The 121,095-nt window shown below is 35.6% G+C and overlaps 6 protein-coding genes across 10 annotated transcripts; all 6 read left to right on the top strand.

Moving 5' to 3' along the window:
- Nucleotides 1-6,856: 6,856 nt before the first annotated feature.
- On the top strand, nt 6,857-14,165 carry pias4b (protein inhibitor of activated STAT, 4b; the record flags this gene model as incomplete). The annotated part of the gene is made up of 10 exons (XM_079378737.1): nt 6,857-7,199; nt 7,469-7,565; nt 9,968-10,009; nt 10,115-10,208; nt 10,778-10,903; nt 11,817-11,922; nt 12,266-12,339; nt 12,683-12,843; nt 13,757-13,896; nt 13,975-14,165. 10 exons carry the CDS (start codon nt 6,857-6,859, stop codon nt 14,163-14,165), a joined length of 1,374 nt encoding a protein of 457 aa, XP_079234863.1.
- A 980-nt stretch (nt 14,166-15,145) lies between these two features.
- LOC306845916 (dual specificity mitogen-activated protein kinase kinase 2-like) lies at nt 15,146-28,097 on the top strand. The gene is made up of 12 exons (XM_079378931.1): nt 15,146-15,883; nt 15,965-16,175; nt 19,146-19,292; nt 19,631-19,708; nt 20,406-20,457; nt 21,010-21,134; nt 21,884-22,097; nt 22,535-22,587; nt 23,988-24,049; nt 24,161-24,206; nt 26,448-27,707; nt 27,810-28,097. The coding sequence occupies exons 1-11, from the start codon at nt 15,795-15,797 to the stop codon at nt 26,556-26,558; spliced, it is 1,188 nt and encodes a 395-aa protein (XP_079235057.1). The 5' UTR covers nt 15,146-15,794; the 3' UTR covers nt 26,559-27,707; nt 27,810-28,097.
- Nucleotides 28,098-39,342: 11,245 nt separating this feature from the next.
- On the top strand, nt 39,343-85,799 carry tcf3a (transcription factor 3a). 2 transcript variants are annotated; one of them, XM_079379117.1, is made up of 20 exons: nt 39,343-39,895; nt 42,442-42,573; nt 43,429-43,492; nt 54,989-55,059; nt 56,123-56,183; nt 57,327-57,358; nt 57,438-57,546; nt 59,123-59,181; nt 63,700-63,796; nt 65,124-65,224; nt 66,951-67,095; nt 67,216-67,274; nt 68,594-68,672; nt 68,788-68,864; nt 69,949-70,119; nt 71,521-71,632; nt 73,477-73,612; nt 74,603-74,841; nt 82,235-82,354; nt 83,388-85,799. In XM_079379117.1, the coding sequence occupies exons 2-19, from the start codon at nt 42,520-42,522 to the stop codon at nt 82,345-82,347; spliced, it is 1,779 nt and encodes a 592-aa protein (XP_079235243.1). In that variant the 5' UTR covers nt 39,343-39,895; nt 42,442-42,519; the 3' UTR covers nt 82,348-82,354; nt 83,388-85,799. The 2 variants fall into 2 exon arrangements, with proteins under 2 accessions (XP_079235243.1, XP_079235244.1); XM_079379118.1 differs by lacking the exon at nt 74,603-74,841 and adding an exon at nt 80,680-80,909 and having other exon boundaries at nt 39,587-39,895.
- A 1,938-nt stretch (nt 85,800-87,737) lies between these two features.
- On the top strand, nt 87,738-91,762 carry LOC306845937 (cytochrome b-c1 complex subunit 10-like). Of its 2 annotated transcripts, none has more exons than XM_079378957.1 (3): nt 87,738-87,842; nt 88,838-88,964; nt 90,839-91,762. In XM_079378957.1, exons 1-2 carry the CDS (start codon nt 87,793-87,795, stop codon nt 88,956-88,958), a joined length of 171 nt encoding a protein of 56 aa, XP_079235083.1. In that variant the 5' UTR covers nt 87,738-87,792; the 3' UTR covers nt 88,959-88,964; nt 90,839-91,762. The 2 variants fall into 2 exon arrangements, with proteins under 2 accessions (XP_079235083.1, XP_079235084.1); XM_079378958.1 differs by having other exon boundaries at nt 90,850-91,216.
- Nucleotides 91,763-92,023: 261 nt separating this feature from the next.
- Nucleotides 92,024-105,484, top strand: mbd3a (methyl-CpG binding domain protein 3a). 3 transcript variants are annotated; one of them, XM_079378934.1, is made up of 7 exons: nt 92,024-92,246; nt 93,497-93,653; nt 93,736-93,873; nt 95,637-95,727; nt 100,800-100,977; nt 102,649-102,795; nt 104,432-105,484. In XM_079378934.1, exons 1-6 carry the CDS (start codon nt 92,137-92,139, stop codon nt 102,791-102,793), a joined length of 819 nt encoding a protein of 272 aa, XP_079235060.1. In that variant the 5' UTR covers nt 92,024-92,136; the 3' UTR covers nt 102,794-102,795; nt 104,432-105,484. The 3 variants fall into 3 exon arrangements, with proteins under 3 accessions (XP_079235060.1, XP_079235062.1, XP_079235061.1); XM_079378936.1 differs by having other exon boundaries at nt 92,024-92,150; XM_079378935.1 differs by having other exon boundaries at nt 92,030-92,057.
- Nucleotides 105,485-107,024: 1,540 nt separating this feature from the next.
- LOC306846048 (RNA-binding protein MEX3B-like) lies at nt 107,025-116,468 on the top strand. Its single transcript, XM_079379129.1, has 3 exons — nt 107,025-107,343; nt 108,152-108,646; nt 112,906-116,468. Exons 2-3 carry the CDS (start codon nt 108,196-108,198, stop codon nt 114,210-114,212), a joined length of 1,758 nt encoding a protein of 585 aa, XP_079235255.1. The 5' UTR covers nt 107,025-107,343; nt 108,152-108,195; the 3' UTR covers nt 114,213-116,468.
- The last annotated feature ends 4,627 nt before the right edge of the window (nt 116,469-121,095 follow it).

A 121,095-nucleotide genomic window follows, 5' to 3' on the forward strand; every position in this document is an offset into this window, starting at 1 on the left:
TTATTTAAATTATTATTATTAAATTATTATCATTATTATTGAAAACAATTGTGCTGCTCAATATTTCTGTGGAACCCGTTTATTTGAACCTGTGCTCAGGTAACAAACACCTGGTCATGTGACTCTTTGATTGATGACGTATGATCGCTTCTGTGAGCCTCAGGAGTCTTGTTGTTGTTTTCAGGCGTTTTTGTGAATTTTGCGCTAAACATTTTATATTTATTGCTGATTCTGCGTGATTATGTCCACAGATGTTTTGGAAGCCACAGTAAGTAGATTCTGTTTCGTCTTTATATTAAAGAGACAGTTTTACCGCCGTTTAGGTCACTGTGTTAATAAACTATTTCGTTCATTTTACGTTATTAATTAGTTTTCCTACTTTTTAATGAAGATAGTAAATTAAAAATGAGGGGAAAAACTCTAACTATAATGAACTTGGTCTTGACTTGGAATGATTGGGTTTGAGTCAAAACAAAACAGTCTTAGAATATTTTGGTGCCTTCTGTTCTGTTTTGTGTTTTCTTGCTTAAATTCTGCAAATAAATTTCACATAATACATTTTTATGTAGATGTGTTATGGAAGGAAATGTGTTTCTGTATAGTATGCAAGTTTGAGACATAAGTAAAATCTGTAAACTGTTACCCCGTGTAGTGGGACAGCATGGAAGTCAAAGTGTGTTAGGGTTAGATGCCAAAAGAAAAGTTTAAGATCCAATATGTAAAAGGCATTAAGATATCTTTAATAATTTTTGAGTTACAGGCCTGCAAACTTGGGAGCAAAAACCTGAAAAGTGCACTTTCCCCATTTCTGAATGGTCACCATTGGCACATGCAACAGAGATTGCTAATTCAACAGATTTTACTAATAGACCTAACAATCTCTGTGTAAAAGTAACATTATGCTGCAGCCATCTTTAAGTCATTTTTACCCCTCTGTAATTTGGCTCTGAATCTCAGGTGAAAATTGCCATTTTGCCCTTGCCCTCTACAAAATAGTGGATTAGTCGGTAAATATTCATCCATGACATTTAATATTTTGGCTTTCATCAATATACATGTTTATCTTTCTTCAGAATAAGTATTATCAAAATCTAAAATTTGAGCCAGGGACCTGTGGTTGAGTTGACAGAATGTCCCATCTGATCTTAAGACATTAGACTAGAGAGTTGTTCTCTTTTATATCATAGTTGAAATAAGATGCATACATTCATATTTAGTCCTTAGTGTTAGCATAACAGTCAAAGTGACAAAATAATTCATACACAGAAACTTTCAGACTTGTAATGCATGCAATTTAGAGCAGAATTTAAAATGCAGGATTTAAAAAAAAAGGCTTCTTTACGGTAGTTTTTAACACTTATTTTGTCAAACATTAGTATTTTGTATACATGTAGGAACTAATCAGAATGATATAATGAGAAAATATCCTCTTGAAGTTTCAAATAAACATGTAAAAACAATTTCTACTGTTGTCAAAAGCATACTGTAAACTCAGATCTTAATATTATGAAGAAGTGTTGCATTTAATGATTAGTAAAATGTTTTTATATTGTAAAGTAGCTAAATAGTTCAAACTTTTTTTTTAAAAGCTTTATAACTTACAACCTAACCTTAACAGACTAGCATTTTCTTCAGAGGTGTTCTTGAATTGAATAAAATATTATTCATAAAGAATTCATCAAAGAATAAAAATAATTATTCATTATGCTTGTTCAGAAGTACTTGTCCAAACTCTCAATAGCATCCTGTTTTGAGTGGTTTCTCCATTCATCTGGGATCTCACCCCGATTCTGAAATTTTTTATTGTAGTGATTTTCCAGCTGTTTCTGGAATCTGCAGACAAACCACTTCCAGTACGACAGCTCAGTGAGGTCAGGGGTGATGCTCCATTCAGCATAAACACCTCCTGCTGATTTGTATTCTTTATATGGAATGGATTCTTCAGATTCATGAGATGGATAAAATCTCTTAGTACTTGTTACTAGAGTTGTGCAAAAGTCTGCACAAAGATATTGTGTTCCTCTATAATGCCACCCATTCAGTCCATTAGGTCGATGGAAAGGAACATTGTGAGGTTGTGGTTTATGGTCTTCTGCTGTGTTGGTGCAGATGGCTCCACAGAACGGACACTGAACCCAACAGCACTGACAGAAGTGTTCATTTAGAATCTCATCAGGCTTGTTCTTATATTCCAGCTTCTGTAGAAAAGATCCTGTACTGAATTCCTTGCTCATGTCAGAAATTACAGAAGGAAGTTCTTTTTTTATTACCTCGGCTAGAAGTTTTACATCAACATCATCACGACTCACTCCTTCAAGGTCCTTTTCAGAGAAAATCAGCACATCTGATAAATTCAGCATGAAAATCTTCAACCACAGATCAGCATCTCCACTGTTTTCTTCAACCCCTTTAGATGCTCTCTGCACTGCTTCTATGATCTGATTCTCCTTCTGCCTTAAATCATCTTTCATCTTGGGCAGAACACTGATCTTGAAGTTATCATTTATGTACTGATTGACTTCATCTTTGATGAAACTCTTGAAGTGTTCTTTGGGATTATGAATGTAGGTGATGTACGCCTCGAAATCCTCCTTTTCTGCCAGAGTCTTCAGGATGTGTTTCTCCAGATTAGATCTGTTTCCATTCAGTGATTCACACTTTGTCTTCATTTCATCTGCCAAATCCCGGGCAGTTTTTTTGTAGACACTGTGTTGAATGAGTTCTTTCAGTTTATTACAGATGATCTCTCCTATAATGGCAGCTGATGGCAGCTGATGTTGCTCCCAGACGATACCATGCTCAGAGGCATCAGTCTGCACTGTAAAAGTCTTTTCAAAGTCTGGACTCTGTAAAACAGGCTCTGTGCATTGGGAGTCCTTTAGGTCTTGAAAAGATCTTTCACAATCCTCAGTCCAGCTGACTTTATTTGGCTTGTCCTTTTTAGTTAAATCAGTCAGGGCAAAGGCTCGTTCAGATGGGGATAAAACGTCTGTACCATCTGACAAGTCCTTGAAAAGAACGGACTTGTTTCTTGGTCACTGGCTGGGCTGCATTCTTGATGGCTTCCACTTTCCCCACCTGTGGGCATATTACCCCATGTCCCAGCACACATCCTAGGAACTGTTTCCTCCGTAATAGATAGGGTGTATTTGTCTGGGCAGATGGTTAGACCAGTATTCTTGATTCTTACTAGTACGTCCTTCAGATGATCCAGATGGTCCTGCCAAGTTTGACTGTAAATTACGATGTCATCTAAGTATGCAGCAGCAAACTCCTCAGTCCCCCGGAGGATTTTGTCCATCATCCTTTGAAATGTAGCTGGAGCTCCATGAAGCCCAAAGGGAAGGACTCAGAACTGAAAATGTCCAAAGGGTGTCTTAAATGCAGTCAACTCCTTACTCTCTGGAGTTAGTGGGACCTGCCAATATCCCTTGCAGAGGTCAAGTGTGGTGAAATACGTTGCTCTTCCAAGTCTCTCCACTAACTCATCCACCATTGGCATTGGATATGGGTCAAATTTGCTCACACTATTGAGCTTGCAGAAATCCAAACAGAAGCGAAGACTACCATCCTTCTTAGGCACTAGCACAATGGGATTGCTCCATTCACTGGTTGAAGGTTCAATCACTACGAGACTCTGCATGGTCTCCAACTCTTCCTTCATAACTGGCAGAAGTCTGTCTGGGACCCGGTTTACTGGCTGACGAATGGGGTTTGGATCTTTGAGAGTGATGTGATGGTGGATCACATCTAGGGATGGGTACCGAGAACCGGTATTTTTTGGGTAAGTAATTGGGTCAATACCAGACTACCGATAAGCTTCAGGACAAACGATACTGTTATCGATACTTGCGTTGTTTTATCTCCGTATACTTCAGTGTTAATGACGAATTAGAAGCTGCTGCTTGTCATTTTCCTTCACTGAATGATGTGGCCGTCATTTGCTCAATGTGTGTGTAATATCCACATATGTGTGTGTGTTTGCACGCAATCAGTGGCGGCAAGAGTGAAACTTTCAAAAGTGTGGGCTCACGTTACAAAACTAAAGCAACACCAGTTTCAGATGCAATATATGCAGTAGTGTAATAGTGAACAAAGAAGGCAACACCAGTAATATAATGAAACATTTACTAATAAAACACAACATCTAGGCTACCTCAAGCAATGCGCTGTATTTACTATGCCTCCCGTCTCCCGATACCTTGTAAATAGTAAAATAAAACTCTTTCCTTGATATTTGTTGATATTTGTGTATTGAAAATGTTTTTGATTGACATTTATGGTCTTTATTTTATTTGGGCTAGTTAAATAAATTTTCGGGCTACCAAAATCTGAAGAGTACCTGCCTGAAGGGCTACCAGGGATTTAGAAATTTTGCGAGCCCTGCAGCAGTATGTCTTAAATACCCGCAGCACCATATCGCCGTATGCATTTGCAGTAGCAAATTCCCGTACTTGCTTGCAGCAGCAGCAATAATCTACAACTAGAGAAATAACCAACAGCAGCAGCACCGTAGCAGATCTATTCCGCCAAGACCATATACATTAACATTGTCATAACCATTACAATGCTAAAATCTTGAGTTGTCATAATTGAATTGGCATTATGACAAAGATGTAAAAGCATTAGATAAATAGACACATTGATAGACATTGGTTTATTGATCACATGAAAACCTGCATTAGCACCCACCTAACAATTAAAAGGGCTGCATAAACACAATACATAATGTTACACCGATGCACAGTATATATTACAACATAAATCTTATACATATGTCTCACTTTGTGCTAAGATTGACTTAATGAAGTACACTGCATGCTTTATTTATTGTATGCATCTATAGCTGAAATAGTCCAACCTATTTGTATAAACCTCCTGTGTTTATACAAAGCCCAAATGGTTTGTTAAAAATTATTTAAAAAGTTAATAAAATAATTTAATTTAAATCTTTGCAAAACATACCTCATTAGAATTTTTTTTTTATATATTTTATTTTGTTCCTTTTATTTTTGGTTCTAGAAAAAAGTTTGTGGAGAGTAAAAAATGCAATCAAACTGTAGTAGGCTACTGTTTGTTTGAGAGCACTTATCCTTAATTCTGCAAATAGAGCTGGGTACCTAATTTTAGTGTACCTAATTTTCTTTCCTTCGATAGGCTTTTCAGTTTGTTTATTATCCCAGTTAAGTTTATTATGATTGACAGTGTGCTTGGTGTTTTAATTACTGGATTATGCCCGTCACATTCAGACATCATTATTGACATGCAAATTTGAAATAGCTTACTGCACAAACCCAAGCAAGCCGTTGAACTAAAAAGGACACTATCCACATTATCCATCAGTTTTATGGACATTTCCATTAACCCAACACAATGCAATGAAGTGCAAACTTCAAAATACAGGTAAAACACCTGTAAAAAAAATCAATACAGAAAATTCCTTTAGTACAGTAGTCTACATTGGGCACTAGTTTTACGTAGGTTTTTGTTTTGTTTTGCATGAAATGTATGCTTGAAATCTGGATTCTTTGCTTTTTGCATCTGTGAAGATGAGGCTTTGCTTAACGAGGATACTGGATGTTGCCTTTTGCAGAGTGTTCATTTACAAAAAATGCAAAGCTCACCTTGGCTGAGTCTATTTACACCAACTCCACCCCTCGGTGTCTGGTGGGATCCCGTCAAACTACAATAGTGGCATAAGGCAAAAGGTGAAAATCCCCCTTTTGCAGAACTCGTTCTTCTCCCTTTACCCATCACATATCAGATAGGAAATGTTTATTAATCTAAAATGGAGGACATATTCAAAGAGGAAATAAAGTGCCTCACGGGAATTTAATAAAGTGTTTATCAGGTAGATTTAGGAGTAGGTTGTAGGGAGGGCTTTATCATCCAAGTATAAGACAGCATCCATTTAATAATTTTAATAGACTAAATATGATATTTGTACACTCAGTATGTTGTTATTGTAAACTGTTACTGATGTGCAAATATATGCCATTTTTTTACACTAAGTATAAATAGCATCTAACTACAACACTTATATTGCATAGAATCTTTTGTTAGCCAATTTGCACTTGGTGTAAATAACATAGAATCACTTAGAATCCATTTTTTGTAATTTGACCATTTCTCTGAATTAACATGTTATGAAACTCTTAACTTGGAATTTAAAATAATTATATTGTTTGTTTTTTTTCATAGTAATAAACTGCTGAAAACCTATTTCATAAGGAACTATTTCACAAGGAACTGTGACATTATTTCTTATCACTGAAAATAATGTGAAGAAGAAAACTGTGACTTGAAAAACTGTACAAAGTTATAACTTTCTACTTTTCTTATAACTTTAAAAAATTGCATCCTAAAAGGGTGTAGCTGTCTCCCACTTGAAAATAACAGACTTATTTGAGAAATTGAGATTAAATTGTGTGTAAATGTGTATGTCTCTAATTTAATGTTACTAGTGCTTCATTAGTGCTCGTGAATCAGGCTCATGTGCTGTGAATGACATTTTTAAATAAACATCAATATTTCATATGTGTTTCATATTCATTCATTATAATTTAGTTCATTAATTACAATTTCTGTTGGTCAAAACAATGCTTTGTTTTTGATTTTTGAGTTTTACTGCTGAAATTCTGCACACAGACCATTAAACACCCTATAATATATTTTTTAATGCAGATATGTTTTAAAATGTCTATTGAGGAAAATAAATCCACACTGAAAGGTATTCACTGGAATGACCTCAAGAATTATAATGGAAGTTACTTTGTTCATCATAAATTTATCCTAAATGATAATGTAAACACTCTGTGATGTAAAGTTCATCAGTAGCTCATCTGTCCTGCAGGTGATGCTGGAGGCTTTACGGGTGACGGAGCTTCGTCTTCTGCTCTCCAAGATGGGCAAGAGTAAAAGCGGCCTGAAGAAGGATCTCATGAAGAGAGTCGTGGATCTGCTGCACAATGAATGCAGTCCTGAACTGCTGTCTGCTGTCCGAGAGCTTCATAAACTCCGACAGGTTTCTAAAGACACCCGCAGGAGCTCAAAGCCCAGTTCTGTAGAAATCATCTCCATACCAGCATGTGTCTCGCCTGAGAAACCCCAGTCACCCATATCAGTTCATACAGAACCACAGATGATCAAACTGCCCTTCTACCAGACGCTGGACACCATTCTGCCACCGACACCTCTGGGTATGATGCATTTGTGGGAAATCTAGCTTTTAATCATGCATTCAATTTTTATTTGATGTCATTGTCATATTAATTGGGACATTTAAATAGCATAATAATTTTACTAATGCACAAATTAGTTTGTCACGCATCACGATTATGTAAGTGCACTGCAATAAGGTGATAACACAAAGATAAAAATATACCCTTTCTCTTATTAAAATCAGTTTGAACCTATTATTTTTTTATTTAGAACGTCTGTATGTGCATATATTTTCTCATGTTTTCAGTGCCCAAGATGTATGGCATGTGTGGAGGAACCATGCAGAAGTCAGATTTCTTATTTCATCTCAGTGCAAGTCAACAAGCTCAGATCCAGAGCAGCTCGTGAGTTTCTGTCACTCGTTATTTTTCATCAGAGCCTTAATGAACAGTGTTATTGTTTGTTTGTAGTGAGTGATGCTGATATATTACAATATCACAATATAACTTTTCCTTCATGATTTTAAAAGCATGCTAGACAATCTTTTGTAACACATCTTAAAATTTAAATAAATGTTTTATTTCAGTACCCTTACATATGTTCATTTTTGTGGATGTCTTATATTTGTCTAAAAGAGTGACATGCATGCAATGCAGATTTTAAGTAAATGGAAAACTGAACTAAATGTGCATTTTAAACCAGAGTTATTATAGTTAACTTACTTTACTTTACTTTTGTCATTTAGCAGACGCTTTTGTCCAGAGTTATACAGAGTATAACCAGCAGTGAAATGTGTGCTCTGCATTTAACCCATCCAAGTGTACACTCAGTAGTGAACACACACCCGGAGCAGTGGGCAGCCAATGCTGCGGCGCCCGGGGAGCAGTTGGGGGTTCGGTGCCTTGCTCAAGGGTCCCACCTCAGTCGTGGTGTTGAGGGTGGAGAGAGTGTTGGTTATTCACTCCCCCACCTACAATCCCTGCCGGACCTGAGACTCGAACCCACGACCTTCGGGGTTACAAGTCCAACTCTCTATCCACTAGGCCAAGACTGCCCCTACTGCTGGTCTCATGGTGCATTTCTTGAGATAAAATAAATGTTGACTCAAAGTATATAAAAACTATGCCAAACCGTAAACTTATTTTATTTCAGCTAGTTGCAAGAAAACATTTCACATTTTCATTTAGATTAACTTAATGTACTGAAATAACTAAAACTACTGAAATAAAAATGGGGGGGGGGCAAAGGCAAAATTATGTCAAAAACACAATAAAATGACAAAAAGTGCAAAAAAATAAAAAAAATAGAAAATTATTAAAAAATATATATATATCAAAAAACTAATTCAAATCATTAATAAAAACTATAATACTGTTTTAAACATGGCTTTCATAATTATTCACACCATAGGTAATGGTTCTGAAATGATAAACTTCAGTAAGGGAGTCATCTGAACTGATTCAGTGAGGAAGTGAGTTGAATGTTCAGTTCATGATTCAAACTGATGACTCTTCTGTTTGATTCACTCATTCGCCAGTCATTCGGACATGAATAAATACACACGGTGTCCCGTATTGTGTTAAACACACTGCCCCGAGAGTAAGTCATTTTAGCTTGTGTTCATAGGACGTTTAGAAGTTTTTACGGGGACCTATAATGCCCCTTTTTTACAAGATGTAAAATAAGTCTCTGATGTCCCCACTGAGTGTATATGTGAAGTTTTAGCTCAAAATATCCCACAGATAACTTGCCACTTTAGGGTATGAGCCAAAACACGCCATTTTTTTTAATGTCCCTTTAAATGCAAATGAGCTGGTTCCTGTCAGAAGAGGGCGGAGCTTCAAGAGCTCAAGCTCCAGCACACAAATAAACATTCCACTATTAGTAGAAGCCTGTTATCTTTACAGAAAACGTACTCGGTTTAAAAATCATTCATCTGATTGCACTGTTCATAATAAATGAGTGTTTATGAATTACACAGACCGGGAGCACGGTGTGATAAAAATAACGACATAGCTGGTCTCATGGTGCACTCATGTGCTATTACAAACTTTATAAGTCCCACTTCTGATTATGAGCTCGGCAAATTCAAGCGGTCGACTTGACATTGCTTTCATATGCAACTTTAACTACCACATTCCTATTCACGATCATTCTGGCAGCACGTGAAGAGAGCATCAGTGAAAACAGGCAGAGACAATGATAGCTTTAGCAATTAGCCTTACATAGTGCCAAGAAGCTCTTTCAGAAAGGCAATTTGGAAAACAATCACGTGATACTTACTTTGTCTGGAGCTGGCGTAAGCACACAAAGAGTTGGTATTGATTCCTAAACATACAGGGGACTTTATCGATTTTTTCCGGGATATTTCCTTCGAAAATGAAATTTAACCACAGTGTCCTCAGCGGCTCAGATGGAGGGAGTCTATGGAGACTCCTGTGTTCATTAGTGCATCCCAAAACACAACACTTGCTATGTCTCTTTGGCAGCTACAGCAAGAAAACAGTAATAGCGGACTGCTGCTTCTCACTCAGGGCTGTGTCTATGCTAATAGAGCAGAGACCGTCACAAACGGACGGGAGTTTTTCCCCTCGATGACCAATCTGAAACCGCTCGTTTGGAGAGATTTGTTCATTATTTATTGGTATTGTAAAAAAATGAGTGTGTGGATTTTTAACATTTATAGGCTGGTTGTTTTCACACACTGCGGCCACACAACTGTGTTCAAACATCTAATAGAAGTGATATTTGCATAATAGGTCCCCTTTAATTAACTGACTCCTCCTCCTTTCCTTCCTTCCATCAGGTCGTCTCAGTCTGGTCCGACGTCTGTTCAAGTGGTGCTCAGGTGAAATTTTACTGTGGCTGTCCGAATACTTCATGTTTGTTTGAGAAATTGAATAAATCACACATTTGGCCCACATTCATTGTAAAAAATGTTGTTGTTCTTCAGGATTTGCTACACTGAGAGCATCGGTGTTGAAGAAGACCAGTATCCACCAAACATCGTAGTTTCAGTTAATCACTGCGCTCTCTGTCCCATACAGGTGACACATGACAGCAAAACTTTACTTCTCTATCACATGCAAAAAAGGTGTCGTTAACATAAAACCTAATAAACTGTTGCCAGACCAAGTTTACATATAAATAATAGTATCCTCTTCCAGCTAACAAGATTCTTTCAAAGTTAAGAGCAAAATTATCAAAAAAGTAATTTATGTATTGTTCATGGAGCTTTTTTTTTTTTTTTTTTTTAGATGTTTTAGTTTGAAGTTCGTCTAACGTTTTTAAATGGTGCTGCTTGTTCGGAATGTTCAGAAAACATTTAAAAGTAACAAAATGATCAAATGGAATGTTTAAATGGAATGAAACATTTTTAAAAACAGACCTTTTGAAATAATAGAACATTCAGAAATACCATTTTCATAGCTTAATAGTAACGTTAATATAACAGTCTTAGAACTTTTTTTTATTCTGTCTATAAACAGTCGAGGCGTTGAAGTTCTGATGATGGCTGGGTTTAAACCGTTGGTTACTTCATTGTTTCTGAATGATTGTTTTGACCTTGTTCATTCATTTACCTTAATTTTGTGTCATTTTTACATCTTATTCCCAGTGTACCTATTCATCTGATAAAATAGGGACTGAACCTTCTCGTCCATGTCGTCCGATCGACCTCACGCCTGATTTGTATCCTACATTCACAAACCGATTCTCAGTGGTCTGGGGAAACTTTGGCAAGGTAAGATCTAGTGGAGAAAAGTATGAAAGCCCGTTTCTGTCACTGAATAAAAGAGAGTTCACATCTCACAATTCTGAGAACAAAGTGTCAGAATTGCAAGTTTATACTGTACTTAACTCATGCAATTCTGACATTATTTCTCGCAATTGGGAGTTTATATCTAGCAATTCTGAGGAAAAAAAGTCCTGATTTGAGAACTTACAAATGCAAGAAAAAAGTCAGAATTATGAGTTTATATCACACAATTCTGAGAATAAAGTGGGAATTCAGAGATAAAAGGTTGCAGTGACCTTGTTTTATATTTTATTCAGTGGCAGAAACAGCTTCCATAGTAAAGTCTTTTCTGTCCTGCAAAATAATGCTCAGGATACTCAGGAGTTTTGTTGTTAAGACTTTATTGCCAGAAGATAAGAAAGCTGAGATGCAGGACATCTGAGCATCTCACTCACAGTTTACACTTTTATACAGTTTTCAACCAGTGATCTGGCTCATCTTCAAATACAAATACTTTATCGTCTTGCTTTCTTTCTAAGACTGCCAAATAGCTTATCAGAAAGTGATTGTTTGCCTCAGTATTTGTATCAAAAGGCCATGTTTGAGGGCAATGTGACCTAAAAGAGCAACCTAGTATCAGTGCAGATACCAGCTGCAAGCAACTTCAGCTAAAATCCCATTCTTTCCCGTGTAACTTCTCTGTCACGCAGGCCATGAGGCCTTCAGAACATATCTAGCTTTCATAGCATTCAAACTACATCTACAATAGTTTTCTATAGGATAAATAAAATATTTCATCAACATGTGTCTCACAGAAATCATCTCACTTTATAATATTCATGAGGAGGCGGGTCTATCCATTTGGCTGACCAATGGCAGATGTGGAGCGCATAGGAAATGTTAATGTGTTTGTGTGTAGAGTTATTCAGTGGCTGTGTATCTGGTGCGGCTTGTGTCGTCTCAGGATCTGCTGGATCAGCTCCGCAGGACCGCGGTGGAGCAGCAGGAGCTCTGCAGACAGAGAGGTGAGCGCATACGGATCCTTGAGTCTTCTTGGCTATTATAAGGGATGTTTTAGCACTTTCATGCTTCTAACATTTAACATGAATGCATTGGTAAGTTGTTCTGTCTGCAACTTTAATCAACCGCTAACAGACCAGCATTGACCTTTGAACATCAGTGAAATATTCCAAGACCAGAACATTTTACGTTTCATACACAAAAAAAGAGAAAATTCATCATTGTGTTTAGTGAGCAGATCTTTTCTGTAACATTATTATTATAATTGTTGTTGTTGTTATTTCAAGTTTATATTTTATTTATTTGTGTGCATTTATTTTTATTTTTTTATTTTAACCATTTTGACAGTTTCTGAGAAGTTACGCTCTGATCCAGAACATGAGGTTTCTACTACAGGTTTGCAAGTATCACTAATCTGTCCAGTAAGTAAGAATTCAGGTATTTTTGTCATTTTTATCAATTTTATTTCCACTACATCTATTACATATATATTTGACAGCAAAAAGTTTTCAGGAATGTTTATTTAATGAACTTCATTTAACAAGAAGTTGTTTGAAGTTGTTAGAAATCTGTTTATTAAAAATCAACCCATGTAATTGAAGAATAGTGTTATTTAATATCACTGATATTGTTACTATTGTGAATTAAATATATTTTCACTTTAACTTCAATCAAAGTTTTAGTAATTTTATTGTTTGTAATTAAAAAAAAAATAATCGTCTGAATCTCTCAGTCTGTTGCTGTCTGTCTGCATGTGTCTCGAAGCTGGCGAAGATGCGTATGTCCGTTCCCTGTCGAGCTCGAGGCTGTGCTCACCTGCAGTGCTTCGATGCTTCCTTCTACCTGCAAATGAACGAGAGGAAGCCCAGGTGGATGTGTCCCGTGTGCCACAGATACGCTCCGTTTGATGAGCTGCGGATCGACAGGTAATCTCACCTGCAGCCAACCATTATTACTGCTCTGTTACTGCTTTGCTTGCTTATTTTGTTCAGTAATACTTTAGTATTTTGCAAATTAAGTCAATATATAGAACTGTTACCAATCAAATGAAACAAGAAAATTCAGCTTTGCGCTGCAGAGATGCATCTGAATTGGTACAATTACAACTGCATAAATGTAATGAGATTAATGTTTTCAAAATACATTTTTTGAATATAGAAATATGAAAAATACAATGATAAATATGAAGCTGTCTCTGCCAGTCAGTGGCGGTGAATCACTTGTTATGTGAATCATTTATTCAAATGATTCGTTCAAAGGAACTGATTCAATCATTAATGAAACACCAGTGTGTTGCTCGGAAACAGTTCTGCTTTTGATGTTTGAAACCATTTCCATTGGCAAAATAAGAAAATAACTTTTAAAACTGTGTATTTTATTTGTATAAAATCAATATCAGGTTTGCAATCATGCACATATTTGTTAAACCAGCTCTCTCGTTCTTATATTGCCATCATGTTATAACTTATAATATAAAAAACAAGATCTCCTACAAGTAATCTTTTGCAGTTATAAACTGAATCTTGTGTGCATTTGTAGCTATCATTTTGGTGACACAATCCACTGTTAACAGTAACAAAAAAACTAATTAATAAGTTATTGATTGCATTTGAAGCAGGAATTTTTTCATCTAATCACAGTAATGATGTTAACATATAAATCAGACATGCACAAGGCAGTTTAGTGTGGTCTTGACCGGTCTTCAATAAAATCCTGATTCATCTTAGTCTGAGACAAGACTGAGACCTTCAAAAAAATGGTCTCAAGACCGGTCTCTTGTACTACAACACTAGGAATCTCTTCTGCTGCAGTTGCTGTTTGTTTGCTGTGTTCTTGTAGTTTGCTGTGTGAAGTTCTGGAGAAATGCGGTGAAGATGTGGAGGAGATTGAATATCTGTCTGACAGCAGCTGGAGAGCCGTGAGACACGACAAGAGCAACAAAAACAAAGAATCTGTTCAACATCAACGGATCAAACACAGTAAGATCTGCTGCATTCATTTCTCTGTTCTCATGATAGAGAGGAACGGACGGATCTGATCTGATTTTCTCATGATAGAGGTGAATTCTAAACCAGTGGGCAGCGTTATCGTGGATCTGACTCAGTTTTCCTCCGACGATGAAGATTTCCACAAAGAAGAGACCGTTTCTACACATTTAGAAGACAAAAGTGTGCATTTTAGAAAATCTGGCATAGTTAAAACTACTAAACCTAAAAGTCGAAAAACCCAGGTCCAAACTATTAACTGAGCTTTGAGTATTTATTTTATATATATATTTGTTAATATCACCTCTGACAGTAGTTTAGAATCACATTTCCAAATGTTTTTTAGCATTTAAGACTGAATGACAATCTGATGATGCCTGATGAGAAGCTGTTGTGATCCAGTCATTGTGTTCTGCATGTAGTCAGATCTGTTGTGTGTCTTCCTTGTGGTGCCAATAAAGTTTCCTTATTAAATTGATAGTTCTGACTCTAAATATTGTTGAGTTTATGAGATGAAACTTATTAAAAGCCATTTTTAAATGATTTTGACCGCACGTTCTATACATTATATTGTTGGTATGACAGCATTTGCAGCTTGCCTGCAATGAGTCCGCAAATAAAAAATATTAAATATAACTGAAGTTGCAATAAATTAGGTAAATACACAAAATTACTAAAACTTTTAAATTAAAATGGAAAAATATATAATAAATATAGTATTTCAAAGATACTAAAATAACATTATTTGAACGACATATATTTTTACCCCCTTAAAAGATACTGATAACCATAATAGCACCTGTAAAATAAATGAAATAGAAATATAATAGAAAAACATATATTTGCCAGTATTAAATTACACACAGTTGTGTTCAAAATAATAGCAGTCCATCACTAACCAGATCAATCACTGTTTTTAAAAATTACTATTATTTTAGTTCTATTATTTTAGTTATTTTAGAAAATTCTACTATTATTATAGAAATTACTATTATTTTAAATAGTAAAAATATTTCACAATATTACTGCTTTCGCTGTATTTTGAAAAAATAAATAAATGCTCGCTTGGCGAGCAGAAGAGTATTATTTAAAAACATAATCTTACTGTCCAGAAAACTTTTGACTAATAGTATATTTAAAAAATAAATCACAATTAGTGAAAAAAAAAACAATTAAAATAGCAACATGCAATATTAATAAAAAATGCCAAATGAACTTTTAGTGAGCGTTCCTCTCTCATCTCGCGAGAGTTGGCGCGGGATCTGCGCTCTGATGTTTCCGGTAACCTGCGGAGAGCAGCTGGGCCGAAGCTCACCGTGCCCTCCTCATCCTCAGCCTCGTTTACCGGGACATTCCGCTTAACGGGACCGGCTTCACTCGCCACGGAGCTCGGGAGGTCAATTCCCGTTACATGAGAGAGACAGTGAGCGCTGACAGACGCTTTAAACCTCAGCAGACACTCAGACCGATGCTAGCAAGCTAACAGCATCCTCTCGCGCGGACCGAGAAATCAAAATAATGCGTTTATTTATTACTCCTAGCACATTTATACTGCTTTTATAAAGTGAATGTGCGTTTTGCTCAGGCACACGTGTGGTGTTATGTGTGATCGCGACAGTAGCACATGTTTATCGGCTACAGGTGATTATACTGTTTGACTGTTATCTGTGTGTAATATAAGAGTGAATATCAGCTCACAGACATTCATACTCCTAGTGTTTTAATATAATAATGATCAGATCAGGACAGTAAACAGGCTGAGGAGTGTTTAATAGAGTAATCAGACTGATCTAGGAAATTATCAGCTCGATGACAAGCAGTAAATCAGAGATATTATACAGTAAAGCTCAGTCTGAGATTAAAGGTGTCCTCAGCCTCTTCAAACATCAACCATGGCTCCGAAAAAGAGACCAGAGCCCATAGTTATAACCGCAGCCGGAGAAGCACAGACGACCTCTACATCCATCGATGCAGCATCAGAGTAAGTATGCAGGCCAACCTGGATTGAGAAGATTGTATGCATGTCACTTAACATCTCTTTCTTTCTTTTCTTTAATCTCAGAGCGAATCTTGAGGCCCTGCAGAAGAAGCTGGAAGAGCTGGATTTGGATGAGCAGCAGAAGCAGCGTCTAGAAGCTTTCCTCACGCAGAAAGCCAATCTGGGCGAGCTGAAAGATGATGATTTCCAGCATATCTGTGAACTGGGAGCTGGAAACGGAGGTGTGGTTAATAAAGTGTGCCACAAACCCTCTGGCCTCGTAATGGCCCGCAAGGTGAGTCGCCAGACAAATGCCTTCATCTCAGAAAACAACTCAAATAATTGCATGAGTATAAGTTTCATATTCACCCTCCATCTGTTCTGCTAGACTTTCACAATAAGTGTATAGAGCGCTGCAGTGATGAGATATTTTTGTAAGTTCGCTCAACAGAAACCCAATAGGAGAAAATCAGCTCTGTGACCAAAAGTTTATGATTCTTCGTCATGATGATCTTCATAAATGAACAACTTTTTGAAGCCTCAGTAAATCAGGAAAGTGGGTTCAAGCGCCAGCTGAAGGCAGTGTAAAGAAATAGTCTTTAAGAGAAGCAGCCTATCAGCGGAAGTTTAAAATCAGCTCGTAAGTGTATTTTCTTGTCTCAGTGTTTAGCGCCGTTGCTAGGAAACGCTTATTTTGTTTACTATGTTGAGAGTTGCTGAATTCGCATTTGGTCTCATACTGTATCGCGTATCTTGTCAGTGTCTGCACTTGCTTGGCCATTTGTTGTGATAAACAGGAAAGTGGGTTCAGCTGAATTCTAATAGTGATTTGTTAGACGGGTATAAAAGGTTATTATACCGCGGCAGCCGTCATGTAAAGCCCTCCTCGTGTGAAGACCGAAGAGTGTACAGACCATCAACTCTACCGTGCGACTGCACCGGGCAAGGACACAAGTATCGATTTTTAATTATCCTCATTCCTACTACTTTTTTCACTTCTGTTTTAGTTTTTATAACCTATTCTTTACTATGGGTCCATTCTGTAGTTGTTTATCGTCCTCCAGGATCACTAGGTAACTTTGTGGAAAAATTTGATTTATTGCTCTCAACCTTTCCCGAGGATGGTACTCCCTTAGTCTTACTTGGAGACCTCAGGCTGCAGACTTCCACACTCTGCTTGCCTCTTTTGATCTCGAGAGTGTTAACTACGGCTTCGCACAAATCAGGCAACCAACTGGATCTTATTTACACACGGCACTGCTCCACTGATCATGTGCTGGTTACTCCACTACACACCTCAGATCACTTCCTCCTCTTAACCTCAACATGATTCCTGACACATCACATACCCCTCCACATGTCACTTTTCGACGTAACTTGCGTTCACTCTCACCCTCCCGGCTATCTGCTATGGTTTCATCTTCGCTTCCTTCCCCTAAACAGTTATCCTCTCTTGATGCTTAACAGTGCTACTGATACTTTGTTCCACTCTGACGTCTTGTTTAGATGCTGTCTGCCCCTTATCTTCCAAGCCAGACCGTTACCACCCCTTCTGCCCCTTGGCTATCCGATGTTCTCCAAAAACATTGTTCTAAACTCAGGGCTGCGGGAAAGGGTATGGCGCAAATCACAAAATCCTACTGACCTTAATTTATGTCGATCACTCCTCTCTGACTTCTCTGCTAATGTTTCCACTGCTAAAAGGACATACCATCATGACAAAATTAGCAATTCGCCTAACTGTCGCATGCTCTTTAAAACATTTTCCTCCCTCCTTTGTCCTCCTCCTCCCCCGCCTTCATCATCTCTAACAGCTGACAACTTTGCCACATTCTTCATTAATAAAATTAAAAACCTCACTGCACAATTTTCCACATCATAATCTATCAAACACATCTTACCAGCAAACATACACTCGTTCACATCCTTCTCTCCACTCTCTGAGGCAGAAGTCTCTAAACTCATCCTTTCCAGTCATCCTACTACCTGTCCTCTTGATCCTATTCCATCTCATCTCCTTCAAGCCATTTCACCTGCAGTCGTACCTGCACTCACTCACATCGTTAACACATCCCTTCACACTGGAATTTTTCCCTCAGCATTTAAACAGGCTCGTATAACTCCACTTAAAAAAAAACCCACTCTTAACCCAACTCTTTTAGGGAATAGAGCGGTTTCCCTTCCTTTCATTGCAAAAACACTTGAACGAGTTGTTCAACCAAGTCTCTGTCTTTCTCACACAGAACAACCTCCTGGACAGTAACCAATCTAGCTTCAGAAGTGGACATTCGACAGAAACCGCTTTGCTTTCTGTTGCTGAAGCCCTAAGACTTGCAAGACCGGCTTCCAAATCTTCATTACTTTATCTTGCTGGATCTGTCTGCTGCTTTTGATACGGTCAACCATCAGATCCTTTTGTCAACCCTATTGAGAAAGGGCATCTCAGGAACTGCACTCCAGTGGTTTGAGTCTTACCTCTCTCTGATAAGTCCTTCAAAGTATCTTGGAGAGGTGAGGTATCCAAGTCGCAGCATCTATCTACTGGGGTGCCTCAGGGCTCAGTTCTTGGACCAATTCTCTTTTCTGTCTACATGGCATCACTAGGTTCTGTTATTCAGAAACATGGCTTTTCATATCACTGCTATGCTGATGACACTCAACTCTACCTCTCATTCCATCCTGATGATCCGACGATAGCTGCTCGCATCTCTGGGTGTCTAACAGACATTTCTTGCTGGTTGATGGACCATCACCTTCAACTCAACCTCACTAAGACAGAACTGCTTGTAGTTTCAGCTAACCAATCGCTTCATCACAATCTCAACTTCCAGTTAGGCTCATCTACCATAACTCCTTTGATTGATAAGCTGAATTTCTCAGACCACGTTGCTAAAACTGCCCGGTCTTGCAGATTTGCATTATACAATATTAAGAAGATTGGGCCCTTTCTCTCAGAACATGCAACACAACTCCTTGTTCAAAATCATTAGGAGAATTACTGGTGGATTTTATGTCCTAGAATAAAACATGAAAATATCTTGAACTTGTGTGAACCACAAACTTTATTTCCATTTAACCCAAAAGCAGTTTAAAAAACCCAAACGACAAAAATGCATCATCCCTCCTCTCATCATTCTATCATAAATATTTCCTGTTGATTTTTACAAGCTGAAGGATGTTGAAATTATTTTCTGTTGTAATTGACAGCATGATGCTGTCCATAGCCATAATGAAAATACTCTGCTACGTGTCTGTGTTTCTGTAGTTAATTCATCTGGAGATCAAGCCAGCCATCAGGCATCAGATCATCAGGGAGCTGCAGGTCCTGCATGAGTGTAACTCTCCGTACATCGTGGGTTTCTACGGGGCATTTTACAACGACGGGGAGATCAGCATCTGTATGGAGAACATGGTACATTTAGTGGCTTTCTTCCAAAATTATTTCAGACGAACCCCATTGATCTAAAATATTTACCTGAAGCCCCTCTGAGATTTTAAGTAAACAATATCATAATTTAACAACACTGTCACATGTTTGTGGATTTCTGATGTTGTTTAACTATCACATGATATTGAGGTACATCAAATATTGAATGTTTTTTAGTATGCGTTTTATTTTGATATATTCTGTTTGGGGAACCCTGCACTAACATATATAGATGGCCTAAACAACATGAATGCAAAACTTCACAACTAAGGCCCTTTAAAAACTCTTAATTGTGGTTATTGTATATTTCTCCTTGTTATCAGGACGGAGGCTCTTTGGATCAAGTTATGAAAGAGGCTCGCAGAATTCCAGAGGAGATCTTGGGAAAAGTCAGCATAGCTGTGAGTGTATTTACTTGAATAATATGTAAAACTCCGTTACAAAAGCCCAACTTCAGATTGTTAGTTTTTTCGATGTGTGGATGCACTGATACAAAACAAGCTTTTTACATGATTTATGTATAATGAGTTGTTCTCGTCATTATTACAGGAAAATATCATGTGATTATTGTACCGCTGCACTGGAGCAGCTCTAAATGTAATAAAGTGAAAGAAGAAATAGAATGAAGAGCGAAAGTACAGAAGCTTGTACAGTACATTTTAACAAGAGGAATTTAGCATGTAAATGACTAAAGGAAACATCTATTTACTAAAATAATTTTGCAAGCTAATATTTGTATTGTTCTGGTTTCTCTGCCCAATATGTTTACAAATTACAAATGCATCATAAATACAGGTGTCAGTAATCATTGGAAAGTTCAGTGGTGTAAAAGCTCATTATTATCGGAAGTTGTCACACATTTGACTGCTTGATCTTTTTTTATAAAAACCTGAATAATTGACTTCTTTAAAAAACAAAAGGTGATGTTTAGCACAATCTTCATGCTGCTTTTTTTCAAAACGATGGAACAAATCTCCACTGAAATTCTCAAATGTCATTCTTGCTCTTGTATGGAAATTGGACATTCTGAAGTTTCTCCTGTTGAATCCACAGAAAGAAGAAAATACATTTATACTTTTATTTCTTTTCTTCAAACAGGTTTTAAGAGGTCTCGCTTACCTTCGAGAAAAGCACCAGATTATTCACAGAGGTAAAAAAAAACTTAATTAACCCTTACTTTTTTTCCCAAGGAAGCATATATGCTCTTAGATTGAAATACATAGGAGCACAATGAAGTTATCAAATAATATATTTTTCCTTAATAAAGGGATACAAGGAAACATTTACAAGCAGAATAATTTATTAGAATAGTGAGTGTTAAATATCTCCCCTTCATACTGCACTTAATTATGAAATTATTTATAGGCCTACTTGAAACTGCCTGAAATGTGTATATTGTTACTGTGACAATAGAAGTCATATTTGGACATAATGTGGTTCCTGTTTTTTCATCCCCCAAAGTAAGACCACTTAAAATGAGTAAGACGTTTGTTGTACCACTTACGATATTTAAGATCTTTTTAAGGACCCACGGGGGAACTTTTTTTTACTTCTAAATAAAGTTTGTACACATCTATTTGTGGTCACAAATGCGAATCACAAAACCAAAAACAAGGAAGTTTAGACTGTTAAAATAATTCTGTCCGTATATGTCAAAAATGAGCACTAATAGGAAAATAAGACGGTCTTTTCTTGTTCACAGATGTGAAACCTTCAAATATCCTGGTCAATTCCCGCGGGGAGATCAAACTGTGTGACTTTGGCGTGAGCGGGCAGCTCATCGACTCCATGGCCAACTCTTTTGTAGGAACACGCTCGTACATGTCGGTATGTTTCCACTGGTGTTTTCAGTGAGGATTTTTCTTTTTTTGAACAATTTTTATTTTCAAATATTGTCATACAGGTTAAGACGAGTTAAATTTGTCATAACTGGATAAATAAAAACAAAAATAAATAAATACGTAAACACGAAGATAACTCAAAAAAAAAAAAAAATACAACAATAACATACTTGTCTATATACTCTCAATGTCCATCAGTTCCACAAAAGAGTCACCATCTAGACGACTTTTAATCTTTTCTAAAGCGAGGCATGAGGTCATCCCCTTTATCCATTGAGACAGGACTTTCTTCTTTTTTCCAAGAACATGCAATTGCACGTATAGCTTCCAACAAACAGAGAATTAACAACAATCTTTCATGTTTGGTCACTTTAAAATTCAGAGGACAAATATGTAATATACACAACCTGGAATCAAGAGGAAATACTTTACCAATGATTTGACAATATTCAGTATTTTAACCCAGAAACAATTACCTTTAGTGCATTCCCACATACAATGGAATAAAGTTCCCTTCTCTTATTTACATTTGTAACATACATCAGGAATATTCGGGTTGAAGTGATGTAAGCATATATAAATGATATATTGTCTACTCAACCATTTATACTGAAGCAGTCTCAAATGGCTGTTCATTTTCTGAGTTTGGGCTGTTTTTAGTGAGGATTAGGAAGGATGGTTGTTTAAAGAGTTTAAGCACTGAGTGAATACATGTTATATTGTGTGTGTGTTCAGCCGGAGAGGTTGCAGGGCACTCATTACTCGGTGCAGTCAGACGTGTGGAGTATGGGTCTCTCTCTGGTGGAGCTGGCCATCGGCCGCTATCCCATTCCTCCACCCGACGCCAAGGAGCTGGAGGGCATCTTTGGCAGGGCAGTGATGGATGTTGGGGAGGCAGGGACACACAGTATGTCTCCTCGACCCAGACCCCCCGGCCGACCCGTCAGCGGTGAGAAAGCGTTTCTTTATGGATGGCACCAAGACTTCAGGGATGGTCGGAGTCTTTGACACTGAAGACTGGAGAAATGATGCTGAAAATACAGCTTTGATCACAGAAATAAATTACATTAACACATTCACATAGAAAATAGCTATAGTTAAATTTGTAAAAATTTCACAATATTAGTGTTTTTACTGTATTTTTGATCAAATAAATGCAGCCCTGGTGAGAGAAATGACTTTTCAAAAACGTTAAAAAAAAAAGTTCCAAACTTTTTACTGGTAGTGTCAATTCAAGGCAATGAATATTACTTGTATAATATTATGTTGAATGCCAGCAGGTGTCACTATAAGGTCACAGATCAGGAAGAACGTAATCATGAAGTTACTCATTGCTCTCTATTACCAGTAAACTGGTGTGACTCAGAGCGTCCTGTTGTCTTTCAGGTCATGGGCCCGTCATGGCTATATTTGAGCTGCTGGATTATATAGTCAATGAGGTGAGAATCTTTTGCTTTCAATCACTTGCTTAAAGTCCCCCTGTAGTCAAAAACTGTATCCTTTAAAACTCATCTTTGATCATCAAAATGACATTTAAATGTTTTTTCGTGTGAAAATAATTCTCATATCTTAAAATAGCTTGAATGTAACTCCACACCCTTGCCTCATTTACTATACGCGGATCTATGAATATGCAAATGAGCCCCGCCTCCACTCAGTCACACCAGCCAGCCCTGAGCCAGGGCCTCCTGATGCACTGAACAGTAGTAGACGTGATACGATGGCAAGTGGAAATATCGGTTTAATTAAGCCGCATGTGTTTGAACCAGAAATAAGCTGGTATGCTCAACGTAAGCAAGGAGACTGATGGCTAACTTCGTGAGGTAACATTATCTGTTTGCGCTGGTTCATACACAGATAATGACTGATAAAACTATGTTTCTACTACCGGACAACTACAGTGGATACTGTAACATTCGTTAAATTTACTTACTTGACGATGTTGTGTCCTCAATGTTGTGTCCTTTGCAGCACAGTTAATGATATGCTAAGGATAGGATCCCTTGAAGCGATTGGTTATTGAATTTTGTGACGTATTAAAAAAAGGGCTGTGTTATGTTCCCCTACAAAACAGTCTTTCTAAAGGCTGTAACAAAATAACTTCCCTAACAAAATAAGACAATCTTACCTCTCTCCCTGACTAAAGAAAAACAGGAGAAAAGTTCACAAAACTAGACTCACACAGTCTCTACAGTAACGTTGTTGTAACCACACTTTAAGTTTACGGATCACAGATTGCTCAAGAGCAACTAAACCAACAACGTCTCTGGGATAGCGGATAAGGGACTCCTCCCGAGCTGTGTCTCTCTGCTCCTTTATATCTGTTGCACACTGTGTAACAGGGAAACCACGCTGCCGCTAATTGCAATCAGCTGCGGATGATTTGGACCGCTGCTTGGCAGAGAGATAGAGAGAAAGAGGGAGGAGAGAAAAACATGTGACCATCTTCCAACATACACAACATTTAGGGACATAACAGCTGTTTCAAACCACGTTTCTAGGACTGCCCTTGGGAAACTACAGTTTTAAGGAGAAAATACTCAGCAGTTGTGTTGATTAATGGATTGGCACTTGGTTTGTCTAAAAGCATATTAAAAACACCACATAGACAAATAAACAACATAACTTGATTTTCACTACAAGGGGACGAAAGCCTGGATACAATCTAATAAAAACTACTGTCTTGAATCTGAAGTATATAGAAATGCATAATGACTTTGTGTGTAGAACACTAGTTTCCAGTCCAGGGCTCTTTAAGTCACTGTTAAAACGAGATCTGATGCCGTTATTAATGATGTATGAGTGTAAATGAAGACTTTTATATGTGTGTATCCATCAGCCTCCCCCTAAACTCCCTCATGGCGTCTTCACTCCTGATTTCCATGACTTTGTGACCAAATGGTGAGTGTTGTCACTCAACAGGTGAAATACAGCACATCTTTGGTGTGTCTTCACATGTAATTGAGATCTTGGACATCATTTCAGCTGTTTTTCTTTGCATTTGTCTTTTAGTCTGATTAAAAACCCTGCAGACCGAGCGGACCTGAAGATGCTGATGGTGAGAGCACATTTCTTATCTTTTCATGCAAAACAATATAAAATCAGAGTGGACCCTGTTTCATACGGTGTCCATTATTATTATTATTACAGAAATTAATATCAACCCAATTATATCCCACTTTTCAATCCAATCCAATCTGTTTGTATAAAATCAAATTTTGCCGATCATTATTCACTGACTGTCTTGCCAGAATCATATATTACTTTATATATATATATATATATATATATATATATATATAAATATATATAAATGAGAACACCCCCTCTAAAACTGAACAAATTCAGCAATTACTCTTTACTTAGATGACATGTTAGTGTTCTTTGGATATATAATGTTCCAACAAGCCTGCTTGATCAATTACCAAAGAAGAATTTCAAATTTATTCAGCAAAATAAGATTGTCTTATCAAAGGGATACAATGTTGTGTTGCAAAAGTGAGTACACCCTCCTCAAAATTACTAAATAATTTTTTTTTTTGTTTTTTTTTTGTTTTTAAAGTGTATATGTTTAAGGTTATTTTTGATCAACAGGTAAGTATATTGAACCAAAACTTTTAAAGACAAGTAATTTCCTGACAAATAAAAATGTTATATAGCCCACTGAATCATGCTGCTAGCAGTGGAACCACTTGGGAGAGAACTGCCGGGTGACTTATTTCCTAGCATAAAAGAGGACAATGTTACAAGAAGAATACCAAATTATTGTTTTAAGTGTGAAAATATAGCAGAAGTAGCACAGACATTCAAAAACAATGGACTTGTGACAAGGCTCCTGAAATAATCAGGTCTTCACTTTAAGTTTTCATTTAGTCATGAGTGACTTTTTGCTAGAAAAAGAGCAGGAGAAATAACATGCAAGTGTCTCAGAGTCAGCAAAAGCTATGAAAAGAGTGACACTTTATCTCACAGAGGATGATCAGCCTGCAGAAGTGACATGCATGGTTGTTGTCACCACTAGAATCACCTACTTTAGCCAAAGTAAAATAAACTCATTTAACCTCTTCCAAGGCCCATATTTACAAAATAGAGACTTCTGGGAATCCATGAAACAGAAGATGCTACCCTCTCCTCATTCCCTGCATTGTTGGGCATTTTTTCAGCATGATAATGAAGATATTCACTCTCCCAAGGTGAAAACCCTTCAGTGGACATGTATTTCACTCAATCTTATCGCTCTTGAGCAGCTGCGGGGGATTCTGTAGAGACGAGCTGAGCAAAACTCCCCGTTAAAGACCAGAGCATTCAAGGAGGACATCCTCCAGGAGTTATCATGTGATGTGAAAAGATGTGAAAATTTGTCATGAACTTGTACACTCAGTGCCAAGAGGGTCAGAGCAGTATACTTAAAGTTCTGGAGGACATACTAAGTACTAGAATGTTATATATTTGCTGAATTAAATCTAGGGTGTACTCATTTCTGCAATCCTTCATTTAAACAAAATTGGCTAATTTACTCATCTTATAGAAAATATTGGCATATGTTTTTAATAAGTATATGTTTACTACATTTCAATTTTGCCATCTTTCCATGAATTATATTAGTAATCATTAAGAAAATCCATCTTTTGTATTTATTCAGAGGGGGTGTACTCATTTATGCTGTGCACTGTATATTGTGCTGAGCGACTTACAAATAAGAAAAAGTAACTAAAACTAAAAAGTTACAACTCTATAAATACTATCTACCCACTTTTGTTTACCTAATGTGTTCTGTGTATATTCATTGTGTATATATAAACACACTCATGCACAAAATATTTACGTGTATGTACATATCTATATTTATATTATATAAAAATATATTTCAAATATAAGCATAACTTATTTTTCTTAAATATATTATATTATATTATATATACATAATAAATATACACAGTACACATATATATATATATATATATATATATATATATATATATATATATTATGTAAACAAACTTTTATTTTGGATGCGATTTAATAACAATTAATCATTTGACATCACTAATAAAAAATAAAAACAATCATAAAACAGAAATGACTAAAATTGTAACTACATATATAACTAAAGTATAAGGGGCGGTCGTGGCCTAATGGATAGAGAGTTGTACACACCACTTCCCCTCCCCCTCTTCTAAAATTCAAATGATTACCATTAATCAAAATAAAAACTAATTAAGAGTGGAATAGCATCTCACTGGGCTGTTGTTGGAGTCAAACGCAGTCATGACACGTGTGTGATCTCTCTCTTTTCCAGAATCACACGTTTATTAAGCGCTCCGAGGTGGAGGTGGTGGACTTCGCTGGATGGTTGTGTAAAACGACGGGGCTCAATCAGCCCAGCACACCCACCCAAACAGCCGAATGACACACACACACACACCAGACAGTCACATGACCCACGATTCCCCTACACAATACAAACGTTTACAGCCTATCTGATGGAAGACCTGCAAAGCTGCTTATTTTACTCTCTTCCATATTCATGGGTGAGTCTCATGGATCCAGTCAAGAACATGAACATTTCACGCTCAAAACAAAGAATTAAGAGATGCATGTATTTTGATGAAAGAAAATTAAGATCTTGCATCATGATTTTTGTCTTGCCAAAAAAGTGCATTTGCCCCACCAAAAGAAAACAATGAAATATTATTAAATTATGAAGTAAAGTCCTGTATGGTAGTATTTGTTGTACTGCCTTTTTACATTTTCATTTCATTTCTAGTACTTACAGTAGTACACAAAAATACAGTTACTGTAATGTAATTCACCAATAAAAATAATTACACAAATTAAAAATGGCTGAAATTACAAAAAGGAAATTTTGGTTAATTGTTTTGAAAATGTCAATGCAAAAACGATCTTAAAGTCTGGTCTTAAAAATAAGCAAAATCTAATTTTCATATGTTTTCATATGTTATTTTGTTGTTGTGAGGTATGACCTGAGAATGTTTTGGTCAGATTCACTCTTGTGCACAGCCAGGAACATGTTCTTGATCACGTGTAACAGAGGTAATGAAATCACCACCGTCACTCTTACAAGGATTTCTGTATGTTCATTCTTACGTTTCCCACAGACATCAAATACAGACAGTTGTCGCTTTGAGACTCAATAAAGTGATTGTAGAGGGGATGAACTGATTCTGGGTTTTTCAAATGGAAATTAAAAAAGTGTGAAGCAGCTGCGACTTAAAATCAAATCTATGCTATTTTAGTTTTACAAACACGTTTGGCATCACAATCTTTCTCCAAATAAAGACACATTTCATAAAACAAATCTTCATTGTTCCATGCATGTATTTTGGGCTCCGTTTAGTGATGTTTTATACATGTATATGTTTCTAAATGTATTTATTCTGTAATCTGATTCATCATTTGGTCAATAATGATTGATGATGCTAGGCCGTTTGCAGTTACTGAAATGATTTTCTAGTGTTTTGCTTGTATTTGGTGTTCAAGACTGTCTGCAGCCTCGTGATTTCTGGTCTCTAGATACGACTTGTGTCCCTCCTTCAATGTAAGTGTAGGATTTTTCACCTGATTTATCTGAAAAGTGCAGTATTAATACTGATTCTTGAATGAGGAAGTCTAATAATTGTTTGCATTATTGTCCTTGTAGAGAGAGTGTAGTGATTTCCTGATCCAGATCACACCGGTTCATCTTCAAACCCAGTTTATGGTAAGAGTTTGCCAGTGTGATGATTGCACTCATGTTCTGATGTGAGGGATGTGACACCTGTGCCAACCAGCAGGAGGCAGTAGAGATATTTGACACATTTAACCAGCAACTGATCATGATGTTCAGTGTCTGAAGCCAAATGTCTAAATTACACGAGGAACATTAAACTAAACAGATGTTTGTGATGCTGCACCAAATATCTCTGAATAATAACATGCTTATTTATTTAGATGTTGCTTCAGCTCATATTTTCAACATAATATTTCCATGTTTTTTCTAGTATGAGTCTTTTGAGGTCTCTGATTCATTGTCACACATGCATGAGGATTTTTTGGGGTTGTTTGTCCATTTTCATGCTTATTCTTTGAAAACATTTTTACATAATTCTTACTGTTATAAGAATGTTTTCTTAAGAAGTAAGCCTATAGTGGGAGAACAGGCAACATTTTATTCGAGGAATGTTTAACCTTAAAATTGGCTGAAAATTCACTCACAATCAGGCCACCCAAGATTAGGATGAGTTTCTTTATCAGATTTGGAGAAATGTAGCATTGCATCACTTTCTCACTACGGTGTGGATTATTGTGATGTTTTTATCAGCTGTTTGGACTCTCATTCTGACGGCACCCATTCACTGCAGAGCATCCATTGCTGAGACACTGAAGAAACGATCTCATCCTAATCTTGGATGAGTACATTTTCAGTAGATGTTAATTTTCAGGTGAACTATTCCTTCAATCACTATTAGATCTAGTGGTGTCATGTAAACTAAGGTTAGAACAAGACCGAAATACTGAGCAATGCATGACTCATAATATCATGCTGTTTACTGTCAGTTGTGAGTTTTCTCACTATTACTAGCATCTGTGGCAAATCTGTGGGTGAAAGCGTGGAGGGTTTTGACCCGGTCAGTGATTTTGTTTTTTTTCTTCATTTTTTCCACTAGTGACCCGTGTATGGGGTTGTGATGTGGTCTTCACCATGATTCTGGGAATCTGCCCCACAGTCGTCATGCAAGTATAAAAAGACGGGGTGACTTTAAAGCCTCGCTCACTGCCGCAGTCAGACGGCAAACTCTGCAGTCATTAATATGCAAAAATGCAAATGAGTGGGTAATTAAGAGCAGGAGTTCCACAGAGGCTCTTTGATTGCTAATGAATTCTAATCTGCAAGAACGGGGGGATGGGCTGATGAAAAAAGAATGAGGAGAGACACATGCACCCGTTATTCAAACCTCGCTGAGAAATTCAGTTTGTCCTCTGAATAAGGACGGTTGATCAAAAATACAGACCAAACAAAATCATTTAAATTAAACTTGCCTTTTCTGAGGGAAATAATGCATGCAAGACAGCAAAAAATAGTGAGACATTTAGAAACATCACGACCAATCATGGTTCAGTATGCAAATATTATGATGTCGCTGCTGGAATATTCTGTCAATGTGTGGCATTGTCTTCAAATTTTAATCTAAAATCAAAACCAAGTTTGAATGGAGTTTATATCACAAATTTTGACTTTTATAAAGATATAAACTTGCAATTCTGAGAAAAAGTCAGAATTTTGAGAGAAAAAGTTACTAAATTAGTTTTTTTGTGTGTGGTGGAAACAGAATTGCAAAATGCAAATTTAGAATTCAGAGAAATAAAATCATAATTACGAGAGAAAAGTCAGAATTGTGATGTAAATTTGAAGAAAAAAAGAATAAAAATTAAGTGTTCTCACAATTTTAGATATAAGATATAAACACAATTGTGAGAAGTTATTTACATTTTTTATTTGGTGAGAAAAAAAGACAGTCGTGAAATATAAACTCAGAATTCAGACCTAAAAAAGAAGTTGCAATGACCTTTTGTTATTCCATATCGGAAACAGCTTTCATATGAATCAGGCCTTCAGCATTATTTATTTAGTTGCTTAGATGCATTACTCAATAAATAATGATAAATGATGTTCCCCTGAGGCCTTATTTGTGTTTGCGTGTTTGTTTTCTGCTGCAGTCTGACCCTCAGCACGAGCGCCAGCGAGTGGGTTTAGGTGTCTTGGCAAAGCCTGAAACTGCAGCATATGTGTTGCAAAACCCAAACGATGTCATATTACCATTTTGGCAAGCCGTGACTTCACATATGCAGAGAGAGACGGAGATGTTGTTTAGAGCTCCCCTGACGACCGCATCTCATCTGTCTCTCTGTCTGTCTCATGCATTCTTTCACTTGCATCGAGGAGGACTAATGTAAGCAATGCACAGTATTAGACGCAGGTGTTTAAAATCATTTTTAGAACTGTTTTTCAGTCGTTGTACTGAATCAATGGCAGGTAAACGTTTCCAGTTTGTAATCTGTGAGAAAACAGTCCACTTGATCACACGTGATCCTAATATAACAGTCAGTATGACATTATGAACTGTCTTTATTCTAAAGAATTAAGTCACAATGCATAGGCCGTTTGCTAAGACTTCGGAGTGTTTTTTCTTTTAACGTGTTGCAGTGTGGTTTTTAGGGTCTTAATAGTGGTTATTTACTGGCCCGTGTCAAACTCTTCGTGGTTTCATTAATGTTTTCGCCTACAGTTTTGGGGTAGATGCCAGTAACCGTGGCAAAACTCACTCCTGACCGTAAAGAGGCTGTCATGGTTTATGAGCGTCACTGATGACAGAATATGGGAGGATTACTGTAGTGCCTAATCATTTAAAAAACTAGATTTATACATTTATTAAGTAGATATATGTAGTTCTTGAGCAATATTTGATCTAGAACACACTATAGGCAAAGACGGCGTGTTTTCATGCACTGATGAATTTTGAGATTTTGGTCGATTTTGCTTCAATAACGTCTTCAGGCTGCTGGAAAGAGAACATCCAAAAGACACTTTTAAGTGTTTATTTCATCGCACGTCATCTATTTGCATGTAGATTTCAATTGCAGTACATATATTTAAATATAAATATCTATAATTTTACTGAGGGGTTTATTCATATATCATTCTCACTGATTTAAAAAATTATTTTTCTTAAAAATATTTTTTTTCTGTCTGTTGAAAGTATTTTCTTATGAAGTAAAAGAAGAAATCCAAAAACCTTTAATATGTCAACAAAATCAAACAAGAATTTTTCAGATTTCTGTTCTGGAAATGAATGAAAATGAGTGCATATTTAATTAAATAATGCCTCATTTGCATATTTAAACATAACATTTCAGAAAACTTGTAATATGAAAACACTAAACATGAAAGGATCACACGCTAACAGACTTTCAGGTCGTTCCGAACACAACAAATGCAACAGATGTGTGACAAATCGGCTCAAAATATCAAACATGTTTGACCTTTGATGTCTGGATGGAATCTGAATCTGAAGCTAAAAGAAAAAAAAACATTCTGTGAACTGTCAACTCATATCTGCAAACTTTCTGTGCAGTTCTTGTTGATGCATCCAGACTGCAGAGCAAAAGTCTGTGCAAAATTTGCATGGTGCATTGTTTTCTTGTGCTCTTCTGCATGAAGCTCTTTGCTGCAGTCAGTAGGTAAAACTGCTGTAGGTCTCCTGGTCGCTCTTTAATGGAGCTGATGAAGCTCTCTGCTCTGATACACACACACACACACACACACTTCCTCTCTTCATTGGTGCTGCCGCGACCGCAGCTTTGCACAGTAGCAGTGTGTCGAGCTGCAGGAGTGTGTTCTCAGGAAGCGTGTGTCGTATACTGTAACCTGAGCGTGGGTGTTCAGACACACCGGGTCTCCCCAAAAACGACATTGAGGGAACCCCGGCGTACGGGACGGCTGACAAATGCTGAAAACCGAGCCTGAGGCCGGAGACATCTGCTCTGAGAAAGACTAATCAATCTCTGCTTCTCGTTCTGTGTGTAATCTTGATAGATGAGACGCCGGAGCAGACGAGAATGACTCCTCAAAATCACGTGTGTTGTTTGAGAAGAGTTCTGCTGCTGTACTGAGCATAAAACCGGTGAAAATATCTCACAAGACCTCAGGCCAGAAGATCTCAGAGATGCAATGGTGCAGGACCTGTGTAAAAAAAAAAAACCTCTTGCAAACACCACAGCTGACAGGAAACGTTCTGGCGAAGTTCTCTCAAAGTTATGAACACACATTTTTCCAGTAACCCTAATAGAACATTTGTTCAAAGTGGTATTTAATGTTTTTATACACTGTGCATAGAACAGGGTTCCTATGGGGTTTGGAAAAATATGGAATTTAAGTCATTCCAGGTCTGGAAAAGTATAAAAAAACAAAGCAGAGTATGGAAAAATATATGCATTTCCAGATTTTTGCCCCTATTTAGTTTTTTATTAACAATAGAAATTTAAGAATTTAATGAAAATAAGTTTATCATAAAAGAAGTGTTTTCATGGCAGCTGCGTTTAGTGATTGTCAAACACGACTGGTGCAAGGTGCACTTTTTCATTTGCATTTTGGGTTTCTTCTCGTGATATTCTTAGCACTATATTGCATAGCCTCAAGGACCTTTGCATAACAAAATACAGACATTTATGTGCCACAAGAAACTATTACACTTAGCATATAGGACAATGCAGCCACCAATTGCGCCCATTTCATGGTGTGGTTTCTTGGCCTCCACAGAGTATGCCTAAAAGAGACCGAAGGCCTTGAAATATGACACATTGCCCTAAGCCACAACAATACCAGTCTTTTTTATAGACCCTTGAACATGGCAAATAGGACAATGCACACAGGCATATTATGAAAATAGTTCTGAATGAACCATTAATGTTAAATATGGCCTGAAAATCTATTGAGAGGTTTGAAAAATTTGAGTTTGGAAATGGAAAATGTGTAGGAACCCTGATGGAACATTGTTTTCTAAAATAATTTAATTGGATGTTAAATCAATGTTTTTTTTTTAAATGTTACTAATTTTCGAAAATATTCATAAGTAACAAAGCTGACAGGAAAAATTCTCTAATTTGTAAAACTTTTTCTAATATTGTTTATAGAATGTTGATTCAAAGTTATCTGGTCTTTAATGTTCTCAAAATTTTAGCCCAGAAACGTTATTTATGCGTTGTGCATGGAAACCTTTTTTTCTAAAATGCTTTAATTGGATGTTAAATCAATGTTTTTATAAATGTTACTAATTTTAGAAAAGTTTCAAATGTAACCCAGCAGACAGGAAGCGTTCTCAGAACATTCTGGCAACGTTCTTCCAGTAACATTAATAGAATGTTCGTGCAAAGTTATCTGTTAATGTTCTCAAAGCGTTATTTATAGATTGTTCATGGAACTATTTTCTGAAATGTCAGTTGTAAGTTTGTCTAACGTTTTATAAATGCTACTATTTGTTTTGGAATATTCAGAAAACGTTCAAATGTAACATTCCCATAATCTTAGCAAAATGATACAATGGAATGTTGCCTTAACATCTGAATAACCAAGAAAAAACATTAAAAAACATTCAGAAATACCATTTTTATAAATGAGAGTAAACGTTAGCTTAACGTTCTTGGAACGTATTTTTGTTAGCTGGGCACCCAGGAGTTTTGCTCCGTTTTGTCAGGAAATGCAAAAGCGTGTGCTTTTTTATTTGTACCTTAAAAATCCCTCCCAACCTCCGGGACAAAGATGCATGCGATGTCTTGAGAAATATATGCAAGTGTCAAAGGAAGTAGTACATGTGTGTGAACTAGAACAAGAAAAAGCCCCTTTGAAGTTGTTTGCACGGTGGTCTCGCTCCGTGTGTGTGTGTGTGTGTATACTCTGCTGTCCCTCTCGACGCTGGTTGGTTTTTCTTGAGAAACATAAACCACAAGCCCAGAGGCACGGCTGCCAGAGTATTCATCAAAGACTAGATTCGCTAGAAGCAGGTGCAGAATCATCCCACAACATTAACACTGTCGGCTCTGATAAGAAACACCTCACCACACCTGACCAATCACAATCCACTCCTTTTACTTCACACTTATACTCAGGAATATGGCAGCTTATGAAAGGGTTCTGAATGTTGTTTCTTAAATAATGCACTGGTAATAAGTGGAATGCATTGATAACGTGAGTGAAGCTGCCAGCGCTGGGCTCTCTCAGACGTGTGTAGGCAGTCGAGGGTTTGATCTGGGTCACATGAACGCTGTTTTCCTGTTCACAGTAAGTCTGGTTGAGGGTTTCAGGGTGGAAAGCCCACTGCTGTGATATGACTCAAATACCTGTCTGTCAGCCTTCCTTTCAGCAAGATGATGTCTAATGTCTAAAACCTAAGCATTACTCGAATTTGGGTTTAAAAGACAATTCATATTCAGTGATATTATTAATAATGAACTTTGCAACATTTACACTGTTGTTGTGCTGAATAATGACACTATTATCATCTGAAAAGATGCTCACCCTCAGACCATCCAAGATCAGGATGAGTTTGTTTCTTCATCAGGTTTGTAGAAATGTGTCTCTGCATCAGTGTCTCAGCAATGGATGCTCTGCAGTGAATGGGTGCCGTCAGAATGAGAGTCCAAACAGCTGATAAAAACATCACAATAATCCACACCACTCCAGTCCATCAGTTAACATCTGGAGAACACAAAAGCTCAAACAAATCCATCAAGACGTTTTTAACTCCATATTTTAAATCCATAATCCATAATAACTCTTCCTCCAGTGAAAAAGTCCATCTCCTGTTGTCTCTCACATCAAAATCCAGCCACATATTAGTTTAGAGCTATTTTGTCTTGTAAACACTGCTTGATCTGTGCAGATTTCTCTCCTGATTCAGACCAGAACACTTTTCACTGGAGGAAGCGTTATTATGGATCATAGACTCTTATGTGACCCTGGACCACAAAACCAGTCATAAGTGTAATTTTTTTAAAATTGAGATTTGTACAAATAAATAATGAATGTATATGAAAGCTGAATAAATAATCTTTCCATTGATGTATGGTTTGTTAGGATAAGACTATATTTTGCTGAGATACAACTATTTGAAAATCAAAATATTGAGAAAATCATCTTTAAAGTTGTTCAAATGATGTTCTTAGCAATGCATATTACTAATCAGAAATGAAGTTTTGATATATTTACGGTAGGAAATTTACTAAATATCTTAATGGAACATGATCTTTACTTAATATCCTAATGATTTTTGGCATAAAAGAAAAATCAATAATTTTGACCCATACAATGTATTTTTGGCTATTGCTACAAATATACCCCAGCGACTTAAGACTGGTTTTGTGCTCCAGGGTCACATATTAAAAATACCTTGATGGATTTGTTTCAGCTTTTGTCTTCTCAAGATGTTAACTGATGGACTGGATTGTAGGGCTGCGCGATATATCGCATGCGATTGTCATGAGCCATCACCTGCTTTCAAATGGAGCGGCATTTAATACACCGAGCCGTAGATCACTGACAAGCTACGCAATATCGCGGATCGTGTAACTTGCCTGTGAACTGACGAGATGTGCATGATCATCGCGTTCGATAAATCATGTGGATTACTTGTGCATTATTGTGATGTTTTTATCAGTTGTTTGGACTCTCATTCTGACGGCACCCATTCACTGCAGAGCATCCATTGATGAGACACTGATGCAGAGACACATTTCTCCAAATCTGATGAAGAAACAAACTCATCCTAATCTTGGATTTTGCACTCAGAGAGAAATCTGATTTGTGAACTGCAGCTTTATTAAGGTCCTTCTCAATGACGTTTTTCTGTCAAGTGTGTTTAGTATCTCAAGGATTGTGGAATTCCATTTTAATTGGTCATATTTTTGCAATCATCAGTCCATTCATGTCGTGCGCAGCTGCCACGGTCCGTCTCCAGATATCACAGGACCGTCTCATCATGTGTGTCTTGTGTGTTTTGACCCTTATCCGTTGTAACGCTCAGTGTATCTCCTCTCTTGTATGCGTTGCTTGTGTGAGGTGCTGGTTGCCATGGTTTCGATGGTATTGGCGGATGCTTTCAGTTAGCTAATCCTGCTCGATGCTCTCCAAACCCTGAGATGAATACACTTGATGCCAGACGCAGCTGGCCCTGCATTCAGTCCTGCACATTCACGGGCCCATCGACTCAATAGAGCAGCTAGTCAAGCGCGGACCGGGTCTGAGCCGAGGTGCCTGCTCATCTCGGCTGTGAGTATAAACATCAGCACTCATCACAGACCTCAAGATCAAGTTGTGCAGGCAGGGATGTTATTTGGGAAGCGTGCGTGCTTTGGACGGCACATCATTTTAAATGTCAAACATATATCCCAAAAAAATCTCTTAACTATTATAAACTATTAAACTTCAGTGGATAATAAAATGTGATAAACTGCATAGCAACTCTCTGGAAATGTTGCATGGGCAAACAGCATTTTCTTCGGAAAATATAAAAAATGTAGTTTAAAATAATGCATTAATATGTTTAGCTTGGTCAAATTCTACAAATAAAATGTTAAATAAATTAATTAATGGTTTAATTATAGAATTATACCATGTTTTTTGTTTAAAAGGATTAATTTACTTTAAAATAATACATTAATATGGTTTAAATGTAGAAATAAAATATAAATAAATTCAATGCATAAAAATAAAATAATAAAAAATAAATGAATCATTTATTTATATGAGTAGCTATGTGTTGAATATACAAATAAAGGCTTAATTTAGTTTCAAATAATACATTAATATGTTTAGCATGGTATAATTCTATAAATTAAATTATTAAATTATTAAAATAAAAATATTTTAATAAAATTTAAAAAACATTTTGAGTGAAAAGGTGATTTTATATGGGTATCTGAATTGACATGCATGTGGCACAAATGCACAAATTAATTGATCTGCTTAGTATTAGATTGACATTTTTCTCTTTCTTGGTCTGTTTTAATTTAGTTTGAGTTTAAAAAGCTTAATTTAGTTTGAAATAATACAGTAATCTATTTACCATGGTATAATTATTTACCCATAATCAAATATGCATTCAATTATTGTGCTCATTTTGTAACTATTTCATTTGATTTTTATTCATATAGAGTATGTTACCAAAGTATTGTGGACTGTCTGGTCACTGGTGAAGACAACATGATGAAAAAGTTAGTAACCCCCCCACGCAGGGTTAAATTCTCACACACAGCTCTATTCATTGTGGGGTTAAACTGATTGACATGCCTCTTTGAGCATCTGTGTTTGTGTTTCTGTGGATTAGTGTTCGGCTGACATGATGCTGCTGTCTCATCTGCTCCTTCCAGAAATACAGCACTAAACCTCCACAATCATTTACCAAAGCCGGAGAGAGATATTTATGACCTGAATGTTTAAAACTAGGTTCGATGTTGCTGGATGAGGAATGCCTAATATAATATTCACCAATTTGCAACATTATCTGCCATTTAGCTGGCAATATGAAGCATTCGCAACCCATTGTGCTTCTGTAATGTGACGTATTTCTGAGCGGATCAGGATGTCCAATGAGAAGGGGAACTTGATTTTATCCATTTGATTGGATTGTGAAATGTGTCTGTAAATAGTTATTTGGCTGCCAGTTCTGGCCTAGATTGATGTCAGCTGAAAAGCACTTATTTTTCCTTTTCACAAATATTCCCAGCAAACAAAAACATTTCGCTAACGTTCCGAGTAAGTTCTGAAAACCTTATTTCTGGATGCTCTCTGCACGTTTTTTAAATGTTTTTCTTTGTTATGCACACATTAAGGAAAATTGCATCATCATGAAATGTTTTTTAAATGTTACTACTTGCTTCAGAATGTTTCGTGAACGTTCAAAAGTAACATTTAAGAAACATTAGATCAACTAAAACGTTTGAGAAAAACCCATAAATAACGTTTTGAGAACATTAAGATAACTTTGAAGTAACGTTCATAACTTTGAGAGAGTCTTGCCCGGACGTTCTGCGGACGTTCCCTGTCAGCTGGATAGTAGCTTGTTTTTCTGTTATTGCGATTTCTTGAAATCAATAAAATACATGAAAACAGATGCTACATTTTGATGAAAGATTATGAAGAAAAACATTTTTGTTTGCTCTCTGATGAGTCGCTCACAGTCAGACCATGAAACGAGAACGTAAACGGGGTGAATTTTGATTTTGTGTGTTGACTTTAATGTCAGTGTTTACCTGCACTCATTTTCATTTGTAAATGCCACAGCTTCACTGTCAACACCTGAGGACAGACATATTACACATATGAATCATCATGTTGCTGTTTGTTCATATTAATCTCTCCCCTGGTGTGGTTTCTGCACCACAGTGACCTCAAAAAACACCAGTTAAAGGACGGAGGTGCAGCTTCTGTTTTCCCACCACAACACCAAATGTGGGCGCTTCCTCCTCTTTAATGTCCCTGAAAGTCCTGTTCACACCTCCAGCCAGAAGCCATTTGCTTCGCTTCAGTTCTGATTATGGCTCATTCAGTTTTAGATTATCCGAGGCGTCAGCTCTCCGAATCTAAGATTGATTTAGGAAGTGCTAACACTGCCTTTACACCAGCGAGCTGTTTTAACAAACTCAAGGTGAAAAAAGAAACCGGTTTATTGCTTTTGAAAGCATATCAACATGTCATATGTTATCTCAAATAAGAGCCGTGGGATCTATAGGTATATAAATAGCTATAAACCATAAACTCATTTTAGTTTACTGGATCATTTATCTTAACAACCATTTCCAGTTTCTCAATATAGTAGTGTGGCGGCCCATATATTTTGACAGAAGTACATCTTTAAATATTAAATAAATATATATAAAGTATTTTTCAAAATATATATACCTAAATATACTTTCTACCAATATGTTTTCTGGTCATTTTTTTTTAATTATATTTAAAAATATATAAATATGCTTTAAAACGGCAATAATTTAAGTGTTTTCTCGCCTCTAAAATACATTGTGGTTTGTTAAGGTTGACGTAAAATATATTTAAAATTTCGAAAATATATTTAATTGAGATTCACTGTTTACAACACATATTTAGCATATATTTCAAATATATATTTGGTGTGTTTTTTGCTGTGTGGGGCTACCAGTGTTATTTATATTTTCACATAACATAGCATGATTTTGATTGATTACCATATTTATTCATACTCCTATTTACATGATATTCCAATGAGTATCATGGTACTGTGATCCCTAAACAGCTTGGTACTTTTGTCAGGGTGTTTTAGCCTATTTATGTATTTATTATTTGTTTATTTACATGTGCCTAGCTGTTATCATTCTGCCGCATTTTAATTCGATCCGAAGAAATTTTGAATTGAATATGAATTTCTGCGATCACGATTCTATCGCTGAATAAGCGGTAAACGTTTTGCGTAAAACAAAAAAAATACACAGTATTCCATGGCTTCCTGTTGCCATTCTTTTAAAACCTGGGTAGGGTGTGCAGGGAAGAGAGGTTTGGCTTCAGTGTTAAACGTGTTTTCATTGGCCACCGAATATGTCAATCAAACGGTTCTGGAACCCTATTGGCCAGTTCGGTGGGTCTATCGCTCCATTTCGCACTGTTTCTCAGTCCATCTGTCTTTAACCGTGCGTCGTCTCATTCCGCGCGTTAGTCTAGTACGGCGCATTTTACAGCAAAATCCTGCTCATATTACGATAAAGTGAGATATACTGTTGCCCGCATTATTTCGCAGTTTATTTGTGTTGAGTGTATGGTAAATATCAAAGTAATCGCGTCATAAACCCAGTCCTAGTTTTCTGGGCGTTTGAAATCAGACACCGCTATAACGTCTCCTCTCAGCGCGGAGGGATACACTGCTGGGGCTGACAATGTGGACGGTGCTAAAATGTCTCCTCGGAAGATGAGATGTTACATTTGTAGCGCTCAAAAGAATTAGAATAGAACTTTAGTCAGAGTTACATTTGTGCGCGGTTACATTGTAACAACACTCGACGCGGACTGTTCGCGTTTCCCGGGGAATTGGACGCGTTTTGTACCGTTTATTAGCGGGACCTGAGGCGCGGAGGGGGGAAATTTTGTCCCCCAACTTTTCTGTTTTTCCTCTCGGGCTGAAGCGCTATTCTCTCCCGCTGGATGCCGCACGCGTGACGCGAGGAACGGTGAGTATTTACCGCGTTTATCGGATTTTACACGAGTAAACGTGCACGTTTTTGACTTTACCGCGTGTGTTGTGATTAATGAACTTTTTTTTGCACAGTAAATGTGTGTGAAGTGTTTTGTCTCTGAGCTTCGGTGTGTGTGCGGGGTTCGAGTCCGGAGGAAACGGCTTCTTTGTTCAATACTGGCAACAATGTCAAGTTTAAAACCCCTGTATAGCTCGTTTTTACCACAGTAACTGTGTGTTTACAACTTTATAGAACATCTGCTGCCTCTTTCGCTTGTATATTTGCTGCAATTGGGGTATTTAAAGTTTTTGATGGTTATAACAGATGAAAGTTTGCACTTGGGTTGAATAAAGTCATCTGTGAAGTTCGGTTGATGCGTTTTACATTTGTTGTGTTAGGAGTTTCCTGCTATTCGCAGTTCTTCTAATGTCCTGGTCTGTTTATTTGACTTTTCTTGGGAAATAACTTTTATTTTTTCCACTTTTGGAATGGCTTTCCTATCTCTTCTTGTTTGGAAAACTAGTGGAGGTGTTTACATACTCTGATTATCTCTATTCTCCCAGATGGTGTGTTTCTTGTGTAGTTTTCAAACTTTGTGTCGAGGACCGTGTGTTTCTTTGTGTTGGAGAGGGTGGGGGTGGGGGGTCTTGTTCACTATCTAGGGTGAACGTGGCCTGAAGTCTTCATGTGTTTCGGCCTGTTGCTGATCAAGCTTGCGTTGAGTCCTATGGGTTATTTTCATATTTTGGATGTTGGATCTATAATGCTACATTTGCACGTGCTGTAGAAGTACTGTGGTAACACCATGGTGTAGTGATATCACAGTGTATGTATGTATATGTATATACATATATAATATAGCAGTGCTGAATGTTCATGTGGTGTTTACATTGTTCTTTAAAGATATTGCATGTATTTTCATGCTACAAGTAAACAAATCAATAGAAATGTCATGACACATGTCCAAAATGACTCCAAATGATGGTCATACACTGGTGCCATGTAACATAAATGTCAAAAACATCTATTCATACTAAAATACTTGCCCAAAAACATTATTTTACCCACTGTTTTGAAATGTATAGCCTACAATTCCATGGTATTTCTATTTACTCTGTATCTTCAAAAATGGTGTAGTACTTTTTGGGATTTTATTCCCAATGCTGTTTGCTCTCAAAACCATGGTATTTCCATTGCAGATGCAAGCATTTAGGTAAAATCAGGGGCTTTTTTAAGACAAATTAATACTTTTATTCATCAAGGATGCATTAAAATTGATCAAAAGGGACAGCAAAGACGTTCATAATGTTACAAAATTGTAAACTTCAAATAAATGCTGTTCGTTTGAACTTTCTATTCATCTGTGAATCCTGAAATATAAAATGCATCACAGTTTCCACAAAAATATTGGGCAGCACAATGGTTTTCAACATTGATTATAATCAGAAATGTTTGTTGAGCAGTAAATCAGTATATTAGAATGATTTCTGAAGATCATGTGACACTGAAGACTGGAGTAATGATGCTGAAAATACAGCTTTGATCACAGAAATAAATTACATTTTAACACATTCACTTATAAAACAATTATTTGAAATTGTAACAATATTTCACAGTTTTCTGATTGTACTGTATATGTTTTGAACAAATAAATGGAGCCTTGGTGAGGCTGCATTTAAAAACATCACAGTATAATCATACTCCATGGTCTTTCCATGCTACATGCCCCAAGCACTTTTTGATATTCTTTTGTCAGTGTAAACTGTGCATCCCAAAAGTGAAAGTAAATCCATTATTGTGCTGGCTTCATTGTAGCATTTGTGATCTTTAATGTTTCAGTCATCTACCTGTTGATCATCAATGGAGGTGCTGATTATGATTCCAGTGAAGGTGTTGTTGGTGCAGTCATGATGACAAAAGTATTTTTTGGATAAGGCTTCTCACTTTTCTTGTGTCTGTGTGATGCAGTGCTGATGATCGAGTTGCTTCATGAATTAAGGAAAAGTGTAAAATCGCAGCGCTTCGTTTGCTTTTAGTTCTTCGTGACGTGACATTTGTCTTCTGAAAGCTGCCGAAATGTTTCATATTTTTTATTTCAGATTGAAAAGCATGTATTGCATAGAAATTAAAACAAAATGTTATATATAAGAGCTTGCATCCCTATTATCTATAAAAAATGTTCCATGTATAGATATTCCATGCTATGGAAATGTTACACATGCATCGTTTAATTCTAGGAATCATAGTTGTTTGTGCAGCTAACTAGTTCCCATACTCTAGATGTGGGTAACTGGGTGGTTATTTCTCGAGCGCTGGACTGGAGACTCGCTGGTGGTCTCTTTAGGTGGTTAACCGACTTCAGATGTGGTGCATTCTGGGAAAACACACTATTACAGCAGGTCTGTAATGTAGAGTAGTTCTTCAGATGGCAGTCGGATTATTTTGGATCGTATGCATTCACGTCAGATTTGATTACTAGGCCCAGAGTTCATAGATGATCTGAAAGCACGCTTGTCTATTATGCATCTCCTTCCCTGCAGGATCATAAACCTGTTTGAGCTGAGAGAGAAAGAGAGACGTCGAGCGAGAGAAGCAGATCAAGAACACACAGGATCAGGATGGCGACGGTGGGGACCGACATGGAGCTGAACGACTTGTTGGATTTCAGTGTTGTAAGTCAAAGAGACTCTTCTGCTGGTTTTAAAAGCAGATGTTTATGGATAGTTGACATCTAATGGCAAGCAGTGTGATATGCAGTAAGGTGCAAGAAACTGTGCTGTGTTGTGACTGTTGTATGGTAGTCATAACTAAAGGCTGTTGTTAGGCCACACACGTGTTTTTATTATATTGTACCTTTTATTATTATTATTATTGCCTTTTTTCTGTGTTATAGACCCAAAATGAAAACAATATATTATAGAAAATGTATGTATATAGGAAATGTTGTGTGTGTATCATACCATATCAGTTTTTATTCTTTTTTTTTTTTAAAGAGATTTTTATACTTTTTTTTTTCTTATATATATTTTCATTTGAATTTTACTTAAAGTTTGGATAATTTTGATGCGTTTTTATCATTTATAGTAGATTTTTTTTTCTATATGGTCATTAATTATTTTTCCAGTTTTATCTAATTTTAGTATATGTTCAACTAAATGAAAATGAGAAATGTTGCCTTGCAGTTTTTTATATTTTACTTTAAGTTAACATTTATTTTAAGTACTTTTTTAAATTTTTTTATTAATTGGTTTACTTGGATTTAGTATAAACTCTTATAAATAAATTATAATAAAATTATACTCTTAAACTCTGTAATTAATTAAAAGAACAAACATTTAATTTACATTTAATTTTAACCTGAAAAAATAATATAAAACACAAATACATTTTGAAAAATAAAATGTAATGAAAAATGTTATTTGTGAACAATTACTGATGTATAAGATCTGTAATACGCATATAATGTTGTTTTTTTTGAAGCAATGTGTATTTTCTCTGCTAATATAATTTTTTTCTCTCTTCGGTAGATGTTTCCTCATCCGGTGTCAAACGGGAAGAACCGAGGCCCTACTTTACCCAGCAGTCAGTTTGGTAATTTAAATTTGCTCACTTTGATTTTGTTACTACTCTGATTATAGAAACGGATACAGAGAAATTCAGGATACAGAGAAAATGATATAATCTGCAGATGGCTTTCACGTTTTTGTAAAATGGATTTTAACATGGTACATCCCACATGCAGAACTTTCTTACGCGGCACACGTGTCGATGTCGTTAGGGTCTGAGTGTTTGCGAAGCCTGTTTAATCCTCGTCATTCTGATCCGTCCTGCTCTCGCTGTTTCATGTTCTCAGCTGTCGACCCTCCATCATGGGGGAGGAGGGGATGATGGGAAATGATAGTCGTCCTCTCACCCCTGCGAACAATGTCAACAAACATTAAAACAACACGCAATACAGCCCCCCGCCAACTGCACCGCCTCACCCAAATGGAGTCTCTCTTCGTTAGAGACATTCAGAAATCGCGTTCTTTTAGATTGAAATCAGAGGTTTTTCGGTTGAATGGGTGACTTTTCACCATTTACACTTTAACTAAAACAAACTTTAATTCAGAAGGCGCGCTGTTTTATTTTGTAGTGTCACCGAGATCTTTTTATGTATGTATTTATATACAGTAGTCAACATTTGAAGTGGATCAAAGTAAGTTGTCCTAAGACAAGAACGGTTATTGTTTTGGTTTTAGGACAACTTTGAAAGGTTATGATCCACTTCAGATGTTGACTACTATATAAAAATGTTGTATTAATCTAAAACAGAAGCATTAGACTGTGACGTCATATATTCCTGCTAGTAGTAAACTGTATAACACAGAATTTGGCCATTTTCTTTATTTTTTTTTATCAATGGATAAATTAAAATTAGGGCTTGATCCATTCACTGTGTATGTAAATATTAAACTGCAAAAAGTCTTTTAATGTGAAGTCTCAGTCTTCATGACAACCTGTCAAAATAAAAGTTCAGCTTAACTTGAAGAATTTGTGACACGTTACTGTGAATTGTGAAATATATTAATGTTGTGCTGTAGAATATACACTTCAAAGTACAAATAATAATATAAAATAAAATTTAAAGGGATAGTTCACCCAAAAAGGAAAATTAGTCCAAGATTTGCTCACCCTCGAGTAGTTTTATAATGGATGGATATTTTTTTTAGGATTCAGAAACAGGGGCACCATTCCCTGCAATTATACAGATTGGAAAAGACAGGACAATGTCAAATATAACTCCGAATGTGTTCGTCTAAAAGAGGAATGTCAGACATGCCTAGGATGCCCTGAGGGTGAGGTAAATCTTGGACTAATTTTCATTTTTGGGTGAACTATTCCTTTAAACTCTTTGAGTATTGCACAATTTTTCTTCCATGTTTTAATTTTAACAGTAAACCTCTATTCTACAACACAACTGTCACCAAAAAAAAAAAAATAATAAATTAAATTGTCATGCCATTAAAATGTTTTATGCCTTCATTTGATCATCACTGTTTTTAATAATAAATTTGTATTAAACCATAAATCCAGTAAAAAATAAAAACAGACAACACTTTCTGAAATTCTTTTGAAAAATACACCATTTCATAGGGCAATATTGTTGAGAAAAATAATGAATTATTAAATTGTTAAAATGTTATGAATTGATTAAACACGCTTTTTGATTATTAAGATTTATTAAACCATTAACAAGGAATCCAGAAAAATTTAAATGGTAAAAAACACTAAATTTGGGTAAAATAAAACTTCATAGGGCCATAAAAATTAAATTCTTTTTAAACCTTTAATGGTTCTTAAATTGTATACATTTTGTGATTTCAATTAATTAGACATGCTTTTTGATTACTAAAATTTAATTAAACCATTCAATGAAAAAAGTTCATAATGCCCTGTTCTTATCAATGATAGTCAGTGGTGTCTAGGGATGGGTCCTGAGAACTGGTATTTTTTTTGGACCGGTACGTAATTGGGTCAATACCGGACTACCGATACAGCAATGAGCTGTATTTGCTGTATCTCCCGGCTAGGGCTGGGCAGTATATCGAGTTTGTACGATATATCGATATATTTTTTATAAGTGATACGGTATGAAGCAATACCTTTAATATCGATTATACAGTAGTTTGATACTAGCGCATCTGAAAAAAAAAATATCTAGGAAGAACACGCACTCAAAAGAAAGTGCATAATACTTTGTTCTTAACATGTGACAAGCTTTATATGAAGGGCTCTAAAAACAAAAACTCGTAAGATATTGTAGTCTATAGTTTCAGTTTAAAGCGCCTCGTGCTCGCCCGGTCAGATGCTCTGACAGAAAGGCTGCGTGTGCCGCTGACAGATGCAACTCATGCTGTTTAATGTGTTCACAGGTATATTCTCCATCTGTAAATGTTAGAAAGCCATGGAAATATTTCCATTTTGCTGTCAGAAGTGCATGGGGTTTTGCTCTGCGATTCTCCGCTAAACTTCACAGACTTCATTCAGAACGAGCCCCGGTGCGCGCCAAAAAGACAGAGCGCAATGAAATAGGAGCGCAATAACTATGACTAAAATATAAATTTTGCTTAAATATTTGTAGTTGGACAATAAATGTGACGCATGTAGAATGTTAAACCTACAAGTAAGTGTATTTGTATGATAGCACTAACTGTAAAGTGTAATTGGGGTTATCAAAATAGCCTTTTTACTCAGTTTGTGCTTTATTATTTTCATTTTTAGTTTAGTAAATTTAACTTCTGCTTTAAAAGCGTACACCTGAAGCCTGTGTACAAGGCCAATCAGACAGCACCTGATTACTTAGCTATCCTGCTTAGCTAATACTGTCAAAAACACACAAGGTTTACATATAAACACAGTTAGTTATGTCTAAAGTGAAAGTAAACAGTTGAGAGAAAAACAGATGCGTGCAGCTCTTAAAGCGACAGTACTAAGCATGCTGCCGATTATCATTAGAGGGGTAGTTCACCCAAAAATGGAAAATTCTGTTATTATTTATTCACTGTCATGTTGTGTCAAACCTGTATTAATTTCTGTCTTGTGCTGAACACAAAAGAAGATATTTTGAAGAATGTGGGCAACCAAACAGTTGCAGGTCCCCACTGACTTTGATAGTAGGAAAAAGAAATATGGAAGTCACTGGGAACCAGCAATTGTTTGGCTTCCCACATTCTTCAAAATAACTTCTCTTGTGTTTAACAGAAGAAAGAAACTCATTCAGGTTTAAAATAGCTGGAGAGAGTAAATTACACAATTTTCATTTATGGGTGAACTATTCCTTCAATGTTAATAAAATAAAACGCAAAGAGAAAAATAGCTCCCAGCTCTTGACTGAAGAACTTTAATACAGCTGCTAAAGTTCAGCAGTAATTAAATAACTTGAAATTTTTTTGCACCAAATAGTATCGATAAGCGGTATCAGTATCGATAAAATGTAAACGATACCCATCCCTAATGGTGTCCAATGTTGTTTGAATGACATGAACGATCTTTTATTCGGTCTGATTTTTGGGTTAACTGTCTCTTTTAATCTAGTGTGAGCGGCTCTGTTTGAAGTCAGATCTTTGTCCAAATGGCACAATCCTCCACACAAAGGACAAAAGTTCTTCATAACTCAATAGATGCCATGTGGAGAAACGTATGGTTTCTGCACGGCACTCCCATCGCGCTGATTGAGAGAATATGAGTGTTATGACTGAATCCAGCCGAGACGTATCTGCTCATCAAAGACTAAAACCACATGCTTTCTTTTAGCCTTTTTTTCTGTGACTTTGAATAGCGAGTGAAACGTCCTGCCCAGTGTTTGCGCTTTGTAATTTATTAGTCGATTGTTTGACATTCTGTGTTGATTTGAGTGGGAGTTATTGTGTTTTATGACACAAAGATGCAGCAAGAAGTAGGATTTGCTCTGAAGTTTGAGGCCGTTTGCGTTTGTCACCGGCCACAGTTTCATTTACTGAGTACCTGAAACTGAGAATAAGTGAGATATTTATAACAGCAGAACTTGAGTTAAAAATACAGACAAATGCAAAGAGTTTTCTTTAGTAGGAAAGAAGAATCATCTTTCTGCTACAGCGACAACATTCAGCGTATCACTTCATGTATTTGCTCTGAGAGGACTTTCTTTTGACTCATCATTGAGGCCAAACATTGAAAATGTTCAATGCAAGAAACAAAATACTGTAAAAAAGCAAAAAGGTTTTGCTAAATTAACACTAAGAGAATTCTATTGGAAATTTAAACTTGTCAACTTAACAGCTCATGTCAACTTCTGGTTTTTATATCACTTACTGTAAATATTCAATATACTACCATTACTACATAAGACTGATATTATATACTATACGTGCAAATTAAATTAAAATAACACAAGATATGCTCATGAGTGAGAACTAGTAATATTTCATGTTTTTTGTCATGTTTTCACAATAGTAAATGTTGTTGTTTATAGTCCAGGGATTCCTAAATGTGTTTATTTATTTATTTTTTTCGCCGTCAGCTGAACCTTTTTACTTTAAATATTTACTTTAATATTTTTAAGTGTCTATGTATTTGCTCTGAAATGGCTCAAGGTTTTTTGGACTCATCGTTTGAGCCACACACCTGTTATTGCAATACTGATTGAAAATGTTCAATGCAAGAATCAAAATACGGTTTAAAAAAAATAAAAAATATCACGGCTTTGCTAAATGAACACTAAGAGAAATCTATAGGAAATTTTAACTTGTCAAATCAACAGCTTAGCCTGGCGATAATGGCTTTTCTTGATTTTATATCACCAAACTCATTGCACATATTGTAAATACTCAATATCCCTAAATAACAAGGCTCATATTATATACTTTACTGAGACTTTTGATATGCATACTACATTAAAATGACCTGAGATATGCTTATGAGTAAGAACTAGCAATAAATCATGTTTTTTGTGTCTAATTTTCACATTTTTGGATATTTGCATGCTTTAAAATATTTATGGTAAATATTGCGACTCATTCTAGTCCAATTTGACCTGAAATATACTTAAAAAAAAATAATAATGTAAATATTAAAGTTTATTTTTAATGTATGTGCTCTGAAATGGTTTAAGGTTTTTTTCTGAGTCATCATTTAGGCCAGACGGCCATTATTGCAATAGTGATTGAAAATGTTCAATATTGTAAAAATCTTTTTCAGTGCAAAATGCAATATTGTAAAAATCAGTTTTTGCAGAGAAATCTGTAGGACATTTTTAACTTGTCAAATTAACAGCTTATTTCAACATTCACTGTGTTTCTTGATTTTATATCATGTAAATAATTTCACTTAAATATTCAATATAGCACCCATCCCTAAAGAACAAGTCCGATGTCTTATATTCTACTAAGACTTTCGATATGCAGACTAAATAAAACTAACTTGAGATATGCGTATGAGTCAGATGGAGTGAGATCTAGTAATAAATGGTGTTTGTTTCAGAGGCTGTATCTCTTGAATGCAATGTTTTGATGTGTTTGTGTATCTGGGACCCTTGTAGTCGTGACTCAAGCGTGACTCGTTCGGCTCTGCGTTTCTCTCCTCATAATTATAGCCCTGCTGTCTTTGTGTGTGAATATATCTGTCCTGAGTCACTCTGAGCTCACAGACTCGCTCACGATCCCCTCGGGACAGAAAGTCTTCCGCGGCCGCGGCTAACGCCTCTGTTGTGTCGTGTAATTAGCGTGTCTATGCAGGCAGGTAGCGTGGAGCTCAGGATGACACAACAGGACGGCCATGATTCATCTGCTCATAAATCAAGAACTACAACCTGCTCTCAATGACCAAATGTCTAGATTTTTTTAATACAAAATGCACCCATATAAATTTTTTGTTTTGTTTTTTAATACAAAAACAAAATGCACTTTGAACCTTCTTTTCAAAACATTTACTCGCCCTCAAGTTGTTCCAATCCTGTATAAATTTCTTTCTTATGCTGAACTCAAAGGAAGCTATTTTGAAGAACGTTTTACATGTTTGTAACAAACAGTTTTGAAAAAAACAAAACATTCTTCAGAATATCATCTTTTTTGTTCAGCAGAAGAAAGAAATTCATACAGGTTTGGTGAGGGTGAGTAAATGATAACTTTCATTTTTGGGTGAACGTTCCTTTAAGACCCCCAAAAATGCTGATGTTGTGTAAATGCATTGCCAAAACACATATGTTTTCTGTTGCACATGGTGTCATGTAAAAGCCTCATTAATGATCGTAAGTTCTACTGGGATTCAGTTAGGAGGAGTTTACAAGACACCATTTTCAAATCAAACAAACAAACATAAAGCTTTTTTTTCATTTACAAAACAATGGCAATTTGGGGCTCTGAAAATGCCAAATTTTGAAAACAGGTGAAAGTTTACACGCTTCAAAAATACAAAGGGTTTGGAAGTTTTTGCCTGCCATCATTTACTCCCAACATCTGAGCCGCTGAAGACGCAGAGGATTAACTTTACTTTAATTTTGAAGTGAATGCGCCGATGTGCATAAATGCATCTATGTTCGCGCGAATCATTCGTGATCCAGCTTTATCTACAGAAGAAGTGAGTATAAGGCTTTTTATGAATCTTTGCAAATCGCCTTTCCTAATAATGTGCTAGTTGGCCAGTTCCGCGGTATATATAGCTAGATTATTGACTGTTTCTATGGGCCGTGATACGTAAGCCATCCACCATTTTTGGAACGGACTGCGAATCTTTGAGCACATTGACCACAACAGCAAGTTATACGCTTGTATATCTTTGTATATTCATTGATTATTATGGTGAATGCGAGATGGTTGCTGAGTCAACGTATCTGGAGGGTCGAATAGAGATCTACACATCTGTGGTCTGCTCGTCACTCCTCAGAAGAGAGGGGCGGAGTCAGCAGAGCTTAGCATTTAAAGGGACATGGACTAGATCAGCGTGCTGAAAACAGAGCTGATTTTCACAGGGTACAGGTGGTGTTTTTTACTCTACCATTGAGAATTTTTAACCAAAGTATGTTATAGACTTTTCATTAAGACCCTAAAGAATCATGTCAGCTTGTGTAAAATGGTCATCCGAGGACCCCTTTAAAATAATGATTCCTCTGATTAAAAGACCTTTTTTGCATTATTTTGCAGACGCTGCTTTTCCTTCTCTAACAAGTGAATGTCACACATCTGACCTCCTTCAGGAGTGTTTTAATAGACTGAGTAAGCAGAGCTGGAACTTAGACAAATATAACACGACATATTTCCTAAACTTTGATCTGATTTGTTTGATAGCTTTGACTTTATTTATTTTTTCTGAAATCGTGCATATCGACATGCTCTACCTGTTTGCGGTGTACATAACGCGTGGTTGTGGTTTGGAGAGGTCGCTGGCCTCTGCGGATCAGCTGGAGCCATTAGACGCCCAAACACACAGCAGATGCTTTTTATTGGGCTCGTGGAGCAAAGTTTTGTTTATTCAGGTGCGGAGGGGAATGTCTCATAACTCCAGCCATTCGCTTTTAATGTAAAGAGATTTTTATGGCCATCTGGAGAGGAAAAGGGCCTTTTTCTGAATGAATTTCTCACTTTTCCACCCACTAATCAGTTCTGTTAATTGGAGTGAATATTCAGTACGCTTATGAATATGGATCACCTCTATTTTTAAGGGGTTTTTTCATACTGTGCTGATATGTCATCACCCTCCTGTTGTTTCTCACGCCATATTTCACAGTATTAGCTGTCTTTCGTCACCTATTTTTTGGAGTATATCAGTTAATATTGGATATATACTGTATTAGCCAATATTGATGTTTAACTGTCGGTTTTTGCGGTTTGATGAACTTTAAATGAATTCTTGATGGCTGTTAATGTAGTTAATAATTTAACACCTTATGGATAAATATTAGCCAATATTGATGTTAAACTGCATATTTTTATATTTTGGTTACTTTAACCGAAATCAAGCGTTCACTTAAGGTTAATCTAATAATTTAATAATGCACTTTTTTTTTTTTTTATTGTGTGTGTGTATATATATATATATATATATATATATATATATATATATATATATATATATATATATATATATATATATATATATATATATATATATATATATATATATATATATATATATATATATATATATAATTTTTTTTTTGTGGTGTCAAAATTAGCGCTTTAACACAGGCAATTTTTTTTTTTTCAGTTTAACGCGTTAAAAATATTTAATGCTATTAACAGAGGGGCGGAGCTAGGGTTGGCCACCCCACTCACAACTGTTTCTGTCGCTCCTTCTTTTGACAAGAAGTGCATTTATTCAGTTGCAGAATGTCTTTAAGACCACATCAAACTAGAGATGTTTCAGACACGTGCTCCAACTTCAGCGTCAGACGCGAGTCAAATGAGCCAGGAAACGGTGCTGTGTTCTTCAATCGCACGCACAAAGGCGCCGGCGCGCGCTGTACCCTGTATCAATTCATATCAAAGCGCAAAATAAATTACGTGCATGCAATGTTGTATTCAGTTAAGGCATGGAGTTAACAAAAAGGCGATTAAAGCTGCCTTAAAACTGTGCATGCATGTAATATATTGTATATGAGTCACATTTAAGATGTCTCTGAAATGGTTTTCTAACTGTCCAGGAGCAGCCTGGACTGTCTCCCTCATCTAACACCTGATTCAACTCGTCAGCTCACTAATAAAGACTTTAAGACCTGAAGTGGGTCAGGAAAGGTAAAGCGAGTTGAGAGAAAATACAGATCCGCATCACGTTCAGCAGCGGCAGCTCGTAAAGAAATGGCAGCCAAATAACCTAATAACCAGCTGCTGTGATGTCTGTTCATCAAAGAAAAAAAGAGGAAATGAAGAACTTTTATAACTTTAAGGATTCATCTATTTTTAATTTAGAATTTCGTGTTTGATAACTTCAATTTCTGTATATTTCTGCTGAAGGGCACAGGTAAATGATATTACGCAGCACTGCTTGCACAGGGAGCAGCCATGGAGACATTTGTGAGAGGCGTTGTGTAATATCACTGCACCTGCTGCACTCATGGTACGGCAGCAAAGTTCCTTGATTATTACGCCGGAATGAGAGTATAGTTCCTAACCGTATATGTCAAGAAAATCGCAACTTTTAATTTTCCGTCTGTCTTAGTACACGATGTAACTACAGAAGAGTCAAGCTTTAAATAGGAAAATTATCAAAACTCTTTGGTCATTTTTAAGAGTGATGTTAATGGTCTAATCCGATTCAATGATTTATGCTAAGCTAAGCTAAAAGTGCTACCGCCAGACCCGGAGATCGGCTGAATGGATTCAAAAACGGTAAAACTCAACTGTTTAACTCTAGGGGAGTCGTAAAATGAGCCTATTTCCAAAACAAGTGGAGTGTAATGTAAGTCTAAAAATGTAATAATGCACATAATTGAATTTATTTATTTTGTAGTATATCAGTTACTGTATTGACCCGAATATAAGATGATATTTTTCTTCTTGGAAATATATCTGAAAAAACGCGGTCGTCTTATATTCAGGGTCGATGTCAATAATACACCCACAACAGTAGGTGGCGCCAAATACGCCTAAAACGAGTGTGCCATGAAATACGTAATGTAATGTGTGTTATAAAGATCGCGAAAAGAAAAGACGGTCATGACTGTCATGTTAGCCTGATGGGACCAAACTTCCTCTGTAAGTGATTTTAAAACGTAAGACCGTACCCAGATTTGATAAACTACAATAAGATTTCACTTCTACTAGACTAAATGTTATATAATTCAAATGGGCTACGTGTTATTTTTATGGTATATCAAGTCTGTTTTTAAATGTGATTGTTGGTACATTTTACCAGTATTTACCATACTTTCCTATTTTAATTTTAGTTTTGAAATAAATGCAGAAATGCTTAATTTAAGAAGAAAATTTTTTTCCAAGAGGTACATCTGGAAAAAGGGGCGTCGTCTTATTATCAGGGGTGTCTTATATTCGGTACTTTTGGATTATAAGCTAATATTGATATTTAAATTATTATTTTTGTATTTTGATTCTGTTCAAATATACTTTCATACTGATTTATGATTAACTTTATTTGCTGAGTATTTTGCACTATTTATAAAGATTGTTTTTATAACCGTTTCATTTTGAATGCTATATATGAATGTATTTTTGATTAAATTTTTTTCACAAGCTCATTCTGTGGATGGCGTCTCAGTCTCACTAGGTTTTGCAGCTGAATCTTCGAACGGCTGCGATCTCTAGCCGGCCACAGGAAGTCCAGTCATTGTTAAAAACGCCGTTCGTAATGAATTTCCGTCCTCATTGTGTGCAGTGAGCAGCTCGTCTCGGCAGTGCTTGAATAATTCTTCCTGTTTTGCTGGTTCTGCTCCCTCGGTGGAGCATGCACTCGGCAGTCCACGCTGCTGTGTCCTCCCTTGACGTTTTATTGAATTTGCTGACACAAGCCTGCAGCCCCCCCCAGCCCCCGTCCGTGGTTCGCGTTTGTCATGCCAATGGCTCTCGAGTCGTAATTCACTCGACCGCTGTACTTCTGTTCCGCTCCATCGCCGGCGCTGTCATGATCGCCCCCCTTCCCCCTTTTTAATTAGACAACAAAACAAAAATTATGAATATTCATAAGCTGAGACCTCATTAATATGCACAATTATGCAAATCAGCACACAATTAAGCTGCTTCTCTCCAGAGCGTTAAGGGGGAGACGGTTTTCGGGAAATTTCTGCACCGTCGATCTTTAAAAAAAAATTCCGTTCTGCATTTTTCCAGCCTTTGTGCTTTTGGTTGCTTACATTTGTGGTTTTGAAACCTTTGAGGTTTGCTTGACTTGTCAAATCACACATCAGCTGGTAAAGATGGCAGATACGGAGACGCAAAACAAAACGCAGTTTCGACCATCGAGTCGGGTCATTACCTGACCTGATGATGCTGATACACACAGAATATGAGAACGATTTAACACATGAAATCTGTTGTGTCTGATCAACCTCGTGTGAAAGAGGCTTAAGAAGCTCGTCTCGTCAACCTAAAATCAGCCTAAGTGTACAGGGCTTTGTTTAGACTTATTAGTAAGTCATGCATGCAAACCACTGATGAGTCAATTTTTAGTTTTGCACAAACATTTCATTTTCTGTGGTATGTTTTCAAAAATATATTTTTTTTTTTCAGTGCTTTGATGTTGTTTGTTGTATATGCTATACTTGTAGATCAAGTAGATGCATTTTCAACATTGATAATAATCAGAAATGTTTATTGAGCAGTAAATCAGTATATTAGACTGATTTCTGAAGATCATGTGACACTGAAGACTGGAGTAATGATGCTGAAAATACAGCTGCGCATCACAGAAATAAATGACATTTACAATATATTCACATAGAAAATGCAGCCTTGGGGAGCAGAAGAGACTCAAACATTAAAATTCCTGTTTCTGATCATTAGTGTAGATAAAACAGTATACATTCATAATATAAAATTCATAATTATTGATTATCAGCCAACATTTCTATATCAGTGCATATGTAGTTCTAAGTATTGATAATGTTTGTTTATTTTTCAGGTTTAGATGAAAGAAGTGGCTCCGGCTCTTGGGCTTCAGGTGAAGCAAACGGTCCCGCATTCAGCACACGGGTACGAAAACACACACATGTGCATTTACTCTGTCATGATCGTGCGCAGACTCTGATGAAATGCAGAAATTAGTGATGCTGGGCCTGTGAGTGAGGACAGAGTACCTCTGCTGTCTGGTGATGCTTTGCTTTGCTTTTCTCATCAGACCTTAATCCCTAAAGGAAACAAACCTGATATCTAGTCCACTTCAGGATGTCTCGTGTTGTGACACTTGTTTTTTTTAAAGCAGAGCTGCATGTATCTGTAGATGGGTAGGTCAGCAGACACATGTTTGTAGGCCAGTCGGTCAGTGGCTGAGATTAGCCAGCCATTGTTAGGGATGCTCATGTTTACCTGCCCTGTTTAGCGCTGATCTCTCACCTGTCAGACTTCATGAATGTTAGACGCATCACGTGTGTGAATGATGCATCCTATTCTCTCCGTGACCTATTTTGCTATATCACGCAGGCTGTAATTTTAGTCAAGGTGCCAACAATTTTCATGACCATTTCTCTTTCAACTTTAATATTAAACAGGTTTTTTTTCCCCTGCTGCATGAGTCTTTTTCATTGATATGGAAAAAGAAATTTTTGCAGGAGAAAAAAAAAAAATACTGTGTATGTACACAATATATTTATATATAACATTAAACGCATTTAAAAAATATAGAATTTTAAGTTTTAATATACTATATATATTTTTAAATATTTTATATTTATTTATTTATAACCTACTTGATATATAAAAATTATATTAAGTATATTTTAAACATTTTTTACATTTAAATATAATTTACAATAAAATTTAAATATATAAATAATAAAAACATATCCTTTTTAATTTGTTTATATTTTATAATATTTATTATTTATTTATTTTTTTATGTACATAAAATTCTATTATAAATTGAATTAAAATAATTTTACATCCAGTAAATGTGAGTGGACTGACGAGGAATTTAAGTTATGTAAGAATGTTAAGTTTCTGTAATGTTGATATTTCATGATGTAATTGCTTAAAATGTGCGTTCTCAGTGCTGCTGATCATGAATGTATAATGTATTATTGTGTGTTTTGTGTGTTAGCTGTATGGAGACGGTCCTCACTACCCTGAACACGACAGCATGTACAGTTTAGATATTGACGGTAAGTTAATGCAGAACTTGGAGTTCATTTAACAGCAAAATGTAGGCTATTAGGAGGTGGGTTTTTATCATCATAGATCATATTTTCATGGATGAGGTGTGGTTTCTTTGTTGTTTGTTAGTGATACACTATACATCAGATCTGACCTGATTTCCGCTGCAGATCAGCGTCTGAAGTTTAACCACACATGAGCACACAAACCCGTGCATTGCCTGCTGTCCTGAGCAGGTTTAGGTCACGCTGGGATTTGGAGGGGGGTTAATCCACGTGCCTAACCGGCCCGTTCTGGGCTTTACAGCCGGGTGGGGGTTGCTTTTGAACTAATTACCACTTAGGCATTTATAATGGGGCGATTTGTTGTTTGTGCCCAGTCTTAAAGCCATAAACGCTGCACCTCAGCCAGTGGAGGTCACACGCAGACAGATGGAGTCCAGCAACCCTCAGCCCATCTTTATCAGTCAATGAATAAATCACAAACCACACTCCCCCTCCAACCCACGCTCATTCATATTTCATGTAGGGATAGTTTACTAGTGCCTCAGTTACACTGCTATATAAATATATAGCTATATGTATATATTAAACAAAAACATATTAACAAGTATCTCAAATAATTTTGGTTTTAATTATATTAGTAAAATAAACCAAGTATGAGAATGCCACCTAGCTGAAATACATTTTTATATATTTTGTAACACTTTTTTTTATGGTTTTAGTTTTATTTAATTGTAATATCCCTGATGTGTGTTGTTTGTTTATTCATGAATTTATGGATATTAGTGTATATGTATTGCATTAATTTGTTGTAATGTTAGTTTACTGGCACCTAGTTGTTTTATTGCTCTCTTACTGTATTTAAAGGCAAACTAGACTAACTTTATTCAATCAATTCCAGATCTAATAAAATCTATTATTGCCTTTTCTCATCAAAATTCATGTTTTGCCACGTCACAGAAGTTAAACAGGTTGTAAATGCAAAAGTTCATGTTGACGTTCAGTGCATTTCCAGATTTCTCAGCAGCACAAAAATGTAAACAACAACAGAAATTCACTTCAGATTCCCTGCAGGCCTAGTCGTTGGTAATCCTAGTGTAATACTCAAACAGTTTGGCTGAATATAAGAGTTTCTTGTGTCTTTTGCAGGGAAATCTGAAAGAGGATACCCCGTTACTCAGGTAATGAACTGTTGTTAAGTAGTTGGGCAGTTTTAGGTTTCAGTCTGTCTTTCTCTTAACTCTGTTGTTTTGTGTTTAGCCGCAGCTCTTGCCCGCTGATATTAACGATGGCCTGTCTCCTCCGGGAATGAAAGTCCCTTCTCAGTTCTACAGTCCTCACCGCCGGAGGGTCGCCGACTCCAGCATAGGTGAGATGAGCTTGTCTACCTCAGGGCTTTGGGCTTGACTGATATACCTGCTTGTGATTTGTCAGATTGGTAGCAATATTTGTATAATGACCACCAAACTGTATAATTGTATAAAATTAAGTGGGCCAAGAACAGCCTACTTAGAAAGGAAGAGACATCCATTGATGTGAAGTGCAATGATGTACAGGCTTCTGTTTTTTTTTTAAAACGGGTTTTTTTTTATATATTGAGGTATAAAAAAATACAGGATATTTTTCACTGGATGAGTTGAATAGCTATTTGTGTATTGATTAAATTATTCTGGAATGAGTGAATTTTGTCCTTAAATGCATCTGCATAGAAATAAAAAATGCATTTTTAAAAAGGCAGAAATAAAGACTTTTGATAGTGAAATAATTTTAGGACTGATCGACTTTGGGAATTTTTTTTTTTTTACCAATTCAGTATGAAAATTCTGTTTTGAATTGATTTCTATTTTTCTATTTTCTGTTTTCCATTTAATTTTAGTTATTTTTTTCTGTTGTGTTTGTCATTTTTGTTTGCTTTTGTGTTTTTAGTTTTGTTTTATTTATTAGTTTAATTTTAGGGTTTTTTTAGTACTTTAAACGAAAATTAAAAATATTGCTAAAATAAGTTTAACTATATAAGTACTTTTTTTTTTTTATTATTTTAATATTTTAATAATTGTTGTCTGTTTTCACTAATTTTTGAAGCATCTGTTTAGGTACTTAAACTAAATTAAAATGAAAAATGTTGCTGAAGTAAAACAAGTTTGTGTACTGTGTATATTTATTATGTATATGTAAATACACACACATGCATCTATATATTTAAGAAAAATTGTTTATTTTAAATATATATATATAATACAATATATACATGTAAATACTATGTAATAATAAATATACACGGTACACACAGATATATTATGTAAATAACGTTTTTCATAACAATGACATTAAAGACATAAAAACTATATATATATAGTTATATATAAAAAAAAATTTTATGTAAATTATATTTTTTACATGTTACATTTTGTTTAACGAGTGTATATTTTAAATGTTAAAATTTGTACTGTAAAATAGAAAAATTCTAAATAAAATTACAACACTAATATTTAAATCTTAATTTATTTTCTAATGGTATACGATTGAGCTTTTATTTCAACATGTTGTTAATATTATGCGCTGTTTCGAATGATTTGGTTCAGAGAAAATGAATGTATAATGAGCTAAATCGTCTAAATGCCACGTTTCTCTCACTAGCACATATATTTAATTATTAAATGGCAGGCTGTGCACTAAGCCTTATCGCAATATCGATTATATCTCAATGCAGCGTGCAGCTCTAGTGATCAGCATCGTGTGTTGTATCGTCTCAAGGGTTTATTTTGTGCCATTTCCCCTCATGCATATTGGTTTTGTGGGCTCATGCAGTGACGATACGGAGTCGCTCATGAAAATGAGTGGTTTTTGAAAAGGTGTCTTCGTTTGCATCAGCACGTCAATCACGTTGACCGATCACCTTAAGTGTAAAGCAGCTTTGTGGCTCGCTAATAATGCTCTCGTTTCAGATCCACTGCCCAAGAAGATCCGGAAGGTTCCTTCTGGCCTGCCGTCATCTGTGTCTTCGGTGAGTGTTGACGTGCCCTCATTAGTGTCTGAGCCCAGATTATCATGTCACGTGCCGTCAGTCTGACCCAAAACACACACACACACACACAAACTTGCTTCCTGTAGGGCTCATGTCACATACTACATGCATACTGTGAACTGCCTATAGTGTGCATATATCCTCTTTGCTTTTTATGGGTGCGTTTGCTGTGTATGCAGCCATGCATTCATGCTCACATGCAGTCAAAACACCCTCCCTTGCAAATCTCTGCATGGACAAAGTGCTCATCTACTAATACCCACGAGGCCTTGGAGGGTTGCCGTAAGCAATGGTGCATGTTCTACTTCCTGTGTCTTTTCCTGTTTGAAGCAAGGCTGCTGAATTCGAACCCATTCATTCCTCCTCATTTCAATGCAGAGCATTGCATTACTCTTTATGAGAACCAACTCAAACCACTTCCAGTAACCATAAAGTGAGTTTATAATACTTGAGTCTTCATAGACCACATTCCCACTGTTTTTGATCAATGCAATATGATTTTAAATATAATGTAAATATACAGAGAAAGTACATGGTTAGTACATAGCGGTTTAGCTTTAAATGTCTGAATTTCACAGTGTGTGTTTGTTGTTTTCGAATAATTTGAGTGAGTAAATATTGTCCAAATATTCATAAATATTGCTGGGTCAAAACTGCATTGAGGAAAAAACACAGATAAGTCACATTTTATCATTACAATGTCACACTTATCTTAAACCTGCTGCGACTTATTTCTGAAGTGAATTCTATAATGCAGTTAATATCAAGTACGTAAAACATGCACAAAATGCACACCTTTTGATTTGATCCACATACTGGTATATTATTATTATTATTATAAATAGCACCATAATTAGTTTTTCTATATTTGTTTTTCATCCAGTTCTTAATAATGATTTATTTAAAGTATTTGTTGAGAGAGAGTAAAATACATGTTTATAGTGTTTATAATGCCATTTTATTTGCTGGTATTTTTAATTTTTGTTATTATAAAATGTGACTTATCTGGGGATTTGTTTGTTTTTTAACCCGGTGCAAGTTATTTTCTGTAAAATACAGTATATGAGATGCGCACACAATAGATATTATGTGAATGTTTGACACAATATTACTTCATTTATTCATGAAATATTTGAAAACCGCACTGAAATGTAGACATTTTAAAGCAAAATTGTCATGTACTTATTTTAGTATCATTGAGATATTATAGTTTACTTAATATTTAAAATCGTTTTAGTTGCATATTTAGTAATTTTAGTAATTAGTAGTTGTTTTTAGTATACAATGTTTATTTTGGATGCGATTTCATATAATGTGTGTGTGTGTGAAATTTATTACTTAAGTTCTAGGTATTTTAGTGCATCAAGCTAATATATTTTATTTGACATTATTTAATATTTTATTTTATTTCAGTTAACGTCTATTTTATTTTAAGTAACTAAAATATTTTTTTATGGATTTACGTTAGCTGTAATAACCCTGGTGTTCACCCGTATGTTGTTCCACTCCCTATGTTTTCTTTCTGTGGAAACGTAGCTTCTGGTCTGCTCTGTTCATTACACTAAAATCATCCCGGTGACCAGAAGCTGTCAAGACATTTATGTTTTCACAGACTAATAGTTTGCGTGTGTTGAGCCAAGAGAAACTTGGAAATTATGCAGAATATCTTCGTTTATGTTCCATGGAAGAAAAAAAGTAATTTGGGTTTGGTACGACGTGATGATGAATAAATGATGAGAGAACTATCGCTTTAATCAGTCAGTTGGACACAGATGATCATCTCAAATACCCAAATTATGCTTATAATACATACATAACACACACAAGCATTTTCAAGGTTCAAGCATCAAAACAAAAGTCCTTAACTTAATACAGCTTTAAGTTTCTATTTTATTTTATTTTTCGGAGCAAAAAATAATGTCTTACATTTTTACCGTGATTTACAGATGACACCAACTAAAATGTCATTCACTTTAACAATAGATCATAATCCAAAAAATCTTGTCAGGCAGAATATATTAATGGACATTTAAAAAAAAAAAAAAATTCATGCATTAAATTGAGAAATTCTACATAATTATTACTATTTTCATTATTGTTATTGTAAGTATATAGGTAAATTTTGATTGTTTTTGTTAAACTATTGTAACCAATATATTAAAATATTGTAATCGTAATAATAGTTTATTTTGCCGTGAATATAGCCATTTGTGCATATATGATGTTAAATCATAAATGTGTTAATATCATTCTTTGCCACTATCCTTCAAACCACTAGGTTTTACTCATTTGCCTGCAAAATGTTTTAATTTAAAATATAATTAAATTTAGTATGGTCACATAAGTATGTTGTTTAATTTTTGCACATGTTACGCTGAATGACGATGAAACATTATTTCACCCATATTTAAAAAAAAAAAAAAAAATCACAAGTTATTTGAAGCATTAACGTAGACTCTTGCATTTAATATGCATGCTATGTATATAAAAACACTTTAGTGAATAGAATTTGATGCAAACGTCTTTGATTAAACTCATGAGGTTATATGAGATGGGTCAGTGTTTACCTGTTTAAACTGTACAGCAGTTCTCTGTTCTTAACATTGCTCTTATTGTCTCTATGGCTCTGTAATAGTGCCTCTATTTTTACTCTCCCTGTCCTCATCTATTTCTCTTTCCCTTCATTTTTTCCTGCTCATTCTCTCCACGTGTCTCCAGCTGTCTGTGGTGTTGGCTGCTCTCCAGGAATGGGCAGATGGCTCTGTAATTGGGAATGCATCTCTCTCTCTCTCCGTTTCTCTCTTTATTTCTTTCTTGTGTTCATGCATCTCCTTCGTTCTCTCGTCTTCTATTTCATTTTGTTTATTTACGAACATTTTATGTGGTTCTTTTCTTTTAATTTCTCCATCATTGACATCAGATCGCTGGTGCATCGCTTGTTTTTGACCCCTTTGTTGTGTTTAATTGGCTTGTAATTTGGTCGCATGTTCATTTATATTAACACCCTTTCACGGCTAGACAGGCGTGCATTGTTGTTTCTTTTGTTTTAGCGAATAGCAAAGTATACTGTGTTTTCACGTCTTGCCTTTGTGTGAAAACTAAAGATGTTCAGAAAAAATCTCAATGGTGGATCGCCTGAACAACTAGTCATATTAAGAAAACCCTGTTTAATCAAATGTGCTTCACATCAAACACATTATTATAAAAAAAAAAAAAAAAAAAGGTTGATGGAGAATGCAACAAAATGCTAGTTGGTAATGTAATTGTGCAACAATTCAACATTTTAAAATGGTGTGTATTTTTTATATATATATATATATATATATATATATATGTGTATATATATATATATATATATATATATATATATATATATATATATATGTGTATATGTATATGTGTGTGTGTATATATATATATGTATGTATGTATATGTATATATATGTGTATATGTGTATATATATATATATATATATATATATATATATATATATATATATATATATATATATATATATATATATATATATATATATGTGTATATGTATATGTGTGTGTGTATATATATATATATATATATATATATATATATATATATATATATATATATATATATATATATATATACACACACACATATACATATACACATATATATATATATATATAGTATACATTTAAGTAAACAATAATATTTAAATAAAATGAAATTTTATTTAATAAATAAAAAATAATAATAAAATGAACTAACATGTTTAAAAATTCTAACAAGTTTCCATTTTATTTACTAAAATGACTAAATAAAATAAAAATACATATCTTAAATAAAATTGTAACATTTAAGTTGCTATTTTATTAAAAAGTATATTAAATAAACAATTATATATGTGTGTGTTTGTGTATACATATACATACATTTTTCAAAAAAAAAAAGAAATGGTTACGTTTTTACCATTTTATTAAAAAAAATTTTTTGCTACATGTATTTTGTATATATGACAACAGAAATGGTGACTAAACAACACAGGTGACTCTAGCTATATAGAAATTAATATTTTAATAAAACGGTAGCTGTAAATATCATAGATTTATTTTATAAAATTGTGAAGTACAGCTTCTTGACTGGAAAATATTTAAATATATAAATATGTATTATTTGTTTTTTTTTTTATTATAAATTAAGTATATAGTATTAGCATATATTAAAATGTGTAAATGGCAAAATTGATGGAAACTCGCCATTGAAATGTCAAAGTTATTTTGGGGACTGCTTGCGGTTCCTCTTGTCTGCTATATGTTGTGGTTTTCGGTGGGTTATTTTGGACTTTCCCTTGAGTCAGGGTTCGTTTTCTGATGAATGTTTCCTAATTTATTACACATGCACACATACTGCGGCTAAAGCAGAACCGCGTCTTCTGGACGATCAGATGACGTTGGTGGGCTCTGCATCACATTCCCATGACCTGAATCCCAGCTTTGGTTTCTTCTGTCTGGCAGGTTTATCCCGGTTCTACCGGTGAGGACTATAACCCGGATGGCAACGGATACCCCGGATCCAAAGCTGGAAACCTTTATCCAGGCTCTTTCTGGCCAGGTATGTGCACAGATAATGATGGCTGGTTTCTGATTTGTTGGTTATATTAGTAATATTGTAAACTTGCCATTGCATCACCTAAAATATTTTTAGAGTGTTTTCTGCCTTTTTTATTTGTATTGCACCATGTATTTTGCGTAAACATTTCATATTTATTATGTTTCTTGTATTAAGTTAGTGGAAATCTTTTTTTTTTTTTTTTTTTTACCATATTTTCACCCTATGTTAGCAGTAGACATTCAGAATGGACTTTGCAATCAAGCATATTTGGTCCAGATTGCATCTTTCAATTCATATTAGAGCAAAAACTTAAATATTAAATTAGATATAAAATATAATAACTTATTATATATAAACAAGTTTTATCTCATGTATTCTTTTGCAGTAATTTGTTGGTGATATTAGTAAAATATATTATAAATTGCACATTGCATCACCTAAAATAATTGTGACATTTTGCATTTAAAAGTATTTTTCTGCCTTTTTTTTAAACTGCATTGCAACACATATTTTGTGTAAAAAGTTCATATTTTCAAATTTTCTTTTAATTTAATGGATTTTTTAATTTATTAATTTTTAACCCTACATTCACCCTATTTTAGAAGTAGACATTTAAAATAGACTTTGCAATCAAGCATATTTGGTACATATTGTGTGTTTCGATTCATGTTAGAGCAAATACATAAATATTTAGATATATATCCAATATAAAAAAGCTGTGCAAAACAGCTGGAGCTAAGAATGCTGCATTGGTCACTTCACGTAATCACCGGTGCTCTTTGGATATTTGGAGGTAAATGTCAAACCGAGAGGATGAAATACTCAAGGCACTCGTGTAGTAAAAATAAAAAGCCTTTAATTAGCTGGGCTAAATCATTAAAAGTGCAGGCTTCATAGTCTTCTTCAGGACACAAATCAATTGTTCAAACAAGTGTTCTTAAATCATTAGTAAGCAATACAGATGGTTAATCAATGGGAGTGGCTAGAGCTTTCCTCGTTGTACAAAACATACCAATATTCAAGAGAGAAAAAAAACTCAATCATTATTTATTAAAAAAGCTGTAATTATAAAAAAAACATTCATTTTGTGGTCAAATAGTTGTGCAATGTGATAAAATATTCTAGTTTTATATCTTTCGTATCACTGTGCTCTTATATAAAATAGTTTAAACTCAGTATTTCATGTCTATTTATTTGATTATTTCATGATAAGTGGCCGTGTAATAAGCGGAGTAATGTAGCAGTAATTTTACAGTAAATCTTACGACCGATTTCTTTGGATTACATGTTTTGATGAGTTTTTTTTTGTGTTGTTTTGGTTTCTCAGATGGGCTTCCGGATCATTGGGGACCGTCTGGTTATTCTCCTGTCATGAGTAACTCTCCTCACATCGGTCACCCGGCCCCGTTCCCCTCCATGAGCACACAGGTGAGCCCAGCGCTTGTGTGTGTGTGTGTGTGGTATAAATACAATCATGTGACACCCTATTGAATTTCATGTTTTTTTCTTATCAGGACATAATAAAAAAAAAAAAAAACTGGTTCTTTTCTAGGTTCTAAGTTAGGACACCCTTACTGTTAACATATGAATTAAGAGGGTATATTGCAGTCAGGCCTTTGAGTAACTGATCATCAGCAAGAGTGAGCATCTCTATAAAAGCAGATGTTTTGGCAGTTTGCTGGTCTGGAGCCTTCAGGTGTGTGTTAACACAATGCCAAGGTAAGACGTCAGCAATGATCTTAGAGAAGCAATTGTTGCTGCCTACAATCTGGCAAGAGTAATACAGCCATTTCCAAACAATCTGAAGTCCATCATTCAACAGTGAGGAAGTTAATTCACAAGTGGAAGACACTCAAAACAGACACCAATCCTCCCAGGAGTGGACATCCTAGGAATTTCACCCCAACATCAGGCCGTGTAATGCTCAGAGAAATGGCGGACAACCAAGAACTTCATCGCAGGCTCCACAGGCCTCAGTTAACTTGTTAAATTATAAAATTCATGACAGTATGGTTAGAAAAATATGGGACAAGTATGGCATGTTTGGAAGGCTTGCCAGAGAAAAAAAAAAGCCTCTTCTATAAAAAAGCACGGCAGCACAGTTTAGGTTTGCAAAGTTGCATCTGAACAAACCAAACCGTAAGACTTCTAGAACAATGTCCTTTGAACAGATGAGACCAAAGTGGAGATGTTTGGCCATAATGCACAGTGGCACGTTTGGTGAAAACCTAAAGAGCATATCAGCACAAACACCTCAAACTAAAAGTCACACATGCTGGTGGAGGGCTGATGATTTTGGGCTTGTTTTGTAGCCTTCATCAAACCCAAAACTGATAGTCGTTTGTGTCAGGCTGGAGAGAAAGGTATTGTAATAATGTAAATTTGTGAAAAATAGTGCGATTCTCGAACCACCGAGCATGAGAGCATGTTCTAGTACACCCCCAAAACAAAATCAATACTTTGTAAAAGAGCATAATAGGACCCCTTTAATCAAATAATGACACGGTGTGATATGTCATGTGATATTGTTCATCCGAGGCTTTAATTCCAAATGTAAACACTTTCCAAGGACCAGATAATTTTTTATTATCTCCTGATACAGAAAACTATGGAATTCAATAGGGTGTCCTAACATTTTCACATGACTGTATGTGTGTGTGTATATGAATGTGTATATGTATGTATGGCTAAATTTACAGTATTTATGGTAACACTATAGTATTTATACAGTATTTATGGTCCCTTGCCAGACGTGTCAAAGGTTTTATGTTTGAGTGTGTATGTGCATATATACACACACACACACATACATACATGCATGCACATAGATGGTTGGAGATCAGACGTTTAATAATTTCAAACGGCTTAGTTGTCTGATCAGTTATGATCTCAGATTCATTTGATTAAAAAATAGCTTCTGATGACCTCATCTGGATATTTTTTTTCCTTTCTGATGAGCCAGAGACCATAGAAGAAATGCATTATATTACCGCAGACCTTCATGTGGAAAAGCAATTAAACATTCCTGATGTTGAACCTGCTCTTTTTCAGTGTCTCAATTACTTTTCGGCTGTACCAGAGCTGCATGATAGATACCATAACATGTTTGCCACGTGCTCGTGAGTAATGGTGTGTGTGTGTGTGTCGCCTGCAGAAGCGGCAGCCTTTGCCCCTGTCGCCGCAGAACTACCCTCTGCACGGGAGCGAGGTCAACTTACCCACCAGCTTCCACCCAGCCTCGGCTGGATATGGTGTTCCCAACCACACGCCGCCCATCAGCAGCTCAGACAGCATCATGGGTAAGACTCTCCACCCTGACGCGACCACAAACCAGAGCTTCACTGCTGCGACCTGCTCTCGTTTCAGTGCGTCTGAGTAACACATTCACCTGTAAACACAGCTTCATTCTCTGTTCACAGTCAGCAGAGCTGGAAACGCAGGCAGCTCTGGCGCAGAGATCGGGAAAGCGCTCGCTTCGGTGAGTGAGTCATTTACAATTTAATGTGGTGATAAACGCCCTGGTAGACCATTTTTCAGAGGCTAGATATCACTAGTCGAGTAACCAGTGGCTGATATGGCTGATCATTTTGAGATATGACTTAATTACGAATTTATTGTATTTTTTGTTTATTCTAAACATCTTTGGAACTGCATGGAGGCTTGGGGAAAATTTGTCAAACACCGATATCAAATTGGCTAATTATCTACTGGTAAATCAATTTTGCTTATAAAGGTTGTGGAAAATTCAGAATTTAATAATTGGCTCATGTTTTATTAATAATTGTGAATTATTACGCACAATGCCACACAGGATGTTGAATTGGAATAATAGGAAGAGGAATTTCCTGGTGCAATTCTGTGACTAAACATATAATTGGATTCATTAATCAGAAGTTATTTGATCATGCATATTTCTTCAGTAATAAACTAGTGTGGTGATTTTTATTTAAATGTTATGAAAGTTTTTATTTTTAGATTTTCCATACTTTTACATTATTTGTTTTTAAATGTTTATTTTGTTTTTATAAATTATTTCAGTTTTAGAAAATGTTATTAATTCAACTTAAATTTAAAAATGATAAATGTTGCCTTGGAAACTAACTGAATTTTTTTTTTTTTTTTTTTTTTTTTTTGGTTAAAAGTAATTGTTATTAAATACTTTTTTTACACAAATTAAAATTTATTTTTACTAATTTTTTCAACTGATGACATATATATATATATATATATATATATATATATATACACAGTGCCCTCCATAAGTATTGGAAGAGTAAAGACAAAATTGGTCTGTTGGCTGTGGAGTCAAGACATTTGCAAATATGATTAAAAGATGAATATGAGACAAAACTACAGAATGTCACATTTTATTATTAGCCGTTTCAACACATAGATGTTTTACCAAATAAAAAGAGCAGCACTTTTAGAGTTCATCCCTCTATCTGATGTGAGCATAAGTATTGGGACAGTTGAATATAAGACAGATATTAAAGATTACTCTTCTGGCTAACCTTTGTGCTTTTTTGCAAACTCTAATCTTGCCTTTCTATGTTTGGTGCTGGTCAGAGGTTTGCATCTTGCTGTGTAGCATCTGTAATTCAATGCAAGTTTCTCTATATGGATATTGATCATAAATATGTGATTATTTCTGGAATTACTCCATGTGCTATGATGGAATGTGGATGGGTGATTCATACTGAAAAATGTATTAAAAATACAATTTACTGATAAACACAACAATTACATATCTCTTTCAGCTCAACCCTCTGACTTAATATTGTCTCTTGTGATTTATAGATATATCCCTCTGACAATAACAGCAACAGCTACTCCCCGAGTCCTTCCACTCCTGTGGGCTCTCCTTCAAATGTTGCTGGTGGGTTTCCTGAAGGTTCTTGTCTTGCAAACAGCTCTGTAGTGCCATCTGCTGTGTGATTGCTCTGATGCCTCCACACACGAGGCGTTATTGACTCCTGTGTTTGTGTTTTCAGCTTCTGCATCTCAGTGGCCCAAAGGCTCCTCTCAGCCCGCGCCGTCACCTGGTTTTGAGCCCGGACTGCAGGCGCTGGTACGTTCCTTTGCATCACCATAGAGCAGAAAAACTAGAGATTAAATACACTTTTAAACTGGAGATTTTACTGTGATATTGCACATGAAATATGCATGTATTGTATTCATAGAAACATCAAATGATATTCTAAAATGATATTTGAAGTCCTCACATAGGATCGTGCTTTTATTTAGTAAGTTAGTTTCACTTTAAGGTTCCAGATGTAAGAACAGTTATTTTACACTTAAACATGCATAACTCTCCAATCAATATATGTACAACTTATAATAAATATAATTAAGATATATAATAATAATAATGTCTTCACATAACATAGATAATTTCCATAATTTCATCTGATATTTATGATCAATGTCCAGTATCCACATAGAAACGTTATAAATATAGAAATACTTTTACTTGTGTATTTCATTGTATTTAACTGTATGTATTAACTTTCACTTTATGGTTTCAGAATAATATATTATATAAACAATTCTTCAAATTTTGTCAGTGTTTCTTTTTATAAACCGTGTTGAACCGTTTTGTTCTGCTGAACCATGGTTTTATAGTTTAAAAAAAAAAAGAGAATTTTTGTTATTTGAAATAAAATAATCGTTAACTGTATCGAAACTTTTTATTTCAGCTAGTTTCCATGGCAACATTTCTCATTTTAATTTAGTTTACCTACGAAAATAACTAAAACTGAAATAAATGAATAAACTATATAGACGTATAAAAACATACTAAAGATAAAAACATACAAAAATGAATGAAACTTGACATTTCAAATGAAAACAGAAAATATAAAGTATATAAAAACTGATTCAAAAATATGGTACAATCTCAATGATATTAAAATAACACTCCTGAACAGCAAAATTAAAATGTTGTTTTGTATTATAATGGTTTTAAACTGCATTTATAGAAATGTCTAATCAGTTGATAAACAATGTGTTCTACATTTGAGAGAACAAATAGTCATAATTAACTTTTTTTAGTCTCACAGAAATAACGTTGATTGCCAAATCTCTGTTGCAAACTCTCTCTTGTTGTGCATTTGATGAACTTTGTCAGCTTGAGTGATTTGTGGTTTTTGCAGACTAAGATGGATGACCGTCTGGGTGAAGCGCTGCATGTGTTGAGTCGTCATGCGGTGGGTGCAGACATGCACAGTTTACTGAGCGCAGCTGTCTCTGGACATCCGGCTGGTGCAGCGGCCCTGGGCTCCATCAGTCAGGCCTTCGGGCTCGCCAGCCGTCTGCCAGGCCTGGTGAGTGTTTCCAACCCCAGCCTGCTTAGGGCCCTGTGAAATCGCCTTGATTTTTTCCTGAATCTTGTTTTAAAAGGTTTTTTATTATTTTAATATGTTCCTTGAGGTTTACTTACAGTGTTAATAGTTTTTTGCACATAAAAATAAATGTGGAAAAATTATTTTCAACCTCTGTCTAAAATGACCTGTTTTTAAGTTTGTTTTTTTTGCTCCCAAATTGTTTTATTTTTTCACAGATTGTTAATTTTTTTTTAAAGTGTTATGAATTCAGATCATTAGACTTCCTTATTGATTATTAAAAATGTAATGATAATAGTGCCCTAATAATTTGTGCATTATTTTTTCAGTGTTGTCACGTTTAAATTTTTCTGGATTATGTGTTTTATGATTTAATACAAATTTATTATCAAAACGGGTGGTAATCAAATGAATGCATTTAACAGTTAATAATGTGTTACATTTGTAACAATAAAAGTGCCCTATGAAATAGACATTAGACACATTTCACTAAATTTAGTTGAGAACTGTCAACAATTAACTGCCATCAAAATTAAATTTCATTTTGCTATTCAGCAAGACAATGTAATGACAATTTATATTGACAATTTGAATGTATTGTTTATAATGTGTGTGTATATATATATATATATATATATATATATATATATATATATATATATATATATATATATATATATATATATATATATATATATATATATATATATATATATATATATATATATATATATATATATATAGTGTTGACGCGTTTTGGGTGTTTAACTGTAAATTATCTCTGATTGCATTGTGAATTCCAGTATTTTCTGTTTTTTAATTGTTTGATAACATTTTAAAAATCATAAAGGATGTCTAATAAATTGAAATAATAGAACTTTAGCAATTAAATTTTTTTATTAAAATTGTGACAATAATAATGCTTTTGAATGCCCCCAGAAATTCTGTTTGTGATTTAATACAAATTTATTATCAAAAATATTGGTAAACAAATGAATGCATAAAACTTCAACAGTCTTTAAAAATGTAAGAAAATGAAATTTGAATAATTTATTTTCTTGGGCAAACAACATACATTTATTGTTTAAATCAAAACATGGTCAAACAAACTGTGACACTTCTTAATGTTTAAATAAAGGGTATTATTATAATTTTTTTATTACGTTGAGTAGTCCATTTCACTGTACAATAGTTATTAAACTGTACTTATTTTGGCGGGTTGTAGTAAAGGCCTGTGAGTTTCTCTGTGTATCTGATGAACATATTCTTAAGTGAAATGGTGAAATGCTGGTAAAGTGACTCTCAGAGCAGCTCATATGGAGTGAGAAGGCAGATGAGTGTACACTATCAGCATATATTAACCATCTCTGCTCTTTCCTCTAGATGTCAAATCACAGTGATGATGCCGCAGGTTTACCACAGTCCAGTGCTCTGCTGCAGGGACACCACGCCCCCCATCAGGCCCCGCCCACTTCCCAGTCCGACGCCTTTACCAGTCAGTGCTGCTTTTTGAGTTTTAATGCTCATTTCATGACATTTGATTGATTGAGATTCATAACTGATGTGCTTTGTGCAGGTATTTTAGCAGACAAGCATGCAAAATGTATTTGTATCATGCATGCTTTTCAGACTTATATAGTATTTCTGTGGCTCAAACATGGTGCTAGAAACACTAAGTTCATAGCTTCTGTTCTCACGGAGTGCATGAACCCATAAAATGCATACCTTGAATTAGGGATGTAAGGATTACCGATTTGACGATAAATCATGAGAAAATTTCCCACGGTTAGTTTTACAGTTTCATATTTTAACTATCATTAAAATATATTATTATAACTATTCGATTACTGTGATTTGAACAACTCACGGTAAATAAATAGGGTAAACGTACTTAAGCTCACCAAAATCTACATTGAGACATTTTTAGTGCAACAAGATATTGGTTTCATTACAAAAAGTTGTTAAAATAAAATATTAATCTCTCACACAAATATTTAATTTTATTTTAAATGACAAAAGCATTTCAATTAAGATATACATCATTAAATTCAAAAAGTCTGGCTGTGCTTAATGGATACATTTTTGTACCCTTTAAGCACACCCCTGTTCCCATTAAGCTCACATCATGTTTTATTAAAAATGTTTATTTTAAGAATAATAAATTTTAAAGAGTAAATGTAAAAATATATTTTTTTGAAAGTACAAGTCAATCACAAAAAAACAGAACACTAAAATCAAGCAACAAGGCATTCAAGTCGATCAGTAATATATTCATAATGTAGTGCCACAGTGAAACATCTATACTAGTACACGTTCAGCTAAGTAACACATTCAAAAATCACAAACCAATAAGCATTTCATTCATGGGGATGAACACAGAAACTATCCTCATTATGAAACCTCTTATTAAATGGATGTCTATTTATCACGATTTTTATACACGATTTTTGCCCCGATTTTCCACAGATTTCCAGCCTTTAGAAGTTGCTAGTTACCAAAGATCAGAGCCAGTCTGCAGATTTGAGTCGACAGAATCCACATAAAGTGACAACCATCAGTTAATATTTAAAGTCTGTTTATGAAGTATTTACATAGACGTTCAATGTGGAAGAGCTTAAAGAGATAACACTGAGCTTAATTGGAGCAGCAACAATTTTTAATAAATTTAATGTAATATTTATTAAAATTACAGGATTTGTGCTAAATAAATAGTCTAGGTCATGCATTAAGTTCATATTTTAATATGAACAACTATTATTAACAATATCTATGAAATTATACTTCTTATTGTTGTCACGCTGAAGCTGTGTGATTTTCATAGTAGTGCACCCTTTAAGCTCCCCTTAAAATAATATGAAATCTTTAAAAATTACAGCACTGTAAAACCACAGACCAGCAATAAACTGTCGATTTATAATATTATGGATGTAAAAGTACAAGCCGGTAATGCCTGTGAAGTAATATATTAGTAATATTATTATATTATATATAAAGTTATTGTTTTAGTGATTATGCAAACAAAAATAATTTTATTTGTTGTTTGTTGATTTTTAAATATAAAACTTGGTGATTTATGTGTCGGTACTTTTACAACCCCAGCACATTTTAGCAACACCGTGATAATACTGATAACCGTGATCATTTTGGTCACTATAATCATGATAAGAACTTTTCATACCAATGCAAGTCGCTTTGGATGAAAGCATCTGCCAAATGCATAACAACCAGAAATCAAACACATCACCTTTTAAAGAATTACAGGATGATTTCACAGTGCTGTTGTCGCACAGTGTGATCAGCGTTTTCTGCTGCTAATCTCATCTTGTTTTTGTCTGTCAGGTCTTTCTCTGCCTCACTCCTCTCACTCATCTGGCTCCGAAGTAAAGCGGGAAGATAAGGATGACGATGAGAACCTGTCTATTGCAGATAAATCAGAAGATGAGAAGAAAGACGGAAAAAGCCACACGCGAACGAGGTACTTGCCGCTCCGCAAACCTTCATTTAATCCCAGGACAAATACATATACAGTACTGGTCAAAAGTTTGGAATAATTAAGATTTTTTTTAAATGTTTTTAAGAAGTCTCTTATACTCACCAAGGCTGCAGTTATTTGACCAAAAAACAGTAATGTTGTGAATTATTGTATTTTAAAATAACTTTTCTATATGATTATATGTTAAAATGTAATTTATTTGTATTTTCAGCATCATTACTCCAGTTTTCAGTGTCACATGATCTTCAGAAATCATTCTAATATACTGATTTACTGCTCAACAAACATTTCTGACTATTATCAATGTTGAACACAGTTGTGCTGCTCAATATTTCTGTGGAAACCGTGATATATTCAGGATTCACAGATGAATAGAAAGTTCAAAAGAACAGCATTTATTTGAGATGGAAATCTTTTGTAACATTATAATTGTCTTCAATTTCACTTGCTCAAGTGAATAAAAGTTTTAATATATTTTCCCCAAACTTTTGACTGATTAATGTATCATGATTTCTACAAAAACAAGCAACATGAACTTTCAACGTGTTTCTTGAGCAGCAAATCAGCAAATTAGAATGATTTCTGAAGGATCGTGTGACGCTGAATGGTGCTGAAAATTCAGCTTTGATCACAGCAATAAATTACATGTTACAATATATTCACATAGAAAACACTTATTTTAATTTGCAATAATATTTCACAATATTACTGATTTTACTATATTTTTGATCAAATAAATGCAGCCTTGGTGAGCAGAAGAAACTACTTCTTTTAAAAAGTCATAATTATTCCAAACGTTTGACTGCTAGTTAAGTTGCATCAGTAAACACTCAATATACTCGACATTCCCACCTCCAGCAGCTTCTGATTGGTCTATTTTAAAACCTTGACGTGAGGTATGCGTCGTTCCCTGTCAGTGTGCCCTGATTGTTTTGCCTGTAACCCCTCCCTTTGTTCCTCTGACCCATGAAGTCAAGACGAGGAAGAAGATGACGAGGACTTGCCGATTGAGGTGAAGGCGGAGCGGGAGAAAGAGCGGCGCGTGGCCAATAACGCCCGTGAGCGTTTGCGTGTTCGCGACATCAACGAGGCCTTCAAAGAGCTGGGCCGCATGTGCCAGCTGCACATGAACAATGAGAAACCTCAGACCAAACTGCTCGTCCTTCACCAGGCCGTAAACGTTATTCTCAACCTGGAGCAGCAAGTGCGAGGTCAGTGTGTGCGGCTGACCTCCGATCAGTGCTCAGACACCGCAGAGATTCGTCTGTGGTTGAGACACCTGAATGGGTGCAAGGGGAGGAGGACGGATTTGTTGGTTGGAGATATTAAATGCGTGATTGATAAATGCATATGCATCTAGGTTCAATACAAGTTAAATTATTTTAAGGCAAGACACTACAAGCAAAAATTCACTTGCTAGTTTAGATTTTGGGCCATTTGGCTTTTCGTAACGCGTTTCAGCCTAGTGGAAGGAAAACACGTGAAATGCACATTTGAGTGTTTATTTTATCAAACTTTTGTCTATTACAAAAATCTATGTAGATTTTAATTACAAAACATATCTTTTAAAAGTTTTTTTCTCCACTTTAGCAGCACTTACATGCACCAAAACTTAGGGTTTTATTCCTCTCTATATTCTGAAGGCTTTTACTGAGGCGTTTGTTCATATATCATTCACATTGATTTATATAAAATATTATTCCTAAAACATGGCGAAAATGCTTATCTTTAAAGGCTTTGATGGGTTTTTTCTCCACTTCAGCAGCACTTGCATACACCAAAACTTAGGGTTTTATTCCTATCTATATTCTGAAGGATTTTACTGAAGCGTTTGTTCATATATCATTCACATTGATTTATATAAAATATTATTCCTAAAACATGGCGAAAATGCTTATCTTTAAAGGCTTTGATGGGTTTTTTCTCCACTTCAGCAGCACTTGCATACACCAAAACTTAGGGTTTTATTCCTATCTATATTCTGAAGGCTTTTACTGAGGCGTTTGTTCATATATCATTCACATTGATTTATAGAACATTTTATTCCTAAAACATGGCGAAAATGCTTATCTTTAAAGGCTTTGATGGGGTTTTTCTCCACTTCAGCAGCACTTGCATACACCAAAACTTAGGGTTTTATTCCTATCTATATTCTGAAGGATTTTACTGAAGCGTTTGTTCATATATCATTCACATTGATTTATATAAAATATTATTCCTAAAACATGGCGAAAATGCTTATCTTTAAAGGCTTTGATGGGTTTTTTCTCCACTTCAGCAGCACTTGCATACACCAAAACTTAGGGTTTTATTCCTATCTATATTCTAAAGGCTTTTACCGAGGGGTTTGTTCATATATCATTCACTCTGATTTATAGAACATTTTATTCCTAAAACATGGCGAAAATGCTTATCTTTAAAGGCTTTGATGGGGTTTTTTCTCCACTTCAGCAGCACTTGCATACACCAAAACTTAGGGTTTTATTCCTATCTATATTCTAAAGGCTTTTACCGAGGGGTTTGTTCATATCATTCACTCTGATTTATAGAACATTTTATTCCTAAAACATGGCGAAAATGCTTATCTTTAAAGGCTTTGATGGGTTTTTTCTCCACTTCAGCAGCACTTGCATACACCAAAACTTAGGGTTTTATTCCTATCTATATTCTGAAGGCTTTTACCAAGGGGTTTGTTCATATATCATTCACACGGATTTATAGAACATTTTATTCCTAAAAACATGGTGAAAATTTAATAGTTTTCTGTCTGTTGACAGCATTTTACTGATTTATGGAGTGATTAAAAAGAGAAATCCAAAATCCTCTCTGTATAAACCTAATATGTCGACAGAATCAAACAATAATTTTGAACCTGACTTTATCCAATGTTCAGAAAAATGTATGCAAATTAGTGCATCTTTAATTAGATAATGCCTCATTTGCGTATTTAAACATAACATTTCAGAAAACTTGATGTAATTAATCAACTGGGGAAGTATGGTGAAGTTGTTTTACACTATTCACATGTGGTGTCTTGCCTTAAAATAAGCCCTAGAAACAGCCTAGCAACACCCTGACAACCAGCCGAGTTGCATTTAACTCAAGAATATTTCCTTTTAATAGTATCTTAAGTTATTAAAATGTAAATATATATTGTTAAAATATGTAAGTTAGTAATTTATCTTGGTGGTAATTCTTTCGAGATGCATTATGTAGTATGTTACGTAAGCCTCCTGCCTCCCCGTGGCCCACACAGGTGTCTGTTTAGGGTGATTGTGGGACTGTCTGCCCTTTCTGTAACTGTGCATGTGTTTCTGTCTGTCATCTCATGTTTAGCACTCGTCCCTTCCTGTTTTCTGTTCATCTCACCTGCTTGCAAGATTCATGCAACTAACAGACTCAGATTAAAGCTAGTTAGAATAGTTACAGGTATAAATGTAAATTGTCATTTACTCACTCTAGGAAAGTTTTGAAGAATGTTAGAGTGAATGTTCAATGACTGTCAACCCAAAAAAAGCATCATAAGAGTATCCTAAATGTCTTGTGCACCTTCTTCTCAAGTCTTGTGTTTTGTTTGGGAGACAGACATGACTTTAAAGGCTGGGACACACCAAGGCGACAAAAGCCAACGGTGACTGCAAACTAACACGTGTGTTCTGCGCCTGCATGAGAGGAATTAGCTGTCTATATTAGCAGCTATCAATAGTATGTATTCGTCATTTAAAAGGAGTAACTGAAACAAGGATGTAAAATGTAAAGGAAATGTAAACAAAGCAGCGCTGGCTTATCATTTTGAATATCAGTTATGTTGATAACTTTCTTAATTTGAAATGGCTCATGTTGTTATGAAAATATTTGCATATTGGAATGCTTGGGAAAGATCACGTAAAATTAGAACAGCCTTCTTGTCTGTGCTGCCTTCACTTACTCGTTTTCATCGCTTTTGCTTTAATTCTCCTGCACGGACCCTTTCCCTAAACTGAGCATCCAATCAGAGTTTTCACTTGCGCCGACGGCCCTGATGCCAATTGTGACCCTTGACCACAAAACCAGTCATAAGGGTCATTTTTCATGATCTGAAAGCTGCATAAATAATCTTTCCATTGATGTATGGTTTGTTAGGATTGGACAATATTTGGCTGAGATACAACTATTAGAAAATCTGGAATCTGAGGGTGCAAAAAAAATCTAAATATTGAGAAAATCTCCTTTAAAGTTGTTCAAATGAAGTTCTTAGCAATGCATATTACTAATCAAAAATTAAATTTTGATATTTACGGTAAGAAATTTACAAAATATCTTCATGGAACATGATCTTTAAAGTTCCCCTATTATGGCTAATGAAAGGTTCATATTTTGGTTTTGGGAGTCCCCAACAAAAGGTCAAAAAACTCTTTCATTGTCTTTTAATATGCATTTATTTTTACCTTCCTTGCTCAACGACTCTCAAATGATTCCCTCAATGATTCATTTTTCCAAACCCCTCCTTTGCGTGATGCTAATCTGCGGTAATTGGTCCTCTCGCCTGTAATGCTTGATAAAGCAGCATTTGTGAGGGCAGTGCTGCTTCGTGTTCAGCGTTACCGGGGAAACCGCTGTTTTTACAGCACCTAGTGGCAAAGAATGAATTTGCATTTTCATTCAGTGCATAAAGACCAACAAGTGAGCGGGCAATATGCTAATGTTTCATGTTGACGTCAACATGAAATGGCTTGGGATTTGTTTTAAAAACCACTCGTTTCAATTATTCACAGTCGACACTTTCTTTTGAGAGACAATAACTTTATACACAGTTTTCATTCACTTAGAGCCGTGTTAGACACTGCATGAAAGGTAATTTTCAAAAATCCATAATTGGGCGCTTTAATATCCCAATTATGATTATAATAGATATATATATAAAAACAACATTTCTGATTTTCATTTAGTTTGTTTTTCATCTATTTTATTTCACTTAAATTTTTTCAACTTAATTTCAGTTAAATTCAACTTAAATACAATTTCATTAATTTCAGAAATGTTTTTAGTAGTTTTAATTTTAGTTAACAATAATAACCCGTGTGCAAACGCATCTTGGCGTGACAAGTATAAATAAGCACTTGCATAAAAGAGATTTTCATTTAATGAATGGCTGCATTTCTGTCGATTTCCTCCATAAAACATGTTCATTTGACTTCAAAAGACTTGAAATGTAGTGCACTTATTGGTATGGACTACTTTATGGTGCTTTTTTGTAATTTTTGCAGTTTGACACCATCTGTTCCCAATTAATTTCCACAAAAGAACCTCACACATGAGGGTTGAGTAAATGATGGCATTTTTATTATTCCTTCAAGACTAGTATGAATGCAGTCCTTTAGGCATAATGCATGCAACCATCCTGATTTCCACAGTGGACATCATCTATGCTTCTGTTTTTCATTCTAGTTGTTCAATCCTTTTTAAATCTGTGTTCATACACCTTATGGTTTTCTTTTGACTGTTGCATGTCCGTAACCCCTCCGATCCGTTGTGAAACGCTTTTTCCGCAGGCATTAACCCCGCAGATGGACTCGTTCTTTTGTGTTTCTTCCTTAACATTTTACTCGCTTCAGATTGTAATGGTCTGATTAATGCTTGCATGCCATGTTTAACCCTCTGTTTGCCAGGTTGTTTTTCTTTTTACCCATTTCTCCATCTGTTCTTCAGCCCTTTTCTTTGCAGATGGCGGCAGTGGTTTTTTAGTCTCATGCTGCATAAATGCATCTCAGCAGCGGGATGCGTTTACAATGAGACAGTCGCATTCACCTCATCCTGTCTTCTGTCTGGCTCTCTCAGTGGCAGTGTGTGTTTCTGTTCGGTTCTTGGCAGACGGTGCATCTCTCTCATCTTGCTGTCCTCTCGTCTTGCGCTCTTTCGCTCCGCGGCAGATCCCACAGGCCTCCTGAAAGCCACTGACACTCTAATGCGTAGCGAGCGGCTGTGTCTGCTTTGAAATTGCGCGTCCGGTCACAATGAAAGTAAGATGCTCCGGATCGGTCACGTCCCGCTCTCCTCTCTGCACCGCCACTGGATCCCTCTCTGCAATCCTCGTTTAACTGGAATCAGTGCAGTTTTAATTGGTTTAATCTGTTCAGACCACTTCAAGTTGGTATGGAATTTAAAATGCAGCATTTGTTTCTGCTTTTGAAATCATCTTAAATATCTGTGTGTTGTTTAACATGTAAAACAGGATTAATAACACTAGGGTTTTGCAGGGAACTTTTTGGGCATTTTAAAAAAGTGTGTGTGTGTGTATATATATATATATATATATATATATATATATATATATATATATATATATATATATATATATATATATATATATATATATATATATATATATATATATATGCATTTAATAAAATGGTATTTACAATGTAAAAAGTATGTCATACAATTTTAGTAAAATTATAATTTATATAATTAAATGAAAAATATTATGATTCTTAGTAATATATTATTAAAAAGTTTAATATATTTATTATTTACAAAATAATTTATATATATTGTGTGTCTGTGTGTGTATAACTAAAATTATGATTTATATTAAATTATAATAAAATATACAATGAATTATAATAACATAAATTAAATACATAATTTACATAACATCAATTACATAAATTGTGTGTGTGTGTGTGTGTATATATATATATATGTATGTGTATATATATATATATATATATATATATATATATATATATATATATATATATATATATATATATATATATATCAAAATCAAATTGTGATTTAAAGAAATTATATATCATTTATTTTTACTATATAAATCATAATTTTAAATATACATTTTTATATATATGTGTGTATATGTATGTATATATATATTTTTACTAAAGAACCATTTTGAACAAATTTACTATAGTAAACCGGTTCTTCTGTAGTCCTTAGTAGTTGAGTAGTATGGTTCTTTTAAACCTAATGAAGCTGAGACAGTTGATTTAGTTGAAGAATGGACTTAATGAGAGGCTAAATGACTAACGAGCGGCGGTCGCCCCTGGCAGCAGCGTGTCGGAGGAGTGTCTGACGGTGGAGGAGAAGGAGCAGCGTGAGCGCGAGCGGCGCATGGCCAATAACACTCGGGAGCGGGTGCGAGTGCGTGACATTAACGAAGCCTTCAGGGAGCTCGGCCGCATGGTGCAGCTGCATCTGAAGAGCGACAAGGCTCAGACTAAACTCATCATCCTCCAGCAGGCCGTGCAGGTCATTCTGGGCCTGGAGAGACAGGTGCGAGGTAGGACCAAGCCCTCTGAGCCGCCACCGTCCTGCCGAGAGTCAGCAGACACACACACACACACACACACACCGCTTCTGCTTCTGCTGCTGAGAGCTGCGTCTCTTTCCTCGCTTCGACTGCCTGTGTGTTTGTGTGATGCTTTCTGCCACATTAACAGCCTTTCCTATCAATCCTTCATTTTAAAGTTGTGATTGGGGCAACTAAATATGTTTGGGTTAATCTCACAAAAACATATTTCACCCAAAATAAAGCATGGTATTACCACAGTATATGTCCAAAAACTATGGTATTACCATGGTGAAGCAATCAGGCTGTGATATTATTGGTTTTGTTAATTAACATTACAATTTGTGGCATTTCATGAAAACTAAAGGTGCTTTCCTGGTGAATTCTAATTACTTTATAATAAATGTGTAAAAATAATTCTTAATTTTTTTTCCAGTTCTCATTATTGTTAAAGGTCATTTTAATAAGATTCCCTTTACTGTTAATTATGAATAAATAGTGTTACATGAGATATAAATACATCAAATAATGAAATAGATTTTAAAAAATAATCAAACTTTTTGTTATAAATATTGCATAATATTATAGTAGTTTTATAATATTAATTTATTATATCATTTATTAAATTTAAATGATATAATATTATAGATCTATAAAATATTTATAAATATAAATAATAAAATGGTGTTAAAACGATAACTACCCTGATTTATTAATACCTGAAATTATCATTTTCTATAAATATTATATATATATATGATGTAAAAAAAATATTAATATTAAATTTACATTATATAACATAAAAATAGAGCAGAGAATAACATGTTATTATAGCATATTTACATTTTACATAGTTATAAAAAATTTACCTTAATTTTATAATGTATTATATAAAAATAGTGTATAGAATATAGAATAAAATGTATAGTATAACTATTGTTTATTATATTGTATATTATAGCGTATAACAGAAGTGTAAAAAATAACAATTCTATAATATAATATTTTTTAATTGCTTGATATATTATATAAAAATACAATGTATATAAAAATACAAAAGTAAAAAATACAGTGCAAGTATGTCTTGTATCACATTGCAGTAATAAGAATATGTGTGTGTTAGTAATTCTGTTTCTGGGATGAGTTATGAGCCAGACATGTTGTTCACTGTAACTGAAGTAAATCATGTTGTGCTTTCTTCCTCCCTGCCACCTGCTCTTCCTTCATTATACATGTTTGACTGGAGCTTCTTCATCACTCTGCAGTCTGATGTTAAACACACATTAATATCTGATCTGAATGGCTGTTTTCCTCAGAGCGTAATCTGAACCCGAAGGCCGCGTGTCTGAAGAGGAGAGAGGAGGAGAAGGTCACAGGAGATCCGCAGATGCTGTCCGGTCTGGGTGGAGACGGACACGGCCATATGTAACGCTCAGGTGAGCTTCACATCTCTGGTTATGATGAAGCAATTAAATATTCCTGTTGTGTTTATGCACTTGGTGGTTGCTTTTATCCAAAACGAGTTGCATTGCATTAAATGTCTAAATTTGATTAGTTCATGTATTCCCTGGGAATCAAACCCAGAGGTTTTTACCGTGTTTAAGGCAAAGTCTTATGAAATCAGTTTGATTTTATTCCCCAAATTTAGTTTTAATTAACTTCCAAATTTCCTTTTTTCTGTTTTGATTGGTCTGCATTCTGTTTTTCAGTTTTAATATTTCTGGATTCCATTTTAATGGTTAAATTCATTTTAATTTTAACTACATTAATTGTATTTGCATGAAATTACGAAATTCTGTAAATTTTAGGGGCCTATAAAATTTTTATTTATTTTCTCTCCATTTTACTATTTTCCACTTCTTTTTTTTTTCTGCTTCAAATATATTGATTCTTTTTTTTTTTTTTTTTTTTGTCTGGATTCTGATTAAATAATAGTTTATAAAAGTTTAACAAATGTATTTTTGCCCTATTAAATCCATTTTATTTATTAATTTTTTATAATTCTGGATTCAATCTTTGTTAAATTTTATTAATCAAAAAGCATGTTTAATTAAAATCATGAAACCAACTAGTTAAGAGACCCTAAAATAAAGTGTTACCTGTTTTTAATTATTTTTTTTACTCTTTTAAAATGTAATAATGTTAACTATCTTTTTCATGTTTTGGCAAACAGTGCTACACAACAGCTGTTAAATTAATATTCTAGTAGATATTCTTAAGATGTACGTTCTACTGTAGAGTAGTAATACATTTCTTATCATTTCTCTGAGTTCAACCAAACTCTTATTTTGACGGGTTGTCGTGAGTTTGTGTGTATCTGATGATAGTTTAGTGCTGGTGAAGTGAACAAGCGTTCCACTGCGACTCTGCTTTCACTCTGAATGAATGAAAACCAGCTTTACATCTTGAACGTCTTTGCAAGCGCATTTAGATGAGCTTCTAATGTTGTTTCTGTGCTTTTCCCAACAGATCCTGACATAAGGAAGCTCTCCGTCGACGTGGCCTTATCTTCCCGTTCTTGTTCCAGAGTCACACACACACACACACACACACACATTTGTGATTTATATATGATAAACAGATGTGTTGAAGACTCACATACACACAGTAACTTCCCGAGCCGCTCGTTCGGCTCACAATCATGGACCATCGGTGGAAATCAGCGTCTGCGGGCCCGGACCGTCCTGCTGTTTGATGCTGAGACGTTCCATTAACAGTGTGCTGTTATATAGCACACACACCCATGAGCCTTTGTATTCAACGCAAGGTCAAGCTCCACTGCGGGAACAGATTCCTTTTCTCTTTTTTTGTAGTTCATGTATTCGAGTTTGACTTTCTTTTGTACCGATTTGTGTTTATGATGTAGAAAGAAATGTTCAGTTTTGATACGCGATGTTTGTGGTTCTGTTTGGGGATCGCCACTAATGCGGGAATCCCACAAAACCGGCCATATTTCACCTCAAACAAAAGAAACTATATGAAGTTAATATTTTAAAGAAAATGAAGCCTGTTTTAATGGAACATTCAATTTTTTTGTTTTTATGACCAACACATTTGCTTCAAATTCTCATTATAATGCAAAAAAAAAAGTAAATTATACATAAATGAGTGTTTATTGTCTGTCCTTTGTTTTTTGTATACTGTATTACAGTACATATGTAAAGATATAAGAATACAAAAATAAAAACTCTAAAATAAAACTGACACATTAAGATAATGGTTAAAAAAACAGGCTTTGTTTTCTTCAGGCCAATATATTTCTTAATTTATTTTATTTTGAGGGAGGTGAGATCTTATTTTATTTTTTTAAGGACAATGAAACCCGTTTTACAGGACATTAGGATTTTATTATTCTGACTTTTTGTGACCAACACATTTGCCTCAATTTCATTATTATAATGCAAAAAAAGTACAAATAAAATGTAAATTATTCAAGTTTATTTTTGGTGTCCTTTATGCTGATTTAAATGTAAATCATTGTATTACAGTATTTTTACTGTATTGTTTTAAAATATATATGGATATAAGAATAAACACTCAGAAATAAAACACTTGGACACATTAAGGTAAAATGCAAAAGTCATAATGATCCTAAAAGTAGGCTTATTTTATTTTTTTCAGGTAAAATATATTTTAATTTATTTGCTTATTTTTTAATTTAATTGTTATTTTTGGGGTGAAATATCTGATTGTGTTTTTGTGGGATTCGTGCTAATATCTGCCATCATTCACCAAAGCACCAGACCTTGTGTTTTTCATCGTGGATTTCTGAAGTATTGGAAAACGCTGGATAAGATTTTCTTTTTCTATTTGTGTGTGTCTCATTTACGAGCAACTCGTTTTATATCGTCGTGAACCGAACCACAGAGAAAAGCTCTCGGAAGCGTTTCTTTATGCACATGTGTGACCGAGTCTGAGCATTTCAGCCATGTATTACCACACGTTTCTGAGGCCGTCTATCCGTTTGCTTTGGATTTGACGTAAGCTGGACTTTAATTTGGATTCTTTAGAGCAGTTTCTGCTCACACGATACAAAATCTGACTAGTGTGTAGTTAACAGATACTCAGATTTATGAGAGAATCGTTGCTAAAGTTGTGCATTTGATCAACTCAATGTGTTGATTCATGAATTTGCTGCCACTTCTTGTCAATATTTCTACACAAAGTAGAGAAAAATAGATCGCAAGGGTCTTAACAAGACGACCCCGAGTTGTTGTTTTTACTTCTTTTATAAAGTTCTGTTAAATGTTTGTTTTTGTTATTATCTGTGTTGATTTTAAATGTTAGAGAAATGGCGAAAACTAGTGCGCCAGGAACAAATTGTGTTTCGTATTTCTGTTGCAGTTTTATTATGGGAGATCTTGGAAATCATTTGTCATTTAGAGATGCCAATTTTGCGTTTAACACACAGAAATATTCCTTATAGTTTATAAGGTGAATAATCGGTGCCCAAATTTTGCAAAACCCACATTGGTGGTTTCATTGATGTTTTCCATCCGAATTGAAAGGAAACACAGTTCTGAGTTTATCTCTAGAGATCATTTTCTTGTCTTCGTTAGTACTAACATCGTCTTTTCCAACTAAAAGATGATTATATGAATTATTCTTGTTTATGTACTGCAAACATGTAAACTCTTAAAGGAGCGAGAGAGTGGCCTTCCTCATTCTCCGGGGTCGGGGAGTGATTCTGTACTAGTGCCTGCATCGTTTTGTTCAGTTTTATCCTGGAGTCAGTCAGGTTTTTATTCAGACGTCACGTCTTGTGGCTTCGACTTGAGAATATTTTATAAATTCACATGAAGAGGGATGTGAGAATTCCAGATGTATGTTAAGTGAATTCTTGTTCCTTTGAGCAAATAAAGTACTTTCTTTGTAAACATGGATCTGTTTGTCAATTCTGTTCGTCCACCTTCAGCTCATATCAGAGTCATATCTCCAGATGAACTCTTACTGGACTGAAGCAGCTCAGCTTTACTTGATTCTCCGTCAATCATTTTCTAGAAAAATCCGAGCATCTCAAATCTGATCATCAGGATCTTTGGAGGAGCGTTTATTTCCAGAAGCTTTACCTTCACTGTTCAACTTTTTGGAGTGTGTTGCATCCATCAAAAGCACGTTTATGTTGGTCAGTGAAAACTTTGGAAATCTTTCCTTTGTACTTTAGTCAATTAAATAAAGGTTGAATAGAATTAATGTCACAGATTCTTATTGCATTTTACAAAACTTCTCTGGAATTGGGGTTGTATGTTGGATTTATATTACAAGCAGCAGAATTTCATCATAAATATCAGCATCTGGACCAAATTGCATATTTGTGCTCAGTTTGGGCTTTTAATAAAACTACGGCTCATATTCTCCCTATACCATGCTATATGAGCAATAAAAGACTGCTGTATGAAATATGAGAGGCTACCTTAAAAAAGTTCCAATGCATTTTTTTTTTCTGAAAATGATTTCAGGCTTTTCAGGGTTAATGCTGTTCAGAGATTGACTGATATATTATGTACAGGTTACACAATATTCATTACAATAGATGCAAGAAATCAGAAAGAGATAATATGACAAGTTCAGAATCTTGCTGCACATGTATTATTGGAGAATACACCAGTGTTCCTCTTTATTACTATTTAATCAACAACATACTGACCTGCACATTTATATTTTTTATCTTTTATTTTATTTTGTCTCTACTTTTTGTATTGTATATAATTGCACTGTCCTTGGAGCGGACCTGACCTACATTTCACTGCTGGTTATACTCTGTATAATTGTGTATGTGACGAATAAAAATCTTGAAGTGTTGGGGGTAAGTTGTGTAATTGATTACTTTTGGTCAAAACCCTTCCACCTCCAGGCTCAGAAAAGTCCTTGATGGGGTTGAGGAAAGGGGAGTAAGGGTCAAGTAAAAGAGACATGGTGTCAGACCAGGCTCTGACTGCACTGGGAATGGTGGCATGCCACATTGTTCCATGTGATCACATATATTGGCAAGTGCTGTCCCACCTGACCCCTTTCTCTGGCACCAGTCTTTGGTGCAGATCTTCTAAAATCTCACATTTATGCAGGAGTGCACTTTTCCACACAAGATCAGCCCAAAGAGCTCCTCTTTTACTGTATATCCTATGGTCATTCGACTGAAAGATCCTCTAAGTTAGATTTAGAACATGATGTTATCTGTTCTGACATACAGTGTGAAAGCATTTGAACATTTGGCAGTAAAATGACATTGTTTTGGTCTTGGTTGAGCTTGCGTGTAAAAGAAGTTGTGTTAACTGCATGCATTTTGTGTCAAAGCAACAGGGAATGTGTTAATTGTATAGCCTACACAAACGGATGTTGTGTTAAAAGTTTAGGAAAATTGTCAAAAGTATTGAAAAAAATGTTATAGTGATCGTAAAAAACTAATGCAATTCACACGAAAGTAATGCATTACCTTTCATAAAAAGTAACTAAGTAAAGCAATTAGTTATTTATTAGGGAGTAACGCAATATTGTAGTGCATTTCCCCAATACTGGAGAATATGCATGTAGAATTGAAAAAAGAAATGTAGTAGTTCACACGTGTTCGGTCTCGCATCGCCTCCTGCTGGACATCAAGCTACTTATCTCCGTTTTACAAATTGTTCGTTTTTTTAAATGATATTTATTATTCATACGCATCTTTTTTATGACGTGTTAAATTAAACTTTTAAGACAAAAAGAAAACTTTAAACCTCAATTTCCCTTTTATGCAAATTATTTTAGCGTACTTTTAAGTTAAAGACTTTTAATTTGTAACAGCCCCTCGATAAGGAACGTCCGCGCATGTCGCTCAGTTGATGACGCGTCTTCCGTAGTTTGCTCTGGCCCTTCTGCTCTTCACACACGTCTGATCATGTTGGGCAAAATAATCGGACAGAAATACATGTCTATCGCGAAATCGTGGTAAGAACATGGTAAAGCTCCGTACAGCAGGAGGACCGTGCTGTTTTATTAATATAATGTGTTGGCTTGTATTAATAGTGTTGTCCTTGTGGCGACCTGACTAGCATGCTAAAGCTAACGAGCTCAGGTCACGACAAAACACTCTAAACTGGACTGTCGTGCTCTTTCCACGGTTTCTTTGGCTTTATACTGCATATGTTATTTATTTGATAGTGTAGTATGTGTTTATGTGACCGCTATTTATTTCCTTTGTCTTGAAAAACCTTCATGTTCTGGTTTATTACAGTAACATTAAGAAGAGAACCGTAACCTCTAACTGCATTAATTGCTGTTTGATTCTATTTTGATCATCTTGTTGATATCTTAATAGGTTTAAAATAAACATGTCTTTAACTCTGTAAAGTTAGAGACTCAAACTGTGTAATTTGCTGCAGATGCTGATATTTATTTGATGAAATTCTGCTTGTGATGTAAATCAATGAGATCTTTATAACAGATACTGACATAAAATGATCTAAATATCAGTCATCACTCTATATCTGCAGTAATCTGTCTCAGTAAAATGAGATTGAAATGATCCAAACATATAATGCAATGATTTTGTTCCTCAAAAGATCCTGATGATCAGATTTGAGACGCAGTGATTTTTCTAGAAAATGATTGACGGAGAATCAAGTAAAGCTGAGCTGCTTCAGTCCAGTAAGAGTTCTTCTGGAGATATGACTGCAGTTATTCTGACCTTTACTTGATAGAAATCAGGCAAGATTTGACACGAGAAGCAGCAGCTGAAGCTGGACGCTTGTACTATTACACTAAAAGAGCTTTTACTGGATAAAACACTCTAAACTATCAATCAGAGCCAGAAGACATGCAGGAGATTGAGTGTGAAACAGGTTCAACAGCAAAGCTTGATGATGTTGATCATTTAGAGGCGTTTGCATGTTAGCTATGATCCAGCAGCTTCATCGTTTGCTGATGAACGTGATGTTCTCCAGGGTTCCCACGCTCGCGGTCTGGGGAGGAGTTGGAGGTGTTGCTCTCGTTCACTTCACAGACTGGAGGCTCATCTTGGACTATGTTCCTTACATCGGAGGAAAGTTCAGGAAGGAAGATTAGATGAAGGTTTGTCATGTTTATCTCTCATTAATCTGTCTGGACTTCAGGAGCAAGGACTTATTTTTATAGACACTACTGTACACTACCAGCCAAAAGATTGGGATTTTAAATGTTTTAAAGAACCTCTTCTGCTCACCAAGCCTGCATTTATTTGATCCAAAATACAGCAAAAGCAGTGATATTGTGAAATATTTTTACTCTTTAAAATATGTTTTCTATGTGAATATGTGTTAAAATGTAATTTATTTCTGTGATCTGCAGCTGTATTTTCAGCATCATTACTCCAGTCTTCAGTGTCACATGATCTTCAGAAATCATTATAATATACTGATTTACTGCTCAACAAACATTTATTGTTAAATTATTATTATCAATATTCAAAATAGTTGAATGGAAAGATCTAAAGATCAGCATTTATCTGAAATAAAAAGCTTTTGTAAGCAGTGTCGGGGAAAGTTACTTTTAAAAGTTTAAATTTTATTTAATTTCTTTATTTTCTTAAATATGTGGGTAGGCTATAGTATTTATAGAGTTGTAACTTTTTTGTTTTAGTTACTTTTATTTGTAAGTCGCTTTGGACAAAAGCGTCTGCTAAAATGACAAAAGTAAGTAAAAGTAATTCATTATAATGTTGCGTTACTCCCTAAAGTAACTAATTACGTTACTTAGCTACTTTTTATGGAAAGTAATGCATTACGTTACTTTTGCGTTACTTTTTAAATATAAGCAGGGCTTGATTGTTTGTTTTTAATATAAGAAGTCAAATGTAAAAGCCCTTTCACACTAAAAAGTGTAATGAATAAACCTCAGGCTGAAGGAAGAGTATATTCAGGTCTGTACAGTAGAACGCAGGAGAAGGTTCAACACTCTTCAGCAATATAAAAACAATGAAGCACAACTGTTAGTTTATCTAAAGTCATTTTTGCTTATTAGTATGATTGAACTGGATCATCAAAGGTCAGCAGCAAAGACATTTAGTATATAACAGTAACATCATGTTCACAGCACACACAATGCCTCTGTACTTCCGATTTCTCCCAACATGGGGACAGGAGACTTGTCAGTCAAGAAATGGGAAAACAAAGTAACTCAGATATTTTCTTGTAAATTAAAAAGTAATGCGTTACTTTACTAGTTACTTGAAATTCTGATTATGTAACTTGCGTTACTTGTAATGCGTCTCCCCCAACACTGTTTGTAACATTATACACTGTACCATTCATATGAGGGGGTTATAGAAATGAGTACTTTTATTCAGCAAGGATGCTTTAAACTGATCAAAAGTGTTGATAAAGACATTTAATGTTACAAAAGAGTTTTATTTCAGATAAATTCTGCTGTTCTTTTGAACTTTCTATTCATCAAAGAATCCTGAAAAAAATTCTACTTGGCTGTTTTCATCATCATCATCATCATAATAAATGATTTTTTTGAGCAGCAAATCAGAATATTAGAAAGATTTCTGAAGGATCGTGTGACTGGAGTAATGATGCTGAAAATACTGCTTTGAAATCACAGGAATAAATAGCATTTTACAATATCTTCAAATAGAAAACAGCTAATTTAAATGCTAAAAATATTTCAAAATGTTACTGTTTTTAGTGAGCAGAAGAGACTTTGAAAAAACAGTAAAAATCTTACTGTTCAAAAACGTTTGACTGGTAGTGTATGATATGAAAATCTTTTTTTCTGAATCAGATTTAATTTTTGGTTTTGTTTTTAAACTCTTCAAACAACAAAAACTAAATATATTTGAGTAATTTTTGCTCCAAAAAAACTGGATTTGTACTATCTCTCTGAACAGACAGTCACTTTTGATTTGAGTGCTGACGTCTTTATTTGCTATATCTTCTGTTGTTTTCTATGTCCCTGTTGGTCAGTCTGGCTTTAGATGGATTGAAGATGGAGACGTTTGTGACCGTTGGAGATGAAGACATCAATCCAGCGTGTGAATTGAACTAGTGAATCACCTCCTTTTGTTCATCACTACTAACGAACAATGTGATATTTATTTTTTGGCGTGTTCAATCCATTTTTCCCCTCATGAAAAGTCTCACGATCAGAATCTAATGATTATAAAGATGTATATGTAATGTTTCATTAAAGAGCTTCATCATTTCGTTCCACTGAATCCTCATGGAATAAATGCGCTGTAATTCTGTTCTTGAGAACGCCATCGTGGACCTGAACTCGGTTTTTAAATTGTGTTGTGATCTCAGTGTCATCCGCGGGTTACTGGCTGTGCTTGTTAATAAATCAAAGAAAATGAATTTGAGGTGTCTGTTATGCTTTGATCACCAGTTATACATGTGCACGTTTACCAATATTAACATGTGTTTTTATGATCATCTGATTCTTATAATTAATTGACTTTTGTTTTCAGGTTAATTCTTGGATTACTGTGCATAAGTTTTTGAATCAGGCTTCAAATCTTCTAATACACCAGTGTTAATTTAGGATCATTGGAATGCAATTATGATTTTTGTTAATATTTTGCATGAGATTGTCATTGTTTTTTTTTTTTTTTTTTTAAGTTTTAGTCGTTTTGTGTTTCCTTTATTATTTTTTATTTCTATTTATATAATGTTTATTTAGTTTTAGTACATAAACTAAACGAAAATAAGAAATATCGCCTTGGCTATAGCCGAAATAGTCCATTTAAGTGTTTTTTTTTTATTTATTTTATTACATTTGATCATTTTATTTCAAGTAATAAAAGTGTTTTGTTTGTGCGTGTATTTTTTTTTATTTGTATTGTTTACTATACATGTCCGATATTTCATAAAGTTAGATTACTTGTCTTTAAAAAATATACTTTAAAAGATTTTGTCGCTTTTACATGATATAACTTTTTTGATTCAGTGAGTCGATTCTGACTGAACAGTAAGATCCGATTCTCCATTCATCACTATCCTTTGTTAAACAACTATCGACTCTGTAATCGCTACAGACTTTCTGAGATTTACAGCAAATATGTTTTCAGCTCTTATTTTATTTATTAAATCGTAATATTTGATATTTGTACTACTCCGCAGATGAGTGAACTGCGAGTCGACTCTCGGTTCACAGAGAGCGAGTCATGAGTCAGGAGGTCGTGAGGTGAGCGGGATAGAGAGCAGCGGCCGCCTTTAACGCGAAACATTCACAGCTTTTCCTCCAGAGAGACTCCGGGAGAAACATGGAGAGGAAAAGGTGGGAGTGCTCGGCTCTCCCAAATGGTTGGAAAAGGGAAGAAGTGACCAGAAAGTCGGGCTTGTCCGCGGGGAAAAGTGATGTCTATTATTTTAGGTACTGCAGCGGGATTAGCCGGAGACCAGCGAGCCGACACAAAAACTGCCTTTATATATTAATTAACAAGCTCTAATTCGACCTCAATTGGCTAATTGACCACTCTAGTACGTCATTATTCCAGATTATTACCGTTTGTTGGTCGTACATTAAACTAATCGTGTTTAGCGTCTCCTGCGTGTTAGCACTGAGCGCTAATCTGCGCTAGCATCCATGCTAACTCGTTGTTTTTGTTTTGTTCCTTTCTGTTGATTTAGTTTATTCTTTTGTTCTAGTTTCACTTGACTACATATTTCCTTGTAGTCTGTGGTAAGTGATGCAGCGGCTGCAAAAGTTCAATTAATGACGTTTTTCTTATTAATAATCGCTTTTTTTTCATGAGAATCCCTGGATGAGCTGAACTATTCAGTTTATTCAATATAATGTAAAATATAAATGGCAATTATCATTTGCACCATGCACAGTCTGATACTGTCACTTTACTCTGGTAGGAACACAGCAGTTTTTAGGGCTATTTTTAGGGGTCTGTAATAATTGTAATTATTTACTCAAAAATACTCCCTATATGTGTGTGTGTGTGTGTGTGTATATCTCCTTCCTATACCTATATATCATCATCCAGCCAGTTCTGTCTGGAATGACATGAAGAAACGGAACAAACTGAGCAGAAGAACTGTGGCGAACAATGTCTCCAAGACGCTTCAAGAATCCAACCTTCAAAGTTTGAGGAGCTTTAATTAACTAAATTAAATCAACATTTGGTGTGAGCATCTTTTGCGTTTAAAGCAGCTTTTGCCCTCGGTGCACTAGCACATAGTTTTTCAGGTAGGTTTCTTGAAGCATCTTGGAGACGTTGTTCTCCACAGTTCTTCTGAATTTAGTCTGTCATAGTTTGTTGTTAATTCATGTCATTCTAGACAGACTGGATGATGATCAGATCAGATCTTTGTGTGGAGCACTGGCTGTTGTCAGACAAAAATCTCACTGCATTATTAGAATTAAAGGCAAAATGAATGTTTGGGAATGTAAACTGATATTTCCTGCTGACACACTACAGCAAAAGATAGAAATAACTGACTTGAAACCATATTTTAGCTGGTAAAAATTGTGTAAATGCATATTCCTTTCTTGTTTAACACTAGAGTTGTTTGTAAAACATGCATATGTTGGGTTGACAGGTTATGCAGTGGAAGTGCTGTTGTCGGTCTGGATAGTAAGGAATGTTTTTTGATCTTTCCTTTCTCTCTTAGTCCAACAGGGAAGAAGTTTCGGAGTAAACCACAGCTGGTCCGATATCTGGGAAACTCCATGGATCTCAGCTCCTTTGATTTCCGTACAGGGAAGATGCTGATGAGCAAACTGAATAAGAACAGGCAGCGGTTTCGCTGCGATCAAAGTCAGAGCAAGGTAAAGACTGACCGACTTATGTGCACTGCAGTTTTTGCTTTCTGTGTTGTGCTGTTTGTGATGTCCCGATGCCTGTTTTCAGGGTAAACCTGATCTGAACACGTCACTGCCGGTCCGACAGACGGCGTCCATCTTCAAACAGCCTGTCACCAAGGTCACAAATCACCCCAGCAACAAGGTCAAGACGGATCCTCAGAAAGCTGTTGACCAACCCAGACAGGTAAATATCACATGTGGTGCAGCTGTTTACAAGGGATATATTTAAAACTCCAGGGTCGGAGTATTCCTGAGATCAAAGCTGTATTTTCAGCATCATTACTCCAGTCTTCAGAGTCCCATGATCCTTCAGAAATCACTCTAATATGCTAATTTATTATCAGTGTTGAAACTGTTGTGCTGCTTCATATTTATTTGGAACCTGTTACTTTTTGCTTTGATTCTTTGATTAATAAAAAGTTTAAAAGAACAGCATTTATTCAAAATAGGGATATTTCTAACAATAGAAGTCTTTGCTATCAATTTTATCCATTTAACACATCCTTGCTGAATAAAGTTGATTGAACTTTCTTTAAACTTTTTTTTTAAAAGTATCTTTAAAAAAGAAAGAAAAAATTCTGACCCCAACATTTTGAATAGTTTATATTGTAACAATCTCTATTTTGACTAAACACTGTTCTTTTTAATTTTTTTTTTTTTTTATATCACAGGTCCCAAAAAAATACAGTATATAAAATAAGCAGTACAACTGTTTCCAACTTTGATTAAAAATCAGCATATTAGAATGACTTCTAAAGGATCATGTGACTGAAAATACTGCTTTGCTTCACAGGAATTAATTACATTTTAAAGTATATTAAAATAGAAAACATTTATTTTAAATTGCAATATTTCACAATATTATTTTGTGAAATATTCAGTTTTTTTATCAAATAGATGCAGCCTTGATGAGCATAAGAAACTTCTTTAAAAAACTTCATTGATCCATTCTTTTGAACTGCAGTGTATTGTACAGTAAAAAACAATTCTCTTTAACCTAAAATGATCATTTAGTTACATCAAGGGTCAAATCAAATATAAATAGCACATTAAAGTTAAAAGTTACACACTTTTTTGTGTGCGTGCTGTACAGGTCTGGTGTAAAGAATGCTTTTGCTCAGGTGGCTGCCCAATAGAGAGAAGTTTTGCTCAGCAAGAAAAAAATTAGAGGGAACATTGCTCCCACGGGTCCTTAAATTTGATACAACTAAACTGAAGAGTTTTTAAATACGTTAAATGGTATAAGAAATAATTTTTCAAATTGCCTTAAATAGATTTTTAAGAATTCTGCAAATACCTTGTAAATAGTAAAATAAAACTCTTTCCTTGATATTCGTTGATATTTGAAGCATCTTGGAGACGTTGTTCTCCACAGTTCTTCTGAATTTAGTCTGTCATAGTGTATTGAAAATGTTTTGATTGACATGGTCTTTATTTTATTTGGGCTAGTTAAATTAATTTTTGGGCTACCAAAATCTGAAGAGAACCTGCCCGAAGGGCTACCAGGGATTTAGAAATTTTGCGAGCTCTGAAGCCTGTTTCTGTCACCGTATTTAAAGAAAAAAAAAAAAAAAGGGTAATTGAGATTCTTTATCTTGCAAAAAAAAAAAAAAAAGGACAGTTGTGATATATAAAGTTGCAGTTACCTTTTTAAAAAAATTAATTATCCTGTGGTGTAAGCAGGCTTCCATTCTTTGTCACATTTCATAAATTTAATGTGTACTTGCTAAATAAAAATATTTCAAACTTATTGTATCTTACTGACCCCAAACTTGAACAATACAGGTCGACCACGATTCGGGGAAGTCGTGGCCTAATGGTTAGAGAGTCGGACTCGTAATCCAAACGTCACTATCAGCCGCTTCCGAGTTCCTGCTGCCAGGAAAACGGCCCGAGGGAGAAATATAAGTGCATCATTCATTCATTTTTGGTCTGTTTATTTCACAGCTGTTCTGGGAGAAAAAGCTGAGCGGACTCGACACTTATGATATCGCAGAGGAGTTGGTGAAGACCATGGATCTTCCTAAAGGATTGCAAGGTGAAAATGGAAGAGCAGTTCTCATAAAACTGAATGAAATGTGCTCTAATCTAAGGCTGCCCTCTAATAGTTGACTAACCGTTAGTCAACCCAGAAGAGGCTTGTTTGACAAATTTTATTAGCTGCTTAGTCGCAGAAAAAAAATTAAATCCACAGGCGAAGTCACGCAGTCCGTGACGGACAGATCGTTAACGGCTGGTCTTTGTGGTAATACAGTACATCGAGCAGGACATTCAAACACTTGCCTCGTCATTCATCGACCTCAAATATGACTTTTCTCAAATATGTAAGTATTAGCAACTTTACATGGCCGCTTAATCTAATGTTAACCTAGAGAAATGAGCGCTATTCGGTGTCTGTGTGGAAGCTGAACAGTAGATCACTGCAGGACACACTCGCTCTTAAAACACTCTTAAAAGAGTAATACATCTTTCAAATCTGTAAAGACTCTACGTTTATTTGTGTGCACTCACAATAACAACAAAACATTGCGCTTTTGTAAAATAATGAAAGCAAACAGGATGCACTCTCGGTGTGAAACTCTGTGTATACTTGCCTTACAGATATGAATACATCTCTAGAGAGAACGAAATATCTACTTTCAAATGAACCAATTCAAATAGAAAACAAATATTCTCAGATTACTCACAGTATCCTCGTGGAGCTGCCGTGGTTATTTTAACAACAACAGAAACGCAGCAAGAGGCAAAATGATAATTATTTTCACTAAACTACAGCTGGAAAAAAACAATGCTGCAAATATAGTTATCTATTTATCTATCTATAACCTACGATTCAAACAAGATGTAACAAGACGTTTCTGATCTACATTTAGCATTATTAATCTGTAGGCTAAGAACACACACACACACACACACACACGTGTGTTTGTTTGTTTTTAGATGTCTAGGTTGGAATTTAAACTTTGAAACTGATCTCTATCTTTTCTGCTCAAGATGAGAACGTTTTGATCATCCAATGTTAGAGAGAGGACAAAATAAATAAACATTTAAAGTCCAACATGGAGAAGTCTGATGTACATGAGGTTTAATGCAGTCCAACATAAGACTGAAGAGGAAAAAAAGAAATTTAAACTACTGAAAGAACAAAACGGAGTAGTTTCACGGTTCTCCACAGACGCTGCGGATAATCCACGGGTCGGGTAATAAAAAAATGCATTCTGATTATTTGCGGGTGGATAAAATAAATCACAAATGATGCAATATTAAGTACCTTTTTTTTTTTTTTCAAATCCTTTCATCAGGCAGATTGAAACGTGACATTCCAGATAAAGTTTAAAAGGAGTAAAGCCTCTGTTAATGCTATTGAGGAGGCTAATATGGCCAAAGGAGATATTGTTTTATAACATTTATGCATTTAGCAGACGCTTTTATCCAAAGCGACTTACATTGCATTCAAGTTACAGTTTTTACATTTTATCAGCTCTTGGTTTCCCTGGGAATCGAACCCATGACCTTGGCGTTGCTAGCGCCATGCTCTACTATTTGAGCTACAGGAAAGCCTGTTTTATAAATGAATGTTTATAGAGCGGCCACGATCAGCTCCGGTGCCTGTGGAGCCGTAACGCACTGCAGACACGTGCAGTGATGCGCAGATCGGATCTAACGTCACTGAATCTGCTGTTAAAAATGAACCATCCTTTCATCGTAATACAGAATACAAAATACACGACATAAAGCAAATTTTTCATTGTTTCTCGAAACGTCATAGCATTTTCCAGGGTTCCCACGGGGTTTGGAAAAGTATGGAAAAAGGAAAGCAAAGTAAGGAAAAATGTTTCTAGACTTTGCCCCGATTTTTTTTTTTTTTTTTTTTTTTTGTGATCGCCAAACTTGACTGGATGAATTTAAGGTACACATTTTCATTATGCAAAATTCAAGTTATAAGCATTTTGGGGTTGTTCACACTATATTCTTAGCACCGTATAACATAACCTCAAGGACCTTTGCAAAAATAAAAAATAAACTTGTGTGCACGGGAAACCATTACTTTTAGCATATAGGACCATGCACAATGTGCCACCTTTTGTGCCATCAGCCCATTTTGCGGTGTGGTTTCTTGGCCGCCACTGACTATGCATTAAAGGCCTTGAAATATGGCATACTGCCCCAATGTGTTCTGAGGTCCTGCGCCGATCAGCTCGCTGGTTTGTTCACTTCTATCTTTAATGAGTCCCTTGCTACCGCCGTGGTTCCCACCTCGTTCAAAAAATCCATCATTATCCCTGTGCCAAAGAACAATAAACCCTCTTGCCTGAATGACTATCGCCCAGTTGCCCTCACATCTATAGTCATGAAGGTTTTTGAGAGACTTGTAAAGAGCCACATTTGCTCCTCCATCCCTGATACTCTGGACCCTCTTCAGTTTGCTTACCGCCCAAACAGATCCACGGACGATGCCATTTCTCACGTTCTCCACTCTTCCCTCACACACTTGGATAGCAACAATGGAAATTATGTAAGGCTGCTATTCATTGACTATAGCTCAGCTTTCAACACTATAGTCCCCATCAAACTGGCATCTAAACTCACAGACCTCGGCCTAAACTCCTCACTCTGTGACTGGATTCAAGACTTCCTCACCGGCAGACCTCAAGTGGTGAAAGTTGGCCAGTTCACCTCAAACTCCATCACTCTGAACATAGGAGCCCCACAGGGCTGTGTCCTGAGTCCCCTGCTCTACTCTCTCTACACGCATGACTGCGTGTCCTCTCACAGCTCCACATCTATTGTCAAATTCGCTGATGATACTGTGGTTCTGGGCCTCATCTCCAACAACGATGAGACCGCATACTTGGACGAGGTAGAGAGACTCACATCATGGTGCCAGGACAACTGTCTCTCTCTGAATGTGAGCAAAACTAAAGAGCTGATCATGGACTTCAGGAAGAGACAGCAGCAGCCCTACACACCTCTTATGATCAGTGGGTCCCCTGTGGAGAGGGTGAGTAGCTTCAAGTACCTCGGTGTAAACATCTCCGAGAACCTGACTTGGACTACACACATCCAAACTCAGGTAAAGAAAGCCAGGCAAAGACTGTACCATCTGCGACAGCTGAGGAAATTCAGGGTCTCACCAGCAATCCTGAAAACTTTCTATTCAGGGACCATAGAAAGTGTATTGACTCAGTGCATCTCAGTGTGGTATGGAAACAGCTCCAATCAGGACTGCAAAGCACTACAGAGAGTTGTGCGCTTAGCTGAGCGCATCTCAGGGTCTGCTCTCCCCTCTCTGCAGGACATCTACCTCAAACGCTGCAAAAATAGAGCTGTCAAAATAATCAAGGACTCAAATCACCCTGGTAACCAGCTATTCACTTTGCTTCCATCTGGTAAGCGCTTCCGTAGCCTGATGGCAAAAACTGAGAGACTTAGGAGGAGCTTCTTCCCCCAGGCCATCAGGCTCCTAAACTCTAACTCTGTGTCATAACATCCCTTGACTCCATGTAAATATCACCATATCAATAAGCTATTCATAATTTTTCTCTACCTCATATTGCTGCTATTATATACCCTGTACAACTTTTTTGCACATTATTTTGCACATTCCTCTTAGTACTATTTAAGTCAACAACATACTGACCTGCACATTTATATTTATATTTTTTATCTATCTTTTTATTTTATTTTATTTTTTTCTACTTTTCTTCTCTTAATATTTGTATACTTTATAATTGCACTGTCCTTGGAGCGGACCTGACCTACATTTCACTGCTGGTTATACTCTGTATAATTGTGTATGTGACGAATAAAACTCTTGAATCTTGAATCTTGAATGAAAGCCAAATCTTAAACACTTTTTTACAGTGCCAGTTTTTTGGACTTGGACTTGCCCTTGGACTTGGCAAATTTTATGCCATCAGCCCATTTCGTGTCACGGGTTCTTCACTACCACAAAGGATGTGTTAAATTGGACATTAGGCCTTGATAATAGAGGTAGTACTGTATGAAAAGCAAAATTGAGCAGGTAGATCTGTTAATTCATGTGCTTCCATACTATCGTTTTATTTGTAGTAAGATAGCAGTGATGCAGAAAGGAAATAGGTTATATAAAAGTAGAGATTGTAATGCGTAAGCATGCAAAACATTCCCATGCACATGTGAATGGTTTCTTTAGGCCACAAAAAGGTTTCTTGCGTGTAAAAGGGTGCATTTATTTCTTTTTTTATTTTAGCGACTCGTATATTGTCACTTCGAGAAAATCAATGAGAATTTTTTACAGATGACTGTATTATACCAAATATAAGGCTGCAAATAATGAACCATTTAAGTTAAATGTGGTCTGAAAATCCCCCGAGAGGTTTGGAAATTTGAGTCTGGAAAAGTATGGAATTTTGAATAGGAAAATGTGTAGGAGCCCTGATTTCCACACCGGCGATGACTGACTGCAGCATACACCCCCTGACAAAAGTCTTGTCGCCTATCCAAGTTGTAGGAACAACAAATAATAACTGGACTTCTAGTTGATCATTTGGAATCAGAAGTGGCTTATATGAAAGGCAAAGGCCTCTAGATTACGCTTATTTTACCAAAATAAAATCTTATCATGCCTTGATGTTTAATCATTTAATTAGGACAGAAAGGTCAGACTTTGCTTAGACAAAAGTCTTGTCACATCTTTATAGGATTCAACCAATCACAGATTAGAGCGTCACCTGTGACAAATACTGTAATGAACACATTCCCAGGTGTGTAGAAGAACCCCAGCACACCCAGCCTTCATTTGAAATGCATCCTGACCTCTGACAGCATGCCAAAGATTCTACCACAGACCAACGTGCTGATCATCAAGAGCCTGAAGACCAAGTCTCCTGCTGAGGTGGCAGACATCTTTAATGTATCTAAACGTCAAGTGGAGAGGATAAGAAAAAGATTTGAAGAAACTGGTGAAGTTCATGACAGGCCCAGGTCAGGCAGACCCCGTAAGACAACTGTTCGAGAGGACTGTTTGTTAGTTCGACAGTCCAGGGCCCGCCATTTTTTCAACTGCAGCAGAGCTACATAACTGGTCATCACTGCAGTATTGAGTTAATGTATTGTTTGAAATGGCAGGTGTGGGTCCGGGTTACACGGATAAGACGCTGCTCTCGGCTTTAGCGAGCGCCCTGCACACCAGCTCGGCTCCTATCACGGGTCAGCTGTCCGCCGCGGTGGAGAAGAACCCCGGAGTCTGGCTCAACACCACACAGCCTCTGTGCAAAGCCTTCATGGTGACGGACGAAGACATCAGGTACAAGCTGACACTCCACAGTGTTTGTAGTGATGCAGAGCCATCCAGTCCAGCAGAGTTTAGCTCTAAACCTAATTACGGTCTGCAGGATCACTAGAAACTCCCAAACAGGTGTTTTTGAGGCCTTCTCTGTAGTGCTGGGTGGTATACCGATTCATACAGAATGCCACTGTTCACTTTTGAGTGTTCAATAAATGAGTACAAAACAGCACCCATCACTTACTGAGTGTTTGAAATTATAAATATGAGCGTAGTTCATGTGTTAATATTATGCACTTTTTTTTTTTTTTTTTTAAGTTCATTACTCAAACACAGGGAGTGTGCTCCATGAGACAAAAAAGTAATACAACTTGGCCAAAACCACCACATACAGTCGCTCTTTAGTGTAGACGATGTTGCAATTATAAATGAGTGACTCCTGGTTAACATGTATTAATGGGTCGTGTTTAGTCACTATTTAGGGTGGAATTTTTCTACAATATTCACTCATGACAGTAAAGTAGGGCATTCTAATTCGATCTGCTGCAGTTTTTCCTCTCTCAATCAGTAGAAAATGTGGTTAACACCTGGTCATGCATGGGGGAAAAAAAAACAAAAAAAAAAACCCATCTCATACTGTGAAACCGGTGTAATTTTGAAAAATACTATGATTTTTGGTCCTACTGCCCAGCACTACTACTACTGTTTTTTTTCTTCCTTAGATTCACATGATTTAGTTGAACATGATTGTCTGATCCTTACAGTAAAGAATTCTCTTAGAGGCTCTGATTAAAAAAAACACACATTTTAATTCTTCTGCTGTTTGGGGTAAACTCATTTAGATCAACTTAGATTATTATTTATTTATTTATTTTTGTCTAACCTAGGATTATTATCGTGTATGAAAACTAAATCCATAATAAAGAATTATTAACATTAATATTAAAGCATTAATTGAATTTAAAATTTTAGAAAGGTTCTTTCTTATTTTGATAACACTTTACAATAAGGTTCATTATTTAACATTAGTTAACTACATATGTTAACATGAACTAATAATGACCAATACTTAGTTTCAGAGTTTACTAATACATCATTAAAATCACAGGTTGTGTTTGTTACCATTAATGCACTGTGAACTAACATGAACGATGAATGACTATTTCATTAACATTAACAAAGATGAATGAATCGTGTAAAAAATGCACTGTTCATTGTTTGTTCATGTTAGTTAATACATTAACTCGTGTTAACAAATGACACCTTATTGTGAAGTGTTACCCTTGTTTTATTTTAACTAGTCTAAAATAAAAGGTTGTTTTCTCATAAGTTTAAGTTATCTTATTTCAGCTATTTTGTTTAGCAACATTTCTGATTGTCTTCTGGTTATCTAAATTGCAACAAAATAAAAATTAATAAACTATATAGCCAAAAAAGTTCAGTATAATTTGAAGTCCTGAAATAAACAAAAATAAATAAAAAAAAAACTATGTAAACAACAAAAATAAAAATATTTTAACTGAAATGAAAGTGAAAACGGCAAATAAATCTAATGCTCTCGTTGGACTGGGAAGGATGTTTGGCGTCTGAAAGCTCCAGTATGTTACAGTAGAATAATGAACGTTTATCTCCGATGCCGTGAAGATGACCGATGTTCGAATGCTTGATTGAAATGCACTGCTTCGTCCACAGGAAGCAGGAAGATCTGGTGTATAGCGTGAGGAAGAGGCTGGAGGAAGCGCTCATGGCAGACATGCTCGCACACATAGAGGAAGCCACCATCGAGGCCAAAGCTCTGAAGGAAGAGTCCAACGACGAGGAAATGGAGTCTGTATAGCTGTAAGAGAAACAACAAATCAGACTAACAGATGAAGCTGTAATTAGAGAGGAGGATGCTTTTTCAATCAAATCAATTCCATTCAGTATTTAATCCTTTTTATTATATGAACATCTCTTTTTTTTTACTACTTTCTTTCTTTACATTTCTACAACCATTCAGAAATAGTACAGTTTTACACAGGAAGCTTTATTCTGTGCTGCCGTCTCCGCTTCTTTGCTTTATTTTTTGTCGTCTCCGCTACTTTCAAAACACAGAGGTCATAGTATACTAACAGTATATAGTTTTTTTCCACTTGACTTTTGAATTTGCAAAGACACAAGCTTGTTTCTGCAAAGATGTTCAGCATGTTTTCTGCAAAAACTTCTGATGTGTTTACGTTTTACGTGGTGTGAGGATGTGAAAAAGCTACGCTAAATCCGATGTACGAATGTAGCTCGAAATGGATTTTCACAAATCGGATTATGTAGTTTGTTGCCATTCAGACTATCTAAATCTGATCGGATTTCAGTCGGATTTGCACAAAAATCGGATTTGGGCTGACAGTCTGAACAAGGCTTTAAAGGAACGGCGTAATAAGTGATATTACGTAAGTGATATGACGCAGCGTCTGAAAGTAGTCCCCAGCTAGGCAAGTAGTTATGATATAGCTGGGGACTACTTTCAGGTGCTGTGTAATATCACTGCGCCTGCTGCACTCATGGTACGACAGCAATGCTCCTTGATTATTACGCCAGAACGAGAGTATAGTTCCTAGCCATATCAACCTAGAAAATTGGAAGTTTTCATTTTCCGTCGGTCTTTGTACACGATGTAACTACAGAAAAGTCAAGTTTTTTTTCAATTACTTTTGTCACTTTTGATGACCAAATGCTAATGGTTTAATCCGATTCAATGATCTAAGCTAAGCTACAAGTGCTCCTCCCAGACCCGGAGATCGGCTGAATGGATTCAAAAACGATAAAACTGAACGGTTTAACTCTTGGGGAATTGTAAAATTAGCCTTTTTTTTTTTTTTTTTTAAGTGGAGTGTTCCTTTTAACTGCATAAAATAAAATCTAAGTTTATAACAAAATAAGCCTATTTTTAATTCATGTGAACAGTAAAATTATTTTAAACTTCATTTTTTAATTATTTGCCAGATCATGATAGTCTCTAACATCGTTTACACAGATCAGTTGTATTGTAATGTTAAAATACATGATTTAAAACTGATATCTTATTATTATAATAATAATAATTGGTTTGTGATAACTGGTGCAAATAAGTTGCTCAATTTTTCCTGGTTTTGTAGAAATGTGTTGTGCAATATGAAATGTTAAGCATATTGTTAAATGTAAATTATCTGCAATGTGAAACGAGCCTATTTTTAGTTAATTTGCTATTTATGTATACAGATTCTTTTATTTTACATTTTTAAAAGTTTATTTCATTTGTATTAAGTTAACTTTTTTATTTATATATTTTGTTTTTAAATATCCCTAATGCTGCTGTTGTTGCTTTCACATTGTGAACCAGTGCAGCTGCATTAAACCACAATCTCAAGGCCAGGATCAGATCTGTATTCGAGGACATGTATTGAAAGATTCAGCACTTTGAAGAAGATCTGGTTTAAGTTTGTAATCTCTGTGTCTGCAGGAAAGCGGTGGAGATGGGGACGACCTGGACGACAGTATTTTTCCTCCCCAAACCCAAAGACGCACTCAGACTTGAGCTGATCCTATGCAGAAACCAGCCGCTCTCCTGCCTTTCTTCTCCTATTCAACTGTGAACATTTGTTTTACCATAACATTTCAAGCAGTTTTATAAAACCAAATTCACTTTTCTACCTTTTTAACTTGTTTGAAGTGGATTTGCTCTATTTTTGTAACGTATGAGCTAAAAGTTTGGGGTTGTGCTCCATCAGGTTTGGGTTTTTGCAGCATAACGCAGTCGGTTTGAGTAAGTTTCAGTGCTGGCAGTATGACGGATGCCCAGGTTTAATTCAGACATCGTAAGCTAATTTCAAATCATGAAAGTTTTACACATTAGTTTTTTTTTTTTTATACAAACAAAATGGCATGTTTTTATGACCGATTATGGGAATAATGTACATACTAGTTTGTGATGGCTGGTACAAATACGGTGCTCAGTTCATCCTGGTTCCTCTATTTGAGCTTCTGTTACAGCGCTGTTTGAGTGCAGACATGACATGAGCTCTTACGTTGGTGCTTAGGTTTTTGTATTCATGAATTTGTCAATGCATAGCTGATATCATTTGAATATTTAGAATTTTTTTTTTTTTTTTTTAGTTACATCAGACTGGATCAAGCTGTTTGTGTTGCTGTGTGAAGCTGGTATATTTGTCATCATTCACTGATGCAGTGTGGTTTATTATTATGGACTGAATGGTTACAGAACAGAAATCTGCATGATGCATCAGTGTTTGCTCCGTAGATGGCTTGTTTTTCACTTACACTAATTCTTCACACACCCATGATTGAATTTAATAGATGATTGACTCATACCCTGATGCTTTGTTCTTCACAAATGATTGCATCGTACAGTCATATTTTAAATTTGCAGGAGAGGTGTTTTTATATGTTGCCCTTTATTTGCAAGAAGACTTGGATCACTTTTTGAAAATCCAAACCTTGTAGGTGAAGGACGCATGATTTTGTAAACTTGGGAAATAAAAGTCTTTCAACACGTCAGCACATTCATTTTTTCTTTTAATGCAAATATCTCATATTTCAAAGAAGGCAAATGTAGAGTCACAAACCTGTATGTTTTTCTGTACTAATATTTAAAATGTACTTAACACTTATTATTAAATGTGTTTATAGTAGACAATATATTTATGGAATTTTGAAATATAAATGTATTATATTTAGGAAATTGTAATCATATCTACAGGAAACACTGGCATCTAACAACGGCATGGGAAAAAAAAAACAATCTTAAAAAAAAAAGGATATACCTAATTGGGAAATAAAACCGTTACTGAATAAGCAGGTGTCCTGGTCTGTGTCCTAAACTCCTGAAATTTATGAAAGAAATCAATTAAATCTGTATGGGCGTGTGAAAAAATCTGATGTAATCCCCTTTGTAATCGTTAACATTTTTATAAGTAACTATAATTTAATTAAACAGTTTTTCTCAGTAACTGTAGCTGATTACAGTTACATTTTTGTAGTTACATAATTTAGTTACATGTAGCTTTTTCTTTTATGCCAAAAATCATTAGGATATTAAGTAAAGATCATGTTCCATGAAGATATTGTGTAAATTTCTTACCGTAAATATATAACTTAATTTTTGATTAGTAATATGCATTGCTAAGAACTTAATTTGAACAACTTTAAAGGCAATTTTCTCAATATTTAGATTTTTTGCACCCTCAGATTCCAGATTTTCTAATAGCTGTATCTCAGACAAATATTGTCCGATCATAACAAACCATACATCAATGGAGAGATTATTTATTCAGCTTTCAGATGATGCATACATCTCAATTTTTTTTTTAAACTGGTTTTGTGGTTTTTTAAATGCTTCAGTATTTACTCAAACTGACCCATGCATTGATAATAAAGTGCAAAAGAATAAAGATTGAAATCATTGGTGTGGATTGCATTTGGGTTTGTGGTCCAGGGTCATATATATGTCACAGAAAACAAACGCACCTTGTCACCAATTAAATGTTTAATTGTATATTTCCCTATTAATATGTAAAAAATAATTGAATAGACAATAATTCATAAGATAAGATTTATGGAATTATATAATAGCATGTTATGTATTCATACAATATATTTATGAAACTGAATCACTAGAACAAATAGATTGTGTGTATATAGGCTATAAATAATGGGCATGTATTGTAATATTTATTTATTTGCCAGTGGCTTTTTATTATTGCAAAATAAAAAGGAACACACAAATAATAATAATACAAATAAGAAACAAAAAAAGCATAAATAAAGATATTACAAAGTATCGGGATTGAGTCACACACACATATATATAAGAACAAAACAACAGACCAATTAAGATATGTTTGTTTATGTCAAATTTTGCTAATAAAATAAAAAGGTTAACAATAAATTCTAGATCTTTATTGCTTTTGTTTTCATAATACAAGATAACATCCTTCAAAGTAAAGCAATAATTCATATCAATGAAATTAAATATATATTTGCCAGTGGCCTTTGAACCCATTGTTGCGCGCCGGTGACGTCAGCGCCGTGAGAGAGAGAGAGAGGCGCGTGCGTCTGCACACAGACAGACAAAGACTGCGGAACGAACGGAGGACGCGCTATAAACCTCTCTAGCGGTCCACGCGTGAAAACAATGAGCAGACCGCGCGAGTGAGCGGTGCCGAGGCGGGACGCGTGATCTGAACGCGCGCTGGGGGTCGATTTTGACCGCGAATGCTTTTAAAACTATTTTTTCTCCAACGCCCCCCAACGATTAACGTTAGCAGCTCCGCTAGCGGTTAGCCATCATCACCATCTCCCTCATCCTCCACAAAACACCCGATACGAGCGGCGAGCGGGACGGGAGCACATAAGGTGAGGTTTTGCCGCTTTATTTAACGCCTGTCCGGGTTAGTTTCTTGTTCGCCGGTCTCCGTATCGCCCGCGTGGCGCGCGGCTGAGATCCACAAACAAAGGCGACAATGTGACTGATCGTCTCCAGTTAGCGGCGCGGCTAACAACACTTCACTTTAAACTACAATATCTCCGTTTAAACTCACGATTCTGCCGGTTTGGAGTCGCGGACGCACGCGTCACGCTCCTGCCGCGAGCTTGGTTTAATAACGACCGCTTGTCATGAATTATACTGAACCGCGTTGTGAGACTTTAACGCGGAGCTAAAGAGCAGCAGAAACAATAAAGACAATAGAGACGCGCGGCGTGGAGCGCGAGGAAACAACACGCGCGGCGCTTTATAACGTGCACGCGGACTGCTTTCAGTGTTTCTTGATGATTTGTGTCACTTCTCAAGGTGTTTGATCGGTTTAAATATGACCCTAAACCACAAAACAAGACATAAGGGTCGTTTTTTAAAAATTGAGATTTATGCATGATCTGAAAGCTGAATAAATCATATTTCCTGAGATACAACTATTTTAAAATCTGGAATCTGAGGGTGCAAAAAAATTGAGAAAACCGCCTTTAAACATGTCTTAATGAAAAAATAAGTTTTGATATATTTATGGTAGGAAATTTACTAAATATCTTCATGGAACATGATCTGAATATCCTAATGATTTTTGGCATAAAAGAAAAATTTATAATTTTGATCCATACAATGTATTGTTGGCTGTTGCTACAAATGGCCAGTGCTCCAGGGTCACAAGTGTGTTTTTCCTTCTAGAAAGCGTGCTTGGTTCGTTGTCTGATGCACACGCAGGGGCGACTATGCCTAGCCCGTTGTTTCACCCTGACATCATGGATCACGAGATGGTAGTGAGCAGCACCGGACAGTCCGGCGGGGTCATCGAGCAGGAGCCCAGGGACGAGGACCATCAGGAGGTGCTGCGCTTCGCTCTGGATCAGCTGTCACTCATGGCGCTGGAGAAGGTCGACTGTCTGGATGGGACCTCGTCCGGTGAGAACTGTAACGGGGGAGGCGGATACGTCGATCTGCAGATGATCGAGCACAGCAACGGCTCCCGGGAATCACCCAGCTCCTGCTCGCCTTCTCCAGAGTACTACGGCTCGGGAGGCGGCAGTGGATACCACATGGCCGGCCCGCACTCCTCCATCCTCGGGGAACAAAGCTCGGTGCTCCGCAAGAGAAGCGTCAACATGACCGAGTGCGTGCCGGTGCCCACGTCAGAGCATGTGGCCGAGATCGTCGGCAGACAAGGTAATATTCTCTAAAACCATCATAAACCAACCATTCCTTATAATGCAAGAGATATAAACAATAAGAGCAATGCAGTAGAATAAGTAGTTATTCGTCTGCAAAATATGAATATTTTAATCTCATGTATGTTCTGAGAGATGGTAAACAATAAATGCAATGCACTTGAACAATAGGAAAGCATTGCAAGTAGTTATTTGCGTGCAACGTATGAAATAGTTCCAAAAGATAAACAAATGCAATGCATTTGAACAATATTAAAGCATTAAAGTTAGTTATTTGCATGCAAAATAGTAATATTCAGTAATATTCTTTGTTTCAAGACACACAAACAATAAATGCAATACATTTGCACAATAGGAAATCATTGCAAGTAGTTAAAATATGACTTGTATTCCAAAATATGCTATAAAAAAAAATGCCATCTAACAATAAAACAGTATAACCTTCCTAGGATCAGTCATGTGACCTGAGGTTGTTTACTGGTTAGTTGCATTGAAAATATGATTGTTTATCTAAATTCTTTATGGAATAGTAAATTGCATTTGAACAATAGGAAAATCATAGCTTTATTCGTCTGAGATTGCATGCAAAAGCTGTGATTTGAATATTCACTCCCCTTCTGTGTTCCTGGATATCATAAACAAAGCATTGCAGTGCATCAGAACAATAAGTTGGTGTTATGAGCAGAAGTGAGCGGCCGGTTGCAGTTGCGTTATGCTTCTGTTGTTGTTTTGGCACGCATGCACGGGTGTGTTGGTGCTTTTAGTCGTTTGGCGGATTTGTGTCCTTCATATACAGCAGTAGTGTGTCGTGGGGTGGATGGGTGTTGTGGCGGTGGAGGAGGGGTCTGCTCATGTCTAAACCAGACAATAGAGACTCGTATCGACCGCTGCGGCTTCACGGTTCTCCCGCCCATCTCTCTGTCTGCTGATTATCGATCTCTGATTGCGTTTCGTTCAGGATCCGGAGCGTTATATTATATATATGAACGCAGGCAGGGGTCATGCGAGGATATGAGTTATGCAAGTATAGATGGCCGGGGACGCGCACGACGGCTCTGCGCGGCGCATTTCAGCTCAGATGCTCTTGTTTGTTAAACACACATGAGAAATAATCTTAAACGATTTAGTTTACGTAAAACAAGCGTGATTTCGGCGCGGCATTGTTCTCTTTGTTTGAAATGCCATGCGTTCAGCTTCACGCGATGACGTCACAGAGCGGCCGCGCCATTGGCTGAGTGAAGCCGTGTGGATTTAAAGGAACAGTACGCCTCTGTCCGGCCGCTCATGAATGAAGAAAACAATCCACGCCAATGACTGCAATCTTTATTTTTTTGCACTTTATTATCAATGTACGGGTCAGTTTGAGTAAATTATGAAGCATTTCTTCTTCATCTCTTCCATTTCTTTATTTGAACCTCTAACTCTAGCACTCTATTCTAATTCTATTCTTTTAAAAAAAACTTTCCCCTTTTAGACTTTACTGCACTCCATTCATTTACTGCTTGTTTTCGTTAAAAAAAACTAGCTTTTCTAATCTTTTTGTATTCTATATGTTTTCTTTTTATTTATTATATTATTAACAAAAGCAAAAAGTCTTCTAATACTAGCATGCTCTATTCTGTTTCTATTCTTTTCCTTTTATTCATTATATAATAAAATACAATAAATCTTGCTATGTGTACGGCGTTAAGCTTTCTAAGACTTGTCGTAGCACTTGCATATCATTGCTCTTTTGTTGATATTTAATTATTTCTATTGTCCTCATTTGTAAGTCACTTTGGATAAAAGCATCTGTTAAATGACTAAAGATAAATGCATTTAAAACGCTGTACTTGTAGGCTTTGTGACCTGGTATATGCTTATATGTGACCCTGGACCACAAAACCAGTCATAAGGGTCCGTTTTTTTTTTATTGACATCATCTGAAAGCTGAATAAATAATCTTTCCATTGCTGTATGGTTTGTTAGGATAGGACAATATTTGTCTGAGATACAACTATTTGAAAATCTGGAATCTGAGGGTGCAAAAAAATCTAAATATTGAGAAAATCTCCTTTAAAGTTGTTCAAATGAAGTTCTTAGCAATGCATATTACTAATCAGAAAATATTATTATTGTGATATATTTACGGTAGGACATTTTCAAAATATCTTCATGGAACATGATCTTAATATCCTAATGTTTTTTGTCATAAAAGAGAAATGTATAATTTTGACCCATACAATGTATTGTTGGCTATTGCTACAAATATACCTGTGTTACTGATGACTGCTTTTGTGCTGCAGGAACACGCATAAGTCAAAGAAAGTGTTACTATTATTGAATTTAATTAATATTTTTTTATATACGAGTATTGCACATTTTGTCTTTGCTAGTTCATTTAAAATTTAAAATTAATTTGTAAAAGTACATAATGTGAGCTCATTACTAAACTGCATTTCTGTATGTCATCATCATCATTATAAATGTATTCTAAATATATTTTTTAATAAGCACATCAATGTATTTTTATCTAAAACTAGCATAACATTACTGAAACGATCTAATGTGACATGGTTATCCACTTTATGGTTTCTTACAGGCAAAGAGGTGTACCTGATACTGGCTAAAGAGATCAGTAATATTCTGGAATTGAGTCAAAATGTGACGTGCAAATTTGCCTAAAACCTTTTGACTAATTTTAAAAGCATGTAGTCTGTCATTTCATCTTCATAATTCAAAAACTATAGCATGCTACTACTGGAACAATTTCAGCATTATAATAAATTGACTAATTTAAAATAGTATGCTTGCAGATATTAGAAACATAATTTATTTAGGTTATATATAATAAAGTATGATAATCACTAATGACTAAATATAATGATTTCGGTATGATGTTGTGAATATTATGTGTAATTTTACATATGTCAACCTTTCAACCTTTTGTCTTTGCAATGAGATACCACATTGTCTCAATTACAATAATGCCTTAATTACAATAATTGTATTACATAATTTTAATTGCAATAATAAAAATGTATACATTTACATGTCTAACCTGTTATCCTTGCTACTTTAAATTGTTGAATGAGTTTTAAAAACTACAGTGTGTCTGCTGAAAATATGCATTTTGTAAGTTTTATAATAAAAAGTAAATAAAATGACTACTTTAAAATGGTATTCTAAAATATATTAGAAACAAGACTTTTTTATTTGGGTATACATTTATATGAAAGTCAAAGTCACTTATTGAATTTTGATAATATACTGGAATTATTATATACAAGTTTGAAATATGCCTGTCATAATTTGCATTTGACCTTTTTTTTTTTCTATCAACATTTTGACTGTCAAAATGTTAAAAATACAATGCAAATACATAAAAAATAAAAAAAATAAAAATGCAGATATACCATGTTGTCTTTCAAGTAAAATTTGCCCATTAAAGGCAAATTTAAAAAGTGTAAAAAAAAAACAAAAAAAACTTGTGTAAATCGACTAATTTCAAATCATATACATGCAGATATTCAAAACAAGGCTTTGTTTATTTGAGTGAACACATGATAATCAATGATGTATAAATTTACATGTCTACCTTTACTTTTTCATTCAACCTTTTTGCCCTTGCTAGTTCATTTAAACGTTCCTGTGGTGTGATGAATACATTTTTAAAAGTTCAATATACCACGTTGTCTCTGTTAATTAAAATCATTTTTAATTGAGTGCATTAGTAAAAACTAGGGCTGGGACAATAAGTCGATGCATTGCGAATCAAGTAATTGTTCTGCATCGATTCTGAGATTAGCGGAATGTATTGCAATTCTTTCTTGAATCGATCGTGAGCTTAGCTTGTAACAGTAGATGGCACTGCGTGTTTTAGAAACAGCCGTACTCTGCTGCTTCCTGTTCCTTATACTCACACCACTTAAACATAAAATGATCATTCATACAGTTCGAAAAAGTTTGTGAATTAAACGAGTGTTCATTCATAGTGGGCTGTTTACATTAATCTCGCGTCATAAAAGCATAAAAGCCAAGGTGCAAGTACATTTAACCACGCACATGACTCAACCGAACACAAGGGCTGTTCTTTGTGAGCATTTGACTGCGGTTAAAAACTAACCTAGAGCGCCATCTGCTGATAAAAACTAAGCTCCGAATCGATTCCAGAGAGAATGGGTTCAGAAAATCTCTGAATCGATCCACGAATCGCGATGCATTGATTCACTTGAATGCACCATTTTTAATGTTTGTTTCTCGTTTTTTTTTTTGCAGGTTGCAAGATCAAAGCACTCCGTGCAAAAACAAACACCTACATCAAAACCCCCGTGAGAGGAGAAGAATCCGTGTTCATTGTGACGGGCCGCCGCGAGGACGTGGAAATGGCCAAACGTGAGATTGTCTCGGCGGCCGAGCACTTCTCCATGATCCGCGCCTCACGCTGCAAAGCCGGCGCAAATGCCCCCGGATCAACCGGCTCGCTTCCCGCCCCTCCCAGCCTCCCGGGACAGACCACCATCCAGGTGCGTGTTCCCTACCGTGTTGTGGGCCTAGTGGTGGGACCCAAAGGAGCCACGATCAAACGCATCCAGCAGCAGACGCACACTTATATTGTGACGCCCAGCCGCGAGAAAGACCCTGTATTCGAGGTCACCGGCATGCCTGAGAACGTGGATCGTGCGCGAGAGGAGATCGAAACGCACATCACTCTGCGCACCGGCGCATTCGTTGACCTCCAAGGCGATAATGACTTCCACAGCAATGGGACCGATGTGAGTTTAGAAGGTCTCGGGTCGCTCGGTTTGGCTGGCGCGCTATGGTCACGTGCGACTCACTCGGCGCCTCCACCTCCGCCACAGATGCACCATTCGTCACGCAAAATGTCGTCTGAATCTTTCTCGGCGTCTCGACGGGCGACAGAAAACGGGGGAAGCCCGACTAGTCCGTTTAGCACAAGCAGCGCCGGCGGGAGTTTCTCCTTCGCGGGCGATTCAACTCCGAATTTACCGGCGACATCGGAAGATTTGGGTTTTGAATTTAGTGCTGCGAATATCTGGGCGCCATTTGCGAATGGCGCGAAGCAACAGGCACAGACGCAGACGGTCCGTCGCAACAGCAGCGGCCCAAGCGGAGGAGCCGTGACCCCACGTCTTTCGCCCGACCCGGATCACCCACTCGCCCGCCGGGCCCAAAGCGACCCACTAAGCACGCTCTCCTGGCTGCAAACGGGCACCGGAAGCTCGTTCTCAGGCGGAAGCAGTAGCAGCGGTGGAAGCAGCACTGGATACTCATCCTGCTCGGCGTCGTCGCTCCCGGGTGGCTCGCCAACTGATTCCGAAGGCGGCGGAAGCGGAGTGGGAATCGCATCCACTATGTTGGGACGCCTCAAAGCGGGCGGCCTGGCTGGGATGGTGCCGCGGGATTGTTTTGTGTGTTGCGAAAGCGAGGTAACAGCCGCGCTCGTCCCATGCGGTCATAACCTCTTCTGCATGGATTGTGCTGGGCAGATTTGCCAGTCGCAGGATCCCGAGTGTCCCGTTTGCCACATTCCTGCCACACAGTGCATCCGGATCTTCTCTTAAACGAAGACTGCCTTGAGTAATTACTAGATATGACACTATTCCGATTTACTGACAGTAATAATAATAATAACAACAGTGACTATATTACCCACTCAAGTACTTGTCAGACTGCGTCTTATCTTTAGCCGTTCACATTCAGTGGGTTGTTTTTCCATTCATGCTTCCGACTTTTTCTACTCGCAGATTTTTCGACTTTTACGCTGCACTTTTTTCTAACGCGTTTTTCCGTGTTGCCGATGCAGTCGTTTTTAAAATTATTTTTGCGGGTTTTTTTTAAATGCGAAAGCTGTGCTCGTTTAGACCAAAACATGAGATATTCCTGTTTTATTATCGAACACTTAATATTTATACGCGTTACGAGTCGATACGCGGCGTGCTAGTGGATGTAGGATCTGAAATAGCTAGAATAGTACATGTTATGAATATCATTACCGTGCATTTTCTCTTTTTGCCACACTACTTTAAAACATTCACGTGTCGGTTCATTCCTGCACTCCAGAAACAGGGTTGCTAGTATTTAACGAGGAGTTTTTTTTTATCTCTTACTACTTTTTGAATCAAACCGCATACTGAATTATCTTTCGAATGTTTAGTCATGAATGTGTGCGAGAGCGACTGCGACGCACAGAAATGTCTTTTGCTGGAGTTTGCGTCTGTCTTCCGGCCCTCGCGAGAGCGTTTCGTTTATGATTGCGCACCCCCATACGCTGCCTACGAACAAATCTGTAGTCCCGTCAAACGGTTATTACGCGACAAGCCATGCTTTCACACTCTAAAGGGCTTCCGGTTACACACTACACTTCAGGTCGTCCTAATAAACGGGATGCTAGTCCGCGTGGCAGCTAAATCACCAGGGCTTCCGCACGTTTTAGCGACGCACGAGCCGTTTCTCCTTGAACGTGAGGGACTCTGACGTCTTAAAGGGCAAGAATGCATTTGGGTTTGTACAGGTTTATTTCTCTAGATGCGCTTTTAGACTTTTCTTTGGCGTGTCGGATATATTAAACGTGCCAGAATGCCTTGGTGGTGAAACTCGCTGCCGGGAACGAAGATTGTGATATCTCTCCGCTCTTCCAGTTTTAGTGATTTGTACAGAGAGCCGTGTCGAATCTGAGCCGCTCGTTTTCTTCTTTTCGTCCCCAAACGTCGTTAAAAGTAGTGTAACTGGTTGAAAGGTACAAGAAGCTAGTAGTTTTTCGGTTGTATATGCGTGTATGTGATGAAGGTCATGTGACTAGTGAAGAATTGGCCTGAATGGGTTTTTTTCCTTCACTGAGGACGATCTCAGGCGGTTTTCCCATGATTCATTTGTGCCCTGAACTCGCTCTGCTTTTACTTTCGCTTTAATTCCTCTTGTACGCAGAACCAAAAGCGATTTCAATAACCGGATTTCAGGCCTAATTGTAAATATCCTGAATTACAATCATTGGGATTCGTTTTCAAACGTACGACGAAAAAGGTTAATGTAGTTTTTAAAACGCGTATCATTATTTGTAAGTTAAACTCTCTGCATGTCTTGAAGCCGTGAGGCATTAGCTAATAATTTTCTAAAAATGAAAAGACGAAAAAAAAAAACTTTTTTACACATTTTATTTTTACAATTTATTTGCTTACCTTGACGTAAATATCCCAGATTATAATGTGACCCTTTTATTACAGCAAATTTATCTTTATTTTCCATATTTCTTTTTCCTGTGTACAACATATAGGCAATTTATAACAAAATGAGAAAAAATTATTGAAGAAATTTAAAATTGAAATATATTTTATTTGAAAGTTTATGGACCTTTTAACCGTGAGCTGGAACAACTGTATACACGTATAATTTGAGCTGACTTGACGGTTATAAGAAATGTATCAAGAGTTTTATTTTTTATGCTTCTTTAATAAAATCTTGTTTTTGTTTTTGTACTGTAAAACATAATCCTTTGTGTCCGTGTTTTTATTTCTGTTATTAAAGCTGTATGGTGCATGTGATGATAGATTAATCTTGCCTTCAAATCCATTTAACATTTTTAACCGCGTCCCTAGTAAAGAAAAATCTTATTATAGTTAACTAAAACTATGCAAAATATGAGAAAATGAAAATATGAAATGCTTCTAGCTGTGGTTTATTTATTTTTTACTATAATAACCTTGGCTTCTAAGTAATTCATGTCATCAATAATATAACCAAATGTCCATTCATCTAGAACAGTAGATCTTTACAGCTCAAAATGTGTATGTAGTTTAATAAAAACGATAACTTCACTTTTCTACTGTTAAATGCTGGTCCAGTTTTCTTCCACTGTGAGTGCTTTATTCTAACTGGTACATGGTATATTTAACAGCATTAAATTATTAACGTTTATTTTATGTTGTAGTCACTTAAGTGGAACTAGTAATGTAAATAGTGGTTACTAAAACCATCAGAAAACTTCCATCTTCTCAAATCCTCAAATGTTAGACATGTAATGAATTAGTTTTAAATATTACAGAATATTAGCTACATATCATAAATACTGTAGGAAGTTTTAAAGTCAAGTAAATTCTCAGTTAAATTTACGGTAACATCACATTCAATAAAGATTTACTATTGTGAAGTATTACACAAGGCAATTTTATGAGAAGAGAAAAATATAATTAATCAGAAAAAGATGTTTAGAAGAAACAAAGTCTGTATTTTGAGAACAACCCATGATGACTCGGACATTTTATAGTTAAATGTGATTAAGTTTATAAAGAAAAATAAGCATTGAGTTCCCTGTTAATGTGAGTGGTTAATAAGACAGGAAACAGCTGGTTGATCATTGTTTTAATAGGAAGCAAATGCTGCAGTATTCCACGATCATCCTCATTAAGAACAATCAAAATGGTTAAAAATGAAATTAGAAACATCCTCAGTATAAAAACACCCGCTCATGCAACATTCACATCAGAGACAGTTCACAAGCTCTTCTTTTGGAAAATCAACAGTGAAGTCAATGGTCAGTAAGTGGCAGCTTAACATCGAGACTGTTTACTGGCTTCCCATCATGCACGTGGTTTTACTGAGAGGATGGGCAGCACTGCAGCTTCTGCGCTCATGCACGCATGCATATGAGTTTCTTCATGCCCGTTTGTGCTTCAGCGTGTGTGTAATGCGTGTGATTTAAATCACGTCTCTGATGTCAAAGGCTCGTGTGAATCAATATTCAATGGCTGCGTTGCGTTTGGTTTCAAAGGAAATCGAGCGCAGTGATTTTTAACCTTGTTTGAAAAAGAAATCGTATTTCATTCAACAAAAAGCATCAGTGCTAAAATTATGTAACAAGTAACCAGCAGATGTCAGCCATAAAGTCATTGCAAACTTAAAAATATTTAAATAAAATAAATACATCAAGTATTATTCATTACATTTTTTAACTAAATATTATATATATATATATATATATATATAGCTACTAAATATTTACTAATATTATTTAATTTTTAGAAAATCTATTAAACTGTATGATGTTAACAAGCATCCAGCTTTGATGACATCAGCTGTAAAGTTTTCAAACGGCAAAAAATCAAATGTATGACACCAGCTGTAAAGTCATTACAGAAGTGATGCACTTATAAGACAAACTAAAAATAAATATGAAAATAAATGTTAAAATATATTTTAAACCTGACATCAGCTGTAAAGTCATTACAGAATCAGCACAAAATCATGAAACTTTAAAAAATAAGATAAATATATTTTAAAACTTTTATGACATTACTTTATGGCTGACATCAAGGCCGGCTATTTGTTAAAGTCGTTTTGGAGGTAGCACAAAATTATTAATACAAACTTAAAAATAAATATATTTTTTTTCTTTAGTGCACTAATGAATCATTGTGAATCACAACAGGTGTAAAAAGTAAATAATACGCTCGCAGCCGTGAGATTCATCCTAATAACAGCATGTATGTACAGCGATACAACTGCAAACACTCGGCGTCGTAAACATGTGAAATCAGTTTAAATCAAACCGGCAACGAACTTTACAAAGACACTTAATTGCACTGTGGTTTAGTCTAAAACAGCAGATGTGAACGGCTGAATCTCTGTGTGTCTGACACTGATCATCTGTCATTTAAAGGGATAGTTCACATCAAAATCACGCCTCGCCCTCATGCCGCTCCGAAAAGACTAAAACAGTGACTTCTTATAGTTTTCTGAGAGGACTCGAGCAGATTCTACTCTAATTCAGTGGAAATCTTGCACTGGAACAGCATGAGGGAGCGAATGATTGTTTTTGGGTAAATTATTCCTGTAATGCATCCATAAAGAGTTTGAGTCCAGTGTATTGCTCTAGAATTATGCATTATTGAAGACTCACGACAAAGCAATTCCAACACGAGACGGCAGTCAAAAACATGAAGACGAATACACTTCTACCCTTATAATATTCAGACTGAATTTCAGAAGTGCTTTTTGCATTTCAAACCTCGATGCAGCGTCAACAACCAGGTTATTATAGTCAAATAAAACTAAAATCTTTAAAAAAAAAAAAAAAACTAAACATTTTTATTTCAGCTAGTTGACAAGGAAACATTTATTTTAGTCTTTCTTGATGTACTAAAATAACTAAAATTTAAATAAAACTTTATAAAAAAATTATTTAAAAAAAATAAAAAATTACTAAAACTTTAAAATGAAAATGAACAGAAAAAATATATAAAAAATCTAATTAAAAAATATGAACAAAAACTATAATAATATATCAACTTATTTTTTTAGCTCGTTGCTGACATTTTCATGTTTCTCATTTGCAATTAATTTAACTTTATGTACCAATATAGCTAAAACGTAAATAAAAATTAATTAAATTTACTGCAAAAATGAATACAGAAACAAAATTACAAAAAAAGAAAACTTTACTCAAAATAAACTTTAACTGAAATAATTTTTTTTATTTTACTTTATCAGCTAGTTGCCAAGTTTCACCTATATTATTAAAAAACAAATTACTAAAACTTTAAAATAAAACAAAAAACAAGAAAGCAAATTTAAAATATTAAAAATAATAACCATTTCACTGCACAACAATCACTTCTGACACTTCATCAGCCTGTAAGAATATAAACCCCTATCCTCCACATCTCCGACGATCCTTCGACTGTTACTGAGTATCACTGGATGCTCTGCAGAGGAAAGATTGGCCATGTAGCTCCACAGACAAACAAAAGGCCCATAATGCACAGCGTCTGCTCTGCAGTGAGTCACAGTGTTGGTAAGGCTCGTCTTCTTCACATGCTGAAGACGAGCGACGGATACGAAGAGCAACTCCATGCAGAAAGTGCAAAATATTCCAGAGAGCGCAAACCAATCAAAGCCCGAGTCAGCAGATCTGCTTCTGGGTGTCTCAAGGCCACAATGCATTGTGGGTAAGTGCATGTGAAGGCAAGTGTTTTTCATCATGAGGAGAATTGCATCATCTTCTGTGTTCACGTCACGTCAGAATCAACAATTAAAATCACTGACTAGTAAAATCATTCTCGTCTTCACTAAAGATCATTGACTAGTCATTCAACTACTGACTAGATCAACTAGTGACTCATCGAGATTTAAAGGGAAGCTTCAAAACACATCTGTAACATCCACCAGCTACAAGGAAACATCTTAGGGCTGCATGATTTGGGAAAAAACTAATTGCAATTTTTCTGCTAAATACTGAACACACACACACATGCGCACACACAATCAAAATTGTGTAAATATATATAAAAATGGCTACACAATGATATATATATATATTAATTTCTTCATGCCATATAGTTGCATCTATCAGCTGGGTGATATACAAAATTATACAATTGTAAATTATTAAATATTATAAAAAATACATAATATACATTTTTGAATAATTTTAATTCAAATTCGCATTTTAATTTATAATTTATTTTTTATATTTAGTAACTTAAAAGTGTATTAATTTTTATACTATTTCAATTTTTCTTTGGCATTAAGAAATTAAGATTTTATTAATATTAAAAAATTTAACAGGATTTTCAACAAAGCTGCGCTGAAACAATGTGTATTGTGAAAACTGCTAAACAAATAAATGTTAAACAAAATAAGAAATATTACTATTGTAATATTTCAGTGTAAAATTAAAATTTGAGTATTTGAGAAAAATATAATATAATAAAAAAACACTTCTTTTGTTGACAAAAGCCGGTTTATAAGTGCTTCTCATTATAGGTTTGGGAGGATGTTTTGTATAAATTGTGTTTTTAAATGCACATTATAAGGAACTCAAGTTAATGTGGAAATAAACACTTCACTCTGAAACACAGCACACACTTATTTCATTTTCATTTGATAAATCGTGCAGCTCTAATACATTTCAAGACAAGTAAATCTTGCATGTGAACGTCATGTTAAAATTGCGCACATTCTGATTTGACGTGAACGAAGCCTTCAGCAGTATTGTGATCTCTGATTGGTCAGGGAATGTGTTATGCACCAATAAGAGACAGCGTAACATTAAACCAGTGTTGTGCTAAAGGTTAGGGGCTGTCTGTAAAACTTAAACGCGGCCCCTGGAGTGCAAAACAAAGTGTGTAGAATTAAATCTACAGTCTTCTCAGCAGAAGATGTGTGAGAATATTAGTCACCCACTTTACTTCCATAATATGACATACGTTTATAAGTAAAAACAGGCTTTTCAATGAGAAAAATAGGCAGGACTTTTGAACAAATAAACATGAATCATTTAAACTTAAAAGAACTAAAAATTAATTAGCTGAAAAACTGTAAACTATACAAAAAATTATATATATAATATATATAGCATTATATTTAGTCATTTAGCAGACACTTTTATCCAAAGCATCTTACAAATGAGCACAATATAATATAACAATATATTATATAAGCATAAAATAA

This window comes from Barbus barbus (assembly GCF_936440315.1).
Source record: "Barbus barbus genome assembly, chromosome: 26".
NCBI classification, from domain to species: Eukaryota; Metazoa; Chordata; class Actinopteri; order Cypriniformes; family Cyprinidae; genus Barbus; species Barbus barbus.

Coding starts and splice junctions, on each gene's coding strand:
- mbd3a (XM_079378934.1), top strand. CDS start 92,137: ATGGAGAGGAAAAGGTGGGAGTGCTCGGCTCTCCCAAATGGTTGGAAA. Junction 92,247..93,496: donor AGTGATGTCTATTATTTTAG/GTACTGCAGCGG, acceptor TTTCTCTCTTAG/TCCAACAGGGAAGAAGTTTC. Junction 93,874..95,636: donor CTGTTGACCAACCCAGACAG/GTAAATATCACA, acceptor TTTATTTCACAG/CTGTTCTGGGAGAAAAAGCT.
- LOC306845916 (XM_079378931.1), top strand. CDS start 15,795: ATGGCTCCGAAAAAGAGACCAGAGCCCATAGTTATAACCGCAGCCGGA. Junction 21,135..21,883: donor GAACACGCTCGTACATGTCG/GTATGTTTCCAC, acceptor GTGTGTGTTCAG/CCGGAGAGGTTGCAGGGCAC. Junction 24,207..26,447: donor CGGACCTGAAGATGCTGATG/GTGAGAGCACAT, acceptor TCTCTTTTCCAG/AATCACACGTTTATTAAGCG.
- tcf3a (XM_079379117.1), top strand. CDS start 42,520: ATGGCGACGGTGGGGACCGACATGGAGCTGAACGACTTGTTGGATTTC. Junction 57,359..57,437: donor GAGGATACCCCGTTACTCAG/GTAATGAACTGT, acceptor TTTTGTGTTTAG/CCGCAGCTCTTGCCCGCTGA. Junction 68,865..69,948: donor AGCCCGGACTGCAGGCGCTG/GTACGTTCCTTT, acceptor TGGTTTTTGCAG/ACTAAGATGGATGACCGTCT.
- LOC306845937 (XM_079378957.1), top strand. CDS start 87,793: ATGTTGGGCAAAATAATCGGACAGAAATACATGTCTATCGCGAAATCG. Junction 87,843..88,837: donor ATGTCTATCGCGAAATCGTG/GTAAGAACATGG, acceptor GATGTTCTCCAG/GGTTCCCACGCTCGCGGTCT.
- LOC306846048 (XM_079379129.1), top strand. CDS start 108,196: ATGCCTAGCCCGTTGTTTCACCCTGACATCATGGATCACGAGATGGTA. Junction 108,647..112,905: donor CGAGATCGTCGGCAGACAAG/GTAATATTCTCT, acceptor TTTTTTTTGCAG/GTTGCAAGATCAAAGCACTC.